Here is a 144,179-nt window from a genome sequence, read left to right on the forward strand (position 1 = left end):
AACAGCACACAGCCAACGCACCGTATATTTCCCGGGAATCGGTATCGCACACACGCGCAGGTCGATATTTTTGCGCACACAGCACTCTCACTCGACCAGCCGCACACAGCTAACAGTTTTTCAGGGAATCGGTATATCCCACTTCTGACACCAGATGTGAAAAAAGGAAAAAAGATTCAAAGTCGCACACACGAATTTAACGGGAGCAACCAACTTTATTTTAAACCTTCTCGTTCCCTCGCTCCTTTGCTAATGATCCCCTTTTATACCCTGTCAGAGTTCTTTCTGTGCTCCTTCGATACAGGGTGATCCTGCCTTCTTCCCCAATTAACATTTTTTCGTTTTTGCATACATTTATAGGCACATTTCAACGCAGAAAAGTTCAAATATAAAATGCATTACATACCCAGGTGGTTATAGAAGTAAAGGTGTAAAAATGTTTGATAGAATGAAAGTATAATTCGAAGTGTGTGTGAGTGTAGTGTGAAACTATTGTACAATTAAATTGAAGTCAAAACATCTTTTAGAACTAAGTGGAAATTTGTTTAAAACTTGAAAATGTACAAAATTCAATCAAAATTGCACTACCTACGCGAGTACGAGGTTATATAAGTAAGGGTGTATTTTTGGCCATTGACACAAAGGCAAACTTACACATATTGATAAATGTTCACCACTTACTATGTACATCTTGGATTAACTCTGCCTCATATCAATGTACCTTGTGTTCTGTATCTTTTGATTTCTTCTTTCGCTCAGCTCCAACGTGGACGGACGTGTTTTGTCTGAGGTCTCTGGCTCAAGTGTTGCACTAAGCTGAAAAGTTGTCGCAATAGACAATTGTACCGCGAGAAAGAATATTATTGGAGAAAGATACAAACCTCCCTAAAGTTTCAAAGTGTGGTGTAATACAAGTGCGGTGCGAACAATTCAAAGTCATCTAGGGTGACTACTTCATTAGCCCAAAAACGGAGGTACAGAGGAAGTGAATCAGATAATCGAAAACCTCAGCCTCAGCCTTGATGTGAGTAAGTTAAACTTTAATCATGTACTTAAAGCGATTGGAGAAGGTTTAACAAAGTATTTAAACAGTTTTTTAACTGCTAAATATTCATATAACTTACGTCATCCGCATCTGGCACACGCTGATAAGCTACATACGTGATACGATGACGTCTGTCGATGATAGCTGTAGTGTGGTGTATGTAAAGTATAGAGTTGAATGTTATTAAAACTCCTTTAATAATTTGGTGCCTTGCTAACATTTAGTGCATTTTGCTGTTTACGTTGATTTACGTTGGTTAGCTTACCCGGCAAACCTAGCTTTACCCTTAAACATGCGTTTTGTAAGTAAAGCAAACATTTTGAATGTTCAATCTTGATTCGTGTGGCATTATTAGAGTGGCGATTAGAGAATATCGTAGATTAATTGAAATTTATTAAATTATTGCCATTCTTAATCCAAATGATATTCGGATTAAGTCCCAGTCAAAGCAATTTTTCTTCTTTTTTTGTGGCTGATCTTCATCTGCTACTTCAGGGGGCATTTCTGACTTTCCTTGACGATTGCGACTTGATTCAGGTACTTACGTGTAAGGCGCGGATTCCACATGCACTACTGAGCCGCAATTCACTAAATAGCATTTTTTAATTATTCACACACTTGCTTTTTACTTATTTATCACTTACTTTACGCTTTAATGAATAAAATTGCACTAACAAACCGTCATGTGTTTAATTGATTTATTCGTTAGAACTTTTTTGTTTCAGTAGTGTTCAACATTACTCGTGTTTCAAAAATGGCTATGCCTACTTGATAACTCCCGTAGGAAAAACAGAAAAGCACTCATAATATTGGCCAGAGGCCACCTAGCGAAACGAAAAATAGCGGTAAACCTATTCTCATACCTAATGAGAAAACCGAACGTTCGGTTCAGCGAAAATTTCATACAAATCGGTGCAGCCGTTTCGGAGGAGTTTGCACACTAACACCGCGACGCGAGAATTTTATATATATAGATGTATGTATGTATAGATATAGATAGATAATGTTGAAAATTTGGATTTGGATTTGGAATTTTGTATTTTTTTTCCGTTCGATTGTTACATGTGTCACCTCGAATGTTGACGTTAAGCTGTTCTTATCGTTATCGCGGATGGTAGAAATGGGAGAGTAGAACGTTTGCGACAAAGTTTGATACAAAATCTTACTGATTTCCGATACGATTGACAAACCCCAACATATCAATAATTCACCGGTCTCTCTCTCTCTCTCTCTCTCTCTGTCTCTCTCGCTCTCTCTCTCTCTCTGTCTGTCTCATTCAAAACTCTCTAAGCTTGTTTTCTTGTTCTTGTTCTCTTTTTTAAGACTGTACGCTTTTTCGACGGTGCAAGGGTAGCTCACTAGTACGCATTCCGCTAAGCCTTGCCTTGCTAAGCCTGCATTGCGTAAGTGACCTTGCTTTGGAGCTTGAATAGACTTGCCAATCAGATAATCTTGGAGCCATCAAATCAGTCTTTTGATACACTAGTGATGTTACGTTTTCTGTCATCACCTGCTCGATCTTTTCGACATTTGCTCTTGTAGTCGTTTTCATTTCTTGTAGTCGTTTCTTGTAGTCATTTCTAGACGATCGCCTACTCCGCCTACAGTTAGATCCGACACTGGTTTAGGGCATGATGAACCCTGCCATGCTGCATGTACTCTTTGCAATTTTGCCTCTTTATCTTGGATGATCTGCGTTCTCAAACATCAAGCCGTTACGAGCCTTTTGAAAGTGTCTCAAGGTCGCCCAACATTCGATATGACATTTCATGTATTCATTGTTTCTTTTTTATAATGTTACCAGCTGAGCCCGAAAACCTAGCTATGCTTTCAATACAAAAGTTTTCTAGCAAACATTTGAAATGTTCAGTCAAGATCCGTGTGGCATTATTAAAATGGCAAATAGAAAAAAAATCGTTGATTAATTGAGAAATTTTAAATTATTACCATTCTCGATCGAACTTATAATTAGAAATAAAGTAATTTTCCTTCTTCTTCTTTTGTGACATTAAAGCTTTAGGAGGATTTCTGGCTTTCCTTGACGATTCGGATTTGATACCAGTTTCTGTACTGTAAGGCCTCGCATGTACGACCGGGACTACACACACATACACATATCTTGCTATCAACTTTTCACTCATTTTACGTATTATCTTTATCTATCGCTTAACGCAGTGTTACTGCAGTGTTGGCATACCTGTTTTCACTAGTCAGTGTTGTAAAACTTTAATTTTCCAATATGAGAGTTCGATCATCGAACCCTGCATGTACACACATAGTTTGCGCATTATTTCATCGGTTGATCATTTGACGATGGGTCTGACCGACAAGCCATGCATACATTCCTTAAGATAAAAATATCGTTTGAATCATTGGGATCACCATGCATATGCTTCAATTCATATGATACAACGTATACACATGATACAAATGTTGGGATAATTCTGCAGTGTGAGCATATGACGAACTAGTACTTTGGAGGTTCTTTATTTCACGGTCGTATAATCAAATCGGATTCCAACGCCCCAAAACGTCTATTAGCTCACAACAAAATCGTGGTAGAAAACAGTAACATAAAGAGGCTTCGATCATGTTTGTTGTTTTATTTTTGTATGATGTCTTGGTGCATTCGCCTCTCTTAATTTGTAATTATATTTTTTTTTTTTTTTTTTTTTTTTGTTCGGTTATAACGGCCTGGCCGTATCAAGACTTATTTTACCACGTAGCAGGATAGTCAGTCCATGGCTACGGGGGGACGGTCCGGATGGGATTTGAACCCGGTCCCTGCCGTGTGGACGTATGTAATGATAATTATGTTAATAATAATTATTAAAAATAGGAAAACAAATGAACAGCGATTCATCAGCGATTCTGTATACGATCGCGCGAACAACTCGGGTAGCTTCGATTTGTTGTTGTAAACCAATGCATTTGTTGTTCTTGTTGGTGTTTGGAGTAGTCTGACAACCGCGCGGATTGTACACTTTTGCATCGACGGTAGAACGAGCGTGAGTACGAGCAAGAGGGCATAACGCAAGAGAAGCGAACGGCATGAGAAAACTCATCAGACACGACCCGAGCTTTCTGACCGTCTTTCGCTCAGTGTAAGTGCGAGCAGGCACGGGATACTGTTTAGAGGGAGACATTCCGGCATTTGCTTTTGACAAGTTGAAACTTTTTGCTTGGGATGGGTACAAATTTAATAATGGCGATCATAAAAATGTGTCATGGTGGCCAAAAATGAAATGTACACGTGAAGCAGACTTATTATGTATATTATTGAATTGGTTTTTTTTTCTCTTCTATCGGCGTTGTCTCATCTTGTTCGTATATCTGTGGACAAATTGGCTGGTTAGTATGAACAAGTGTTGAACTCTTAGGCGCTGCTCTGGGATTTGTCGTATACGACGAACGACAAATACAAACGTATGGAGCTGTATGAAGGTGCTCTATCAAATCCTGTAAAACATGATCACACATCTGTCGTTATACAAATCAATTTGTTTTTTCTATAAACCTCGTAAAACTTGTCGTAGGCACATCTTTCAAAACGTGCATCTTGGTTGTCAAAACAGAACAAATTTTTGCAGCAGAAATTAAATGGACACAAGTTGTCCAATGCGCATCATTTTTAACTGAATTTTAATTAAAGCGGCCATTCTAACAAGTTTAGGCAATGGAACTCAGATTTGAGGACGCTTTATTGTTGGTTTTGTACGTTTGATGATTTGATGTTTTTCTTCTTATTATTACGGTTTGACGTCCCTTCTCTCTTTGACAGTTTGTGTGACGACAAATCCTAGAGCACCCATAAAACTTGTCGTTGTCGTTCGTCGTATACGACAAATCCCAGAGCAGCGCCTTACCGACTATGTATGTGCACTGCAGTACTCCATGCTTGCCATACAGCTATACGGGTGTCGTGCTAGCACATTTGCAGTTGTCCAATAATAATAATGCATTTGTGTCTTTTAGGCAAGAACAAAATGGCATGGAGAACGAAAACAACAACAAAAACAACAACAAACCAGTATCTAGTTCATCGATATGATTTTATTATTATTTGTGATAAACCATCCGTTTCTATCGCCATTTCTTAAAGTGAATCTAGACGTTATAGTTAATATTACCTCTTTTTTCTATTCGTGACCATTGGATAAACATTGTTATCGATATTTATATTTGTTTTTAATTCCCTTAGCTCAAATAACCTACTGATTGCTTGTGATAACGTCCTAACTTAGCCTTTAAAAAATTTCCCTTCAAAGGGAGTTTCCCTTCAAAGGGATAAGGTTGGAAGGGACCTGATTCCATTCATGAATCTTTAGGTACATGATAGTCGATAGAATCACGAATAATTGCCAACAAATCCTTTAGAGCGGTATGTCTTATACGATGCGAAAGGGCCCACATTCGCAGTTTCATTTTAAACGTCTCATTTCGCTGCGCTTCATCATCGTTTGCATAAGTAGGCTGGCATTCTTCGTCTTCGTCGCTCTCTATAAACAACTGTTCCAGTCATTGGCGTCCGCTGCTTAATTTCTTGCCCATCTTACTTTGACTCACGTTTTCCATTTTCTTACTATTGTTTATAAAAAAACAGTATAAAAATACATTTAACTCAAAACTCGGTGATAACCTGATGATTGTTTGATGATGCCGGTTTATTTATGTTTACAATTCCAAATTGTCATCGCATCGTTCTCAGTCTTTCTCTTTCTTTCTACGTTCTATCTCTTTCACTCCTTAACCAAACCGTGCAGTTAAACTCACCACTGCTCTTCTCCTCGTTGTTTCTCTTCCCTTCTCACCCCCTTTGCCTACGAGCTAGGCGTCAATTGTTACTTGTGAACCAGACAAACACGACACTGTTCGAAAGGTGCTCTGCCAATTGTCGTGTAGAACTGTCACTCCATCGACAATTTCAATGCCTAGTACTATTCCTAAGCAATCTTACCTCGTTTAGTTCCAATTTCGGTGAGTTTATGTATGCTAAAAATCTGAAATTCTCTGTTTCACAATAACTGTTAACAAAGCAATCCAGCACACAACCGCTTCTGTGAAATTTGACAACAAGGTATGGAGAGTTTCAAGGTGTGACACAGACATGCAAGACAAAATCAAACTGTTTTGTTTTATGTCGTGTATGTCTGGTTTGTTCTATGCAGGTTGACAGAGCACCTCCATATGATTGCTTGGGTTTGTTCTTGTGGTTTTGTCTGGTTTGTCTTGTTCGAGAAGTGACAGCGCGCTGCCTTAGTCGGCAAGGAGTGAGTAAAAGAGTCATAAAAACTTCTTATGCTGAGTTGAAATCATAAACTCCTTTGCAGGATTAAACTCACACACTCACTCTTACTCAGTGTGCACATCTCTAATACACATACTCAAGCATGGTTTCCTTATGCGTTTTTCGTCTTGCCATTAGCCTTCTGTGAACATCACCTGAGCGTATTATCTTTTCGAATTCTTTAATCAACTTGGATCGTAACGCCGGGTAAGATGATATACCTTTTTCCGTTGCTAGGAACCCTTCGCGATGCCAACCATCTTTCATCGACACATGATGAACATTTGGTCTTCGGACCAGAGTGCCATTTACGCTACTCCCTCAAAGTCCTCAAACCACGCTCGGATATCCTTTGTTAGATCTTTACCATAGGGCTCAATTCCATCCTTCACATCTCGGAATGAGTATGACTGCACTGGTGTGTGGATTATGGCAGGTTTTGGCGCATCTACTACCGATCCGACTTCAGCGTAAAGATAGCCCGTTGCGTTTGCGTCATCTTCGACGGGATTTTGCTCGAGAGCGGCTTCTAACGTTATTCCGGCATCAATGATCCGTTTCGCCAAGTCCTCTTTATTGCCGGACGTAACCAACCCAGCCATTTCACACTTCCTCACCAGGCCAACACGCGTAAATTCTTCCACCAATCGTTCCATTGTTCAATAACACCACGGTACACACGCCCGAATAGACGGACACAGATTACGCACACGCACGCGTCAATCGTTTTTTCCAGCGCACACAGCACTCTCACACGAACAACAGCACACAGCCAACGCACCGTATATTTCCCGGGAATCGGTATCGCACACACGCGCAGGTCGATATTTTTGCGCACACAGCACTCTTACTCGACCAGCCGCACACAGCTAACAGTTTTTCAGGGAATCGGTATATCCCACTTCTGACACCAGATGTGAAAAAAGGAAAAAAGATTCAAAGTCGCACACACGAATTTAACGGGAGCAACCAACTTTATTTTAAACCTTCTCGTTCCCTCGCTCCTTTGCTAATGATCCCCTTTTATACCCTGTCAGAGTTCTTTCTGTGCTCCTTCGATACAGGGTGATCCTGCCTTCTTCCCCAATTAACATTTTTTCGTTTTTGCATACATTTATAGGCACATTTCAACGCAGAAAAGTTCAAATATAAAATGCATTACATACCCAGGTGGTTATAGAAGTAAAGGTGTAAAAATGTTTGATAGAATGAAAGTATAATTCGAAGTGTGTGTGAGTGTAGTGTGAAACTATTGTACAATTAAATTGAAGTCAAAACATCTTTTAGAACTAAGTGGAAATTTGTTTAAAACTTGAAAATGTACAAAATTCAATCAAAATTGCACTACCTACGCGAGTACGAGGTTATATAAGTAAGGGTGTATTTTTGGCCATTGACACAAAGGCAAACTTACACATATTGATAAATGTTCACCACTTACTATGTACATCTTGGATTAACTCTGCCTCATATCAATGTACCTTGTGTTCTGTATCTTTTGATTTCTTCTTTCGCTCAGCTCCAACGTGGACGGACGTGTTTTGTCTGAGGTCTCTGGCTCAAGTGTTGCACTAAGCTGAAAAGTTGTCGCAATAGACAATTGTACCGCGAGAAAGAATATTATTGGAGAAAGATACAAACCTCCCTAAAGTTTCAAAGTGTGGTGTAATACAAGTGCGGTGCGAACAATTCAAAGTCATCTAGGGTGACTACTTCATTAGCCCAAAAACGGAAGTACAGAGGAAGTGAATCAGATAATCGAAAACCTCGGCCTCAGCCTTGATGTGAGTAAGTTAAACTTTAATCATGTACTTAAAGCGATTGGAGAAGGTTTAACAAAGTATTTAAACAGTTTTTTAACTGCTAAATATTCATATAACTTACGTCATCCGCATCTGGCACACGCTGATAAGCTACATACATGATACGATGACGTCTGTCTGGAGTTCGATGATAGCTGTAGTGTGGTGTATGTAAAGTATAGAGTTGAATGTTATTAAAACTCCTTTAATAATTTGGTGCCTTGCTAACATTTAGTGCATTTTGCTGTTTATGTTGATTTACGTTGGTTAGCTTACCCGGCAAACCTAGCTTTACCCTTAAACATGCGTTTTGTAAGTAAAGCAAACATTTTGAATGTTCAATCTTGATTCGTGTGGCATTATTAGAGTGGCGATTAGAGAATATCGTAGATTAATTGAAATTTATTAAATTATTGCCATTCTTAATCCAAATGATATTCGGATTAAGTCCCAGTCAAAGCAATTTTTCTTCTTTTTTTGTGGCTGATCTTCATCTGCTACTTCAGGGGGCATTTCTGGCTTTCCTTGACGATTGCGATTTGATTCAGGTACTTCCGTGTAAGGCGCGGATTCCACATGTACTACTGAGCCGCAATTCACTAAATAGCATTTTTTAATTATTCACACACTTGCTTTTTACTTATTTATCACTCACTTTACGCTTTAATGAATAAAATTGAACTAACAAATCGTCATGTGTTTGATTGATTTTATTGTTAGAACTTTTTTGTTTCAGTAGTGTTCAACATTATTCGTGTTGGAAAAATGGCTATGCCTACTTGATAACTCCCGTAGGAAAAACAGAAAAGCACTCATAATATTGGCCAGAGGCCACCTAGCGAAACGAAAAATAGCGGTAAACCTATTCTCATACCTAACGAACGTTCAGCGAAAATTTCATACAAATCGGTGCAGCCGTTTCGGAGGAGTTTGCACACTAACACCGCGACGCGAGAATTTTATATATATGTATGTATGTATAGATATAGATACATAGATATAGATAGTTAGATATAGATAGATAATGTTGAAAATTTGGATTTGGATTTGGAATTTTGTATTTTTTTTCCGTTCGATTGTTACATGTGTCACCTCGAATGTTGACATTAAGCTGTTCTTATCGTTATCGCGGATGGTAGAAATGGGAGAGTAGAACGTTTGCGACAAAGTTTGATACAAAATCTTACTGATTTCCGATACGATTGACAAACCCCAACATATCAATAATTCACCGGTCTCTCTCTCTCTCTTTCTCTCTCTCTCTCTCTCTCTCTCTCTCTGTCTCTCTCTCTCTCTCTCTCTGTCTGTCTCATTCAAAACTCTCTAAGCTTGTTTTCTTGTTCTTGTTCTCTTTTTTAAGACTGTACGCTTTTTCGACGGTGCAAGGGTAGCTCACTAGTACGCATTCCGCTAAGCCTTGCCTTGCTAAGCCTGCATTGCGTGAGTGACCTTGCTTTGGAGCTTGAATAGACTTGCCATTCAGATAATCTTGAAGCTATCAAACCAGTCTTTTGATACACTAGTGATGTTACGCTTTCTGTCATCACCTGCTCGATCTTTTCGACATTTGCTCTTGTAGTCGTTTTCATATGCTTCGTGCTCCTTTAAATCAGGGTGAAACTAATACGACTGCGAAACCAATGATATCCCCTCGCAGACCCTTGAGCGGTAACCATATAAGGTTGTCGCACAACACATTCGATAACGTTAGGGCCTTGGCGGATAAAGATGAATTTCTTAGCGAGAGATCCCCTTTTCTGTTAATCACCGTATTGACAAGTGTATTCTCGACTATAACCGTTCATGGGCCACCTCTGATCGAAGGGACCCTAGGCGGCCGCCAGCTCCGTCTACTATTAGATCCGACACTGGTTTAGGGCATCCTGAACCCTGTCATGCTGCAGGCACTCTTTGCAATTTTGCCTCTTTGTCTTGGATGACCTGCGTTCTCAACATCAAGCCGTTACGGACCTTTTGGAAGTGTCTCAAGGTCGCCCAACATTCGTTATGACATTTCATGCATTCCTTGTTTCTTTTTTATAATGTTACCAGCTGAGCCCGAAAACCTAGCTTTGCCTTCACAAGAAAAGTTTTCTAGCAAACATTTAAAATGTTCAGTCAAGATCCATGTGGCATTATTAAAATGGCAAATAGAAAAAAATCGTTGATTAATTGAGAAATTTTAAATTATTACCATTCTCGATCGAACTTATAATTAGAAATAAAGTAATTTTCCTTCTTCTTCTTTTGTGACATTAAAGCTTTAGGAGGATTTCTGGCTTTCCTTGAAGATTCGAAGTTGATACCAGTTTCTGTCCTGTAAGGCCTCGCATGTACGACCGGGACTACACACACATACACGTATCTTGCTATCAACTTTTCACTCATTTTACGTATTATCTTTATCTAACGCTTAACGCAGTGTTACTCCAGTGTTGGCATACCTGTTTTCACTAGTCAGTGTTGTAAAACTTGTAAATCTTGAATTTTCCAATATGAGAGTTCGATCATCGAACCCTCCATGTTCACCAAGTTGATGTCGTTTTTGGTTGTTGTACAAATTTAAGCCTACTTTGCGGGCATTGCTGAATGGTAGCGCACCACAATGCCAAGGATCAATGAACATCCTGGTCGAACCCCCGTACGCATGATTACAGTCAATCCTACGGGTAAATAAAATCAAGGAAAGCAAGTAATGGTTGGTCAAGACCTGTTCAAGTCGTATGCCACAACAAAAGGATGGTGCCACAAACAAATCAATACCAAAGGTGATGCCCATCCAGGAGAAAAACAAAAAGTGGTGAAAATGGCGAACTTTTACCAACACCAGGCAAATGGACCACCATTGAGGTCATTTTTGTAAATCATTGAAAACATCCATTAATATACGCCGTTAAATTGATCTCATTCGTTATCGGTGAGGGTTAAGGAATTTTGGAATTTAATTAGACATTTTATTCCACAAGTTACTATTTCTACTGGCTGTAGCAAACGGAATACATGTCATGCGCTCCGAAAATATTTTTTTCCGGCACATAATGGAATCCGGATTGAAGAGACCCGCAGTGCGCCTTGAACGGAATTTTCTAAGGCTTTCATCAAATTTCCATGTTTGAATTTTCCTTATTTTGGCGGTTGTAGTAGAATTATTGTGCACAATTCTGACGTCCGTTGCTCAAAAGAATAGTAAATTGGAAATTTTAGATGGTTGAAAAGAAGCAATTCCAAAACCACGATGGCCGGAGTGACATTGACCATGACCAACTTTGGAATCCTCAAGAAGAACGAATAATTTTCAAATCGGATCACAAGAGTTTAGAATTGAAGAGATGCTTGTAAGACTGGATTGCATCGTATCCAACAACATCGTCAATGTTTTACAATACACCAAGTAATCAAACGGCTTGAGGCTTAATCGCCAACGAAGTGCTGCTTGGAATATTCAAGGTTTTATGGACAGACCTGCCTTTGATGAGCGCATTTGAGATTAGAACCCAGACGAATCCATGCCGATAACAAGTCGCAATGATCACGGGTAGTCGCGATGCAACCGTAAGACCATATTGAATAACATTAGAAAATGTTTCTGTATGATTGAAAAAATATTTTCTAATCCATGTGAACCTCGGTGTTTGAGCATTACGCAGATCTGTTACGTAGCCCTGTAACCGGGTCGATTCACTAGTTGAATAAAATTGCACAAATAAAACGTCTTGTGTGTTTTGATTGATTTATTCGTTACATCTTTTTCGTTTCAGCAGTATTCGGCATTAATCGTGTTACTAACATCGAATTACTACTTGATAGCAGTTAGTAGCAGCTGCCAAAAGACGCAAATAAGAAGCAGAAAAAACGCATAACATTGGCTACAGGTCACCCAGTGAAACGAAAAGAACTTAAAACCTATTTTCATTCTCAAATCGGTTCAGCCGTTTCGGAGGAATTTGCACAAAAACACCACACCGCGGACACGAGAATTTTATATATAAATATAAATAGAAGAAGATATCAAAGGAAGTACGGAAGATAAACCAACCAGACTTTCAGTACACCTTCAAACGGTACACAGAATCGATAAATGCTTTATTTACCTTTTAATAATTCAATGTTTTGTCATTCCAGAATTAAAATGAGCAAAAGACCTAATAGCGACATTATTCGTACACAAGCACCAAAAGCACCGCGAACAAACGATGAACCCATGCCGCATACATCCAACGCAAATCCTGTACCGGACAACGAAAGAATCAAGTTGAAAAGGTATAGATAATATTTTTAAAAAGATTACGCTTTCTCAATGCTTTTTATTTTTATTCTGGCGAAGGTTCGACTTGAACTCAAAGTCCATCAGGGATGTTCTGCTCGATAAACCATGAGGCCCATTTTTATTAAATTGTGTACAGTTCCAGAAGGCTGTATTCACAGTTACTTATGTCATATACGAGTTAAGAAGAGGAGGTGTTCATTCGCGTTGTTTAAAACTTCTTTTTAATCGCGGGTGCATCCGATGCGTCGATCTTACTGATGCTTCGATTTAGATGATGTTGCCGATTCCTCTTCTTGGCGTAACGACCTCTGAGGTCATGCCGGTCATTTCTTGCTTACGAAACTTTTTTCACGTAGCTGGATAGTCAGTCCTTGATACGCGGAACTTTCCGGACGGACGAATGAGAGTGGACTTTATTTGTACTTCTCACACTATAAAATTTTACTAATATCATGAGCCACGGGGGTGGAAATAGTACAAAATCCCATCCAGGCCAAACCCCGTACACAAGACTCATTATCCTGCTACTGACAAATACAGTCAAGGAAAGCTAACAATGTCACGCCAAGACCGCCCTTGAGATTGTAGAGCCTCATAAATAGAAGAAGAATGTATAACTATTTTTTTAATGTGTGTTAACATATTGTAATACAGTTCACCGCCTCTAAATGAGTACCGCTTTTAAAGGCTTTTCGTAACAATCCTCTGCTTTGACGATTGACGATTTGCGTCTGCACTATGTAAGGTTATAGTTTTTGATACTCAATTGATTACTCTGCATGAATTGTTTTTCTTAATACAACAATAAGAGACCGTCAAACTATTTTGCGTAGACCAATTTTCGTCTTGGAGAAGAAATGTCTAAAGGCGTGCATAAAACAATGGAAAATGGTTTATAAATTATTCCATTTCAGACTTTATACGTCTGCTACTTTTTCAATTATTTTCAAAAGCAGATGACCATATTAAAAAAAACAGATGCTATTGAACTAAAAGTGTAAACAAATTGCATGTGTGGCAAAATGCTGCATTCGTGTCGATTTGTATCTGTATTTGTTTTTTTTTTGTCACTCTATTAAAGGAATCATCATTTGCGAACAGTTCATTTACTCGTATCTTTCCGCTTTTCTCTATTCTTCTTTTTGATTCGTTTTTTTTAGAAGCATTACAGCCACGGAACATCATGAACCCATCGACAAGAATAAATCTTTAAAGAAACAACAGCTCATATCGTTGATAGAGGTATCGAAACCGAAATCTACTATACATGGCGAATTGTATAACACATATTTGGCCATTACGATTATTCTTCACCAATTTAAAAAATCAACTAATTATCGACATGAAACCAAAACGATCAAAACGAACAAACAAAAGAACGACTTTATAGTTGCAGTGGAAGTAGGAGAAGCAGACAAATTCGACGACATCCTATTTTATTTCTCATCACCAAAAGGACTTTTCACTTTCTGGATACAGGCGAAGCATAAATTGTATGCTGGGAAAACAACAAGCAGTAAAGTTTTTATTAAAAAAAAAGATCTATGCGCCACCAGTGGTGAATTTTCGATTCCCATGTACTTTTTGTCATATCTTAAGATTAATCAGAAACTAGGTGAATCCAATACCCAAAATGATGAATGTATAACACGGTATGTCATATGTACTAATACTGATCTTCTTAAAGTTGATAATCTTCTTAAAGACGTTACACAATATTTTAAGGAAATCAAACCGAAAGATGATGATAGTTTACAATTTTGTGAAGCTATAGGAGCAACATGTTATAAATTGCACGGTGAAATACCCGGTCTGAACGAACAATTAAAAAAAGAGTATAAAAAGAAATTTGAGACAGATTCGGAATTTGATGAGAAAAAAGACGAATTCTTTAGTAAATTTCTACTTATATGTAACTCCAAAAATCAAGAACAACTACGTCTTCAAGCTACGAACCTGTTGCCAGAATGGTGTGATAAAGCTCAATATGAAATAATAATTAATGATTTGGTGGGTTTACTGCAAAATAGCCTTTATAGCAAACCACGTTATGGCGTAGAACTTGAAAGTTTGCAAAACTGGTTTTTGGAAAATCATCTCAACCAAAACATCAGCGACTTGAAGCGTTTGTCAGAAGACCATCGGAAGGCAGTACTCGAAAAACATCGTAATATTGAAGTTAAGTCGGAAAGTTTGGAAAAATTAAAGTTGTTTCAATTTCTAAAGGATTCGGGTTCAGGAATTTATGAGTTTAACAGCACGCTTGATTTGACAGTTAGCTCTCGCATTTTAATTCAAGCGCTATCGCTATTAACATATGAAACAATATTTATTAATAGTACAAAGTATGCAAAACAGCAAGATATGAATGATATCCTCAAGGCATTGCTGTTGTATCTTAGAGATGTAAATCATCCTACTATCAAAGTAGTAACGATACTAGGGAATCCTGATCGTACATCCATAAATGAGATGAAGGAATCCTTAGGAAAATATCGCCAAAAGATCGTTGTTATCGGAAATATTGCTGGAAGTATACAAGATGAAGATATTCCTGATAGAATTGTTGTGAATGATCTCTCAGATATAGCTTCGAAACATTTTTACACGCAAGCTGAACGACCGATTTTTGGTTCAACAACGGTATTGAGCAGCATTGTGAAAAAAAGCGACGATTTAACCTTTTTATTAAATGTATTGAATCCTTGTGACCACTTGGGGAAGATAATAGACAATAATTTGAATGAGTTGAATTATAAAAATATAAAACACTGGTATGTTCCTCGCCATATAGTTTCTCATGAGCAGCAGGAATTGTGTTCGGAATGGCCTGTTGAATGGGGAGCATTTGAGGAATATAGAAGCGTAAGAGAATACGAGGCATCAATATCGAAGGCAAAGAAAGAATGTATTCCACAAGATTTTCAAGACATTGGCAGAGGCAAGGTGTTTATTTTCCTCAACGATGCAGGATTCGGTAAAAGCACTTACTTTACCTCGTTAGCCTGTAATTTGTCAACTTTCGATCCATCTCTCTACATTATCAAGTTTATCGCGATGGAATTTTCGACCGATTTCAAACGGTTGATAGATAATAACGTAGAAATCCTAGACGATACACAAATTGCCAGGTTATTGTATCGATACATACATTTAGCGCTGTTCGTACCGAGTATCAACAATCGCGACGTTAAAGAGACTGATATTATTAGAAAAGAGGCCGATCGCTGTGCAAATCTGCTGACAGTTTCAAGCGGTAGAATAGTTTTGGATGAATCGAACCTGAAAATGGAAAAACTAATCGAATTGCGCTTGTTCCAGGAAAAGTTTAACCATCAGAAGATTGTGTTAATACTGGACGGATTCGATGAGACCGCGCCATGGTACAAGGATGTGGTCATGAAGTGTTTCGGTCGATTCTCTCATCTTGAAGGAGTCAGATCTTTATTCCTGTCAAGTCGACCTTACGGGTTGAAAGACGATTTGAAGAAAACCTTCGAACAATGTCGAATGTATGGGTTAAAACCATTTTCAGACGAAGAACTTATGAGTTCTATTCACAAATTTCTTAAGAACAAATTAGATGGCTACGAGCACTATGAAGAGAAGCATCAATATGTTAGAGTCGAGAAGCTGTTTCACATATTCAAATATGCTGTGAAAGATATGATAAGAATTCCGTTGTTGTTGTACATGGTCCAGATTATCTTATTACCCGAGATAAAGAAGCGTGTGAATGAATTTACAAACCCAATATCGTATCAAATGTTGGACGAAACAAAATTTGACATACTTTATTTGGTTGAAGAGTTCGTCGGCAGAAAGATGAAAAATTTATTCACAGCTAAAAAAGGTGCGACCGATTCTGCTGTTAACGTGCCTGCAGCCAAGAAATTCGAAGATCCAAACAAACAAGAAATAAAGGAACAGCACATTCTGTTGGCCATGTGCGTTCTTTTCGATAAAAACGATCTAGAACAACTATTGTCCGAGACGGAACGGAAGCGGGCTAACGAGATAATGAAGGAAGTGATCCAAAGCAATGAAAAAACGGGAATCGTCCTTGGGGTACAAAATGGAGTCCCTCAATTCCGGCATCGAACATTTGCAGAGTATTTCACTGCTTGTTGGTTGTTCGAAAACAGAAAACGATTTAAAGATGAGAGCATTTTTCACTCACAAACGATTTGGTCGAATTCTTTAGGGAAAACCCGCGAATTTTTTGACCGACTTATACTTCGAAAAAGCAATGGTTGTGATTTACACTTGGCACTGGTGAACGGATCTCGTACACAGGTTCAAAAAATTCTGCGCAATAATCCTTCTGTCATTACTGTCCCGGACATGGTTGACCGCTTACCATTGCATTTTGCAGAATATTTGAATGATATTCCAAATTCTATAATAGAAAGGATTATTTGTAAAGAATATAATAAAACTGATCAGCTCTGTGGATGGACAGCTTTAGATTATGCATTTGTTCTGCACAATGAAAATCTAATAGATTTGCTGTTTAAAAGTGGTGTAAAACCTAATATGGACATTTTGTTACAACAGGTGTGTTCCAATCCTATCAATGTATTACTTGAGATGGCTTGCAAGTATACGAACACTTTTGTTGAATTATTGAATCGAAAGGATTTAGCAGAAGAACTAAGCGAACGTGTGGCAAAGATTCTAATAGAAGAGAAGAAACTTGATATTTATGCTCCACATGCAAAGATAAATTCTTTTTCGGTGCTGGAAAAAGTTGTATCTGGAGGCAGTGTTTCTATGTTTCGTCAGTTAATTACAAAATCAGATCCACAGAAGCTGGGTTTGAACGATAATGCCGAACGATTGTTACAGACATAATTAGAGAAAGAATGTTATGGAATTACCAATTGTATTGTTAAATATCATCCTCACCTCTCTCGCATAATTATTGAGCAAGGAAAACTAGTACAATGTATTGAAAGTGCAATTTTAAATAATCAACTGGAATTGTTTAAGCAGTTTTTCCATGAGTTCTGTGTGGAAGAGGAAATTAAATGCATTGAGGATGAACATAACTTAATTTAATTTTAATTTTGTTTGCGACGTTTGCAAATGCAATTTTTCGTGTTATCGGAGAAACATTCCAAAATGCATTTTTTATTTAGCGATGCATTGCTGCAACATAAAAAGTGTTAGGTATATACTGCAAAAGACGAATATCGAAGTTATCGTCGAATGTATAAAACATTTTATGAAACAACTACCAATTGACAATAGCAAAATAAATCACGAAAAATGCATACCGGTATTTAAATTTCTATTGAAAAAAGCCCTCGTTGAGCACGATGTTGATTAAGAAAACATGAATTTGTTTTTTATGATCATCAACCGACGGTGCGTGTATATGTTGCACAGCTTATTTGACATTGGGTTTGTTCCAAACAACATCATGAATCATTTGAATGTATTTCAACAACTTTTGCTTAAGTCGGAATAATACATTTCGACCAATATACTTGCATACCTTCAATAACCATCCGATTTAGATTGTTTCGATACCTTTGACAAAAAGGGTAGAAGTATGTTTTATTTCGCAATTCAATAGAAACGCTTTATAGTAGCACAAGCGCTAATTGAAGCCAAATTCGGCAACCTTTCGGAGTCAGAAAAAGAAAATGATTTACTGCACCAACGGATGTTAAAATATGGAGGAGATATAATTTCTTTGTTTTTGTTCTTTGTTTTTGAAAGTTCCCGTCGGGGCTTAATTGCTAATGAAACGTGGCATTCGTTTTTTTCTTATATCTTCAAGAATAATTTATAATTACCAATAGATTATAATACGACAACAGATTATAATTAATAAATTACGACCGATGTATTAATGGTCAAACAAGAATTTATGTATGATAAACGTGCATGGTAGCGTTAAACACATAATATACAACAAGAAGAAAAAGGCACTCAGGATAGTGAGTTGAGAGTGAATTGATTGCAGGAGAAGAAACCATTCAACTGAGAGTCAAAGAATAAGTTTGCACCGTATAACAGTTAAACCTAGAAATGTATGAAGAATTTAAATAAAACATTAAATTATTTAGAAAATATTGTTCTCGAGTAATTAATTTGCGTTTTTATAGTTTTTTTTATTGAATATGGTGCCATATGATGGTTCATACAGATGTTTGAAGTAAGTATTATTTTAGCAAAATATCACACCAATCCGGAATCCAATCTGATAAAAGTTTAAAATATGACCGACGACCTTTTCCCCCCAGCTTTACTATTTTTTAAGGTTGCCAACGAAAAGAAAGATCGAAAAGAGCGATCAAAAATTCGAACAGAAATTCATGCACAACACACAATCGTGATCGGTTATGAAATAAACTCTGTTGAATTGAAACACGAAAGAAATCGAACGACGATTTGCGTTGTAATGGCCATGTAACAAATTGTTTCATATGGAGAAATAGATTTATTATGTAAAATATTCTTTGTGTTAAACATACCCTGGCGTTAGTGTGAAAGAATACAAAAATGGTGATCCAATCATAGTCGCTGTTAGCAAATTCTCATCTATGCCAGTCGTCTAAAATTGAAACTGCATAGTGTTGGGAGTACGCAGTTAAATCAGAATAACTATTTCGGATTGACGATATATGGAAAACAGAAAACACGTGTGCACTCTTGTAGTCCATTGGCGGAATTCGAACATGACATTTTATATACAAGATTGGGTAACCTCCCCAGGTAACATCTGTCAAACTAAGTTGAGGGGTAGGAAATTGCTCCCATCCAACACTCCTCCACAATTACTTGCCCCTACATTTTCCTTTGTTAGTCCCAAACGAGACGCAAACATGCTATGTTTGACTGTTCCGAGCGCCTTTGTCAATATGGCCGCATTCATCCGATCAGTAGGACAATTCATCAAACTGACATCTCCTCGCTGGCATAAATCCCGTACGAAATTATGCTTCGTTTCAATGTGTTTGGAGCGCTTGCTGGTTTTCTCCGATGGAGCAAATGAGAGACATGCCTGATTGTCTTCGTTCACGATCGTAGCTTTATCCTGATTTTCTCCCAGATCACTCAAGAGTCGACGCAACCACAATACCTCCTGACAGGTCTCGGCTAATGCAACGTATTCTGCCTCCATTGTGGATAATGTAACGTTGCTCTGTTTACGACTCACCCAAGATGCTGCTCCTCTCATGAAGTAAACCACATATCCGGTGGTTGATTTCCGCGTCAAACAATCTCCTGCCCAATCCGCATCAGAATAAGCTAGTGAATCACTGCAGTTGATTTCCCCGTGCTCTCCACCTAGCTTTAGCCTCCAATCTTTGGTACCCTTGAGATACCTAACAACTCGCTTGGCTGCCGTCCAGTCTCTATCCGTTGGAGCACTGACCTTTCTTCCCAATACATTTGCTATTGTCATGATGTCGGGCCGCGCACATATACCAATGTAGAGTAATGATCCCACAACGGTATTTGGTGCTATAAACACCATCTTCTTTTCTAATCTTCAATCCAAAAAAAAATTTCACATCGCCAAGATTAATCATTTCGAAATGCTTGCTTAACTGCTCATACATTTTTGCTATAATCTTCTTATTTCTACATCGCACGAGGATACATAACGTCCACATAAACGATGAGGTATACCATCTCATCACTTTTGTTCGCCGTTTACAAGCATGGATCGGCCGAAATCGCTGTAAACTCCAGTTTTCCTAGCACTTTCGAAAGTTTGTCATTTCAACATCTAGCCGACTGTTTCAGCCCACAAATACTTTTCTGTAGTCTACACACAAACTCCTCCTTTCCACGAACCTCGTACCCAGCTGGCTGACGCATGTAGATCTCTTCGTCGATATCGCGGTAGAAATAAGCAGTACGAACGTCTAAATGCTGAAGAAACATATTCTTCTTTCCTGCCAAGGCCAACAATGTAGGATACTTTGTTACTGGAGCATAAACATCATTGTCCATAGCGTTGGTTATAACCCTGGGCTACGGTTCGTGCTTTACATAAATCGAACGATCTCGTTCGACTCATTGTGCTTTTGCTTAAACACCCATTTGCTACCAAATATGAGTTTCCCTTTGGGAAGCTGAACCAAATCCTACGTCTTGTTCTTCACGTGTGACTGGATTTCACAGTCCATCGCTTGCTTCCACAATGCTTGATCTTCGCTCGACAGCGATTCATGCGACTGGATCGTCGTACTGGCACCGTACTATCTTCTTCCAGCTCATCGTAGTCTTCCTCTGACACCCTGTTTCCGCAACATCAATGGTATCGAAGAACATACCGTCTTCGCTTCCGTCGTCTTCATACTCTTGAACTCTCGCTTCTCACTCGTCTTTCTCATCAGCACCATTTCCGGCATTGGATGTCAAGTCAAATTCAATGAATTGATAATCATCACATTGAGGATTTTTTTTACGGTTTTCCTGCTCCCTGTTGATGGTGATTTTGTCCGTTTCAATACCAACGAAACGATATCCTTTGTGTTGGTCGGAATAACCCACAAAAACAGCTTTCTGTCCTTACTATCGACCTTCCGTCTGTTTATCGCTGGGATGTGTACGTACGCTGCACAACCGTATACCTTCAGCTGTCCCAACTCTGGCTTTCGTCCAAACCATATCTCATACGGAGTCGTACCAGCAGGTCGAGATGAAAGTCTATTCTGCAGATATGCAGCAGTAAGAACCGCCTCGTCCAAGTAACGTTTGTCGAGCCCGGCACCCAAAAGCATCGTTGTGGCCATCTCCTCTAGAGATCTATTCTTTCTCTCTGCCATACCGTTTTGTTGAGGAGAGTATGGTGTGGTATACCGAGCCTTAATACCGTCTTCGGAGTAGAAAGAACGCTTCGTAGAAAGATCTGTTCGTTAACATATTCTCTGCCACCATCTGATCGAATAACTTGTGGCTTCTGACCGAAGCGATTCTCCACCAAACGAACATACTCTCTTATTTTCTCCGCAGCGTCGGATTTTCTCTCTAGCAAATAGATAATAGAAAAACGACTAAAACCATCTATCATGCTCAAGAAATACCTTTTTCCTGCTGGAGTTGTGGATCGCATCGGACCACAGAGATCTGTATGAACCAAATCCAGTATCTTGATTGATTTTATTCCTGCGACCTCTGGAAGAGGATGCCGCCCCAATTTTCCTTCAATGCACACCTCACAGTATTGACGAATGCCACAGTCAGTTATTTTTATTCCCAAATAAAGTCAAATTTTCGTTTAATATCTTTGGGATGACACACGAGTCGCGATGATCAAGTCGACATGCTGACAATTCATGTTGTGTCTTGTCTTTTCGGCCATTTTGATTCTTCGGCTTATCTCAACATGTACAAACATCCCGAACGCTCACATATAAGCTTAACCTTAATAGTCCTATCACGGACCTCGCACCCATTAGATTTGAACACAACAGTGTATTCGCTGGCAACCATTTTGTATACTGAAACCAATCCTGTTGTCAACGACGGAACATACAAAATGTCCACCAACGTAATTTGCACCGATACACCGCAACGTTCCGTAATCAATACCACAAGCTTCGGTAATGTTCCCGTGGTCAAAAAACACATACTGTTATTCTCTAGGCGGGAGCCATTTTGTTTTGTTTCCTTGGAACGACAGTTTCTCTTCAAATGACTCGGCTTACCGCATTTATAACAGACTAGTTTGTTGTTCTGTTTCACATAACCTTTCAAAGCCTTTTGTTCACTGTTCTGGTTACCTGATCGATCCTTCCTTCGCTCGCTTTCATCGATCAACTTTAATTTAACTAGTTCCACTGTTAAATCGGAATCCGGGCGACTCTCCAATGCAGTCACCAGCCCGTCATACGAATTCGGCTAGCTCCGATGAATCATTGCAACGCGTAGCGCTTCCTGAAGCTCCAAACCCGCTATTGTAAGTTTGTCGAACAAACTTTCGAGTTCCATCAGATGTTGCTCCATGTCACCGCCCTCGACATGTCACATTACATATCACATATTTTCTTAAGAACCGACACTCGTTACGTAGCCGTCGTCTTCTCGTGAAACGCTTCCAGCTTTTCCCAAAAATTTCTTCGCAGAATTGTCCCTTTTCACTAGATTCACCTGATTATCTTCTATGCACAGGCCCATCATAGCACGCGCTTTTCTATCATGCTTGATCCAATCATCCGATGGTTTCTCTGGTTTGGGATCAGTGATCAAATGCCATATTTCCTAACGAATAAGCAGCATTTCCATTCGAAACTTCCAGGTGGAGTAGTTCGAATTATTTAATTTTGCGAATGAGAGTTTTCCGGATTCTGCCATTTTGCTAAGCGCGTCATAACGTACAAAACACAATAGGCGCGTCTACACGATACGATTCCTGCTCGATTTTTCACATTCTGCGAATCTTTTTTGTATGTATTGGTGCATTCGAGCAGAGTTGGGCAATCTTTTTCGCCTGAAAAGATTAACTAACTTTCGTGGATGCCTCGAATCTTTCGCTTGTAATCTTCGGTAAGAAACGGTTACTTTGATGGAAGAACATATCTTTTCAGACACTTTTAATTTGTGCTGGAAGTACGAAGAGGAAAGCAGGCCTGGTAAAGATTGGTATCGTGAAAACACGAGAACACCTACCAATCTACCCGGCAAAGTCCGACCTCCACCTCCACGTGGTGCCGGGTGGAATGTAGCTCGACCGTCGTATCTAGTTTGCATACCAACGGAGGCGGTATGACCTACGCTTGAAGGACTTGTTTTGGATTTTATATTACTAAACTGTTTTTGGTGCTGGTGGGCGACCCAGCCCAGCCCCTTAGTAAGGTTGGGTGAAACCAACTTGAAACGGCGGTTTGGATTAATGGGAAGTCTGCCTCCGTCCTAGTCAAACCTGGCAAGTCTTCAGTAGCGCTCACTGTCCGTCGTCGGTTTGCAAAAACCGATGGACTGTAGGTGCAGGTGAGCTAGTGCTCTGCTTTACCCCGACCTGGCTCTGAGTGTGTTGCCTCATAAGGGCGCACACCAACCCTCGCGTGGCCTCCCTGCTTGCAAAGATAACCACGGGGTCCTTAAGGGTACTTTGGTCTTCGGGTAGTGAAAGCGGACTGAAGTTTGGACCAAAGAGCAAAGATGAACTCAAATAACACTTTTGCCATGTCGTTGAGGAGCACTGCTAAGGAGCAGTGCATCGTGGAGATATCGGCCTTGGAAAAGGCCAAGATGCTTCGCGAGCAAGAATGTGAAGAACGCGAGGCGCTAAAGGACGCTGCCGATCAGCACCTGCAGTGCTTCCGCGAATACGTCTCCTCGGTGAAAGGGGGCGAGTCAGCCAAGGCCAAGCCGAAGCTGCTCGCAACAATCCTGGAACTGTTGGAGATGTTATTTAAGCAAATCAATTTGAAGCAAAGACCTTAAAGGGGGCCGGGAATGCGGAAAGTACCGTAGCCCGAACAACTGAGGCACCCGAGTTCCTCCAGCAGACGAAGAAGGGCCGTAAGCCAAAGGCCCAGAAGTCGGCAATGGAGACCAAAGCTGTCAAGGAGAAAGGCGATAAGGTCATGCCTGCTAAGCAGGCCAAGAAGGGGAAGACGGTGGAACCGCCTAAGCCAGCTGGTCGCAAGGCCGGACCATTGCGGGCGGCAAAGCCGTCTAAGAAGCAGAAACCAGAAGCGGTTCTGGTCAAAGCTGGGGAGTCCTCCTCCTACGCGGAGATCCTTAAAGGTCTTCGCAATGGAGAGAACCTCAAAGAGGTGGGAGAGCAGGTCTCCAAGGTCCCAAGGGCCCAAATCGGAGTCCTGCTGTTGGAGCTGAAACGAGGTAAGTCGGCACGTGAGATTGTGCCGGCCCTCGAGAAGCACATAGCAGAGAAGGCCACATTCCGGGCACAGTTTTGTTGGAGGTCCCCAGCAGTTTTGTTGGAGGTCCGCGATGTTGATGAAGTGACCACGGTTGAAGACGTGGCCACGGCTATCGAGGGCCAAAGCGGGATTGCCGTGCCGGTTGACGGTATTCGGCTCCGCAAAGGGCGTGTCCCAGGGACACAAGTGGCCAGCCTTAAGGTTGGCCACCAAGAGGCCGAAAAACTCCTCAAGAAGGAGAAATTTAAGGTCGGCTGGTCGGTCTGCCCAATTAAAACAACGCAGCGCTTAACACGCTGTTTCAAGTGCTGGTGCGTTGGGCATCTTAGCAACAGATGTCCCAAAGAGGACAGACGCGACCTTTGTAAGAACTGTGGACAGAAGGGACATGTCCAGAAAGACTGCCGCAACAGGACGGTATGTCTGGATTGCAAGGGGGGCAGGGCGTCGGGGCACTTGACCGGTAGCAGCGGGTGTCCTAGGCGCCTTGTCGCAAGTAAGCGATAATGGTTAAGTTTTTACAACATAACCAGAACCATTGTGCCGCATCATATCATTTGATGTGGCAGGTGGCATTGGAGCAGCAGGCTGATGTGGTTCTCGAGTCTGATCCAGTGTTGGGTAAGACACACAACCGCAACATTGTGTATGCGGAGGATCAGTCAACTGCGATAGTCACTTGTGGCAAATACCCTGTCCAACGCCAAATTCGAACGAGCCAACCTGGGCTGGTAGCGGCAGTGATAGATGGCATCGTCGTCTGTAGCTGCTATGCGTCACCCAGGTGGACAGTGGAAGAGTTTGGTGCGCTGCTCGACCACATTGTGGTTGTAGCGACAGGTGCGGCGAGGCTGGTCATTGGGGGTGACTTCAATGCCTGGTCTGCCGCTTGGGGCAGCCCTAGGGCTAACAGAGGAGAGCCACAGAGGCGGCGTGGGGAGCAGTTGCTCACTGCGTTCGCTTGTCTGGATGTGGTACTCCTAAATGACGGAATAACACCAACATTCTGGACACCTGAACGGTCGTCTTTCATCGACCTCACTTTCGTGTCACCGAGTATGGTCCCTAATTCGGGTTGGCACGTGCTGCAGACTCACATGCAGAGTGACCATCGGGCGATTGTGTTTGATTTGGGTGCAATGTCGAGCACGGCGCCTGACGTTCAGAGTCTTGCCGGTCGGTTCAGAATGAGCAAGTTCAATGGAGAGCTCTTTAGAGAGGCTTTAGCACTGCAGCTAGAGCAAATCGATGTTGTCGACTCAGGGAGCCTGACTATGGTTCTGAATGATGCGTGTGAGGCGGTTATGCCGAGATGAACGGATGGTAGAGGACCTGTGCGGGCCCAAGCCTTCTGGTGGACCGAGGAAATCGGTGAACTGCGGCGTGCATGCCTTAGGGCTGGTCGCAGAGCGCAACGCTCATACAGGACGGAGAACTACTCGTTGCGCCGGGGCGAATATAAGAACGCCCGCGGTCAGCTCAAGAAGGCTATTGCAGCGAGTAGACTCTTTAGAGAGCTGATAGAGCAGGCAGATAACATGCCATTCGGTCCTGCCTATCAGATCCTCATGAAAGTTTTGAAGGGGAATAAAACCCCCAGGGAAAAGGATCCTGCTCGGCTGAGTGCGACCGTGGACCATCTCTTCCCGGAACACCCACCGGTTGAATGGCCACCATATAGTGTGGAAGATGATCAGCCTCCTGCTCCAATCGCTAATGGTGACATCGTCGCCATAGGTAGGGGACTGAAGCCAAAAAAGGCACCGGGAATGGATTCCATTCCCAACCCGGCCTTGGCTCTAGCCATGGTGGAACAGCCTGACATATTCAGGACTGTCTACCAAAAGGCTTTGACTGGTGAACTTGGGTCCTTGAGACCCATATGTCTCATCGACGGCCCCGGGAAGGGGCTAGAGCGTGTAATCTTGGACAGACTCCAAGAACACGTCGAAGCAACGAGGGCCCTATCCTAGAGGCAGTTTGGCTTTAGGAACGGTCGCTCGACCACGGACGCAATTCGGAGTGTCATAGCCATAGCGGCAGAAGCCAGATCGAAATATCGGTATGGTGGCCGCTATTGCGCTATTGTCACTCTCGATGTTGAAAATGCGTTCAACAATGCGTCATGAAGCGTGATTGCCGCTGCTTTGCAGCGTATCAGAGTCCCTGTCTACCTGTACAATCTCATAGGAGATTACTTCAGGGACAGGGAACTGGTATATGAGACGAGTACGGGGCTTGTTTCACGGAGAGTATCAGCGGGAGTACCGCAGGGGTCGGTCCTTGGGCCGACCCTTTGGAACATAATGTACGATGGCGTCCTGTCGCTTCGACTGCCAGAGGGAGCGACACTGACAGGTTTCGCAGACGACATCGTACTAAGCGTGCAGGGAAGCTCCAGTTCTGAGGTGGAAGCGTTAGTGGAAGAGAGTGTGTCCATCATTATTGATTGGATGCACTCGGTGCGTTGAAAACTCGCCCCACTAAAAACCGAGTACATCCTTGTCAGCTCACATAGAGCTGAGCAAAGATCTTCAATTCGGGTGGATGGACATGTGATTCAGTCGTCGAGGTGTTTGAAGTACTTGGGCTTCATCATCGATGATCGACTCGAGTACACTCAACACGTACACTACGTTGTTGAGAAAGCGACGAGGATCACAACCATGCTGACTCAGCTAATGCCTAACAAAGTGGGGCCGCGCAGTAGTCGACGAAAGGTCATAGCATCTACTGCCATCGCCATAGTGCTATATGCGGCACCTGTCTGGCACAAGGTGTTGCGATTTGAGAACCGTCGCCAATGGTTGCGAAGGTTCCATCGAATACTGGCCCATCGTGTGATTAGCGCTTTTCGCACGACTTCTCACGATGGTGCATGTGTGGTGGCTGACATGTTGCCACTGCATATACTAGTTGAGGAGGACGCAAGGGTCTACTTCCGCCGGAGATCGACGGGTGAGACCACCGAAACCTGCAGGAGGGGCGAGCGTATAGTTTCCGTCCGTACATGGCAGCATGAGTGGAGCAGTGCTGTACATGGGACTTGGACTCGCGCCCTCATCCCTGAGGTTGAACCATGGATCGCGAGAAAACATGGGGAGGTAGATTTCTATCTCTCCCAGTTTCTCACCGGACATGGGTTCTTCAATGGGTACCTTCAGCGGTACTTTAGCAGACACTTTAGAGGAGACACCGGAGCATGTACTATTCTGTTGTGAAAGCAACGCCCCGTCTCGTGTCATAATAGAACGTGGAGTTGGAGTTACAGTTACCCCGGGAAACATTGTCGCGGTGATGATCGCCAGCGGCAGTGCATGGGGAACTGTAGCTAGAGAGATTAAGACCATCATGGTGCGGTTGCAACAGCGTGCAATACGCAATGAGCGCCACAACCAATAAGGTCACAAGGAGAGAAGCGAAAGGCAAGGTTCTTCGGGATCTTGTCAAGTAGCATTTTAGTGGCATGGCACTGACTGTCTTAGGACTAGTAAGTGACAAGTCTTGACGGTCTTATCCTCGGCGGTGAGCCTTATGTGCTTGTTGTTGAGATGTAGATACCGTCCATTTTTCGCCTGGTCCTCTAGCCAAGGGCCATAGCGCGGTGCCGTGGGTGATTAGGTTCTTTTAACTCAATCGAATGTACCCTAAGGTCTGCTGTACGAAGTAATACCCTCCTGGGTTATCCGTCAGTGGTTCGCGGTTCGAGAGGAGTTTAGTCCGTAGGTGCTTATGCAAATCGGACAGTCCCCAGAGCGTGGTGCTTCCAGCTTAGCTGGTCTTCCCTTCTGGAAGGTGGGTCCCTATGAAGGTTCTCCTCTCGGTTATAAAAAAAAACACCTACCAATCTTTTTGTTACAGGATTCTATGACTGTATGTGTAAGATTGGCGATCAAAGATTGGCATCGTGTAGACGCGCCTAATACCTATCGTTTCACGTTTCTTTAGCAAAACTAACCCTTCTGCAATATTGAATCGAATTTTTCTTTATGGAACTATCCTCACTGGGCCCATTACCTGTTGAGAGTACGCAGTTAAATCAGAATAACTATTTAGGATTGACGATATATGGAAAACAGATATACAGAAAATACGTGTGCACTCTTGGACGTACAATTGGCGGAATTCGAACATGACATTTTATATACAAGATTGGGTAGCCTCCCTAGGAAACATCTGTCAAACTAAGTTGAGGGGTAGGAAAATGGTCCCATCCAACATATAGAATCAATTCAATACTCTCTTCAGAGTATGACTCTGAAAAATAGACTTTTTCCAATACTGCAGAAACCATCTTAAATCATTACAGGCTCGGGGAACAAAATTATAATAAAAATGGGTTGAAAGACATGTTTTAAACGGATTATTTTCATTCGGTCATTTGTGGATGTTCAAGCTATCAAACTCATTGGCTAAAGGCAAAACATCAAACAATCGAACAAAATTATCTTTTGTTGTAAAAATTAACTTTAAATACACTTTATTATGTTTTACCAATTTCGCAAATATTTTTACAAAACCTAAAATAGAAGGTAAAACCAAGAAATTTTCAACGAGAAACATTTTTGCACCTTCTACTGTAACGTAGCTACTTAGCACAGTTTTTTCAAGATTTTTTTTATTTATTCATTTATAAGTTAAGCTATAAAAAGTCAAATAACTCTTTAAGTCAAGAACTGAATAAAAAGCAGTTGACTAAACTATAACATTTTCATTTTGGACATGTCTATCTTTGTGGTTTGATTTGACTTAGTAAATTGTTCTGTGATTGAAGTATTGTCCAATATAATCTAAAAAACAATGTAATTTAAATTAAAGGGAGACGGTAGTATTAATTCAAAAAAATATATTTATGAGTGGTATGCGCTGCGCTACCTGGCTACGAGCTCATAAAATAGAACACAAAAAGATCAATTATTTATCAAAAATATGTTTTAATAAAGCCTTCTTAAGAACGAGATATATTGTGGTCAAATCACAATATTAAACCATGCCAATACAGATTTCGACCGTTTGTTCGAAACTGCCTGTGCATTGGTGGGGATTAGGCCATCAAAATTTGCATCCTAAAATTTCCGCAACGAATCTAAATCCGTTGAGAAGAGCCAAGACAGGAGGATTAACCGTCCGACTTGGCTGGTGAACAAAACAAACACTGTTCTTTAGTGAGTTCTCGTTTGAAATGTTGCTTTATTCTTAATTTAACATAACTTATATACTAATTTTCTGCTGATCGATCGCGATCAGCAGTTTTACAATTTGTTGCTTTTGCACTTACTTACTAGGCCATGTCGCTTCTTCACCTACTTACTAGGCCATGTTTATTTTACTTATATTTTGGTCAGTTACTGGCCTGATTATACACTGCTGTCGTCAACATCCTGACCCACGTAATTCCTCGTAGAGGGGTTACTACTTGCGGACGGTTTAAACGGCGGAGGGCGTAAAGTGTACATCTCAGCTCGTATTCGTTTGATGATTAATGCTATGATTAATCCTAATATTAAGGTGGCAACGCAGGCTATTGTGCTTGAAGTTATCATGAGGTAAAACTGGCCCGCGTATGTTTCTTTATTTTGCTCTGCGCTTGAATTCAATATTGTGGCCAGCGGTTTGAAGTACATTATCGTTTGTGCTTTATACGTACGTTTTTTTATTTTCATTGAAACTGTTACTTAGACTCTTTATGTCTTCGTGCATATGATCAAATTTCATATATAGCTCGCTTCTAAGCCTGTCACCTCTTTTGATTTTATTTGTCATTTCTTCTGATACATGTTTTAATTTCTGGTCTTCGGAGGCTCTAAAGAGGGCCAACTGTTCGTCAATGTCGTTGTAGAAATTACACCGGTTGTGATTGGAGGAAACTTGTGATATCTGGGTTTTTTGCTTGTATGCAAAGAAGGTGTACGCGGTTTGGCTTACGCTTTTACAATGTATATTCAATCGTCACAAATTCCTAACCAATTACCACAGTTCATGTACAAAATTCCGTTATGTCTATACTATTAGCTTCTAGTGTTGTCAAGTATCGAGGGAGTTCAAATAAGTTCATGCAATTAAATCTGAAGGGTTTTCATGAAACTTCTTAACTAATTGATTCATACTAAATTAAACAGTCGTCCTCTCCAAAAAGAATGCGCTTTAAAAATCCAAATATACCGCTAGATCGTTTGGTTCGTCGTTTTACTGCAGTCTGTGATAGTTGAAGTGCGTGTCTAATATTTTGTTGTAATGTTAATTTCATATTTAGAAGATTAGTGTCCATATCGTTCAGCGCCTTGAAAGCTATGGTCACCTTTTTGTCCATCGTTAGTAAAGTCTCTGTGTCATTGTCGAAGTGTATTTTGGTGTAGAAGGCTGTTTCCCACACACCCCTTTATAGGAGAAGCGTCCCTTCGTGGTCGAAAAATATCCCAGGTTCTTCAACTTGGCGAACCGATAAATTACTTATCGGGTTTATTAACGTGATTAGAATGAACATATAGAGAACCATTGTAAGGTTTTATTAAATGCTTCCTCCTTTTTGCAGGAAGGGTTTTTAGTTGTTCGGCTATTTGTTCAACGTAGGCGATGTTGATCGGCCTTTTTACTCCCCACGAAGGTACGTCTGTAATTTTTTCGTTCCCTTTTACTTTTAGTACTGCCAAATTGATAACAGGGCGTTTGTATTCGCCTTTTTCAACTTTGATCCTTGCGGACCTGACTTGCCCGTCTTTAGCCGGATAGATTTCTACTACCCCTCCCTTTAACCACCTGCCCACGCGTTGGTCGTCAGGAAAGACCACTATGTGATCAAGCTGTATTGGGTCCGAGCGTTCTGTCCACTTTTCCCGTTTTGCTAGTGTTGGGAGGTATTCTTTTAACCAACGTTCCCAATGTTGTCGAGTAATAACTTGTGCCTTCTTCTAGTTATTTCTGCTAGCTTCAGCTGCGGATATCCCCGCTGGTGTGGGTTCGGCCTCTCCGGAACACCCTATCAAGAAGTGAAACGGTGTAAGAGATCCATCGTCTTCAGTTTCGAGAGGGATGTGCGTTAGAGGTCTGTTATTGAGGATAAACTCAATCTCGATGAAGGTCGATCTTAGTACTTCTTCTGGAATACTATCATTGTTTGGCAGCAGGCTCTTGACTTCTCTGACCATTCTCTCCCATACACCTCCAAAGCGAGGTACGGCCGGGGGATTAAAATGCCATTGGATACCGTCGGTTGCACATCTTTCGATCAGTTCCGTTATGTGCCTGTTCGCTCCAACAAAGTTTGTACCATTGTCGCTGTATATGTGACAAACCTTTCCTCGTCTATGCTGCATATTTTTTAGGCACATTATGAACGAATTTGCGCTCAAGTCTTTGGCGATTTCTAAATGTATGGCACGTGTTGTCATACATGTGAATATTGCTACCCATCTTTTTTCTACCCTTCTTCCGATTGTTACTGTCATGGGTCCAAAGTAATCTACACCTGTATGGGTGAAAGGTTTTTTGAGCCATCATTGGGGCAATGGGGCGCGCGCGCTCATTTTTGCAATGTTGGCACTTGCTGATTACCTTTCTTACCGCGGCCCGAAGGTCTATTATCCTGTACTTCTGTCGATTCGCCGTAATAACTGCCTCCGTTTTCTTGTCCTTATAGCGTTCATGATATTGACCTATGATTAATTCTGTCACATGATGCTTCTTGGGCAAAATGATGGGCTGTTTCACTTCGTCGTGAAGGTAGCTAATATTAGCTAATCGTCCATTCGCTCGTATCAGTCCTTCAATTATTTGTGGGTTCAATGTTTTTATAGGACTATTTTTTGATATTTGTCCATTTAACGATAGTTGTAAGAGATCATCTCCGTATACCTCCCACTGAGTCTTTGTAATAAGATCTTCTCTGCTTCGTCAAGATCGGTCTTTTGAATAATAGGTACAAATTTGGTTCTTCGAACCTTGCTTTTTAGCAAGTCAATGAATTTCAGACTGATTGCGAGTGCTCTCCTCAATCTATTCCAATTAGAGCACCATTCGGTTCTTATAAACTCGAATGATTGCCTTTCGATAGTTTTAATGGTGTAGTTAGGACGTATTTCTTCTTGTGTGACAATTACCGTTGGGTCTCGACTCTGAATTTGTTCATGTTTTAAAAACTCTGGGCCATTCAGCCAAATAGATTTCCTCGTTGTAACCTTAGTAGCTTCATCTGCAGGGTTATTACCCGAAGGGACCCATTTCCATTGATGAGCGTTGGTACAATCTAAAATTTCTCCAATGCGTACAGCCACAAATTGTTTATATTTTCGTGGGTCGGCGTTAATCCATCCTAAGACGGTTTTGGAGTCTGTCCAAAAATAATCCTTTTCTGTTTTGATTCTCATCTGTTCTTTAACAGCTTCGGCGAGCCTAGCTCCGAGAATCGCGGCCTGAAGTTCCAATTTTGGAATTGAAAGTGGCTTTATTGGTGTCACTCTTGATTTTACCGCTACTATATTTACGTCTATACCTGTCTTGCTCACGGTTCGTAAATACACCACCGCTGCGAACGCTTTCTGCGAGGCGTCAACGAAAGTGTGCATTTCAGTTTTTTGAACATCGGCAGCTTTCGAATAACACCTTGGAATTTCTATGCGCTCCAGTTCCTTTAATCTTTCCAACCACTGGAGCCATTGTATCATTATGTGTTCTGGTACCGGGCTGTCCCAATCCAGTTCTGTTTTCCAGATTTCTTGAATGATTACCTTAGCCTGCGTAGTAAAATTTGCAGCTAGGCCTAAGGGATCGTATATCCTCATCACAAAGGCTAGCATCTCCCTTTTAGACAGGTGGATGCAAGCGATGTCTTTGATTTTATAACGCAACGAATCGCTCGTTTTATCCCAGTATTGTCCCAGGATTTTCTCGAAATTCATCACTTTAGTTGAGATGTGGAGGAACTCTTGTTGTGAAGACCTGTTTTCCGGAATATTTTGTATTACCTCTTGACAATTGGAAACGAAATTTCTTATAAAGAAATGTGCCTTGTCGTGTATGAGGCATACTTCGTTGATGGTTTTGATTGCATCATTGATAGTCCGAAAACTATCAAGATAATCGTCGACGTAGTGATTTTTGCTATATTGCTATTTTTGAATATTGCTTCCACTGCCTTTGGGTACTCTTCTTTATATTTTAAGGCGTTCATATTTTTAACAAATTGGGCACATCCTGGAGAGCATGTTGCTCCAAAGGACATTACATTCATTGTATAAACTTGAGGTTCATCACTCGGGTTGTCTCTAAACAAGAATCTTTGAGCAACCTGGTCTTCCTCGCGGATCCGTATCTGATGAAACATTTCCTTTATGTCTCCAGAACATGCGATAGGGAATTCACGAAATCGTATTAAAACTCCAAAGATAGATGTAGTGGCATCTGGTCCGGATAGAAGAGTGGAGTTTAATGAAACTCCTTCATTTTTGGCGGCTGCATCAAAAACTAGCCTAGGTTTTGGAATTGGTTTGTTAAGGTTGACTACTACAAAGTGAGGAATGTAATTTATCTTGGAACTTGTTTCCAGGAGTTCAAACGGTGTTAATTTGCGGGCGTAATCCTTCTGAATGTAGTCAGTCATTTGTTTTCTATACCATGCTTTCAATTCATCATTATTTTTCATTTTGCGTTCTTGGCTTTGGAGCCTTCTTAACGCTTGTGCGTAGCTATTTGGGAGAGATACTTCTGGATCTTTCCATAAAAGACCAATTTCATATTGTCCTTTTTTATATTTTAAAGTACTGCTCATTATGGTGAGAGCCTTTTCATCATCCTTTGACTTTGGTAAAAATTTAGTTTTCATAACATCAAATTCCTCCGTTGGGAATAAAACCTTTCATAAGTTCTCTCATCGTTTTCTCATCTTCTTTTTTCTTTTCTTGCACGGTAAACAAGTGATGTCGCCCTGTTGTATCTCCTTGATTGCATTTTCCAAAGATGACCCATCCAATGCGTGTTTTATGCGCCACGGGTTCATCGGGTGTTCCTGCCTTTGACTCAACAGCTTGAGTATAATATGCATGTGGGAGGCCTAACAAGACGGTGGGTTTAGCGTTCTCATATCCAGCTATGTTCAGTGCCTTTAAATGAGAAAATCTTCTCTTAAGGGCGCTAACGTTCATGGTTTGTGTTGGGAGATCAAGTTCCTTCACTGTTCTAATGTTTTTGATGCAGAGCATCCTACCGTTAGGTCCTCTTATTTTTTCTGCTGATCGATCGCGATCAGCAGTTTTACAATTTGTTGCTTCTGACAGGACCATCCTCATTTCGAACTGAAATTGCTTTTTCAATTAAATCTTTTTAATGGCTACATTCACATCAGAAGAAAAAACTGTTCGGTAGGAGCCGTGAAAGTGAAACAAATTTGTCACATTGTTTCATTAATGTACCGCAACCTGAAGGCCTTGTTTCAAAACCCCGGCCATCAATGTACCGAAATGCAACAATGTGCTGCAACGTTACATACACAAACATTTCGCCTTTCGTATGGTGCAAGTGATGGGAAAAACAACGATAAAACAACATTGTAGCTCTTGCTGTTTTATTTTTCTTATAACGTTTTCCTGTACGACGATCGTTTGAAAATGCTTCCGCCATTCCTGCAGGACCACCAGGACCCGAAACTTTTCGCTTGTGAGTAAGAGTAAAGCGGATTAGTAGCAGAAAAAAAAACAATCTTAAAACTAATAACTGTCGCCAATTGTTCATCGAACTTCTCGCTAGTGTTCTCGGTACGTGGGAACTCATACAGCGAAAGTGAAACAATCCGAACAATAACTTTTCGAATGAGGGCAGAAGACTCGGGTGAGATTCAATAGCAATGCCTAAGGAGAGGTTAAGGAAATTCTAATGAAAGTCGAGGCGTTCTCCGTTCATGTTCTGAATTAAATCTGAGTTTATTGACAAATTTCAATAGCTTATATACTAACAATGTCTGAATGTGTTGTGCGTACCATCAACGCAATATTTTGATATTAGTTGGTTCGATCGCGTTGGACTAATCCTCTGTTCTTCTAATTTCGTGTCTAATCCTAAATATATTTTAGTTTCATTGCTTCCAGATTCAATTTAATTGGATGTTTGCATCGAAAAGAAAAACGGTTTTTGTGTGAGGTACGTTGTTCTTCGTTTTGGTTGTTTATTCGCTCGAGAATGGAGAAGAACTGGAAGTGAATAAAGCAAAAATTAAATACACAATGCTACTATAGGCTTTCAACTAATATTTGGTTTGTTGCAATGTCAATCAAAGCTATTCATCGTCTATAAAACCATACAAATCTATGTTAATAAAAGAGTTGAAAAATTCTTAAATTATCACTATACTTTCACTAAACGCAAACAAATCCAATTGATATTATATATACTGATGGTAAAAAAATCGCTGGACCCGGCCTTATCAACAACCGCTCACTAAACACCTTTCCAAGAAGGAATTAATATACCTCATCTTCATCTTCAACTCTTGATACAATCTAATTTAGTAACCAACAATATGGAAACAAGCTAAGGTAATTCCAAATGCCAAACCAAACAAAGACCAACATAACACTTGTAACTACCGATCAATCAGTTTGCTTAGTTGCATGTGTTGCGAACGCGACATTGTATAATAAAACGAGCATGCGAGAACTTTAAACGATCATGAGCAAGATGAACTCGGGAGTAATACGAACCTAAGCATACAGTAATACGTTCCAGCGATCATGTTCAAGCACCGACGAGGTAATCATAACAACCAAAGAGTGGCGTAAAATGCTGAAGATGCATTACGATTGCTATGATCAAGGAAATGTATTTAAACACAACAAGATACTCAATGCTATCGTAAGGAAAATGATTCCATCCCGTTTTAATTCTTTCATCTCGCTTTTACTGTTAAATCACAGAATGCATTGTTAGTATATAAGCAGGAAGAAATTGTTAATAAACTTCACTTGCCTTTCAAACCTAAACTTGGTAGGATGTCAGGTTATTTGGGTTAGCAAGTTGAACGTAGGTTCACATGTAGAACAATAGTTGTTCGGAACAATCAGAAGAAAAGGCTAATTGTACGACCCGAACAAATCCGAGCGACTTCCCAACAAGAGACTAGGAACAAGAGTAACGTCCGATCACGGTAATCTGCTGTTTCTAAGACTGGCAAGAGACAGTATATGACCCACCGTCAGGAACTAATTCTGGTTAATTCACAAAAAAGCCTGACGTCCGGTTTATATTGGCCAAAGGCAAAAGGAATCCAGCGCAAACGTTTCCGGAGATCTTCGCGCGATCAACTGTACGGCGGCGGAACTCTCATTCCGACTTTGTTCCCGCAGCAACAGCCTGAGTAAAGTATTCGAAAAGTTAATAGAAAAACTATTGTCTAATAATCTTTCGAATCACGAGATTATACCTCCATTTCAGTTTGGTTTTCGCCGAGGCATATCAATTACGGTCCAATTCAACAGGTTGTCTAATACCATGAACAACAGCGTCGATAAAAAAATCTACCGGACTAGTTTTGCTTGGCCTGGAGAAAGACTTCGACACCGTTTAGCATCATGGTCTTATTTTCAAATGTATCTGTCCTAACTCCCATCCAAAAGTTATACTTTTAATTCATTCCTTCTCAATAAATCTTAACAAATCTGACTCTTATGTTCCCCCTACTGGCTTAACACAAGGAAGCGTATTGTCTCCAGTTCTATTTAACATCTTCTTATCAGACATTTCTAAATCGAAGTCAACTAAATGTTTTGCGTTTGCCGATGACTTTACGATGAGCTACTCAGCTAAACTTCCTGGTCTTATCATAAGAAACCTTAATCAAGACATTAGAGAATATGTTTCTTGTTGCACAAAGTGGAAGCTGTAAATCAATGATTATAAAACCGAGTCTACGTACTTTATCCGCTGCGTCAGTTCAATGAGAAAGCCAAAACGCAATATAAAAAAACCTTTCGAATATTTCATGGAAACATAAATATACATTTCTAGGAATTTCCTAGGAATTGACACTTAAAGATCATTTAGAAAAACAACTAATCAGTAGTGAAAAAGCTATCAAATCGATTTATTGTTTCATAAATAGAAACACCAAATTGAGTTACAAAAAATCAACTGCTACTGTATAAAACTTTGATAAGACCGATTATATTTAATGTCTGCCCGAACACAAAGCAATTGCTTTAAACGAATTTCAAATCTACCACTATGGCACAATACAAAAGATATCCATAGGAAATCTAACATTCAATACCTACCGTAGTGTATGAAAACTAAGCGACACCTAATAATAATAGATAGATTTTCATTAGAGATAGAGACTTATTTACATATATTCTAGTACACATATAAGTGTTTCTAGGTGGGATTAGGTTAGTTGTATAAGGTCTAAATGTAAGTGAAAAAAAAATCCAATATTTTTGTTTACTTTACTCAACGGCGTAAAAATTCATCATAAATAATTGATCCAAAGAACCTCTCCCAGAATGCGATCGTGCAATCAAGCTTGATTAATATTGTATTATAAATTAAGACTTCATTGGTGCTAATACCAGTACGAAGGTAATAATTAAATGTCACGTCACATGCTAATAAATAATCAATGAAATAACGACTAACTCCTTCTTCTTTCTTCGCCTGCTCATGGTCGAGAACGTCGCGAAGACATGGCTAGGTCGCCAATCCGTTTCCAGGAAACTCGGTCCAGTGCTGCAGTCCTCCATCCACGGCTGCATCCGATCTCCAACAGGTTCGACTCCACCTGATCCAGCCAACGAGCTTGTTTTACTCCTCTGCGTCTTGTGCCGAACGGGTTGGCACTGCACCCTGCACTGCATAGTGGCCTTCAACAGCCGTACCAGCTTCCCTGGGAATCCGTACTGCTGCATGGTGTTCCATAGTTCGGTCCGATCTATGGTGTCGTAGGCCGCTTTGAAGTCAATGAACAGGTGGTGCGTAGGAATCTGGTTCTCTCGGCACTTCTGGAGGCTCTGCCGTAGAGTAAAGATTTGGTCGGTGGTCGATTTGCCTCCAACACATCCAGCTTGATAGCTTCCGACGAAATCAGTGGCAAGGGGCACAAGTCAGCAGAAGAATATTCCGGAAAGGATCTTATAGGCAGCATTCAGTGTGAGTACAGTGTGAAGCAGACGTAAAATTTGTGGCTCCGCGGTTATTTGGCCGTTCAGTGCGAGTGTCGAAAGTGTCGTTTAATCTACACCGTTGGGCGATAAAGCTTAGCCCGGTGCTAGGCTTGGGAAGCGTCAGTACAGCCCATTGCTAAGCAACGTAAACTCGACGCTACCGTTGCCCATGTGTTTGTGAGAACGGCTATCGTTACACACGCAAATTAGTGGCCAGTGCGATCTCCACCAAGCGGAAACGATCTGCTATCGGAAGGAAGCGAAAAAGAAGACAGCGAAGTGTCAGGTAAGCCTCTCACAGCTGCAGTGCGCGACCCGGCATGTGAAACACAGCCGGAAAACCCAGTAAGTGTCTGTGCGCAAGCGAAAAACCCCAAAGCGGATGATCGAAGTCAGCCAATGTGGACAAGGAACATCTTCGGGCAGGAGAGTGGGGCATCTGCTACAAACAGCAAGCTGCAAGAAGCTCTAGAGGCAGCGAGAGAGTTGCACTCCTATACGAAGGATCGCAACAACATACACGTGCCGATCAAGAATATGTCGGTTAAAATTCTGTCCGCCCTTAGCTGCGTACAACAAGAGCTAAAGGCCTGGAAGCTGCGAGCAGAACAGGCTGAGAAGACACTTAGTGAAACGGAAGAAACACGTGGTCCCCCGGCGACACCAGGAATCGCCCCAGCAGGACCATTCAAGCGAGGAAGAAATCAAAGAACGCCCGAGACTGAAGAAGAGGGACAGAAGAAGCAGAGGGGTGACAACTTTCTAAAGTCACGGCTAGTCAATTCCGTAAGTTTAGATGATGTAGCAGCATACACGACCTCAGCGCCCGCCGTAGACGAAGAGTGGACTACAGTGGCCAGGAAACAGCAGCGTTAAAAAAGCATCGTAAATGCCGGAAGTCGTTCCAGTGAACACCAAAAGAGCAACGGCGCGCCCGAGATCAGAAGCCATCATTTTACGGGTGAAGGATGCTGCATCTTATGCAGATATTCTGCGAAAAGTCAAGGCGGATCCGAAGCATAAAACCCTGGGGCAATGCGTGTCCAAAATCCGGCGAACTCAAGACGGAAAAATGCTATTTGAGCCAAAGAGAGCAGACGGTGTAAGCCGGGCCGATTATAAGGACATCTTACAAGAATCCGTAGGAGAATCAGCGCAGGTTAAGGTGCTAGGGAATGACGTTACCGTTGAATGTCGTAACCTAGACGAAGTAACCACGGAGGAAGATTTAGAGTGCGCACTACGGAATCGGTTCGATCTCGGAAACGTCAGCTTAGAGATGAAAATGAAGCCGTCGTTCAATGGAACGCAGACAGCGTACATAAAAATGCCGTTGAAGCAAGCAATTGTTGCAGAAGCCAGAGAGGTAGAGGTTGATTGGTCAATCTGTCGCGTACGCATTTTGCCTCAGACCAGAAGGTGCTATCGTTGTTCGGAGTTCGACCATGTCCTACGTGACTGTAAGGACCCAGACAGAAGAGAGCACTGTCTACGCTGCGGCGAAAAAGGGCATCAAGCACAAACCTGCGTCAAACCAACACTGTGCCTCGTGTGCCCTCCGGGAAGCAATGCACACCAAGTCGGAGGAACCCGTTGCCACGCAGATCAGAAAGCATGGAAGTAATCCAAGTGAACCTGAACCATTGCGAGGCTGCACAGGATCTCCTGTGGCAGGTGATAATGGAGGAAAAAGGCGATGTGGCCATTACATCAGAACCCTACCGTGCACTAGGTAACACCAACAACTGGGTCATGGATAAAACTGAGATGGCTGCAGATGGCTGGGCAGTGGGACCATTCCCCATTCAAACAGTAGTATCCTGCGGCTTCGAGGGGTTCGTCAGCGCCCTGATCAACGGAGTCTATTTCTGCAACTGCTACGCTCCTCCCAGGTGGGAGCTAAACAAATTCAACGACATTTTAGACAGCCTAGTGGAACAGCTCGAGGGGCGAAGCCCAGTAGTTATAGCTGGAGACTTCAATGCTTGGGCGGTTGAATGGGGAAGCAGACGGATGAACACCAGAGGAGACGCAGTGCTAGAAAGCCTTGCTCGACTGGACGTTGTTTTGGGAAACGTAGGCTCTACTCCCACGTTTAGTAGAAACGATAGGACTTCGATTATAGACATCACGTTCTGTAGCCCAATCCTAGCGCGACATTTGAACTGGAGAGTGAGCGAAGCGTACACTCTTCGCGACCATCGAGTTGTCCGATACGCTGCCATCAGAAGAAGCATGCCAACGACAATATTTACTAAGGGCACCCTAGGTTGGAAAACTCAGTTTTTCGACGAGGAGTTGTTCAAGGAGGCGCTAGCCTTTGGTGGCTTCGCAGATGCGCGCAGCGTGCATGAAGTAGTGGCTGGGCTGACCAATGCTTGCGATGCGACCATGCCGAGGAGAAAAGCCTCCAGCTGTAAGCGAAACCTTGCCTATTGGTGGAACGCTTCTATCGCGACACTCCGGGCCAGGTGTATAGCAGTACGCCGGAAAATACAGCGAGAGAGACGTATTGAAAACCAAAACCAACTGCGAGCAGCATACGTCACGGCCAGGTCTGGTCTAAAGAGAGCTATTAAAGAAAGTAATAGGAGATGCTTCCTAGATCTCTGTGCTGAAATTGCCCGGAAGCCGTGGGGTTTTGCCTACAAAACAGTGATGCAGAAGGTGAAAACTCACCAAGAGCCTGTGGAACGATGTCCCATGAGGCTTGAAAGGATCATTGGGAATTTGTTCCCCACTCATGACCCTCCAGAACTGTACACTACCTTCAGAACTTCAAAAAAAGAGCCTGAGCCAGTAACTATAGACGAAATTCTACAGATTGCCGACCGTCTTAAACCTGGGAAAGCACCTGGTCCGGATGGCATTCCAAACGAAGCAGTCAAAGTAGCCATGAAAGCGTTCCCGAAAGTGTTCCAGATTGTATTCCAGGACACACTTAAGTCAGGCCAATTCCCGTCGACGTGGAAGCAGCAGAAGCTGGTGCTAATACCAAAACCAGGTAAGCAGCCGGGCGACCCATCAGCTCTAAGGCCTCTGGGGCTCACTGATTCCCTGGCTAAGGTACAGGAAATTCCAATTCTGGATCGCCGGACAGTGCACACGGAAGGTCCGCTTGGACTTTCTAAGCGGCAGTTTGGCTTTCGGAAGAAGCGCTCAACAGTCGACGCAATGTTGGCAGTGCTGGAGACAGTATATGCTGCGTTTCGGAGAAAAAGGTCCGGTGCACGTTACTGCGCGTTGATTACAATCGATGTAAAAAACGCCTTTAACAGTGCTAGCTGGGAGGCAATTGCTGCTGCGTTGGAGCGCATGGATGTTCCCCCGTACCTGTGCAGGCTCTTGAGTAACTATCTTCAAGGACGGGTGCTAAAATATGACACGGAGGAAGGAGTCCGGACTACCTCGATTACGACAGGCGTCCCACAGGGATCGGTTCTTGGACCCACTCTGTGGAACGTCATGTATAACGGTGTGCTGACTCTCGCACTGCCACCAGGAGCTCAATTGATCGGGTTTGCAGATGACATCGCCCTTACAATAACCGGCGAAACGATCGAGGAGGTCGAGATGCTGGCAACTGACGCAGTCAGCAGGATTGATGGGGGGATGAGAGGTGTAAAGCTGCAAATTGAGCACGCGAAGACGAAGTTTATACTCATCAGCAGCCACAGGGAAGTTCAGAAAGCTACGATATTGGTAGGCTCGCATCACATTGAGTCTACCAGATATCTAAAATATCTTGGAGTCATAATCGACGAATGGCTGAACTTTAAGCAGCACCTCGTAAAAGTGTGTGGGAAGGCTTTGAAGACCGTAAATACGATAACAACATTCATGCCAAATATAGGTGGACCAAGCAGCAGCATTAGGCGCCTTCACGCTAATGTAGCCACGTCCGTAATGAGGTACGGAGCCCCTGCGTGAGCGCACATCATGTCAGCGAAGCAGAACCGGAAAGCTGTGGATAAGGTACACACACGATTGGTCATGCGTGTTACCAGTGCATATCGTGCCATATCTTAAGATGCGGTATGTGTAATTGCGAGAATCATGCCACTCTACATCACCCTTGAAGAAGACGCAAAGAGCTTCCGCAACGCACGCTCGGGGAACCTCTTGCTGATGGAGCAGTTAAATCGGAGTCAAAGAGGAAATGGCAGGTGGCTTGGAGCAACTCGGCGAAAGGGAGATGGACCTATTCTTTGATCCCCGATGTTGAAACGTGGCTGGGAAGAAAACATGGCGAAGTGAACTTCTTCGTCACACAATATCTCTCCGGTCATGGCTGTTTCAGGAACTACCTGCACAGATTCCGACATGCCGTTTCACCACGATGCCCAGCATGCGGGGACGTAGATGAGACAGCTGAACACGTTTTGTTCTACTGTCCCAGATTTGCTGAGGAGCGCCAGCAATTGAGCGACAAGTGCGGAACGGCTGTGAACGCGTCGAACATCCTGCAAGTGATGTTGCAGAGTGCAGATCTGAAGGCAGCTGAAACGACAATGCGATCGATTCTGGTGAAACTGCAGAAACAGTGGCGACAAGACCAACGGTTTGGTCTCGCATAAGTGTGTGTTGTGCTGTGTATGTGACGTACAGTGTGGTGGTGTGAGAAAAATAAATAAATAAAAACAAAAGTGTTGCATGTTGCTACCGCGTATCCTAAGACAGACTGAGTGCCACAGCACTGCCCCTCCCATGAAGTAATACCGCGAGGTGATTCCGTGGGAGGGTGCACAGGGTTCAAGGAGAGTTTTTTACTGGGTAAAAATCCCATGTCCACCATTGTGGGTGTCTTTCGAAGATTTTAAACTCCTTGAAAAAAAAAACAGAAATTAGCGCAGTCCAATCTGTCGCCTTATTTGTAAACTGTATAACTCTAAGTTTCCACTCATCCAAAAGTTCTTCCTGGTTCCAAATTCATCAAATCATAATACCGATGCATAGTGGCGGCTAGCCTCTCAGGCCCCATCAGACCATCGCTACCAGCTGACTTTGATGTATTTCAGCTGTTCGAGGGCACTGATGACTTCGTCCAAGGATGGCGAGGGCACTTCGTCATCATCATGCTGGCTGTAGAAGTACTACTTTCCACTGCTTCCTGCACCCGGTGCGGTCTCTCCTGCATCTGTTCCATTCAGATGTCTGTCGAAGTAGCACTTCCTCCTGTCGATCACCTCTCGCTTGTCCGACAGAATATCTCCCTCTTCGTAGCGGCACATAGCGTTCATGGGAGTAAAACCATTTCGTGTCGCTTTTAGCATCCTGTAGAAGTTACGAGTTTCCCCCACTGGGATAGCTGCTGCATCAGCTGCTCATCCGACTCTTCGAAGCTGCGCTTCTTGTCCTGGAAGAGTCGGATCTGCTGCCATCTCAGTCGTTTGTAGTCTTCCACGTTCTGCCTGGTCTCGTGCTGGAGCATGAGGGTTCGCGCTGCGTTCTTCTCGGATAGTGTTCGCCTGCACTCATCATCAAACCTTCCTTCCTTTGGCTACGTGCTACGCGGCCAATTGTTCGATCGGCCGCGTTGTTCATGGCTTGCTCCATCATACGCCAATGATCATTGAGGGATATCATCGCGAAGGTGATGTCCTCCGGCAACGATTCCCCCAGCGCGGTCGCCAAGTCCCTCGCCACATCAGCTTGCGTCAACCGATCTATGTTGAGCCTTGGGGTGGGCTGATATTGGGCTTCCGCACCAATAGGTTACGCACAGTTTCTGACATAACTTAACCATAACCATAAAATGATCTGACGTGACGTTTGCTCCCCTATAGGTACATACGTCGATAACATTCGAGAAGTGCCTTCCGATCGATGGAGAAGGTGGTCAATCTGGGGATATGTCTGCTGTAGAAATCTTGAGATGTAGCTGAAGCGTGGTGCGTGCTGGAAGAAGGTGCTGCGAATGGTCATGTGCTTCGAGGAGGCGAAGTTTACTAGGCGAAGCCCATTGTCGTTCGTCAGCTGGTGGGCGCTGAAATTACCGATCATGGGTTTGTATGCCTCCTTCCGTCCGACCTGTGAGTTAAAGACTCCGATGACGATCTTGACGTCGTGTTGTGGGCGGCGGTCATACTCCCTCTCGAACTGTGTATAGAATGTCTAATTATCGTCATCGGTGCTTCCAAGGTGCGGACTATGCACGTTAATAATGCTCAGGTTGAAGAACCTTCCACGAACCCTCAACCTGCACATCCGTTCGTTGATCGGCCACCAACCGATTACTCTCTTTCGCATCGCACCTAAGACCAGGAACGCTGTACCGAGTTCATGCTTTTCACCACCGCTCTGGTAGATCATGCAATCACTGCGGTACGGGCACTCCATAAGTCCTTTCCAGCGCACCTTCTGAAGTGCTACTATACCGAAGCCGCGGGCCCTCACCTCGTCCGAAAGAATGCGGGTACTTTCGGGTGCTGTGAGGGATCTGCAGCTCCATGTCCTGAATTTCCAATCGTTGTCCTTATTCAGTAGCTTGGGTCGGTATCCTTTAATTCGATTTGAAATATGTTGGAATCCTTTCAAGGCATTTGTACTGGGGTGGCTTGCAAGATCTCCCCCCGATACCCTGTCTCGTCCAAGCTGTCCAACCGGAGCCAAGAACGACTTCGGACAAGGCAAACATACGAAGACGAGTTTGTTGACACACGTTCACGCGAGATAACGCAAATAGCTAAACACGGAAAAAGGGCAGATCGGTATGACAGCTAGCTTATTCGAACAATGTGGTCCAACCGAAATTCACCTTATAACCGTCTTTTCAATGACCACCTACAAAGGTATCTTATGAACTTGTAAATCTTAATAACATTTAATACAACGAAGCTATTGTCTTGAAACTTTCGGAATGTCTAAAAAATACGTTTTCTATTTTACTAGCTAAAACCAGATTTTTGCAATTTATTTAAATGTACTTTTAATTTTAATTAAATTTGTATTCCATTAATTCTAAAATCACCTACCCACATAGGTATTACATTTTGTACAGAAGTTCTGCTATAATAAAATCAAGGTAAATAATTTAAAGCAACTTCTTTGAAAATTTGACGTCAATACAACGGCTAAAAACGAATACATTTATAGGCACATTTCAACGCAGAAAAGTCCAAATACCAAATATAAAATGCATCACATACACAGGTAGGTGGTAATGGAAGTAAATGTTTAAAAATATTTGATAGAATAAAAGTAAAATTCGAATTAAAAAAACTGTCTAATGTGTAGTGTGAAACTATTGTACAATTAAGGCAGCGCGCTGTCACATCTCGAACAAGACAAACCAGACAAAACCACAAGAGCAAACCCAAGCAATCATATGGAGGTGCTCTGTCAACCTGCATAGAACAAACCAGACAAACACGACATAGAACAAAACAGTTTGATTTTGTCTTGCATGTCTGTGTCACACCTTGAAATTCTCTATACCTTGTCAAATAGCACCGAAGCGGTTTGTGTGCTGGATTGCTTTGTTAATAGTTGTTGTGGAACAGAGAATTTCAGATTTTTAGCATATATAAACTCACCGAAATTGGAATAAAACGAGGTAAGATTGCTTAGCGACAGTACTAGGCATTGAAATTGTCGATGGAGTGACAGTTCTGCGCGACAATTGGCAGAGCACCTTTCGAACAGTGTCGTGTTTGTCTGGTTTGTTTGGCTGTTCACAGCGCGCTGCCTAAATTGAAGTCATAACATCTTTTAGAACTAAGTGGAAATTTATTTAAAACTTGAAATTGTGCAAAATTCAATCAAAATTGCACTAACGACACTGGTACGTGGTTATAGAAGTAAGGGTGTATTTTTGGCCATTGACACAAAGGCAAACTTACACATATTGATAAATGTTCACCACTTACTATGTACATCTTGGATTAACTCTGCCTCATATCAATGTACCTTGTGTTCTGTATCTTTTGATTTCTTCTTTCGCTCAGCTCCAACGTGGACGGACGTGTTTTGTCTGAGGTCTCTGGCTCAAGTGTTGCACTAAGCTGAAAAGTTGTCACAATAGACAATTGTACCGCGAGAAAGAATATTATTGGAGAAAGATACAAACCTCCCTAAAGTTTCAAAGTGTGGTGTAATACAAGTGCGGTGCGAACAATTCAAAGTCATCTAGGGTGACTCTTTCATTAGCCCAAAAACGGAAGTACAGAGGAAGTGAATCAGATAATCGAAAACCTCAGCCTCAGCCTTGATGTGAGTAAGTTAAACTTTAATCATGTACTTAAAGCGATTGGAGAAGGTTTAACAAAGTATTTAAACAGTTTTTTAACTGCTAAATATTCATATAACTTACGTCATCCACATCCGGCACACGCTGATAAGCTACATACGTGATACGATGACGTCTGTCTGGAGTTCGATGATAGCTGAAACTCCTTTAATAATTTTGTGCCTTGCTAACATTTAGTGCATTTTGCTGTTTACGTTGATTTACGTTGGTTAGCTTACCCGCAAACCTAGCTTTACCCTTAAACATGCGTTTTGTAAGTGTTCCGTTCCCTTCCGGAACGGAAGGGTAAAACACAACGCCCATCACTATTGACAGGAGCGGGGAACTGAATGTGAAATGTAACAAATAAATAGAGTCTAGTGTCAACCTCCAAACTGAATAGATTGGTCCTTCGAAGAAGAAAAACCCAGAAGCGTTCGACCCGTAGCCAGGCTCGAACATTTTGGTCCTTCGAACCGGATAACTAGTAAAATCGCGGCCTGAGACCACCGTCCGTGTGTGTTTGTCAGTGTGCCGTATCCGTTCGAGTAATCGCCAGCGTTACTCGAAGACAAAAGAAGTTTCAACAACCACCGCCCGTGTGAGTTGTGTGACCGCCCGCGTCACAAGAAAAAGTAGTTCCGGACAACCATCGCCCGCGTGCGTTGTTCAAAAGTGCGTGTGTGACCGCCCGTGTCACAAGAATAGTGTTTTCCAACAACCGCCATCTACGTGCGTTGTGTGACCGCCCGCGTCATTGGAAAGTGTAGTTTTCGAAAACCATTCAAGCCGAAAACCATTCGAAAACCAAAACCATTCGTGTGTGTGTGGTTTAAGAGTGCGTTGTGTGAGCGCACGCTTAATTTGAGGAACATTTCCCGCGAAATCGTGCAAGCGTCTGTGCGCGTTGTGTCCGCAGTCTTGTATGTGCTCGTGTGTGTCGCTACTGTTACGGCGACGTGTGTGCTGAGACAGCTTTTGTTCTTAGAAATCATACAGAAGAAACTCTTGCAATCTGTTTGCTCATGTGCTGTGATTGTTCCTGGGATAGCCGCATGCTACGTCAGTTTGCATGTGTTGGTGCGCTGTTCGCAGAGGTTACAGGAAAATACAAGTTTGAACAAGTTTGATCCGTGTATTGACCAGCGCTAACCACTTAGAATCGAGGAAACGCTACGAGTTGCTTGTGTTTGTGCGCTTTGCTCAGTTTTGTTCACGGAAATTTGGCGCAAAGGACTCGCTTCGCTAACCGCGTTCGGTGTGCATCATACGTCGCAGGTTTCAACGTGTTGGTGTACTGTGCTGCTTTTACTAATCGCTCGTTTTACCGTGTGTGTGGTTGTGTATGGGACCAGAGACGCGATCGCAAAAACGCGCGGAAGTGGACAAAATGGCGACCAAGCAACAGGAATTGGAAAAGGCGATTCGTTTACGATCACATGTAAAGAGTAAACTTCTGCGCTTGCAAAACACGCTGTTGCAAGCTAAGGATATTACGCATCCACAATTGCAAGTATTTGAGCAAAACGCTACCTCGATCTATGACGATTATTGCAAATTCCATACGAGCATAATCGGTCTGATTACTGACGATGCGATGGAAGAACATGAAAAAGAATATACTGATTTCGAAGAACTGAACAATACTGCCTTGACCAAGATTTGTGAGCTGAAACTGTCGATGGAAACGAAGGAGGAAAAGATAACCTCACCACCCCAGGTGATCTTCCAGCAAAAGCCGCTAAAAATTCCGATTCCAACCTTCGATGGTACTTATACAGCATGGCCTAAGTTCAAAGCCATATTCCAGGACTTGATGGCCAATTCTGGAGACAGCGAGGCCGTAAAGTTGTACCATCTTGATAAAGCGCTCACCGGAGAAGCTGCTGGAATATTAGATGCGAAAGTGATGAATGAAGGCAACTATGAACACGCATGGCAAATACTAACCGAGAGATACGAAAACAAGCGAATCATCATCGACACCCATATTCGCGGTTTATTCTCTCTGAAGAAAATGACATCAGAAACTTATCATGAATTGCGCACCTTGGTTCAGGAAGTTTCACGTCATGTGGAGAGTTTGAAATATCTAGAACAAGAACTGCTAGGAATTTCAGACCTGATGATAGTTCATCTGTTAGTGGCAGCACTTGACAAATCCACCCGGAAGGCATGGGAGGGTACGCAAAACAAAAGAGAACTGCCAAACTATCATCAAACGATTGAGTTTTTGAAATCTCGGTGCCGAATTTTGAAAAATTGTGAAACAGCCTTTCCAGTTACAACCAATAGTAAGCCTAAGCCGTAGCAGACCAGCCAGGTTAAGAATATACCACAGAAAAGCCATGCCGCTTCCACTATTATTCCGCAGTCATGTGAATTTTGTGGTGGCTCTCATCGAAACCACCAGTGCACTGAGTTGAATACCCTTACTTCCACTCAAAAAATGGAACGGATCCGCGCTGCAGGAGTATGCTTCAATTGCCTACAGAAAGGACATCGTGTTCGAGAATGTCCATCTACAATGAATTGCCGTAAGTGTCAACGACGGCACCACACAATAATTCACGAAGAAGGCGCTCTCCAGCGAACTACCAGCTCCAATTTGACTCAACCTGCTGAATCCGCAGACAGGTTGCCATTTGTTCCTGCAACGTCAACCCAGAAGACAAATCGTGTTACCAACCCTGTATCCAGCACCTGCTCATCGAATTTGGTCCAGTCATGTAAGACAGTTCTACTTCAAACAGCCTTGGTACAAGTGTTTGACTACAAGAACCAGCCTCATCTTTGTCGAGTCCTTCTAGACAGTGGCTCACAAGTGAATTTTGTGTCAGAAGAACTCAGCAACCGCCTTAGAGTAACAACTACACCAGCGAATGTACCGATCTCAGGGATCAACGCCTTACGAACCCTTGCTCGCGAGAAGGTACAGTTGAGGATTCAGTCGAGAGTGTCCGTTTTCGAAACCGATTTGGAGTTCCTGATAACCCCGAGAGTCACCGGTATCATTCCGTCATCCACGATCAACGTCAGTCATTGGGAGATTCCACACGGAATCATATTAGCAGATCCCAACTTTAACCAGCCGGATAAAATTGATCTGTTGATCGGTGCGGAATTGTTTTTCGACATTTTCAAGCCAGGCAGGCTTAACGTGATGGACAACATACCACAGCTGCGGGACACTCACTTCGGTTGGATCGTGTCGGGAGTTATCACTGAACAACTGTCCAATCTTTCGTTACAGCAAACCAATCATGCTTCCATCGAAGCCGTGGAAGAAATGATGCAGCAGTTCTGGAAAATTGAGGAGGTTCCCGACGTACCGAAGCTGGCCAAGGAGGAAATGGCTTGTGAAGAGCATTTCTTATCAACCTACAACCATGATGAAACCGGACGTTTCGTGGTCCGATTGCCGTTTAAGGGTACCCTTCAAAAATTGAATTCTTGCCGTGCACTAGCACAAAAGCGATTCCTTATGCTTGAAAGACGTCTTGCCCGTCATCCTGATCTACAGAATCAGTATAAGGAGTTCATCCACGAGTATGAGGAGCTTGGACACTGCCATGAAATCCACGAAGCCCAAGATCCCCCAGAACAACGAGCATATTACCTGCCCCACCACGCAGTATTGAGGCCGTCCAGCTCAAGCACGAAGTGTCAAGTGGTGTTTGATGCTAGCGCCAAAGCGGCGCCTTCTGAATTCTCTCTCAACGACGTGCTGCAAGTGGGTCCCGTAGTACAAAACGATCTACATTTTATTGTGCTGCGGTTCCGTAGAAACAAAATTGCGTTTTCTGGTGATGTTTCCAAGATGTATCGTCAGATCCGTCACGCTGTGGAAGATCAACGATTCCTTCGTATCTTTTGGAGAGATCATCCGTCGCAACCATTGCGAGTTTTGGAACTGAGTACTGTCACCTACGGTACTGCCGCTGCACCGTTTTTAGCTACAAGGTGTCTGGTGCAATTGGTAGCAGAGGATGGTAATGCGTTTCCTGTTGCCTCGAGAATCGTCTTGGAAGAAACATACATGGACGATGTACTGTCGGGTGCGGACTCAGTAGGCGAAGCGATCGAAGCTCAACGTGAACTAAAGCAGCTCCTAGAGCAAGGAGGATTTCCTATCCGTAAATGGTGTTCGAATTTGCAAAGGTTTCTCGAGCAGATACCTGAAGAGGACCGTGAGAAAAAGGTGAAGCTGGAAGAAAAAGGAGTTAACGAAACCATCAAGGTGCTCGGAGTATGTTGGGATCCGAACGCTGACATATTTTTCATATCCTCCCAGCCGGAGCTCTCTTCAACCGAACAGCAACTTACAAAGCGAATAATGTATTCCGAGATAGCTAGATTATTCGATCCACTCGGTCTGGTGTCACCTGTCGTTGTTTTAGCAAAGCTCCTAACACAACGACTTTGGAAGCAGAAGATTGGCTGGGATGATCCAGTCGACGAAGCTACAAGAAAGGAGTGGCAAGATCTGCAGAAATCTTTGTCACAATTGCACCGCATAGCAATTCCAAGATGTGTAACTTTCGATGGAGTAGTTGCATGTGAGATACATGGATTCTCCGATGCCTCATCTTACGCATACGGCGCATGCATCTACCTTAGAAGTCTGTTTCCAGACGGTTCAGCAAACTTACAACTCCTAACTAGTAAATCGAAGCTTGCTCCACTGCATGACCTCTCCATCGCACGAAAGGAGTTATGCGCAGCCCTCTTGCTTACCAGACTGTTGAAAAGAGTACTACCAGCCCTGAATATGAAGCTCCGAGAAATTGTGCTATGGTGTGATAGCACAATTGTTCTGGCCTGGATTGGTAAACCGCTCAATCAATTGCAGCTGTTTGTTCGTAATCGGATCGCTGTGATTCAGGAAGAGACGAGTGGCTGCAAATGGGAATACGTCCGTTCCCAGTTCAATCCAGCCGACGTTATATCCCGAGGACAACTGCCCGAGGCTCTAGAAGTAAACAGTCTTTGGTGGAACGGTCCCGAAATGCTGCAGCGAGTAGACTACGAAACATCCTCGCTACCCCCCCTCCCAGATGATGAATTGCCTGAATTGAAGGATGTAGTTTCGTCTGTGGTTGTAAGTATAGAGCCACTAACTTCAACAAATTCAGTCATTTTAGGAAAATTCAACGGATAATGGGATATGTACTTCGATTCATTTAAAACTGCCGTAAGCCTGCTCCACTACGAGAACTTCGCCGTCATTTAACTGTTAAAGAGTTACGTCTTTCGACCGAAGCAGTCATCAGAGTAATCCAACACGTTCATTTGGCGGACGAGATACGACGAGTAATGGAAAACCAACCCTGTAAGAAGCTAGCAAACCTTCGCCCAATCTATGTCGACGGGTTGCTACGTGTAGGAGGTCGCTTAGATAAATCCTTGCTTCCGTTCGAAAATCGCCATCCAATCATTCTACCCAATAAGGATCCAGTTGTACGTTTGCTGATTCGACAGATGCATGCGGAACATCTGCATATTGGGCAAACGGGTCTATTAAACGTACTGAGACAACGATATTGGCTTATCCACGCCCGTTCTACTATTCGGGCTGTTACGAGAAATTGCGTGAGATGTTTCCGACTGAACCCGACAAACACTAACCAGCTGATGGGAGATTTACCCGCTTCCAGGGTTGTACCTTCACCGCCATTCGCTATCACGGGATTGGACTACGCTGGTCCAATCATGATAAAACAAGGGTCACGCCGTCCAGTGATCACCAAGGCCTATGTGTGCGTATTTGTATGCATGACTACCAAAGCTGTGCATTTAGAAGCAGTATCCGACTTAAGCACCGATGCTTTCCTGGCTTCCCTAAAGCGTTTCATCGGTCGTCGTGGAATGGTTCAGCAGCTTAACTCTGATAATGCAACAAATTTCAGAGGAGCCAACCACGAACTCAAGAGTCTTTTTGAGCAGTTCCACAATCAGCAGTCGGTGGATGCCATTCAGGAGTTTTGTCGGTCCAAGGAAATTGAATGGCATTTCATACCACCAGATGCTCCCGAGTTTGTTGGCCTCTGGGAGGCTGCCGTGAAATCTGCAAAGAACCATCTAAAACGCATCGTCGGCAACGTCAAGTTGAATTTTGAAGAGCTGAGCACGGTCTTGACTGAGATAGAAGCAGTTCTCAACTCTCGTCCATTATTCGCTGTGTCCAACGATCCTGCGGACCCGATGGTAATTACCCCCGCCCACTACTTGATAGGACGACCCTTAACCGCCCTGGCTGAGCCGTCTTTGGAAGATGTACGAGCCCGGTTGTCTCGTTGGCAGCATCTTCAGCTCATGCGCGAGCATTTTTGGCGTGCATGGAGCCGCGAATATCACAACACTCTGCAGCCAAGAAAGAAGAACCTGCGAGCCATGCCTAACATCCGGAAGGGTATGGTTGTTCTTCTTCACGATCGAAATCAGCCACCTCTAAACTGGAAGATGGGTCGAGTTACGTCGGTCTACCCTGGCAAGGATGGTTTGGTCCGCGCTGTTGACGTGTTCACAGGAGGAGCTACTTATCGCCGCGCTGTGAACAAAATCTCGGTACTACCCATCGAAGATAACTGTTCCTGAATTTTTATCTTGAGTAAATTCAACGGGGGGAGTATGTTCCGTTCCCATCCGGAACGGAAGGGTAAAACACAACGCCCATCACTGTTGACAGGAGCGGGGAACTGAATGTGAAATGTAACAAATAAATAGAGTCTAGTGTCAACCTCCAAACTGAATAGATTGGTCCTTCGAAGAAGAAAAACCCAGAAGCGTTCGACCCGTAGCCAGGCTCGAACAGTAAGTAAAGCAAACATTTTGAATGTTCAATCTTGATTCGTGTGGCATTATTAGAGTGGCGATTAGCGAATATCGTTGATTAATTGAAATTTCTTAAATTATGACCATTCTTAATCCAAATGATATGTAACACCGAGCCGCAAATCACGAAATAGCATTTTTTTAAATTATTCACACACTTGCTTTTTACTTATTTATCACTCACTTTACGCTTTAATGAATGCAATTGCACAAATAAATCGTCTTGTGTACCTACTTTGATTGATTTTATTGTTAGAAGCCTTTTGTTTCAGTAGTCTTCAACATTATTCGTGTTGAAAAAATGGCTATGCCTACTTGATAACTCCCGTATGAAAATCAGAAAAGAACTCATAATGTCGGCCACAAACGAAAAATAGCGGTAAACCTATTCTCATACCTAACGAACGTTCAGCGAAAATTTCATACAAATCGGTGCAGCCGTTTCGGAGGAGTTTGCACACTAACACCGCGACGCGAGAATTTTATATATATAGATGTATGTATAGATATAGATACATAGATATAAATAGATAGATATAGATAGATAATGTTGAAAATTTGGATTTGGATTTGGAATTTTGTATTTTTTCCGTTCGATTGATACATGTGTCACCTCGAATGTTGACGTTAAGCTGTTCTTATCGTTATCGCGGATGGTAGAAATGGGAGAGTAGAACGTTTGCGACAAAGTTTGATCTCGTTGATACATTGTCACCTCGAATGTTGACGTTAAGCTGTTCTTATCGTTATCGCGGATGGTAGAAATGGGAGAGTAGAACGTTTGCGACAAAGTTTGATACAAAATCTTACTGATTTCCGATACGATTGACAAACCCCAACATACCAATCATTCACCGGTCTCTCTCTCTCTGTCTCTCTCTCTCTCTCTATCTGTCTCTCTCTCTCTTTCTCTCTCTCTCTGTCTGTCTCATTCAAAACTCTCTAAGCTTGTTTTCTTGTTCTTGTTCTCTTTTTTAAGACTGTACGCTTTTTCGACGGTGCAAGGGTAGCTCACTAGTACGCATTCTGCTAAGCCTTGCCTTGCTAAGCCTGCATTGCGTAAGTGACCTTGCTTTGGAGCTTGAATAGACTTGCCAATCAGATAATCTTGGAGCCATCAAATCAGTCTTTTGATACACTAGTGATGTTACGTTTTCTGTCATCACCTGCTCGATCTTTTCGACATTTGCTCTTGTAGTCGTTTTCATTTCTTGTAGTCGTTTCTTGTAGTCATTTCTAGACGATCGCCTACTCCGCCTACAGTTAGATCCGACACTGGTTTAGGGCATGATGAACCCTGCCATGCTGCACGTACTCTTTGCAATTTTGCCTCTTTATCTTGGATGATCTGCGTTCTCAAACATCAAGCCGTTACGAGCCTTTTGGAAGTGTCTCAAGGTCGCCCAACATTCGTTATGATATTTCATGTATTCATTGTTTCTTTTTTATAATGTTACCAGCTGAGCCCGAAAACCTAGCTATGCTTTCAATACAAAAGTTTTCTAGCAAACATTTGAAATGTTCAGTCAAGATCCGTGTGGCATTATTAAAATGGCAAATAGAAAAAAATCGTTGATTAATTGAGAAATTTTAAATTATTACTGTAGAAAACGCAAAAAAAGACTTGAATTGATTAGGAACGCTATTATAGTGGAGCGAACCAAAAAATTAGTTTTCTTTATTCGTTCACGTTTTCTAGCGGTAATAAAGCGCTCACGCGTTGTTTGGCCCTTTTATCTATCTTTTTCTCGTCCTGGTCCTTCACTCACCGCGGTACTCAGCTCTCCCGATCGCGAAGCTTTCTTTCGAGCTTCGAAGTTCGACATAATGTCCGACAGTGACAGCAGCGGTCGGTGTAAACACCGTTTGTTTACAACATTGCCTCCCGCAGTGAGACAACTAGCTTTGTTCTGAATCTGTCTCAATCTACTTCCTGCTGCTGTCGTTCTCGTTCACTGTCAATTTACCACGCGTAACACTTCGTTTACTACTCCTAGCTCACGCAGGTAAGTTTCCTTGCCGTACATCTAATAACGCAATCTTTGTTGCAGGTCGCTTTTAAATCCCACCAGTTATTTGGACGCTTGCCTGTCTTACTTGATCGTCCTGGGCCCTAACTACATCTGGTTACGCGTCCCTTCGGCCAACTGTTCCGCGGCGAACAATTGTCAACAATGACTACTAAGTCCCCCACCTGAATCGGTCGCACCGACTCAAACCACTTCGATCGACGAGTCAACGTGGGTAGGTATTCCGATACCCATCTCCTCCAGAATACGTCAGCGTTGCGTTGGGCGGCTCTCCACGCTGATTTAACGGCGGTACTACTGTCGTCGAATACGGCGGGCGGCTTGCACCCGTTGGAGCTTTCGAGTAGTAGAAGGTTCGATGTGATCAGTGTATCCATCTCGTTATCCAATGGCACGTAGGTAAGAGGACACGAGTTGATGATGAACTCGGTTTTCGCTAGCGTCGACATCAGCACCTCGTCCGTCGGCTTTCGTGGCAGCTCAAATTGATTCAGCACTTTCTTCACAGATCGGATCAGTCTCTCCCAGCATCCGCCGAAATGTGGTGCTGCTGGCGGATTAAAGCTCCATTTCGTCTCTGGCCCAACGAGTTCGTCCATCATCGCGTCAACGTCTACTACCTGCAAGGCTTCCTCGAGTTCCCGAGCCGACCCGACGAAATTGGTTCCCCTATCGCCGATCGCCTCTAACGATTTTCCGCGCCTAGCGAAGAAGCGCCGAATCGCCATAATGCAGGACGCTGTCGTGAGAGAGTGAGCCATCTCCAAATGGATAGCTCTGGACGTCAGGCAGGTGAATATGATTCCTCAGTTCTTCTCCATCCTGCTCTTCCACGGTTGCATCTGAGAGGGATCCTTTTTCAAAGATCGTATTTCACCCGCATTCACGTCCGCCTGTATTGGAGTGACGACGATCTGCTCGGCCCGAGCCAGCTCTTGTGTCAGCTGTTCACCTAAAATGACATCTTTTGCTAGGCATACAGCCTCTGCCTCCGTTTCCACACTCACGAGCATATTGTCCACGTCTTGGATGCATCTTTCCGCACGCGCGAACTCTTTCTCGAATCGCTCTGCGTTGCGATTCTTCCCGAACTGCGCACTGCTCGGCGAACAAGCAGCGCCGAACGTCATCGCGGTGACCACGTACACGGCTGGATCACCGTGTGGATTGTCCCCATCCCAAAAGATCATCTGGCTTCGTTGGTCGTTGGCAAGCAGATCGGGTCCCGCTAAAAGAAACGGATTGAGACTGACTCCACTCACCTTTGCCGTCGCATCACAAAATAGGTAGAAGCCAGTCGTTTGGTCGTTTGTCCTCCGCCTCACTCGCTGATAAACGTCGAATGTAGTCCCTCTGCTCGTACCGTTTCAAAGCCGCAGCTTTGTCTAACTCCGGATCCGGTGATGGCTTAGTGATGCCCAGTGAATCCAACGAGAAGAACGCCTTGACCTCGCTTGTGGGTGCACCATCGTCGTTACCTTCGCAGCAGCGGATGTGAAAACTTCCGTGTCCTCCGGTTACATTAGCGGTCGCAATAGGACAGGGTCCGTATATCGTCCAGCCCAGCCTAGTGTTCGATGCGATCGGTTCGTTAGCGCGTCCTTCTGTACATTTTAGCGGCTTCCCCAAACGACAATTGTCTACGCCGATTAGAACTCGAGGTACAGCATCGACGTAGGAGGTCAACGGCAAACCCTTAATATGTGGATACGCAGCTTCCAGTTGTTTGCAATCGATCGTCTGCGTGGGCAAAGCTAGATTGCTGACCGTGTGCACCTTCGACAGCTCATGCACCGGAGCCCCTTCGTAGGCACCTGAAATTCGCACCGCCAACTGGACAGAAGCCTTTTCTTCTCTGGTAGTACCTCCGGTCCACTTGAGGCACAATGGCCGTGACGTTCCGATCAACCCTAATTCGTCCATCAAACTATGATCGATGAAGGTGGATGACGAACCTTCGTCGAGAAAGGCGTACGTTCGAACAGTCCTGCCACCCTTCCCATACATCGTTACCGGTACGTAACGGAACAAAGTGCGATCGTTCGTGCCGGAATGCGTGAGACAATGCTTCTCTGTTGTGCTCGTCGTACCCAAAGCACCATGTAGCAACCTGTGGTGCAATGCCTCGCACCCATTTGATCCGCAAACTGTTTTAAGGTGACACCACCCCTTATGGTACTTGAGGCATTTTCGGCACAGCTTCTTATCCCTTATGTGTTCCTTCCTTTCAGCGACGGTCATCGATTGGAATCGTTGGCACGTATCCAGTGCGGCACAATCTCCCTGGCAAGCTGAACATTTGGAAGCACTTGGAACATTTGGATTTGTTGGTGAGTACTTACCGCTCGTGGTGGCGGCGTGCATGTGCAAACGTGCGGTGGTGGGCTGGCGCTGATCTAGTCGTACCGGCTTCGCACTGCTCCGACGATCCAAGTCGCCAGATCCACTGCGGTCGAAACGTTCACTCTTCACCGGTACCACCCTGCTGAGTGCTGCAGCCAACTCGCCGATCCACCTTCCGAAGTCCGACAACGTAACGGAGGGCAGCTGCTGTTGGTGCCTCGCCCATTCGATGCACGTGGCCGACGGCAGCTTTGCGATCAACTCCTTCAGCAGGATAACGTTGCAGGTATATTCCGGTAGCCCAGATGCTTGGATGGTCGCACACAGGTTCCTCACCGCGAATCCAAACTCCACCAGAGTTTCCAGCCGTTCCGCTCGTGGTGCTGGCATACGTCTCACTTTCTCCATCAAATTTTCGACAATCACCTCCGGCCTGCCAAACCGTAGCTTGAGCACTTCTATTGCTTCCTTTAGCCCGGAAGGCAGCAACAACAACGAGCTGACAGCTTCCAGCGCAGCTCCCTTCAACGCCTTCTGTAGCCTCAGCAGGTTCTCGTAGTCAGAGTACCCGCAGATGGCTGTTGAGTGCTCGTAGCTGGAGATGAAGAGCGGCCACTGTTCCGCGGAACCCGAAAACGTCGGCAGCTCGCGTCCACTAGCTTTCCGCGCTGCAATTTGCGATTGACTTAGGAAAGTCGATCCCAAGCTTCCGAATGTTCCCGCATGCCTATCGGCGAAAACATTGTGCGGGTATGTTGGTGGCGCGCTCGTACGCGGTTGAGCAAAGGTGCTGTTCGCCTGACAAAGTCCGCGGGGCGGTATAAACGTGCAATAACCGTGATCGTGTCCGTGTGGCTGGGTGATGTGTCCGTATCGGTTTTCGTGTGGGTATGTTGACGTGCTGCGTCCGAAATCGTGTCCGTGTGCGGGTGCGTAAGTGTCGTGATCGGTTGTGTGCGGATGTGCCGACGTGCTGTGTCCAAAATCGTGTCCGGGTCGGTGCGTTGTTCCATTTGTGCTGCGAGGATCTCGTGACATGAGATCCTCCATCGCGCTTTGCCACTCGCGAAATTCCGCGTCACGTTTCGCGGCGTCGTTCACTGGCCTCGTTGGGATATGCGTAGATGCATATTTGCTGCTGGCCACGGTAGGGTTGTCTTCATATCGGAAGCGTTCCGTGTTGATCCCAACACGCCTGCCAGCAGCATCAAGGGAACCACCATTTTCTCGATGCAGTAGCCAAGCACTCGCCTTTTCCAACTCGCATTGCGATTCGCGCGCAATATCACACTCCTTTTTTGAAAACTCCAACTCGCGTTCGCGGAGTTCAAGCTTTCGTTGTTGCAGCTCGATTCTTAAACGCTCGAGTTCGAGCTGCTCCCTCCGATGTTGTTGGTTAGGGTTCCTGAACCCTTCAGGGGTTGCTGACCGATGCGCGGTCGCCATCGCCGAGTTTGATGCGCCATCGGTGACGCGTCCCAAACCCTCTGGTTGCGTGTGTCCATTTTGTGCGTGCGTGTGTGTGTGATAAGGGAACGGCCGGGCTGCTTCTGGTGTCGCGTCCAGCGCGATGGCATTCCTGTGCCTCACCGGAAAATATCCCCACGGAGTCTGCATCGTCTGCTCGCCCCGGTGGCCCAAAATCCCTTCGCTTTGGGACGATTCTCGTACTGCCACGGGCGATCGAGTCGAACAGGATGGCGTCGCATTCGTCGCGACTACGCTATCGCGTTCAGCCATCGGTTCCTGCGAGGAGAATTCACGATCCTCTCGCTGGCTCGTCTGTTGCCCGTCTTGCACCGTGGAATCGCCGTGTTCCATCTCGCGAATCACTTTTAATACGCGCGCACTGTTACACTACCGTTCGTTTCGCGATCGCGATTATCCTCCGTGGATAATTTACTTTCGACTTTCGAAGTAAACGCGCACTAAAATTAGCTTTGCGAAGCAAATACTCTTGCAAACTATCGCAAACTTGTTGAAATTTTAGAATTTCCAACAGACTAATTTTTTTTTGGAATTTCCAAACTAATTTTTTGGAACTAATTTTTTGGAATGTAGAAAACGCAAAAAAAGACTTGAATTGATTAGGAACGCTATTATAGTGGAGCGAACCAAAAAATTAGTTTTCTTTATTCGTTCACGTTTTCTAGCGGTAATAAAGCGCTCACGCGTTGTTTGGCCCTTTTATCTATCTTTTTCTCGTCCTGGTCCTTCACTCACCGCGGTACTCAGCTCTCCCGATCGCGAAGCTTTCTTTCGAACTTCGAAGTTCGACATAATGTCCGACAGTGACAGCAGCGGTCGGTGTAAACACCGTTTGTTTACAACAATTACCATTCTCGATCGAACTTATAATTAGAAATAAAGTAATTTTCCTTCTTCTTCTTTTGTGACATTAAAGCTTTAGGAGGATTTCTGGCTTTCCTTGAAGATTCGGAGTTGATACCAGTTTCTGTCCTGTAAGGCGCCGCATGTACGACCGGAACTACACACACACACATATCTTGCTATCAACTTTTCACTCATTTTACGTATTATCTTTATCTAACGCTTAACGCAGTGTTACTGCAGTGTTGGCATACCTGTTTTCACTAGTCAGTGTTGTAAAACTTTAATTTTCCAATATGAGAGTTCGATCATCGAACCCTGCATGTTCACACATAGTTTGCGCATTATTTCATCGGTTGATCATTTGACGATGGGTCTGAACGACAAGCCATGCATACATTCCTTAAGATAAAAATATCGTTTGAATCATTGGGATCACCATGCATATGCTTCAATTCATATGATACAACGTATACACATGATACAAATGTTGGGATAATTCTGCAGTGTGAGCATATGACGAACTAGTACTTTGGAGGTTCTTTATTTCACGATCGTATAATCAAATCGGATTCCAACGCCCAAAACGTCTATTAGCTCACAACAAAATCGTGGTAGAAAACAGTAACATAAAGAGGCTTCGATCATGTTTGTTGTTTTATTTTTGTATGATGTCTTGGTGCATTCGCCTCTCTTAATATGTAATGATATTTTTTTTTTTTTTTTTTTTGTTCGGTTATAACGGCCTGGCCGTATCAAGACTTATTTTACCACGTAGCAGGATAGTCAGTCCATGGCTACGGGGGGACGGTCCGGATGGGATTTGAACCCGGTCCCTGCCGTGTGGACGTATGTAATGATAATTATGTTAATAATAATTATTAAAAATAGGAAAACAAATGAACAGCGATTCATCAGCGATTCTGTATACGATCGCGCGAACAACTCGGGTAGCTTCGATTTGTTGTTGTAAACCAATGCATTTGTTGTTCTTGTTGGTGTTTGGAGTAGTCTGACAACCGCGCGGATTGTACACTTTTGCATCGACGGTAGAACGAGCGTGAGTACGAGCCAGAGGGCATAACGCAAGAGAAGCGAACGGCATGAGAAAACTCATCAGACACGACTCGAGCTTTCTGACCGACTCTCGCTCAGTGTAAGTGCGAGCAGGCACGGGATACTGTTTAGAGGGAGACATTCCGGCATTTGCTTTTGACAAGTTGAAACTTTTTGCTTGGGATGGGTACAAATTTAATAATGGCGATCATAAAAATGTGTCATGGCGGCCAAAAATGAAATGTACACGTGAAGCAGACTTATTATGTATATTATTGAACTGGTTTTTTTTCTCTTCTATCGGCGTCGTCTCATCTTTTTCGTATATCTGTGGACAAATTGGCTGGTTAGTATGAATAAGTGTTGAACTCTTACCGATTATGTATGTGCAGTGCAGTACTCCATGCTTGCCACACAGCTATACGGGTGTCGTGCTAGCACATTTGCAGTTGTCCAATAATAATAATGCATTTGTGTCTTTTAGGCAAGAACAAAAAGGCATGGAGAACGAAAACAACAACAAAAACAACAACAAACCAGTATCTAGTTCATCGATATATGTTGTGAATGATTGCAGCCACAGAGAGATCATAAAATGTAGGTCTGTTTTCTAGCTATTTATTGTCGGTGTAGTTAGAAAAGGGAAGATCACAAATTAGTTTCGTTCTCTACTGTCGCGCTTAAAAGAGGCCGAAGGTGCGTCCTTCGGCCCTATTTATCGGGTTTTCCTTCGTCGCCATCCTAACTGCTGCTATAATGCTGGTGGGCACTGTCCCACCATCGCCCCCATCGCGAAACCCTACAACGACATCGCTGTTGTAAGGCCCTGCTGCTATACTACAACGTAAACAAACGAGTTGCGATATACGCTTCGCAACATTCTCCCCACCAGTGTAACGCTCCGGGCGTTACACTCAACTAACGTTTGTTTCTCCTATCGATCTGTCAAAACCCACGCGGTACACTTAACTGCTCCCTACAATATCTAGCACCGCTAATTTCGTTGCCGGTCTTTCTAAAATCCCGCTTGCCGTTCGCACTTTCGCTCGCCTAACCTGGCCGTCCTTCGCACGGGTCACTTCTAGTACACGTCCCATCGGCCAAGTGTTCCGAGGCAGGTTCCCATCCACGACCACCACCACGTCTCCCTCTTTAATCGGTGGCACCGGGTGGAACCATTTCGTCCTGCGGGTGAGCGTTGGTAGGTAGTCTGCAATCCACCGCTTCCAGAATATATCCGCGTTCACTTGCAGGGCACCCCACGACGTCCGTATCGCTGCCGGTGAGTCGTCCAAACAAACGGCTTGTTTGCTCCCGTCAGGGCTTCCTAGTAGCAGGTGGTTCGGCGTTATTGGACAGTCCCATTCCTCGTCGAGCGGCACGTAGGTAAGTGGCCTTGAGTTGATCATCATTTCCACCTCCGTTAACGTTGACATCAATATCTCATCTGTTGGTAGACGCGGTAAATTGAAACTGCACAGTATCTTCTTTACCGATTGCACAAGACGCTCCCAAGTGCCGCCGAAATGAGGTGCTGCCGGCGGGTTGAATCTCCACTTCAGCACTGGCCCGATGAATCTCGTTTTAAGAGCGTCTTCGTCCACATCCTTCAGGGCGATGTTGAGTTCTCTCGCCGCGCCCACGAAATTAGTGCCCCGATCGCTGATTATTTCCCTAGGAGGACCTCTTCTGGCGATAAATCGACGGATCGCTAAAATACATGAAGCAGTCGTTAGTGCGTATGCCAATTCGAGGTGAATGGCTCTTGTCGTGAGGCAAGTGAATAGCGCTCCCCAGCGCTTCTCGGAATGTCGTCCCACGACCACGAGTATTGGTCCGAAATAATCCAGCCCGGTGTATGTGAACGCTCGCTGGTTCACCGCAATTCTCTGCCGGGGAATGTTCCCCATCAGGGGTGGATTAGGTACAGCGTTCCTAATCTTGCAGCTCTGGCAGCCGCGCCTAACCCGATTGAACTCCACCAAAATCTTCGGTATATAGTACCGCGATCGGAGTTGGCTCACCACCGTTCCATGGCTCTGATGACAATATCGCTCATGGAAATCCTTAATAATCAGATCCGTGACCGGGTGTCGTCTAGGTAAGATAACGGGCTTCCCCAGCGAAGCACCTAGCGTTGAACGATTGTCTAATCGTCCCTGCATCCTTAATACACCTTCTCCGTCTATTTCTGGTGATAACTTGAACAGTACGCTGTCTCGTTTTACCACCTTCTTCCAGGGATGCTTCTTCTTCACGTCACTTTTCAGCCGTTTGATATCGCCAGCGAACCCATCCAACTGCACCCAGATGTATAGTGACCGCTCAGCCGCCAGTAGTTCCTCCTGCGTCAGTGGTCCTACAACCTTATCAGCTCGCCTAGCTCGTCGACGAAGGTTGCCAGCGTATCGGTGAATGTAGCCCACCGTCCTCAACAACTTCTTCCATCGTGAAAACCGAGAGAAGTTGACCACCGCATTACGGATTACGGAAAGGTGCAATACGCTCTTGCGTATTTCCTCCGTTGACTCGCCTGGGTTATCTTTGTTTATAGGCCATTTCTCTTCTGCTTCCCACAGGAACTCTGGACCACGGAACCATCTGCTGGATGATGTCAGACCAGGGTCTCCTTGCCACTTCGTTCCGTCGTCCGCTACGTTAACCTTAGTAGAGAGCCATCGCCAATCGTTAACACTGGTTAGTTCCAAAAGTTCGCTCACCCGGAAGGCGACAAAGGGAGTGTAACGCCTGTGGTCCGACCTTATCCAGCTCACGACGTTTCGAGAGTCCGTCCAGAAAACCCTCTTGCTGATCCTCAATCGATGTGTTTTCGCGATGTGGTCCGCAAAACGCGCTCCAATCACGGCTGCTTGAAGCTCCAGACGCGGTATCGACAGAAACTTCAGTGGGGCCACACGTGTTTTTGAACCGATCAGCGCGCACTCCACTGTGTTGTTTTCCTCGAAACGTAGGTAAGCAACTGCGGCCATCCCGTTTTGACTCGCATCGGTAAATACATGCAATTGCACGCATGGAACATCTGATGATGTTATGTTCCGATAGCATCTCCTTATCGCCAGCTTCTCTAGTTCCGGTAGTAACCCAGTCCACCTTAACCATTTCTTTGCAGCTTCGCCTTCAACGGTTTTGTCCCAATGGATTCCGGATCTCCACAGGTCCTGCAAGAGTATCTTAAGGAACATTAAGAAATGGCCAATAAGTCCTAGAGGGTCGTAAATCATCATCAGGATGCTCAACACTTCGCGTCTTGTCGGGAGTCTACCACCCGTTAGCAGCTTCTCATCGATGCGCGGATTTATACGGAAGGTAAACACATCACTCTCGGTATTCCACCACATACCCAGAACCTTCTCGGTACCTTGTCCTGCACTCATGTCCACACACATTTCGTTGTTAGCTCCCCACCGGAGCTTATGCACGACCTCCTTGGCATTAGAGAGCCAGTTCCGGATCTCGAACCCGCCCTGCGAATGGACGTATCGTACGTCTTCCGCCAGGGTAACTGCCTCCTCCACGGTTTCGACGCTGGCCAGCATATCGTCCACATAATGCTCGAATTTGATGCATTCCGCTGCTCGTGGAAAACGGTCAGCGAACCTCTCCGCATTCAGGTTCTTAACGAAGTGTGCCCCAGCAGGCGAGCAAGCTGCACCAAAGGTCATCACAGAAACGGCGTACACTACGGGTTCACCATTCCGCTTGCTGCCATCATCCCAGAACACCAGTTGGCTTCGTTGGTCCGCGGGGTTCATTCTTACCTGGAAGAACATTTCGCGGATGTCTCCCGTTACGGCGATTCGATTCTCCCGGAACTTATGTAACACCTGTACCAGCCCCACTAGTTGGTCCGGACCGGCTAGTAGGAACGTATTCAGGCTCACCCCGTGTACCTGCGCAGCAGCGTCAAACACCATACGCAGCTTTCCGGGCTTATTCGGGTTGTAAACTGGGAAAATTGGTAAATACCAATCCCTTTCCTTTCTTTCTGCGATCTCCTCTTCCGGTACACGTCGAATGTACCCCTTGTCTGCGTACTCACGCATCTTTTCGCTAATTGCCTTAGCTAATCCCGGGTCCTTATCGCATTTCCTTTTCAGGCACATGTGACGTTTGAGTGCCATCTCGCGGTTGCATGGAAGACGCACGTCGTCATACTTCCACAGCAAACAGGTCTCGTAGCGATCTCCCAGTAGGCGCGTTCCGGTTTTCAAAATTGTGTTCGCTCGTTCTTCCTCTTTCGGCATAAGTTTACGCGGAGCGCCGACCCCGATGGACTCCAAAGAGAAGTATTCCGTAAGCGCCATGTTTAGGTTCTGATCATTTTTATCATTACAGACACATAGGTGAAAGTTATGGTATGTCGTGGCGCTCGAGGATGTCGGTATGCGGCATGGACCAAACACTGTCCATCCCAGTCTGGTCTTGGCGGCGATTGGTTCGTTGAAATTACCTTCCACACATCGTAACGGCTTACCCAGGTGAATATTTACGCTTATATATACGCGATATACGCGATATACGCTTCGCAACAATATGATTTTATTATTATTTGTGATAAACCATCCGTTTCTATCGCCATTTCTTAAAGTGAGTCTAGACGTTATAGTTAATATTACCTCTTTTTTCTATTCGTGACCATTGGATAAACATTGTTATCGATATTTATATTTGTTTTTAATTCCCTTAGCTCAATTAACCTACTGATTACTTGTGATAACGTCCTAACTTAGCCTTTAAAAAATTTCCCTTCAAAGGGATAAGGTTGGAAGGGACCTGATTCCATTCATGAATCTTTAGGTACATGATAGTCCATAGAATCACGAATAATTGCCAACAAATCCTTTAGAGCGGTATGTCTTATACGATGCGAAAGGGCCCACATTCGCAGTTTCATTTTAAACGTCTCATTTCGCTGCGCTTCATCATCGTTTGCATAAGTAGGCTGGCATTCTTCGTCTTCGTCGCTCTCTATAAACAACTGTTCCAGTCATTGGCGTCCGCTGCTTAATTTCTTGCCCATCTTACTTTGACTCACGTTTTCCATTTTCTTACTATTGTTTATAAAAAAACAGTATAAAAATACATTTAACTCAAAACTCGGTGATAATCTGATGATTGTTTGATGGTGCCGGTTTATTTATGTTTACAATTCCAAATTGTCATCGCATCGTTCTCAGTCTTTCTCTTTCTTTCTACGTTCTATCTCTTTCACTCCTTAACCAAACCGTGCAGTTAAACTCACCACTGCTCTTCCCGTCGTTGTTTCTCTTCCCTTCTCACCCCCTTTGCCTACGAGCTAGGCGTCAATTGTTACTTGTGAACCAGACAAACACGACACTGTTCGAAAGGCGCTCTGCCAATTGTCGCGCAGAACTGTCACTCCATCCACAATTTCAATGCCTAGTACTGTTGCTAAGCAATGTTACCTCGTTTAGTTCCAATTTCGGTGAGTTTATGTATGCTAAAAATCTGAAATTCTCTGTTCCACAATAACTATTAACAAAGCAATCCAGCACACAAGCCGCTTCGGTTAAATTTGACAAGGTATAGAGAGTTTCAAGGTGTGACACAGACATGCAAGACAAAATCAAACTGTTTTGCTCTATGTCGTGTTTGTCTGGTTTGTTCTATGCAGGTTGACAGAGCACCTCCATATGATTGCTTGGGTTTGTTCTTGTGGTTTTGTCTGGTTTGTCTTGTTCGAGAAGAGACAGCGCGCTGCCAAAATCAAACTGTTTTGTTCTATGTCGTGTTTGTCTGGTTTGTCTTGTTCGAGAAGTGACAGCGCGCTGCCTTAGTCGGCAAGGAGTGAGTAAAAGAGTCATAAAAACTTCTTATGCTGAGTTGAAATCATAAACTCCTTTGCAGGATTAAACTCACACACTCACTCTTACTCAGTGTGCACATCTCTAATACACATACTCAAGCATGGTTTCCTTATGCGTTTTTCGTCTTGCCATTAGCCTTCTGTGAACATCACCTGAGCGTATTATCTTTTCGAATTCTTTAATCAGCTTGGATCGTAACGCCGGGTAAGATGATATACCTTTTTCCGTTGCTAGGAAACTCTTCTCGATGCCAACCATCTTTCATCGACACATGATGAACATTTGGTCTTCGGACCAGAGTGCCATTTACGCTACTCCCTCAAAGTCCTCAAACCACGCTCGGATATCCTTTGTTAGATCTTTACCATAGGGCTCAATTCCATCCTTCACATCTCGGAATGAGTATGACAGTATGACTGGTGTGTGGATTATGGCAGGTTTTGGCGCATCTACTACCGATCCGACTTCAGCGTAAAGATAGCCCGTTGCGTTTGCGTCATCTTCGACGGGATTTTGCTCGAGAGCGGCTTCTAACGTTATTCCGGCATCAATGATCCGTTTCGCCAGGTCCTCTTTATTGCCGGACGTAACCAACCCAGCCATTTCACACTTCCTCACCAGGCCAACACGCGTAAATTCTTCCACCAATCGTTCCATTGTTCAATAACACCACGGTACACACGCCCGAATAGACGGACACAGATTACGCACACGCACGCGTCAATCGTTTTTTCCAGCGCACACAGCACTCTCACACGAACAACAGCACACAGCCAACGCACCGTATATTTCCCGGGAATCGGTATCGCACACACGCGCAGGTCGATATTTTTGCGCACACAGCACTCTTACTCGACCAGCCGCACACAGCTAACAGTTTTTCAGGGAATCGGTATATCCCACTTCTGACACCAGATGTGAAAAAAGGAAAAAAGATTCAAAGTCGCACACACGAATTTAACGGGAGCAACCAACTTTATTTTAAACTTCTCGTTCCCTCGCTCCTTTGCTAATGATCCCCTTTTATACCCTGTCAGAGTTCTTTCTGTGCTCCTTCGATACAGGGTGATCCTGCCTTCTTCCCCAATTAACATTTTTTCGTTTTTGCATACATTTATAGGCACATTTCAACGCAGAAAAGTTCAAATATAAAATGCATTACATACCCAGGTGGTTATAGAAGTAAAGGTGTAAAAATGTTTGATAGAATGAAAGTATAATTCGAAGTGTGTGTGAGTGTAGTGTGAAACTATTGTACAATTAAATTGAAGTCAAAACATCTTTTAGAACTAAGTGGAAATTTGTTTAAAACTTGAAAATGTACAAAATTCAATCAAAATTGCACTACCTACGCGAGTACGAGGTTATATAAGTAAGGGTGTATTTTTGGCCATTGACACAAAGGCAAACTTACACATATTGATAAATGTTCACCACTTACTATGTACATCTTGGATTAACTCTGCCTCATATCAATGTACCTTGTGTTCTGTATCTTTTGATTTCTTCTTTCGCTCAGCTCCAACGTGGACGGACGTGTTTTGTCTGAGGTCTCTGGCTCAAGTGTTGTACTAAGCTGAAAAGTTGTCGCAATAGACAATTGTACCGCGAGAAAGATTATTATTGGAGAAAGATACAAACCTCCCTAAAGTTTCAAAGTGTGGTGTAATACAAGTGCGGTGCGAACAATTCAAAGTCATCTAGGGTGACTACTTCATTAGCCCAAAAACCGAAGTGCAGAGGAAACCGAATCAGATAATCGAAAACCTCAGCCTCAGCCTTGATGTGAGTAAGTTAAACTTTAATCATGTACTTAAAGCGATTGGAGAAGGTTTAACAAAGTATTTAAACAGTTTTTTAACTGCTAAATATTCATATAACTTACGTCATCCGCATCTGGCACACGCTGATAAGCTACATACGTGATACGATGACGTCTGTCTGGAGTTCGATGATAGCTGTAGTGTGGTGTATGTAAAGTATAGAGTTGAATGTTATTAAAACTCCTTTAATAATTTGGTGCCTTGCTAACATTTAGTGCATTTTGCTGTTTACGTTGATTTACGTTGGTTAGCTTACCCGGCAAACCTAGCTTTACCCTTAAACATGCGTTTTGTAAGTAAAGCAAACATTTTGAATGTTCAATCTTGATTCGTGTGGCATTATTAGAGTGGCGATTAGAGAATATCGTAGATTAATTGAAATTTATTAAATTATTGCCATTCTTAATCCAAATGATATTCGGATTAAGTCCCAGTCAAAGCAATTTTTCTTCTTTTTTTGTGGCTGATCTTCATCTGCTACTTCAGGGGGCATTTCTAGCTTTCCTTGACGATTGCGATTTGATTCAGGTACTTCCGTGTAAGGCGCGGATTCCACATGTACTACTGAGCCGCAATTCACTAAATAGCATTTTTTAATTATTCACACACTTGCTTTTTACTTATTTATCACTCACTTTACGCTTTAATGAATAAAATTGCACTAATAAATCGTCATGTGTACCTACTTTGATTGATATATTCGTTAGAACTTTTTTTTCAGTACCTAGTGTTCAACATTATTCGTGTTGGAAAAATGGCTATGCCTACTTGATAACTCCCGTAGGAAAAACAGAAAAGAACTCATAATATTGGCCAGAGGCCACCTAGCGAAACGAAAAATAGCGGTAAACCTATTCTCATACCTAACGAACGTTCAGCGAAAATTTCATACAAATCGGTGCAGCCGTTTCGGAGGAGTTTGCACACTAACACCGCGACGCGAGAATTTTATATATATGTATGTATGTATAGATATAGATACATAGATATAGATAGATAGATATAGATAGATAATGTTGAAAATTTGGATTTGGATTTGGAATTTTGTATTTTTTTTCCGTTCGATTGTTACATGTGTCACCTCGAATGTTGACGTTAAGCTGTTCTTATCGTTATCGCGGATGGTAGAAATGGGAGAGTTGAACGTTTGCGACAAAGTTTGATACAAAATCTTACTGATTTCCGATACGATTGACAAACCCCAACATATCAATAATTCACCGGTCTCTCTCTCACTCTCTCTCTCTCTCTGTCTCTCTCTCTCTCTCTCTCTCTCTCTGTCTGTCTCATTCAAAACTCTCGAAGCTTGTTCTCTAAGTTCTTTTAAGACTGTACGATTTTTCGACGGTGCAAGGGTAGCTCACTAGTACGCATTCTGCTAAGCCTTGCCTTGCTAAGCCTGCATTGCGTAAGTGACCTTGCTTTGGAGCTTGAATAGACTTGCCAATCAGATAATCTTGGAGCCATCAAATCAGTCTTTTGATACACTAGTGATGTTACGTTTTCTGTCATCACCTGCTCGATCTTTTCGACATTTGCTCTTGTAGTCGTTTTCATTTCTTGTAGTCGTTTCTTGTAGTCATTTCTAGACGATCGCCTACTCCGCCTACAGTTAGATCCGACACTGGTTTAGGGCATCATGAACCCTGCCATGCTGCACGTACTCTTTGAAATTTTGCCTCTTTATCTTGGATGATCTGCGTTCTCAACATCAAGCCGTTACGAGCCTTTTGGAAGTGTCTCAAGGTCGCCCAACATTCGATATGACATTTCATGTATTCATTGTTTCTTTTTTATAATGTTACCAGCTGAGCCCGAAAACCTACCTATGCTTTCAATACAAAAGTTTTCTAGCAAACATTTGAAATGTTCAGTCAAGATCCGTGTGGCATTATTAAAATGGCAAATAGAAAAAAATCGTTGATTTATTGAGAAATTTTAAATTATTACCATTCTCGATGGAACTTATAATTAGAAATAAAGTAATTTTCCTTCTTCTTTTGTGACATTAAAGCTTTAGGAGGATTTCTGGCTTTCCTTGAAGATTCGGAGTTGATACCAGATTCTGTCCTATAAGGCGCCGCATGTACTACCGGGCCGACTACACACACATATATCTTGCTATCAACTTTTCACTCATTTTACGTATTATCTTTATCTAACGCTTAACGCAGTGTTACTGCAGTGTTGGCATACCTGTTTTCACTAGTCAGTGTTGTAAAACTTTAATTTTCCAATATGAGAGTTCGATCATCGAACCCTGCATGTACACACATAGTTTGCGCATTATTTCATCGGTTGATCATTTGACGATGGGTCTGACCGACAAGCCATGCATACATTCCTTAAGATAAAAATATCGTTTGAATCATTGGGATCACCATGCATATGCTTCAATTCATATGATACAACGTATACACATGATACAAATGTTGGGATAATTCTGCAGTGTGAGCATATGACGAACTAGTACTTTGGAGGTTCTTTATTTCACGATCGTATAATCAAATCGGATTCCAACGCCCAAAACGTCTATTAGCTCACAACAAAATCGTGGTAGAAAACAGTAACATAAAGAGGCTTCGATCATGTTTGTTGTTTTATTTTTGTATGATGTCTTGGTGCATTCGCCTCTCTTAATATGTAATGATAATTATGTTAATAATAATTATTAAAAATAGGAAAACAAATGTACAGCGATTCATCAGCGATTCTGTATACGATCGCGCGAATAACTCGGGTAGCTTCGATTTGTTGTTGTAAACCAATGCATTTGTTGTTCTTGTTGGTGTTTGGAGTAGTCTGACAACCGCGCGGATTGTACACTTTTGCATCGACGGTAGAACGAGCGTGAGTACGAGCAAGAGGGCATAACGCAAGAGAAGCGAACGGCATGAGAAAACTCATCAGACACGACTCGAGCTTTCTGACCGACTCTCGCTCAGTGTAAGTGCGAGCAGGCACGGGATACTGTTTAGAGGGAGACATTCCGGCATTTGCTTTTGACAAGTTGAAACTTTTTGCTTGGGATGGGTACAAATTTAATAATGGCGATCATAAAAATGTGTCATGGCGGCCAAAAATGAAATGTACACGTGAAGCAGACTTATTATGTATATTATTGAATTGTTTTTTTTTTCTCTTCTATCGGCGTTGTCTCATCTTGTTCGTATATCTGTGGACAAATTGGCTGGTTAGTATGAACAAGTGTTGAACTCTTACCGATTATGTATGTGCACTGCAGTGCTCCATGCTTGCCACACAGCTATACGGATGTCGTGCTAGCACATTTGCAGTTGTCCAATAATAATAATGCCTGTGTCTTTTAGGCAAGAACAAAATGGCATGGAGAACGAAAACAACAACAAAAACAACAACAAACCAGTATCTAGTTCATCGATATGATTTTATTATTATTTGTGATAAACCATCCGTTTCTATCGCCATTTCTTAAAGTGAATCTAGACGTTATACCCACATGACATTTTCCGAAGATTTGATATTGACCTCTCGCTTTTTCATCATTCCATCTCGCTATTTTTGAATGGTTTTTGCGGTTCGTGCCCTGTGGTGAGCGGTTTTGTCAATGTGTTGGTGTTGATCGTGCTGACCGAGCGACCCGAGTGTGATTTTCAAACAGTTTACAAAGAAAAAAGGAAGAAGCAAACGCAGAACACGCACATGCACACAGTCCGCGTTGCCGGACTTCGTGATCCGAGAGAGTGCAATACGGACGCGTTGATTTGAGGAGGTTTAATATAGTGAATTACCAACGAACTGTGTCCTCAAAGGTATGTAAAAGTGTTGAAAAATATACAGCACTTTTATTCGATGCTAATTATGTTCTTGTGTTTCCATTTCAAGTGTTTCAGAAGACCATTCAAGGGTGGAATCAAACAGCATCGACAGCCGCAACATCATGCAACAGTGAACAGTGCAGGAAGGATGTTCATCTACAGAGAAGATTTCATCGTATACGTGTTTTGAAGTTTTTTTGTTCTTTTAAAGTGCTAATGTGATTAATTTACTAACTTATAGTAGTTAAAAATAATATAAAAGGTGAATTAACAACACTTGTTAATATTGTGAAAAAATATTGTGAAATAAAAAAAAATATTTTAAGTGTAAATTTTTGTGTACGTGACTGTCGAAAGAAATGGCGCACGATCGGTTCGCTCAGGATAATCGGCGCACGCGATTGGCTCGCTTTGGATTAATCGGCCCACGATCGGGTTGCTTCGGATTCAACGACGCGCGGTCGGGTCGCTTCGGAAATATCGATCGACTAACTTCGCCTAGTCGTTTAGCTGGTCGTACGATTAGTCGATCATTTTATGAGCTCCGTGAGTGTCTTTCTGCCAGATGGGTAGTTAATATTACCTCTTTTTTCTATTCGTGACCATTGGATAAACATTGTTATCGATATTTATATTTGTTTTTAATTCCCTTAGCTCAATTAACCTACTGATTACTTGTGATAACGTCCTAACTTAGTCTTTAAAAAATTTCCCTTCAAAGGGAGTTTCCCTTCAAAGGGATAAGGTTGGAAGGGACCTGATTCCATTCATGAATCTTTAGGTACATGATAGTCGATAGAATCACGAATAATTGCCAACAAATCCTTTAGAGCGGTATGTCTTATACGATGCGAAAGGGCCCACATTCGCAGTTTCATTTTAAACGTCTCATTTCGCTGCGCTTCATCATCGTTTGCATAAGTAGGTTGGCATTCTTCGTCTTCGTCGCTCTCTATAAACAACTGTTCCAGTCTTTGGCGTCCGCTGCTTAATTTCTTGCCCATCTTACTTTGTCTCACGTTTTCCATTTTCTTACTATTGTTTATAAAAAAACAGTATAAAAATACATTTAACTCAAAACTCGGTGATAACCTGATGATTGTTTGATGATGCCGGTTTATTTATGTTTACAATTCCAAATTGTCATCGCATCGTTCTCAGTCTTTCTCTTTCTTTCTACGTTCTATCTCTTTCACTCCTTAACCAAACCGTGCAGTTAAACTCACCACTGCTCTTCTCCTCGTTGTTTCTCTTCCCTTCTCACCCCCTTTGCCTACGAGCTAGGCGTCAATTGTTACTTGTGAACAAGACAAACACGACACTGTTCGAAAGGTGCCAATTGTCGTGTAGAACTGTCACTCCATCGACAATTTCAATGCCTAGTACTATTCCTAAGCAATCTTACCTCGTTTAGTTCCAATTTCGGTGAGTTTATGTATGCTAAAAATCTGAAATTCTCTGTTTCACAATAACTGTTAATAAAGCAATCCAGCACACAAACCGCTTCGGTGATATTTGACAACAAGGTATAGAGAGTTTCAAGGTGTGACACAGACATGCAAGACAAAATCAAACTGTTTTGTTCTATGTCGTGTTTGTCTGGTTTGTTCTATGCAGGTTGACAGAGCACCTCCATATGATTGCTTGGGTTTGTTCTTGTGGTTTTGTCTGGTTTGTCTTGTTCGAGAAGTGACAGCGCGCTGCCTTAGTCGGCAAGGAGTGAGTAAAAGAGTCATAAAAACTTCTTATGCTGAGTTGAAATCATAAACTCCTTTGCAGGATTAAACTCACACACTCACTCTTACTCAGTGTGCACATCTCTAATACACATACTCAAGCATGGTTTCCTTATGCGTTTTTCGTCTTGCCATTAGCCTTCTGTGAACATCACCTGAGCGTATTATCTTTTCGAATTCTTTAATCAACTTGGATCGTAACGCCGGGTAAGATGATATACCTTTTTCCGTTGCTAGGAACCCTTCGCGATGCCAACCACATGATGAACATTTGGTCTTCGGACCAGAGTGCCATTTACGCTACTCCCTCAAAGTCCTCAAACCACGCTCGGATATCCTTTGTTAGATCTTTACCATAGGGCTCAATTCCATCCTTCACATCTCGGAATGAGTATGACTGCACTGGTGTGTGTGGATTATGGCAGGTTTTGGCGCATCTACTACCGATCCGACTTCAGCGTAAAGATAGCCCGTTGCGTTTGCGTCATCTTCGACGGGATTTTGCTCGAGAGCGGCTTCTAACGTTATTCCGGCATCAATGATCCGTTTCGCCAGGTCCTCTTTATTGCCGGACGTAACCAACCCAGCCATTTCACACTTCCTCACCAGGCCAACACGCGTAAATTCTTCCACCAATCGTTCCATTGTTCAATAACACCACGGTACACACGCCCGAATAGACGGACACAGATTACGCACACGCACGCGTCAATCGTTTTTTCCAGCGCACACAGCACTCTCACACGAACAACAGCACACAGCCAACGCACCGTATATTTCCCGGGAATCGGTATCGCACACACGCGCAGGTCGATATTTTTGCGCACACAGCACTCTTACTCGACCAGCCGCACACAGCTAACAGTTTTTCAGGGAATCGGTATATCCCACTTCTGACACCAGATGTGAAAAAAGGAAAAAAGATTCAAAGTCGCACACACGAATTTAACGGGAGCAACCAACTTTATTTTAAACTTCTCGTTCCCTCGCTCCTTTGCTAATGATCCCCTTTTATACCCTGTCAGAGTCCTTTCTGTGCTCCTTCGATACAGGGTGATCCTGCCTTCTTCCCCAATTAACATTTTTTCGTTTTTACATACATTTATAGGCACATTTCAACGCAGAAGGTTATAGAAGTAAAGGTGTAAAAATGTTTGATAGAATGAAAGTATAATTCGAAGTGTGTGTGAGTGTAGTGTGAAACTATTGTACAATTAAATTGAAGTCAAAACATCTTTTAGAACTAAGTGGAAATTTGTTTAAAACTTGAAAATGTACAAAATTCAATCAAAATTGCACTACCTACGCGAGTACGAGGTTATATAAGTAAGGGTGTATTTTTGGCCATTGACACAAAGGCAAACTTACACATATTGATAAATGTTCACCACTTACTATGTACATCTTGGATTAACTCTGCCTCATATCAATGTACCTTGTGTTCTGTATCTTTTGATTTCTTCTTTCGCTCAGCTCCAACGTGGACGGACGTGTTTTGTCTGAGGTCTCTGGCTCAAGTGTTGCACTAAGCTGAAAAGTTGTCGCAATAGACAATTGTACCGCGAGAAAGAATATTATTGGAGAAAGATACAAACCTCCCTAAAGTTTCAAAGTGTGGTGTAATACAAGTGCGGTGCGAACAATTCAAAGTCATCTAGGGTGACTCTTTCATTAGCCCAAAAACGGAAGTACAGAGGAAGTGAATCAGATAATCGAAAACCTCAGCCTCAGCCTTGATGTGAGTAAGTTAAACTTTAATCATGTACTTAAAGCGATTGGAGAAGGTTTAACAAAGTTGTTGCGTCCAGCAACGAGCCCTTTCTTTCTAACCGTTGCCAAAAGTATCAAGAAACAGTTTTTCTAATAATAGAGTACAATCTTTAATTAAAAAATCACTGTTTGCTTCTGAGGCTGTTTCTATCGAAAAAAAGAGAACTAGCGTCCCTTCTTACGCACTTTTATGCTCTTTTTTTACAACCGATCGCGGTCGTTACTCCTTTCCGAAGTTCATCCGAGCCGCCCGCGATCCTTCGGATCGGATGAATATCCCTAAACTTGTCCGCAACCGTCTCGCTCGGTCGTTTCGCTCCTCATTTCGCTCGCTCATCTTGCGCTGTCAAACGTTGGGCCGTTGTTGTAAACAACAAAAGTATTTAAACAGTTTTTTAACTGCTAAATATTCATATAACTTACGTCATCCGCATCTGGCACACGCTGATAAGCTACATACGTGATACGATGACGTCTGTCTGGAGTTCGATGATAGCTGTAGTGTGGTGTATGTAAAGTATAGAGTTGAATGTTATTAAAACTCCTTTAATAATTTGGTGCCTTGCTAACATTTAGTGCATTTTGCTGTTTACGTTGATTTACGTTGGTTAGCTTACCCGGCAAACCTAGCTTTACCCTTAAACATGCGTTTTGTAAGTAAAGCAAACATTTTGAATGTTCAATCTTGATTCGTGTGGCATTATTAGAGTGGCGATTAGAGAATATCGTAGATTAATTGAAATTTATTAAATTATTGCCATTCTTAATCCAAATGATATTCGGATTAAGTCCCAGTCAAAGCAATTTTTCTTCTTTTTTTGTGGCTGATCTTCATCTGCTACTTCAGGGGGCATTTCTGGCTTTCCTTGACGATTGCGATTTGATTCAGGTACTTCCGTGTAAGGCGCGGATTCCACATGTACTACTGAGCCGCAATCCACTAAATAGCATTTTTTAATTATTCACACACTTGCTTTCTACTTATTTATCACTCACTTTACGCTTTAATGAATAAAATTGCACTAATAAATCGTCATGTGTTTAATTGATTTATTCGTTAGAACTTTTTTGTTTCAGTAGTGTTCAACATTACTCGTGTTTCAAAAATGGCTATGCCTACTTGATAACTCCCGTAGGAAAAACAGAAAAGCACTCATAATATTGGCCAGGGCCACCTAGCGAAACGAAAAATAGCGGTAAACCTATTCTCATACCTAACGAACGTTCAGCGAAAATTTCATACAAATCGGTGCAGCCGTTTTGGAGGAGTTTGCACACTAACACCGCGACGCGAGAATTTTATATATATATGTATGTATGTATAGATATAGATACATAGATATAGATAGATAGATATAGATAGATAATGTTGAAAATTTGGATTTGGATTTGGAATTTTGTATTTTTTCCGTTCGATTGATACATGTGTCACCTCGAATGTTGACGTTAAGCTGTTCTTATCGTTATCGCGGATGGTAGAAATGGGAGAGTAGAACGTTTGCGACAAAGTTTGATAACACAATCTTACTGATTTCCAATACGATTGACAAACCCCAACATACCAATCATTCACCGGTCTCTCTCTCTCTCTCTCTCTCTCTCTCTGTCTCTCTCTCTCTCTCTCTCTCTCTCTCTCTCTGTCTGTCTCATTCAAAACTCTCTAAGCTTGTTCTCTTGTTCTTGTTCTCTTTTTTAAGACTGTACCAAGGTATTTTAATATAGGAGGTAGAGTTATCCAGAGCAAATAGACATTTCTCAACATGACAGAAGTGTTCCCTGGTCATTGAGGGTGGGAGTGAAGAAGATTGATGGAGGTGGAAGTGACGATTTGGCGAAGGCACAGTGTGTTTCATGTCAATTGCAAGTTGTAATCCAATGTTTAAAATCAATGAACGGGTTTTGTTGTAAAATACGCTTAATTTTATATTACAATCGACTAATCAATGCAAGTTTCTTTTATTTCGAAACCGTAAAACTGACTATGTATCCAAAAATTACTTTTTTGCAGTTTTTTTTAAATCAAATAACAATTTTGAATTGACATGGAAAACACTGTATCGTGTTTCCTGCGTGTTTACTTTTAGGCTTCTTGTACATTCGGATTGCTCGGTTGTTTTAAGTTGGCTTTGCATAGATATCATTTGAATGTATGTTTTTTCGGTGGTATATTTTCGATAATGGGTACGAGAAGGTTTTGTGATTGTGAACGCAAGCTGGTTGAACTTTAAGCGTATTGAATTCATTACTTTCATCGCCCGCTTGCGTATATAGGTAGAGGCAACCCATATGGTTTTGTAAACAAAATCTGACAGATGTCCACCACAATGGCGCCCTATCAGCTTGATAAAAATTCACCTCCTAAATTAATACACTTTGGACTGTACGCTTTTTCGACGGTGCAAGGGTAGCTCACTAGTACGCATTCCGCTAAGCCTTGCCTTGCTAAGCCTGCATTGCGTGAGTGACCTTGCTTTGGAGCTTAAATAGACTTGCCAATCAGATAATCTTGGAGCCATCAAATCAGTCTTTTGATACACTAGTGATGTTACGTTTTCTGTCATCACCTGCTCGATCTTTTCGACATTTGCTCTTGTAGTCGTTTTCATATGCTTCGTGCTTCTTTTAATCAGGGTGAAACTAATACGACTGCGAAACCAATGATATCCCCTCGCAGACCCTTGAGTGGTAACCATATAAGGTTGTCGCTCATCACATTCCATAACGTTAAGGCCGTGGCGGATAAAGACGATTTTTTTAAATATAGTTCCCCTTTCCTGTTAATCACCGTATTGACAAGTGTATTCTCTACTATTACCGTTCACGGGCCACCTCTGATCGAAGCGACCCTAGGCGGCCGCCAGCTCCGTCTACTATTAGATCCGACACTGGCGTAAGGCATCCTGAACCCTGTCATGCTGCAGGCACTCTTTGCAATTTTGCCTCTTTGTCTTGGATGATCTGCGTTCTCAACATCAAGCCGTTACGGACCTTTTGGAAGTGTCTCAAGGTCGCCCAACATTCGTTATGATATTTCATGTATTCATTTTTTCCTTTTTTATAATGTTACCAGCCGAGCCCGAAAACCTAGCCTTGCCTTCACAAGAAAAGTTTTCTAGCAAACATTTAAAATGTTCAGTCAAGATCCATGTGGCATTATTAAAATGGCAAATAGAAAAAAATCGTTGATTAATTGAGAAATTTTAAATTATTACCATTCTCGATCGAACTTATAATTAGAAATAAAGTAATTTTCCTTCTTCTTCTTTTGTGACATTAAAGCTTTAGGAGGATTTCTGGCTTTCCTTGAAGATTCGGAGTTGATACCAGTTTCTGTCCTGTAAGGCCTCGCATGTACGACCGGGACTACACACACATACACATATCTTGCTATCAACTTTTCACTCATTTTACGTATTAACTTTATCTATCGCTTAACGCAGTGTTACTGCAGTGTTGGCATACCCGTTTTCACCAGTCAGTGTTGTAAAACTTGAATTTTCCAATATGAGAGTTCGATCATCGAACCCTGCATGTTCACCAGGTTGATGTCGTTTTTGGTTGTTGTACAAATTTAAGCCTACTTTGCGGGAATTGCTGAATATGGTAGCGCACCACAGGACCGAGGATCAATTCACATCCTGGTCGAACCCCCGTACGCAGGATTACAGTCAATCCTACGGGTAAATAAAGTCAAGGAAAGCAAGTAATGGTTGGTCAAGACCTGTTCAAGTCGTATGCCACAACAAAAGGAAGGAAAGGGAAATCAATCACCCCCAGTGCGCCACAAACGGAATTTTCTAAGACTTGTATTATGGAGTTAGGTGTTGCTCGTTCGAGTGCTATTTATCGACTGACTCTTTATTCTTAGTCTAATACATACATACATATACTTACATCTAACGCTTACACTATACGCTTATACGCTAACCTAACGTTCTGACGTTTGTTCGAAACGCAACAGTTGTATTCGCATAACGCTCTGTAGTTTTTCTGTAATTCAAGCAATTTATCACTGTAAACTTCGGTACTGTTATCAGGATTTTATCCATGAACACCATCGCAATATTGTAATATTACCCGGTTACCTTCGCTAAACAAACTTTTCGCGTAAAGCTCGTTTCTTTGATCTTAACGCGCGTCCTATCCGCCATCGCTTCTATCAACTATCAACAATACCGTTACCTCTGCAACGCTACATTATTACCTAAAATGGCACGTATTTGCAACGCTTGCACATTGGAAATTACGGAGGCTTTCACTAGTTGTTGCCTGTGTGATTCCCCATTTCATCATCGCTGCACTTCGATTCCCGCTGATCTACTCCCGCGCATATCAGAGCATAAGCAGCTTCATTGGAGCTGCATTGGTTGTAGTAGTGTGATTATGAACCCACGCACTAAGTATGTAAAGGAAGCAGCCATGCAATCTGGCTTCCAAACGGCAATAACTACGGTCGCTGAGAGCATCAAAACCGTCATCGAGCCATTAACCAAAGAGATTCATACTGGATTTGCACGCATGAGCCAACTTGAATTAAAAACTCCACGAAGCAGTCACCCTCCCACGAAGATTCGTCGCCTAAACCCGTCGAAACGCTTGTTTTCCGATGTCGCTAGTGACAACCGCACATTGTTTACATTTGGCCCAGGAACAATCAACAAAAACAATAATCACACGCACAAGCCCACAAGGCTCGATAAGGATGAGAATCAGCACAAATTATGTCCACCGCCCACAGTCACTGGCACAAAAGAAGATATGACATTCTCATTCAATATCAAAATAGTACCTGCTCAATCCACAGTCCAAAAATGTGTATTGTACATCTCCAGACTCTCACCGGATACTACTAGTGACCAAATTGTACAAATGGTCAAACAAGCGCTCTCCATCGAGGATGTCACCGCTTATAGCCTTGTTCGTCAGGGCACAAACACGGCCACACTTTCATTTATATCCTTCAAGGTGTTAGTGCCTTCTTCTCTTCGGGATAAAGCCCTCTCTGCCGACACTTGGCCACTTGGGCTTTCGGTGCGTGAATTCATCGATCACCGAAATATGCATGCTAGTGCAAATTTTCGTCTACAACTTCCAATGGGTTTACCCACAAACCAATCGACCACATCTGCGGAGCGAACAACTCGATCACCACAATTGTTAAACCAAACCATCCGTTCAACACACACTCCCTGCGCCTCACCAACACTCTAAACCCGTTAATCAGCACTGACAGACACTATATGCACATGTTGACGCACTCCGCTCAAGTTAATTCCTTAACTTTCCTCGACGTCACGCATACACTCATGCATGCAAATCAACGGGACACGGCACATGAATTCAAGGACACTTACGCAGATCGAAATCCAATTCCGATAGACAACGAAATCACTCACTTGACGCTTATTCCTTCAGCAAGAAACGACGATGCTTGTATTCTTACCTGTGATAATGACTATACTGCTGGATACTTTGACAACACCACACGCGATCACCAAAATGATCCTGACATCGAAACAGAACAACACGTGCGTAACTACCGCAATATTGATTCGACACTTACACCAGCGAACAGCTCTAACGTCAATCCAGCAGAACATCACGTGCGTAACTACCGCAATACTGACTCGACACTCATACCAGCGAACGGCTCTAACGGCTCTGCAGGGGTTGCCTTCTCTTACAACACTGACGATTTGTTGTTTTTGTATCAAAATGTTAGAGGATTAAAATCTAAATCCAATACAGTATTTAACTACGTCTCTACAACCCACTACGATGTTATTATCCTCACTGAAACGTGGTTGGACTCAACAGTCGATTCTCCGGAATTATTCCCAGATAATTACACTGTCTACAGAACTGACCGCAGCAGCAGTAATAGTAAAAAAGCAATGGGTGGTGGAGTTCTCATCGCCGTAGCATCTCAACTACACTCACGACTATGCCCAACATCGGATACTGTAGAACAACTCTGGGTAAAAATTTACGGTGACAAGCGAACGTTTGTCACTGGTGCAGTATACATCCCTCCGGATCAGGCAAACAACGCTACCGTTATACGTACCCTTTGCTCATCTATAGATGATGTTGCCTGTGATTCAAATGAAGCTTGCCTCTTATTCGGGGACTTCAACTTCTCATTTTTGTCTTGGATTCTTGATCGCTCTAATGCTCCAGCACTTCAAGTTGATTTCGAGCAATCACGTGTCACGGAAACCTGTCGCCTTTTGCTGGACTGCATCTATAGTAACGGATTGTCTCAGATCAATCACATTCCTAATAACTCGAATAACATCCTAGATCTAATATTCGTGTGTGATGAGATCCTGTGCTCTTGTGCCCCACCGGTGATATCACCCTTTCCCGTTGTTGCCGTTGATGTTCATCACCCACCTTTAGAACTGCATATTTCTGGAGCGGGAATAGGAGAGCGGTCTCGGTATTCTAATACAGCACCTTTTGTCTCCGGCACACTCAATTACAGTCGAACTAACTACGTGCTTCTGACTGACTTGTTGCAATCTACCGACTGGTCATTCCTTGAGGGCAATCCAGATATTGACACGGCACTGCAACTATTCAATAATACACTCCTGGGGCATTTATATACCAGTTGCCCTCTAACTAAACCACGTCGTAGTCCGCCTTGGTCTGATGCTCATTTACACCGCTTAAAACGAAACAAATCGTCATGCTACCGTTTCTATCGCAGACAAGGCACCCAACAATCAAGGCTGAGATTCATCGCTGCGCATAACGTCTACAGACGCTACAACAGGATGCTACATTCTCGTTTCCTTCATCGGGTTCAATCATCGCTCTCCAGAAACCCTAAACGATTCTGGAAATACGTTAAATCTAAACGTGGTAATAACTCACTTCCCGCTGTCCTCACCCACAATAATGTGTCTACAAGTAACAAGGAAGGCATGTGCAATCTATTTGCTGAACGTTTCAAGGATTGTTTTACCGTGGATCCTGGAAGCTTCTCACTAGACGCAGCTTTGAATATCGTACCTCGTGACGTCGTCGATATCCACTCACGGGACATTATTGTCTCTAAAGACACTGTACTACGTGCTCTGCAGCAAGTGAAAATTTCTTACAACCCTGGGCCCGATGGTATCCCTACAGCCATTCTCTACAACTGCCGCGAGCATTTAGCTGAACCCTTGGCGCGCATCTTCCAACTTTCCCTGGCGCAGTGTACTGTTCCTACCGCCTGGAAATCTTCGGTGATGTTTCCTGTGTACAAAAAAGGCGATAAGAGCCGTGCAGCAAACTACCGCGGTATTACTACCTTGCCCCCTGGTGCCAAGGTCTTCGAGATTGTGATACAAAACTCGCTGATACATCACTGCCGTCCTTATATCTCAACGCGCCAACACGGATTCTTCCCTCATCGCAGTGTTACAACTAACCTGGTTGAATTCGTCACTAACTGCCATGCAGCATTCTCTTCTGGAGCTCAGATGGACGCTGTATATACAGACTTAAAGGCTGCTTTTGATCGCGTGAATCACCGCTTGTTGCTTGCTAAGCTTGCCCGACTCGGATTCTCTGCACCTCTGGTAAATTGGTTCAGTTCCTACCTCAAAGGACGTATTTACCACGTGCAGATTGACAACGCGTCTTCATACAAATTCGAGAGCTCTTCCGGTGTTCCCCAGGGCAGCAATCTGGGGCCTTTGCTGTTCTCACTCTACATTAACGACGTCACACTGGCTATCACAGAGGCTGAATGTTTGCTGTACGCTGATGACGTTAGGCTGTTTCGTCCTGTGCGGTGTGTTTACGACTGTCTCTGTCTTCAACGTTCAGTAGCTGTTTTTTCCGACTGGTGCAAATGTAATGGCCTAGAAATATCTGTCGATAAATGTATGTCAACGTCATTCTTTAGAACTGTTAGTCCTATAGTATTTAACTACAAAATCTGTGGAACCCAACTGTCGCGGTACGACACTGTTAGGGATTTAGGAGTCACGCTGGACCGCAAATTAGATTTTCATCAACACTTCTGTGATATTATTGACAAAGCTAACAAAATGCTAGGATTTATTCGTCGTCAGTCTAGAGAGTTTAGTGACCCCCACTGTCTACTAACCTTGTATAAATCCTTTGTTCGTTCAGGGCTCGAGTTCAGTTCGGTGGTCTGGTGTCCTTCGTCTAGTGTTTGGACAAACAGAATTGAATCAGTGCAGAAAAGATTCACTCGTATTGTCCTTCATTTCACTCCGTGGCGTAATGTAACTTCTCGTCCCTCGTACCATACTCGTTGTTTGTTATTTGGACTGGATACACTTGCTAGGAGACGTGATAACGCCCAGTGCACCTTTATGGCCAAACTAATTATCGGTGAGTTAGATGCACCCGATCTATTGTCTAGAGTAAATATAAATGTCCCTCCTAGAATGTTCCGTAACTACAGACCGCTTAGAACTGACCTTAGAAGACGTGCATATAGCGAGAATGACCCTATGACAGCAATGGCCCTTAGTTTTAATTTGCGTTACGCGTTTTTTGACTGGCATCAACCTATTAATTTCAACTAGGCTAATTCGTGTTCGTGGCGTCACTTTTTACATTCGCGTTTCATTTATGTGTAGTAAATAAGGTTTTATTTTTAAGAAAGTGATAAGGCCATGTCTGGCCAATCTCTTATATATCACAATAAACAAATAAACAATAAACCTACACTTACGACACTACATTCTCCCCCTTAAACGAAGTTTACTTTCTATCTAGGATACTTTAATCTTGGTTGTCCTTCCAGTCTTTTCGATCGTCTTAACGGTGGAGGACTTGATTCACTCCTTTTCCTTTTATGTGAAATATTTACATTTGTTGGTACTACAATTACATTCTTACTCATCCTACTATCCTTTTTCCTTATTTGGTTTTTATGCACCATGCGTATTACTCCATTCAGACTTATTAAGTATCTTAGACCACTTATTTTCTTTTTGACTATTGCTGGAATCCATCTCATATGTTCCTTAAAGTGATTTTTGTAATACACTTCTTCCTCTTCTTCATACTGATCATGATTTGTTATCATTGGAACTTGCCTTCTTGATTCTACCTTAGTTAAGATTTGTCTTTCGTGTCCTTTTATAGGATTTACTTTTGTTATTAATGTGTGTGGTACGTAGCAAAATACTCTCTCCGACGGCGTGACTTTAGTTACAGTACATGGACTATTTCTATAACTGATTAGAAAGTGATTCAGCTTCCTTTGTAGACTTAATGGTTTTAATCTTGTATCCAACAAATACTTTTTTAGACTATCTTTTACTGTCCTAACCGCTCTCTCGGCCAACCCGTTTGACTGTGGGTGGTACGGCGGGGACTTACTCACTTTTATACCTTTTGCTCTTAAGAACGACAAAAACTTTTCTGAACTAAATGGAGGACCATTATCTGACACGATTTCCTCTGGTAACCCAAAATATGCAAAAAATATTTCTAGCATCTCTATAACATTTTCTGCCTTAGTACTTTTCATAATTTTTACTTCCATGAACTTGGAAAAACTATCGACTATTATAAATAACGTACTATTTTCAAAAAAGAAAAAATCTATATGCACTCTTTGAAACGGACGCGTACATTGCAACCATTTGGTTGCGACTATTTCTTTTGGTACGATTTGTCTACACTGACAGACTTGACATGCTTTTATATACTGCTCAAAATCTCTATCCATATTTTTCCACCACACGAGTTTCCTAGCTGACATTTTCATTCTTACCAAACCATCATGGTTTTCATGGAATAGACTGACTATTTTATCTTTCAGCTTATCTGGTATTACTACTCGATCGTTAAAAAATAATACTCCATCTTCTATTGCTAAACTGTTACTAACTTTAGCATAATCTTTCAACTCCCATTTCACATTGTTCGACCATCCATACTTAACATTTTTGTAGACTTTTTGCAAAATACTATCTGACTTTTGGAATTGTTTGACCAACTCAATATCGATAATTGAGGAAGACGAAATCGCATTTAATTGTGTGAACTCCTCATCTATCTCTAAAATTTCTGCCAAAGGTAATCTACTTAACCCATCCACGTGACCCATACATTTCCCTGGCCTATGCTCTATCACATATTCATAATTGGCTAATAACAATGCCCATCGGCTCAGCCTAGCTACTGCTATAGACGAAGTTGTTCTTGACGGTTTGAATATTTCTTTGACGCCTGAGTTATCTGTTACCAGTTTGAATTTGATTCCGTAAATGTATTTATGAAACTTTTGGACACCGAAAACAACGGCTAATGCTTCCTTATGAACCTGTGCGTAATTTCTCTGTGCTTGAGAAAGAGTTGTTGAAGCAAAATATATAGGTTTTTCTACCCCTCCAATTTCATGAGACAAAACTGCACCTAAACCGTAAGGACTTGCATCTACTGCTAAAATAACAGGTTTTTTAGGATCAAATGGTACTAAAACGTTGTTATCTACTAACATTGATTTCGCTTTTTCGAATGATTCCTGACATTCCTTTGACCATACATATTTTTTGTCTTTGCGTAGAAGTTCATACATCGGACTCAATATTGTTGCTAGATTTGGCAAAAACCTGCTGTAATAATTTATCATGCCTAGATACGCTTGTAATTGCATCACATCTGATGGTACCGGTGCTTCAATAATCGCTTTTACTTTTGACTCATTTGGTGTTATTCCGTTCTTTGATATTTTGTAGCCTAGGTACTCTATTTCTGTTTTAAAAAATTCCGACTTCTTTTCGTTTATCTTTACTTTATGCAATTCCAGCCTTTTTAAAACTTCGCATACATTCTCCATGCATTGTTTTTCATTTTCTCCGCCAACGAGTATGTCGTCCATATACGCAATGCCTTTAGTCTTTAACAATATTTGATCTACTATTGTTTGAAATATTGCAGGCGCAGACTGTACTCCAAATGGCATTCTAGTGTACTTGTATAGCCCTTTATGCGTATTTATAGTACAAATATTTTGCGAATTTTCTGATAACTTTACTTGCAAGTACGCTCCTGTTAGGTCTATTTTGCAAAAAACTGTCCAATTTGCAATTTTCGCCAAAATATCATCAATCCTCGGTAATGGGTAATGTTCTACCGTAAGATATTTATTTATCGTAGCTTTTCCATCCAAACAGATACGTACTGAGCCATCACTTTTTCCTACAACCACTATAGGGCTCGCCCACGCTGATGTACGTATTGGTACTAGTATACCGTCATTCACTAATTTATCTAGGTTGGCTTCAACTTTTTCTATTAATGCGAACGGCACTGAATACGCTTTATGGAAAATTGGGGTAAAATTAGGTTTTAACACTAAACTGGCTTCAAACCCTTCTATCGTTTCCTTGTTATTTCCGTTTGTTAGATTCGGAAACATTTTTTTCATGTCTCCAAGCCATTTGTCCGCTTCGATTTGATTTAATTTAAAACCTTTTCGCCAATCCGGAAATAATATATCCAACGCATCACGACCTAGTAAAGGATTACCGTTATTTTCTGTTTTAATTACGTTGACTTCTAGACGGACCGTCTTACTTTTTATCGCTACGTTTACGCATATTTTTCCTAACGGTGTCAGACGTTGACCCGATGCCGTAATAAAACGCAAATGTGTTTGTTCTAATTCGACATTAGCAAACTCTTTCCGATACACACTCTCCGGTATTACCGTATTACACGCACCACAGTCTATCTCAAACGCAATGTCTACACCGTTGATATTTAAAACGCACACTTCTGGATTACTGATCGTATTCTCTTCTAATATGCGTGTTAGCGACACATCCTTCGGTTCCGCTCGCAAACTATGCACGTTCGTACTTCGGCAACACGACGACACATGACCATACTTCTTACAGTTGAAACACTGCCACATACGCGCAGGACATGTCTGTGGATTATGCGATCTTCCACATCTGTAACACTGCTGCTGCTGCTGCTGCTGCTGCTGCTGCTGCTGCTGCTGCTGCTTGCTCTCCTGCTTATGCGTGTAGCTCTGTTGATGTAAAGGTGTACTGTTCCCACGGTGGTAGTGCACTTTTGGACCGACGCTTCGTTTTGGCGCACACTTAATCACCGCCATTTCCCTCGGTTTCTCTTTCGATGTAAATGTTTCGTTTTGTTCATCCGCAGCTTCCCATGTTCTGGCGATATTTTCTGCACTCTCGAATGTTAACTCGGACTCTCGAAGAAGACGTTTCCTTAGTCCTTCATCTCGGACACCAACTACTAATTGATCTCGCAAGCTTTCCTTTAGACAGCACGTGAATTTACACGATTGTGCGAGCGATTTCAGTTCCACGATGTACTCCGCAACAGAACTATCTTTTTGTAGACAGTTTCTAAAGTTGAACCGTTCCGCCACTACGTTGACTTTCTGTTCCAATTGCTCTTGCAGCTTAATGCACAGCTTCTCGTAGTTTAGCGTCTTTGGCTGTTCAGGCAACACCATCTTTGATATGAGGCTATACAGCGATGCTCCTCCCAACGTTAACAACATCACTGTTTTCTTTGAATCTTCCACCTCGTTAACTTGGAAAAAAATATCAATACGTTCCAAGTACTCCCTGATGCTTTCGCCCATGACAAATGGTTCAATTTCTCCGATTAACGACATGACTAATATTTGACTTTTCGTTTGCTTTTTCCTCGTCGCCAACTATTATGGAGTTAGGTGTTGCTCGTTCGAGTGCTATTTATCGACTGACTCTTTATTCTTAGTCTAATACATACATACATATACTTACATCTAACGCTTACACTATACGCTTATACGCTAACCTACACTTACGACACTACAACTTGCATCAGAATTTTCCTTGTTTGAATTTTCCCTATTTTGACGAATGTAGTAGAATTCTTGTGCGCAATTCTGACGTCCGTTGCTCAAAAGGATAGTAAATTGGAAATTTTAGATGGTTGAAAATAAGTAACTCCAAACCACGATTGCCAGGTTGACATTGACCTTGACCAACTTTGAAATCCGCAAGAAGAACGAACTATTCTCAATTCAGATTTCAAGTGCTTGCGGTCAATTTTTTTCGTCATAGCAGATGAAATACGCCTGATGTTTGGAGCAAGTTCTCATGTTCTATGATTCATATTTTAATGCATGCGACTTTATGTAGTGTAGCATATCTGCTAAACATTAAAAATCTAACATATGGGAAATCTCAAATAAATTAAAAAATTCAAAGTATAGAATCGGTTAGCAAAATCGCGTTGGTCCTTTCCTATTTTCTCCTATTCTCATTCTGACGCATAACATAAAACACATGGCCAGGGTTTTTACGCCTTTTCTAAACGTATCTGTTTTAACCCTTTCAAGTACCTGAAGGTGACATAATCGAAGATCGCTCATTGCGTTGCATATACAATCCTTTTTCACGCTGTTGGTTGCACTTGAAAAGGTTACTTTAGTTTCCATTCATTAGCCCTCCTGCGTAAGACCCACTCGACGCTTGATTTATGCGCTAATGCGTATCAACCGAAAATTACAGAAATGCATTAATAATCATTACAAGAAAATAGAATCATAGAAATAGAAACATTCGATACATAAGCCCTTATGTTAAAACCATGTACACCTACACAACTCAGAGTATAAAATAAACCAAAACTGTTAGAACGCGGTCAGTCCTCAGTGATCTGATCGTGAGATGACAGTTGTCAATGATCAGATGCACAACTGAGCTTCCAGAGCAATTCTTCGTCTTGTTATTTCAAGAGCATCGAGAGTCCCCCTACCCAAGGTAAGGCCTCGATGACTCCAACGTTAAAGAAAGAAACTTTACGGTGTAAGTAAAGTAAAAGTGAAGTATACATTCGAAGTCCGATAAGTATTAGTAGAAAAACTAAATTTAATATTACAGTAGCCCGTATCGAAGATTTGCCTGTAAGACCGGATTGCACCGTAAGCAACACACGTAGTATCGTCAAACTTTGACACAACACTAATCAAGTATTCAAACTGCTTCGCTTGAGGTTTCATAGATGAATAAGTGCTACTTGGAATATACAAGGCGTAATGGATATTCCTGCCTTTGATGAGCGTATTTGAGGTTAGAACCCAGACGAATCCATACTGATAACAAGTCGCAATGATCACGGGTAGTCGCGATGCAACCGTAAGACCATATTGAATAACATTAGAAAAGGTTTCTGTATGATTGAAAAAATATTTTCTAATCCATGTGAACCTCGGTGTTTGAGCATTACGCAGATCTGTTGCGCAGCACTGTAACCGGGTCGATTCACTAGTTGAATAAAATTGCACAAATAAAACGTCATGTGTGTTTTGATTGATTTGTTCGTTACATCTTTTTCGTTTCAGCAGTGTTCAGCATTAATCGTGTTACCAAAATCGAATAGCACTTGATAGCAGTTAGTAGCAGCTGCCAAAAGACGCAAATAAGAAGCAGAAAAAAACGCATAACATTGGCCACAGGTCACCCAGTGAAACGAAAAGAACTTAAAACCTATTCTCATTCTCAAATCGGTGCAGCCGTTTCGGAAGAATTTGCACAAAAACACCACGACACCAGAATTTTATATGTACATATAGATAGAAGAAGATATCAAAGGAAGTACGGAAGATAAACCAACCAGACTTGCAATACACCTTCAAACGGTACTCATAATCGATAAATGCTTTATTTACCTTTTAATAATTCAATGTTTTGTCATTCCAGAATTAAAATGAGCAAAAGACCCAACAGCGACATTACCCCTTCACAAGCACCAAAAGCACCGCGAACAAACGATCAACCCATGCCGCATACATCCAACGCAAATCCTGTACCGGACAACGAAAGAATCCAGTTGAAAAGGTATAGATAATATTTTTAAAAAGATTACGCTTTCTCAAAGTTTATTATTTTTATTCTGACGAAGGTTCGACTTGAACTCAAATTTCATCAGGGATGTTCAGCTCGACAAACCATGAGGCCCATTTTTATCAAATTGTGTACAGTTCCAGAAGGCTGTATTCACAGTTGCGTGTGTCATATACGAGTTACGAAGAGGAGGTGTTCATTCGCGTTGTTTAAAATTGCTTTTTTATTAAGATAATCGCGGGTGCATCCGATGCGTCGATCTTGCTGATGCGTCGATGATGATGCTTCGATCTTGATGATGTTGCCGAGTCTTCTTCTTGGTGTAACAACCTCTGAGGTCATGCCGGCCATTTCTGGCTTACGAGACTTTTTTTCCACGTAGCTGGATAGTCAGTCCTTGATACGCGGGACGTTCCGGACGGACGAATGAGAGTGGACTTTATTTGTACTTCTCACACTTTAAAATTTTACTAATATCATGAGCCACGGGGGTGGAAATAGTAGCTAATCCCATCCAGGCCAAACACCCGTACACAGGACTGACTATCCTGCTACTGGCAAATATAGTCAAGGAAAGCTAACAATGTTACGCCAAGACCTCCCTTGAGATTGTAGAGCCTCATAAATAGAAGAAGAATGTATAACTATTTTTTTAATGTGTGTTAACATATTGTAATACAGTTAACCGCCTCTAAATGAGTACCGCTTTTAATGGATTTTCGTAAAAATCCTCTGCTTTTACGATTGACGATTTACTTCTGCACTATGTAAGGTTATAGTTTTTGATACTCAATTGGTTACTTTGCATGAATTGTGTTTTCCAATACCGCAATAAGTGATCGTCAAACTATTTTGCGTAGACCTATTTTCGTCTTGAAGAAGAAATGGTTAAAGGCGTGCATAAAACTATGGAAAATGATTTATAAATTATTCCATTTAAGACTTTATTCGACTGCAACTTTTTTCAACTATTTTCAAAAGCAGACGACCATATTAAAAAAGCAGATTTTACGAACTGAAAGTGTGAACAAATTGCATGTGTGGCAAAATGCTGCATTTGGATCGTTCTGTATCCGGATTCGTTTGTTTTTTTCGTCACTCCATCACAGGAAGACCATCTGAGAACAGTACATTTATTCGTATCTTTCCGCTTTTCTCTATTCTTCTTATTATTTCGTTGATTTAGAAGCATTACAGCCACGGAACATCATGAACCCGTCGACAAGAATATATCTTTAAAGAAACAACATCTCTTATCCGTCATAGAGGTATCGAAACCGAAATCTACTATACATGGCGAATTGTATAACACATATTTGGCCATTACGATTATTCTTCACCAATTTAAAAAATCAACTAATTATCGACATGAAACAAAAACGATCAAAACGAACAAACAAAAGAACGACTTTATAGTTGCAGTGGAAGTAGCAGAAGCAGGAAAATTCGACGACATCCTGTTTTATTTCTCATCACCAAAAGGACTTTTCACTTTCTGCATACAAGCGAAGCACAAACTAAATGCTGGAAAAACAACAAGCAGTAACGTTTTTATTAAAAAAAATGATCTATGCGCCACTAGTGGTGAATTTTCGATTCCCATGTACTTTTTGTCATATCTTAAGATTAATCAGAAACTAACAAAAGGTGAATCCAATACCCGAAATGATGAATGTATAACACGGTATGCCATATGTACTAATGCTGATCTTCATAATAACGTCCAATTCTATTTTACGGAAATCGGTCCGGAAGAAGATGATAGTTTACAATTTTGTGAAGCTATAGGAGCAACATGTTATAAATTGCACGGTGAAATACCCGATCTGAACGAACAATTAAAAAAAGTGTATAAACAGGAACTTAACACAGATTCGGAATTTTATGAGAAAAAAGACGAGTTCTTTAGTAAATTTCTGCTTATATGTAACTCCAAAAATCAAGAACAACTACGTCTACAAGCTATGAACCTGTTGCCAGAGTGGTGTGATAAAGATGAAATAATAATTGATAGCTTGGTGGGTTTACTGAATAATAGCATTTACATCAAACCACGTTATGGCGTAGACCTTGAACGTTTGCAAAAATGGTTTTTGGAAAATCATCTCAACCAAAACATCAGCGACTTGAAGCGTTTGTCAGAACAGCATCTGGAGGCAGTACTCGAAAAACATTGTAATATTGAAGTAAAGCCGGAAAGTTTGGAAAAATTAAAGTTGTTTCAATTTTCAAAGGATTCGGGTTCTGGAATTTATGAGTTTAACAGCACGCTTGATTTGACAGTTAGCTCTCGCATTTTACTTCAAGCGCTATCGCTATTAAAATATGAAACAATATTCATTGATAGCACAAAGTATGCAAAACAGCAAGATATGAATGATGTCCTCAAGGTTTTGCTGTTGTATCTTAGAGATGTAAATCATCCTACTATCAAAGTGGTAACGATACTAGGGAAGCATGATGGTATATTCTTTGAAGAGATGAAGGAATTCTTAGGAAAATATCGTCAAAAGATCGTTGTTATAGGAAATATTGCTGGAAGTATACAAAATGAAGATATTCCTGATAGAATTGTTGTGAATGATCTCTCAGATAAAGCTTCGAAACATTTTTACACGCAAGCTGAACGACCGATTTTTGGTTCAACAACGGCATTGAGCAGCATTGTGGAAAAAAGCGACAATTTATCCTTTTTACTAAATGTATTGAATCCTTGTGACCAATTGAGAAAGATAATAGACCATAATTTAAATGAGATGAATTATAAAAGTATTAAACACTGGTACGTTCCTCGCCATATTGTTCCTTATGAGCAGTCGGGGTCGGATTTGACTTCGGAATGGGGGATGAATGAGGTTTCATCAGAGGAGGTAGCGGCAGCTTTAGCCGCGAACGACGAAGAATGTATTCCACCAGATTTTCAAGACACTGACAGAGGCAAGGTGTTTATTTTCCTGAACGATGCAGGATTCGGTAAAAGCACCTACTTTACCTCGTTAGCCTATTGTTTGTCAACTTTCGATCCATCTCTATACATTATCAAGTTTATCGCGATGGAGTTTTCGACTGATTTCAAACGGCTGATAGATAATAACGTAGAAAACCTAGACGATACAGGAATTGTGAGGTTATTGTATCGATACATACATTTAGCGCTGTTCGTACCGAGTATCAACAATCGCGACATTAAAAAGACTGATACTATAAGAGAAGAGGCCGATCATTGTGCAAATCTGCTGACAGTTTCAAGCGGTAAAATAGTATTGGATGAATCGAAGACTAACATGCTCTCCATGGAAAAACTAATCGAATTGCGCTTGTTCCAGGAGAAGTTTAACCTTCAAAAGATTGTTATTATCCTTGATGCGTTCGATGAAACCGCGCCATGGTACAATGGTGTGGTACTAAAGTGTTTCGCTCGATTCTCTCATCTTGAAGGAATCAGATCGTTATTCTTTTCTAGTCGGCCTTACGGCTTCGAGGAGGAATTGAAGACAACCTTCGAACAATGTCGAATGTATGGGTTAAAACCATTTTCAGAGGATGATATAATGATTTCCATTCACAAATTTCTTAAGAACAAATTAGATGGTTACGAGCTTTACGAAAAGGATCATCAAATTGATATAGTCAGGGAGCTAAGTCATATGTTCGACCGTGTTTTGAAAGATATGATAAGAATTCCATTGTTGCTGTACATGGCCAAGTGTATCTTATTGCCCGAAATAAAGAAGCGTGTGTATGAATTTACACACACAATATCGTATGAAATGTTGGACGAAACAAAGTTTGACATACTTTATCTGGTTGAAGAGTTCGTCGGCAGAAAGATGAACAATTTATTCACAGCTAAAAAAGGTGCGACCGATTCTGCTGCTAACGTGCCTGCAGCCAAGAAAATCGTAGATGGAAACAAAAAAGAAATAAAGAAACAGCACATTTTGTTGGCCTTGTACGTTCTTTTCGATAAAAACGATCTAACACAACTATTGTCCGAGAAGGAACGGAAGCGTGCTAACGAGATAATGGAGGAAGTGAACCAAGGCGATGAAAAAACAGGAATCGTCCTTGGGGTACAAAATGGAGTGCCTCAATTCCTGCATCGAACATTTGCAGAGTATTTCACTGCTTGCTGGTTGTTTGAAAACAGAGAACGATTTAAAGATAAGAGCATTTTTCACTCACAAACGATTTGGTCGAATTCTTTAAGGAAAACCCGCGAATTTTTGGACCGACTTATACTTCGAGAAAGCGATGGCTGTGATTTACACTTGGCACTGGTGAACAGATCCGAAGAACAGGTTGAAGACATTCTGGACAATAATCTTTCTGCAGTTACTGTCCCGGACATGGTTGGCCGCTTACCATTGCATTTTGCAGAATATTTGAATTATTTTTTTTCCGATTCTATAATGAAAAGGATTATTTATAAAGAAAATAATAACACTGATCAGCTTTGTGGATGGACAGCTTTAGATTATGCATTTGTTCAGAACAAGAAGAGCGTTATACATGAGCTCTTTAAAAGTGGTGTAAAACCTAATATGGACAATTTGTTAAAACAGGTGTGTTCCAATCCTATAAATGTATTACTTGAGATGGCTTGTAAGTATACGAACACTTTTGTTGTATTGTTGAATCGAATGGATTTAGCAGAAGAACTAAGCGAACGTGTAGCAAAGATTCTAATAGAAGAGAAGAAATTTGATATTTATGCTCCACGGGCAGAGTTAAATTTGTTTTCGGTGTTGGAAAAAGTTGTATCTGGAGGCAGTGTTTCTATGTTTCGTCAGTTAATTACAAAATCAGGTCAACAGAAGCTGGGTTTGGATGATAATGCCAAACGATTGCTAATGACATCATTACAGAAACAATTGTATGGAATTACCAATTGCATTATTGAATATCATCCTCATCTCTTTAGCATAATTATTGACCAAGAAAAACTGTTACAATGTATTCAAAGTGCAATTGCAAATAATCAACTGGAAGTGTTTAAACAGTTTTTCCATGAGTTATGTGTGGAAGAGGGAATCGAATGCATTGAGGATGAAAATATTATCGACGATATTAACGAACCAGGCGGGAATGAAACGCTTGGAATAGAGATTCCATTTAAAGGTGATTGCTGTTTCGAATACAAATTTTTTCAACTAGAAAGCAATGCAGAAAGCATGTTGTACTTAGCAATACATTACGGCCACGTAAAAATGGTTAGTTACATACTGCAAAAGCCGAATATCAAAGTTACCGTCGAATTAATTGGAAATTTTATCGAAAAATCACGAAAAACCAGAGGATTTAATCACGAAAAATGCATACCGGTATTTAAATTTCTCTTGAAAAAAGCCCTCGTTGACAACAATGCAGATCAAGTAGGCATGAATTTGTTTTTTAAGATCATCAACCGACGGTGCGTGTATATGTTGCTTATTTGAGATTGGGTTTGTTCCAAACAACATCATGAATCATTCGAATGTATTTCAACAGCTTTTGCTTGATTCACATTTTCTTAATTCGGCCAATATACTTGTATACCTTCAACAACGATCCGATTTAGATTGTTTCGATACCTTTGACCCAACGGGTAGAAGTATTTTTGATTTCGCAATTAAAAAGAATCGTTTTATAGAAGCACAAGCGCTAATTGAAGCCAAATTCGGCAACCTTTCTAATTCAGAAAAAGAAATTGCTATTTTGGATTTACTGCAGCAACAAATATTAAAATTTGGAGAAGAAGAAATTTCTACGTTTATAAAAAGTCTTCTTTTTGAAAGTTCAGTTAAAGGTGAAATGGCTAATGAGACGTGGCATTCGATCTTTTCCTGCGTTCACCAGAAGATGCAGAATGAATTCGACCTGGTTGAAAATATTATTGAAAAAGAGTTTAAAATTTTAATCACACATAAAAAAGCCAAGAACGTTTGTGCTGGTTCAACGGCTGTAACCAACAAATACGAAGAACGATTTAAAAAAGAAATAAAGGAACAGCACTTTCTGTTGGCCATGTGCGTTCTTTTCGATAAAAACGATCTAGAACAACTATTGTCCGAGAACGAACGGAAGCGTGCTAACGAGATAATGGAAGAAGTGAACCAAGGCGATGAAAAAACGGGAATCGTCCTTGGGGTACAAAATGGAGTGCCTCAATTCCAGCATCGAACATTTGCAGAGTATTTCACTGCTTGTTGGTTGTTCGAAAACATAGAACGATTTAAAGATGAAACAGAACGAGACAGAAAGAACATTTTTCACTCACAAACAATATGGTCGAATTCTTTAAAGAAAACCCGCGAATTTTTTGACCGACTTATACTTCGAGAAAGCGATGGCTGTGATTTACACTTGGCACTGGTGAACAGATCTCGTACACAGGTTAAAGACATTCTGCTCAATAATCCTTCTGCAGTTACTGTCCCGGACATGGTTGGCCGCTTACCATTGCATTTTGTACAATATTTAGATGATTTTCCAAATTCTATAATAAAAAGGATAATTTGTAAAGAAAATAATAAAACTGATCAGCTTTGTGGATGGACAGCTTTAGATTATGCATTTGTTCTGGGAGAGTGGTATGTTATAAAGTTGCTCTTTTACAGTGGTGTAAAACCTAATATGGACATTTTGTTAAAACAGGTGCGTTCCAATTCTATGAATGTATTACTTGAGATGGCTTGTAATTACACAGACACTTTTGTTGAACGTTTGTATCGAATGGATTTAGCAGAAGAACTAAGCGAACGTGTGGCAAAGATTCTAATAGAAGAGAAGAAACTTGATATTTATGCTCCACATGCAGAGTTAAATTCGTTCTCCGTGTTGGAAAAAGTTGTATCTGGACGTAGTGTTTCTATGTTTCGTCAGTTAATTACAAAATCAGGTCCACAGAAGCTGGGTTTGGATGATAATGCCGAACGATTGTTAATGACATCATTACAGCAAAACTCTTATGGAATTACCAATTGTATTGTTAAATATCATCCTCATCTCTCTCGCATAATTATTGACCAAGGAAAACTGTTACAATGTATTCAAAGTGCAATTGAAAATAATCAACTGGAAGTGTTTAAACAATTTTTCCATCAGTTCTGTAAGGAAAAGGGAATTGAATACATTGAGGATGAAAATATTATCGACGATATTAACGAACAAGGCGAGAATGAAACGTTTGGAATAGAGATTCCATTTAAAGATGATTGCTGTGACATAAGCGGTTATTTTCGACTAGAAAGCAATGCAGAAAGCATGTTGTATTTAGCGATACATTACGGCCACATAAAAATGGCAAGTTACATACTGCAAAAGACGAATATCAAAGTTGCCGTCAAATTAATTGGAAATTTTATCGGACAATTAGGTAATTGGAGTAGCCACAATCACGAAAAATGCATAACGGTATTTAAATATCTATTAAAACAAGACCTCGTTGGCAGATGCAACGATGCAGATCAAGTAGGCATGAATTTGTTTTTTAAGATCATCAACCGACGGTGCGTGTATATGTTGCACAGCTTATTTGAGATTGGGTTTGTTCCAAACAACATCATGAATTATTTGGATGTATTTCAACAACTTTTGGAAAAATGCGATGATAAATACTCGGCCAATATACTTGTATACCTTCAACAACGATCCGATTTAGATTGTTTCGATACTTTTGACAAAAAGGGTAAAAATATTTTTGGTTTCGCAATTGAAAAGATACGTTTTATAGTAGCAGAAGCGTTAATTGAAGCCAAATTCGGCAACCTTTCTAATTCAGAAAAAGAAAATGCTATTTTGGATTTACTGCAGCAACAAATATTAAAATTTGGAGGAGAAGCAATTTTTGAGTTTATAAAAAGTATTTTATGTCAAAGTTCCCTTGTAGGTGCAATGGCTAATGAGACGTGGCATTCATTTTATTCCTATCTCTTCAATAAAATACCCATTGTCTGATCTGCTATTTTTATGTGTAACTATTATTTTCCAGTCATATATTGTGAAACTTAAAGTGACCTTTTATTTCACAACTACTTTAAATTACGGTACATTTTGAAATATACTACGGATTTAGCATCAATTATATTCTAAGATCCCACAACAAGTTATAATTAATGAATTACGCCCAATGTATTTATGATCAAACAACAATTTATGTATAATAAACTTGCAAGGTAGCGTTACACAAATAAAATACATACACAACAGGAGGTCAAGGAAACAAAAGGCACACAAGAAAGTGAGTTGAAAGTGAATGGATTGCAGGAGAATAAGTAATTCAATTGAGAATCAAAGAATAAGTTTGTACCGTATAACAGTTAAACTTGGAAATGTATGAAGAATATAAATAAAACTTGAAATAAACAAAATGCGTTTTGTTTATTATAACAATACAAAACAATATTGTTTTTGAGTAATTATTGTGCATTTTCATCGTTTTTTTAATTTTTATTCAATATGGTGCCATATGATGGTTCATACAGATGTTTGAAGTAAGTATTATTCGAAAATATCACGCCAATCCGGAATCTAATCTGATAAAACTTTAAAATATGACCGACGACCTTTACCCCCCAGCTTTACTATTTTTTTAGGTTCCCAACGAAAAGAAAGATCGAAAAGAGCGATCAAAAATTCGAACAGAAATTCATGCACAACACACAATCGTGAACGGTTATGAAATAAACTCTGTTGAATTGAAACACGAAAGAAAGCAAACGACGATTTGCGTTGTAATGGCCATGGCCATTCACATGGAAAAATAGATTTATTATGTAAAATAATCTTTGTGTTTAACATACCCTGGCGTTAGTGTGAAAAAACACAAAAATGGTGATCCCATCATAGTCGGTGTTAGCAAAGTCGCACCTATGCCTGTCGTCTAAAATGGAAACACTATAGAACCAGAACTCACATTTATGGCTCTGAAAAATAGACTTTTTCCAATACTGCAGAAACCCTCATAAATCACTACAGGCTCGGGGAACAAAATCGTAATAAAAATGAGTTGAAAGACATGTTTTAAACACATTATTTTCGTATGGTCAATTGTGGATGTTCAAGCTATCAAACTCATCGGCTAAAGGCAAAGCATCAGATTATCGAACAAAATTATCTTTTCTTGTAAAAATTAACTTTAAATAAACTTTTTCGATTTTTTTTTGCCAATTTCGCCAAAGGAAATCAATCAAAGTGAGGGTAGTTGTGGATTACACGCGGTATTTAAGTTGAATTTCTCTTCTTATCAGTTTGTGCATATTTGTCTCTGTCACTCTATTGCACAGAGGTTGATGAAAACAGAGCAGAATTCAAAATCATATTTTTACAAAACCCAAAATAGCAGATAAAACCAAGAAATTTTCAACGAGAAATATTTTTATACCTTCTACTGTAACTTAGCTACGTAGCACAGTTTGGCAAGATTTTTTTTTTTATTTATTCTTTTATAAGTTGAGCTATCAAACATTATCATTTTGGACATGTCTATCTTTGTGGTTTGATTTGACTTAGTAAATTGTTCTGTGATTGAAGTATTGTCCAACATAATCTTAAATACAAGGTAATTTAAATTAAAGGGAGAGAGTAGTATTAATTCAAAAAAATATATTTATGAGTAGTATGCGTTGCACTACCTGGCTACGAGCTCATAAAATAGAACACAAAAAGATTAATTATTTATCAAAAATATGTTTTAATAGAGCCTTCTTAAGAACGAGATATATTGTTGCCATATCACAATATCATACCATGCCAATACAGATTTCGACCGTTTGTTCCAAACTGCCTGTGCATTGGTGGGGATTAGGCCATCAAAATTTGCATCCAACAGAACCATCCTCGTTTCGAACTGAAATCACTTTTCCATTCGAATCCTTGTAATGGCTGCATTCACATCAGAAGACAAAAAACTGTGCGGTAGGAGCCGTAGAAGTGAAACAAATTTGTCACATTGTATCATTAATGTACCGCAACCTGAAGCCCTTGTTTCAAAACCCCGGCCATCAATGTACCGAATTGCAACAATGTGCTGCAACGTTAGATACACAAACATTCCGCCTTTCGTATGGTGCAAGTGATGGGAAAAACAACGATAAAACAACATTGTAGCTCTTACTGTTTTATTTTTCTTGTATCATTTTCCTGTACGAGGATCGTTTGAAAATGCTTTCGCCATTCCAACAGAACCAGCGCCCGAAACTTCTCGCTTGTAGGTAAACCAACAGCTATGAAACACGCTTGGGTAAGGGAAAATGGCAATAGTGAAGCGAATTTGTAACAAAAAAAAAACAATCTTAAAACTAAGAACTACTTTGTAATTAAAACACTGAACACTTTCTGCCTCGTGCGCCCTCGGATGGAAACTTAGGAAGACTGAAGAGAAGCTTTATTTTCCAGACGATTACGCCAATGTATGTGCACTGGAAGAGCTACAAAGCTTAAGCACCAAAGCATATTTTCACCAAGAGCTTCTTGAAAGTAAATGCAATGGATTCAATTAGATGTTTGCACCGAAAAGAAAAGCGCTTTTTGTTTGAGGTACGTTGTTCTTCGCTTTGGTTGTTTATTCGCTCCAGAATTGAGAAGAACTGGAAGTTTATGAACTTTTAACCAATAGTTGGTTTGTTGCAAGCTACTTTGAAATGGTTTAACATTAAACAAAGTGTAAAGCAAACAGATAAAACTAAATATTGTATTTTGTTATGATTTTTGGTAACAATTGATTATCTGTTATTTCGGAACAATTTTCCTCAATTAGACAAATTAAACTATTGTAATTTGTAGTTGAAGGAATAGGGCAAATTATGCACTCAATTGCAAAATGCAACTTGTCCTGTGTGTTTTTGTAATGTTGCTATTTATTGCTGTTTATCCATAAGTAAAATGTAATTAAAATATTGCACAGCTTTGAATGAGCTGGAGTGAGATATTTTATTTCGTACCTAAACCCATAGAAACACCCATATAGGTATTTGTATTTAGAAGCTGTTAAGGTAAAAAAAAGAGCTCCTCATCACTCGTACGCTGGATTGTTTGTGACTGAAAACAGAACCATTTTGAGCTGCACCATCCCCATTCTACCGAATGTACCTTAACATGACGTTGGCCTTATGGTTCAGTCAAGCGCAAATGCGTTTTTCATTTCAAGGTAGACAAAGAGATTTTATGCTCCAGAACCCAACCATGCCACCATTTCGGGCGTTGAATGTTTCGCTTCCCTTGTACCCGTGCGGCTGCTGTTTACACTCCACCCGCTTCATCCTTCGACTGTGTGACAGTCTGCAAACAGTTGAGTGACCTTCCGCCTTGACGGAAGCCATTGCTTTTTATTTCCTAGACGGTCGGGATCGAACCCCCGATCCGTACCACCGGTTCCGGTGGTCATTGCTTGTTCACTTCACCTTGATCGATCTCGATGGGAACCCGATGAAAATGGTGCCGAAACCCCGAAGGGACACATTCAAATGCGAGTGGTAAGGTTTATGGATGGGAGGCGATGACGCGAGTGCCATTTTCCGTGTACACCCTTTTCTGTCGGTCTCATTCAATTTTCACCTGTCGTCTCGGTTGGAGGCGATGTTGATGCGATGTTAACGCTACCAAGGAAGGAAAACTACTTCAAACAGTCCTGGTGCTGGTGAACGCGACCGTCTTCGGGATATTTATACTCAAACGATTCAGGCGAATCCTTCGTGAGGTCGTTATCTAGTTTCGCTTCCGTCCCGTTCACTGGATGCGAATCGATGCACAAAGGTTGCATGCTGTCAATTATCATTTTAATAGATTTTGTATAGCATTCTGGGAGAATTTTGATCACGGCTTAGGGACATCCGTCGAACCATTCTGGCGAGTTTGAGGTCATATGCGTGTGCCGCATAGGATATGTTTTGTGTTCCCGTGCAGGGGAATCGAGAAAATGTAACGACATCATTTAAATTCAACTTGCGTGAATCGATAAAATTGCTAAACAAAATTGAACCGTTGAATTGTAACATCCGTATCTATTTTGCTGGAATACAACATATGAAAGAATGATTAGAAAGTATGTTCAAGAATGTTGGCAGGATGAACACATTTTATAAACATATTTTTGTTGCTTTTGAAATGTCCCTGATAGTTTAATAAGCAATAAAATTAATAGAAAACAAAACATTTAAACTTTCAAACTAATTTTATAGCCATACTCTGAAACTAATACATTGACATATAGGCTAAAGAAAAATGAAAAATTAGCCGCGTTATGGAATGACACGAGCAAACCGAATATTGATTACATAAAATAAAAAAAATGGACATAAGTGGATACAGTCCATACATTTTCAAAAATTGATGTGCTCCATATCCCAAAATCTCATAATTTGGTCTTCAAAATGACTTTTAATTCTTCCTTTCTAATATTGTACCAGAGAGTTACACAAATTAACAAAAATAACACTTATTACTGGAAGGGAACGGAATTATATCGATCTCCCAATAACATCTGTCACCCATTCCAACTCCGAGCTCTCTTCTCGTCATTATTGTATATACATATTTCTGTAATTATAAGTTAGCTAAGTTGAGCCTAAGTTAGTTTTATTTTAAGTTGCTGTAAATAGCGTTCAATGCTTTTAGTTATAAGACTACATTATGGAAAAGTACTTCAATGTCTACAATTTTATCAAACAAGGCAATCTATTATCAACAGTAACTGAAAAAAACAGCAATACGGCCAGGCCGTTCTTTATGAATAAAAAAAAGTAACTGAAAAAAACGGGAAAAACAATTTTTATAACTAGTGAGCAAATATAAAGCCGTAGCAAACCCACAAAAGGAGTATAATTTTAAAGGTAAATTCAAATTTGTATGATTCTTTGAGAGACAAAATCATAATTGATACAGTAACATTAATCAGAATGATTTTAATTGAGATTTAAATATTTCATTAACTTTTTTATTTGCATTCGATCCTTTTCCAAATATAAATAATGGGAAATCATATTAGTAACTTTACCGCAAAGTAGTTGAAAAATTAATCAATTATTAATCACCACCCTAATCTACCTCTCTGCCCTCTGCACGGCTTTGTAATAACGCCAACAAATGAGAAAGACACTGTTATTGCAGCTCAGTTCACGGTTTTATTATAGCGCTGGAATAACAAGCCCACCTAATCTGCCAAACGCCTGCAAGGTATGCAATCCGCTGTACACATTCACATGGAAAAAAGGAAAATTTAAACCCAACTCTCTTAACCTTTCTCCCATCCTACAATTTGCTTTGCAACAATGGTTTCGCCCCGTTTCGCCGCAGGACTGGCAGGATCTGTTGCCCTGTTCATGATATGAAAAGCTCAATTTGGATAGATAAACATAGCCTAAACCCCCCCCCCCTTTCTCCCCCTCCGGAAGCGTGGTTTATGCGCTTCAACGATGCGTTGTAGCTGCGTGTTTGCGCGCTACATATCCGGTCCGAAATCCTGCGAAACAATGGACTTCATTTACACAGCCGGTATTGATTTTTAATTTGCATTGCTCGCTGGACATCGGCCCCAGCTGCTATCGTTCTCACCGAAGCGGGTGGATGATTGCTGCGACACGGCTGGAAGTCAGACGAGAAAACTGCACAATGCAGTTGGTCGAAGTCGGCAACCATTTGCCGAACCCCTTCGTCTTCATATTTGGTTGAACGATGGCACTCCCAGACGGAAAGATCTGGAAGGAACATTCGGGGTTTTGCGGAGCTGTAGTTGCAAAAAGGGGCCGTGTGATGGCACTTCCGACGCACACATGTGATGGGTTTCGTTGTTTCATTCCCCATAAACCTCCCACCCACCCCCCATTCAGGATTAATGGATCCGGTACGACATCGTGCCTGGATCGGGTGCATGTTTGTAGCTTCAAGGGAGCTTTACTCTATGCTGCCGGATGAAAGGAAGGCCGGCGATTCGGAGACACGCAAGCATTATAAATTCCAGTCCATCCATGTGGATTTTCATGAGCCTATGCTTCTTGCGAGGAGCGTTTTAATGAAAATGTGCATTTTTCTCCTCGCCATTGATCGATGTCACAGTGCGATGGATGAGCAGCAGACGAATGCTGTTAGCATGGTTGGGAGCAGCAAAAACGACAACGTGCATAAACCACACTGACATGTCGATGTAGATAGCAGACCAAGCCCCCTCGTACGGTACGGTGTCTGATGGATGTTTAAAATTCTGAGATGTGAAAGTGAAAGTGTACTAGAAGTAAGGAGTATGTGCCGGAACTGCTTCTGGCTAGGATGTTGTCGTTCGTCGTGAATCGCATCTCTTTATCCTGGTGGAATTGGGGGTTATGTAGCTGTCAAAAAGGTGCACCGCAGTACGTTTCCTAGCACCGTGATGGCGTGCATGGTCATGCAACGGAACTAACATCTTCGTCTGCTGTTCTTGTGCCGTACAAGGGCAGACTGATACATGATTTGCATTTGAGCGAGTTATTAATTATTTTGTCATCCAACGGCACTGTTGCGAAGCAAATAGCTGCACACCGTAGCAGGGAAGCGGTAGCTAGCTGAATAGTATCCAAACAGAAGTTCTTACCATATTGCAGATGGTAGCGAGAAACATTCGAGCATCCGTCGGGTCGAGCATCCTACCCTGTTCCATCGCACCGGGTGGTGGATCTGATCGTTCGCAAATAATCGTCAATTATTTACAAATTAATCACAATGACAACAATTATTCATTCGCGTGGTCACCGGGACGGGACGTGATCGGTCGAAAAGAAACGTCCCCTGACGACTCACCCTAGCAACTCGGGGGAGGCTCGGTGTGTTTCCGTTTCGAAACGGCTTTCAAATTGGTGGACCGTTGTTTAATCATAACTTTCCATCGGCGCAGGCAATTGTGCAACTCTCCCAGTGAGAATAAAGCAACCGACACGCACATGAAAAATTAACGCGATTCGAGAATCGAATTACGGCAAAGGAACGAAACCCCATTTTTCGGCCCCCAAACAAAACGTGCACGACACGCTTGCATGCGGATCGTTGTCGAAAAACTGTCACATTAAGCACGATGACGGGTTACTTTCTGTTTGCGTTTGACGCAACCGATGGGTGCATTCGTGGTGTGGCAATTTTGGGTGAAAATGTGTGTTTTTTTTATTTCTTTCATTTGTTTACATTTTGTCTCGTCCCTTCCGGGCAGTTTGACCCATGCCGTTTTTGGGGCAGCAGGTGTTGAGTGATCGAAGATAAAATTTAAAAGGTCCTCCGGGAACAGGTTGAAAAGATAGCGTACAAATTTGCTACGTGGAAATCATAACAATTTTATTTTGATCTCAATCGACGTTGGAATACCAAGAAAACATACAACAATTCGAACATCGTAAGCTATTGAATCTTAAACCTTTATAAATCATTTAATATTTGTTTAACTGTAACGTTCTGTGGATTAGTGTAGTGTTGGGTAGATCGTATTCAATTCCATGAGTCAGAAAGAACTTTGAACTGAAATACTGCAATTCCTGAATGCTCAATGATTCATGAATCGCCATAGAATCATGAATCCTCAAAGTTTCAAGAATTTCTAAACATCGTTTTTTATGACCTGCCCTTTCTTTCCATCTTTAATAATATCTACCTATAGCTGCATAGTTAGTCCTGTGCAAGGGAGTACGGGGCGGACGGGATTCAGTATCTGTCCAATCATGTAAAGACCTTGGTGCCGTTTCCATCTAAGCACCTGGCCACCCAGTTAGGTTTAGTTGAATTCGTTTCAAATTATAAAAACAATAAATGTGGCAAATCACAATGCTTTAGAGATCATAAAAATGTATGATGACTCTTTAAGGATTATCAATAAAGTTAATTATGACTTTTTTGAGAATCGAATCAGGATTTCAATGACTCTTCGCTGAAGATCCATATAAAAAACACTTTTGCAAAGATTTTTTTAAGCACACCACTAATCTCTATTGCTTTATCAAATGATCTCTAATACTTCTAAACAAATAAATATTGTGTATTGTAACCAGTCATTACCGGATGCCCATTTGGATAGTTTTTAATCACTAAACAACTCACGGGAAAAATTCTGTCCAGAACGACTGCTTGCCCCCTTTTTGTCCCCGTAAACGTTATCTGCTATTCGATTAGATATTTATCACTCCATAAAGTCCATCCACAAATAGCCTTCCGTACACTGGCAGCTAATTTCGCCATCAAAAAACCCATCCATCAGTCATTCCATTTCGATTGGCGATGGGAAAGGTTGAGTGTTTATGTATGATCGAAAGATTCTTTTTTTTTATTTCTCTTTATTCTTCATTCCCTTTCAAGGGCTGGTTCGTGTCCAGGCCGGTAGGATTCTAATCCTTTTATTTAACCCCTTGCTCATTCGCTCGAACATACCACGCCTGTACCCGACATGAATTCCCAGGAGAAATCCAAGTGATTCGCTGGAAATGTTTGCCGTTTGCAGATATGTTTCAATTCCTCTGAGTGATAAATTTACATCAATGATGGATACGATTCGGGCAGGATGTCAGTTTCCCAGCTACCGATTGTTTGGTCACTGTCGCGGACCAAGCAACTAAAGGTGAGTGCTTCAACAACATACAGAATCCGCTCTTGGGTTGGGGTGGGGTTCCGGTCGGTTGGACTAAGGCTTCTGACATTTTGGTCCGATGGTGGTGACATTTATTGGATTGTACCAATCGAAAGTCGAATGATTTTGCAGCCCATGTTTTGAATTGTGGTTCCTGGCTTCTATCTGTCCTCTTTCCCACAATCGTCCCTCTTCGATAGCAGGGCAAAAGGATTGCGAAAAGGAGTACTAGCCGAAACGACGACACAACGACGTGCAGTGAATGTGGAATTGGCGCACTTTTGTCGCGTCAAAGCTAAGCAAAAAGGATCTAGATGGAACGTGCAAGATGACCAACCGGAAAGAACGTTTTGCTTAAAGGGAAAGTGATGCTCGTTCCGTTTCATGCCCGACGAAGAATACGACCCGAGGGTACTGGGTCTGGGAAACTCCCTGTTCATCTTGCTGGCGGTTGATGTGATTTCGGTTTCCTTCGTTTGTTTTTCAATTTTTACTTTTATTTTACTAGCACATTTCACCCGTTCCTACCATTGCATTGCCGGAAAGGTTTGCCGTTCCTACTTCTATCCGCAACGATGCAACACCGGCAGCAAGGTTGATGTGCTGGACCCGGACCCGGTTAATGGCAACGATAAAATCGCATCTTCTCGAGGTAACTCTCCTGGGGAATGAATTCTTTGTTCTAACGCAGTGCGCTTGGTTGTTTGGAAAAGTTTTTTTCCTCCTCAAGACTGCACTTTTACTTCCATTCTTTCTTGGCGCTACTGTTGTGGAATGGTTTTTTTTTTGTTGGAACATAATGGTTTGGAAAAAAATCTAAAGAACGTTCTAAAAAACACATTGCCACCAACTGAAACTCGTTTGGCGAATCGGAAAGAGGAAACAAGGCAACACTGGCGCTATAAGCATCTCGACTTAAGTTTTCCAACCACGAAGTAAAATGTCTTCGCACGGTGCAAAATCTGCAGCCAATAAAACACGTCTGCAAAGCGAAGCCCTGTGGCGAAGTTCCGACGCGACACACAACCACACCTACCGTCAATGTGCTGGTGCTTTATGACACAAGCGGCTTACGAGGAAGTTATGAGCTGTCCGCGAACCAAAACGGAAAAAGAAAGCTCCACACCTGGGCAATATACTTGGCGAGGCCGGTGACCTGATCTTCCGTACCGATCTCCGAAATAGGAGCGCCCAAGAAAGGAAACACGCGAAATTTTTGGGTCCCCAAATTTATGACCAATGTGCGCTGTCTCCTTTACTGAGCACACACAGTGCCTAGGGTATGTGAACCAATTCCTTCGCCACACTCGTACTGTTCGAGAATCCTTCCCGTCGGTGCTAATCCGAGCACACTGAGACTACCGGCGGGAGGTAAAAGGATCAGCGGACCCTGCCCGGCTACGAAAACTCCCATAAAAAGTGACATTCCCGAACGCGACAAAATCGTATTAATAACATTCATAAAACATATTTCAGTAGTGGCCCCTTCGTCGTGAAACCGACGCCGCGTGACGTTGTGAAAGATTTTTGCCAACTTTGCTCAACCCCGAATTCATCCGTTTGCTTTCGTTTCATCTCGCTAATGTGTGATGGAAGACAACTTCACAACTGACCTCGCGACATGCGATGGGTCGGATGGTGGAGTGGCACAACAATTGCACTGCAAGCTGCGCTGTAATGAAAAGCAAAAAAGAAATATTCTTACCTTTAGCTCATCGGGCAAGAAATTCACCGCGCCATCGAAGAAGTGACTCTCAGTGCAGGGACGAAGTCGAAAAGAAAAATCTTCACCCACAGCAACAGAAGTAGCAGTGGCAGCAGTTTATGATAGTCAAACTTCTTGGAGCTTGGGGGCAGAACCACTTCAGCGGTCGTTTATGAAGATGAACTTCTTTTACGATTAAATCGTTATTATTATCATTATTAGACGGCGAAAGTTGATCCTATCGTTTGATGACACTGGGCAAAATGGAAGGGATAGTCACTTTCATACAGGATATCTCTGCTAAACATTTTTGGTCACACAGACGAAGAATGTTTTTCAGAGTTGAATGCTGAATCAAGTTTATGATGCGACAATTGTGACAAAAATAAAATAGTAAAGATTTTAATTTGCAAAGTATGTGTAAAATTAAGCTCTTCTTTATTAATTTTAGTATGACGCATATTCTACAAAGTATCCAGTCTTTGTTCGGGACATTTTCTGCATTGAACTTTCCCTCCTCCATTGATCATTTAGCCAAGGATAAGTTATTACACTATATGGAACGTTTTGCCATTTTTCTCTAAAACTCCATATCAGTTTCTTTAAGAGAGATGTGCAACTTTTGCAAGTGTATGGCTTTGGGATCTAAATTGGATTATTTTGACATTTTCGATCAATATAAATTCATGGTTTAGCTTAAACGCAGAAGCGAATCAAAACTCTATTGAAAATCATACGATAAACTATGAATGATATTACCATGTCATGGCGTAAATAGATTTTCCACACTTTTATGTTAATTTTTGTTTAATATTCTTGTTGTTCGTTCAAATTTATTTCCAATTCACACTTTTTATTATCATCAAACCATAGGCCATGTTTACACAACCTTTAAAATTGCATTACTATTTTTTTAAATTATTAGAGAGTAAAAAGTTATGACTAATACACGGTGGCTAGATTTTGCTGTACGCTACCTTATGCTGTCGTTTAAATCTGCAATGCTAGGGCAGGCATTTGTTCGCGCCTTTCAGTTAGGCAAAACGCAACACATATAGATTATTACAGATGAATTATAAACGCATGAATTATTGAACGATGAATTTTAGGATTAAATCGAGTACACACACACAAAACGCTGCTAGGATAGAAAACATACAGCATTTTTAGAACATTTTTTTTCCTCCACTTTCCATTTCCCAAAATATGCTTACGTCAAACTGTGACAATATGTATCTCTGATAATAAATAATCTGCTTGCCACGGCTCATGAACCGATTTTGCCGGTGCAACAACAAACACATTACCCGCTCCAGTTCCAGTACCTACTGCACTAATATCCCATCCGAAACAAATTTCATGCAGTTGTTGTTTTATTTTATCAAAAACGCGTCCACATGGTGGAATGCATGAAATTTTGCGTATCTCAGGAAGAAGCGACCGTAATTGCATTGTCTGGACCAAACGAACCGTGGCCAAATTAATGAGCAGCGGCGTGTACCACCGCAACAGAAAAACCAGTGCAAGAACACCCGAAGCACCATGCAGAGACAACAGCACAAAAAAAGGTAACTCTATATTAACACTTTTACTACCGTCTGGTGTCCGAAAACTGCAAAATGCCACCAAAATTCGGAAAAGTCATGAGAAAAACAAAATGAGAAAAATGCGTTGTAATAAAGGCGCATGCAGGAAATGGTTGGAAAGTGCATCGGTGTAGAACACTAGCGACGACGGAATGGTTTGTGCATCAGCTTTTTGTTTTCAACTGTGTCATGATTTTTAATGAAATTGCACGAAATTGTGTTGAAATCGGTACATATGGTGAAACGGAACTATTTGCCTCATTTCAACTCAATTTTAAGGGTTTGTATGTTTTTTTTTTTTGGCAAAATTGCTCTATTGAGTCCGTTCAATTTTACGACAAAAATTAAAGTAACTTTTAGGGTAGGTGTTGTGCACACTTTTTTTCCATCTCGCTGTACAGTTCGTTAATGCCTGTCTGCCTGCTTTATTTCTACCTTCCTGCAGCTTTTCCCTTCCAGAGTATTTCATTCAATTTTTATACGATTTTAATCCCCAGCTTCGGACGTTACCGACCGCTGGTAGCAGCGCATCTCCAACCATCATCCACAGTGCGTGGTATTGTTGCACTGGCCATAACTCTTATCTTTATTGCCATTTGCGTAATTAGCAGCACACGCGGCTGCTGGTCCAGTCTGCACTTGAGGGTTCCGAAGTTTGTTTTTTTTCTATTGGATTCCTTTTGCTCTTTTCTTTACATTATCCTGCACGATACTAAATTTTGCCAATAAACCTATCCAAAAAGGATCCGTTAAAAGGCAGAGCAGTTCGGCGAAGGTACAATGACATGGGTGGTGTAGTGGGTGGGAAATATTTTCTATTAATTACCTCCGGATTCAACTGATCCTGGTGAGGGATTAAAGGTAACCGTAACTTCTTGATAAACGAAGGCGACAAAAAATCTAGTATGAAGGGAAGACATTTCTCTTGCTAAAGATTTGTATACTGCCAACTGATAAAGGTAAAGTTATATAGTAATCAAGACATTTTTAAAAACGTAAAACATTTCCATGTTATAAAATTTGCATTTGTTGTTCAAAGTTCCCATCATTAAATATGGTTGAAAATTAATGAAATTTACAAATTCTAAATATGCCAACTGCACCAGATATTGCCAGTTACGTTCTTAAAGCAAAATCTTACACAATTGTGTAATAAATGTACGTCTTTTGTAAGTTAAAATATTAACAAATGATTTATGGTTTTTTCTTTACACATTGCTGAACATACGTGCTAAATATATAAGCAAACATGGTAAATGTTGATGTATAACATTGAACTGTTATTGTGTTTAACTGTTATGTTGTTTTAACTGAATTTGTTGTTTGCTTTGTGGAAGATGTCAAAATCCGCCAGCACAATTGCCGAAACAGCTAATATAAAATTGCATATTTTACTACTATTAATAAAAAAAACTCAGCAGAAGAAAGTTAAGTAAATTGTTTAAAATGTATTATTCTTATCATGTACGTCGTGTGCATCAACCGAAATAACATCACTCTCAAGTGCAAGGATTAGAAATAATAGGTAATCTAACTTTTTTGTGTGTGAATCACACACTGAACCACCGAAAATTGGAACAAATTACATTAAATTATTATGAATATGGAAATGATTTTGCCTATTTTAAAATCACTACAGGAACAGCAATAGCTAGGAGAATATTCAAGAAAAAGAAAAACAAAATTAGAAAGAAGAATAAACAAAATGCCTAGAAAAATATTAAAATTGAAAATGCCTTTGTGTTTTTGCCTGAATTTTTTTTGGTTGACTATCCCAATATACCTTGACACTTGACGTGCGTATTGGTGTATTTTCGTCTTCGATTTTCACTCCCCATTAAATTGATGGTCTTAATTGCCGTTCCAACGTACAGGTTTATTGCTTCCAGTGTCTTGTCGCGAACAATTAAGATGGAAACGCTACAGCATAGGCACGAATTAAAATCAACTAATTAAATGTGCTAACTGCCCGTCCCCGGTACAAAAACCCATCCCGGGTTTTAGCCCTTACCCGGCTTAACCCCACAGGCCAAACGAATGACAGGACGAAATGGGCCCCATTTATGGTGGCTAAGATGATCCATCCGGAATTAGCACCGTAAGCAAATGTAATTATCCTAAATAGCAACGACCACTTCCGCAATGTCTAATTCCGTTTGCGTTGTGTCGCAGCAATCGGAAGAAAACTGTACCTTCGAAATCGCACATCTTCTTTCCCGAACGAATCGATATGACCGAGCGGGAAGGAAAACTGCCACTAGAATTAGCTAACACCTCCATTAGAATGTACAAGTGGTACACATGGAACGGCCTACAATTACACACTTTCCTCCGTGTTCAGTCACTTGAGCTAATTATGATAATTTTCATCCCACCAGTCTCCACTTTATCGGAAGACACTCGCAATCGATGCATCCCCTCATCGGCCAATCATTACCGGTGACAAGTGGGTACTTTCGGGGATCTTGATAACCATTTGCTGACACCTTGTCTAAGTTTCGTTTTACTGAGCTTCGTGCTCAGTCTGTATTGGTTTGGCCATAACGCGTCACGATGAATCGTTTGTGTAATTGCACCAGCGACACGCGCCTCGGTGATACATTTCTAAAGTTTATCAGTGTTGCTAAACGTTTTACGAATCTCCTTGTAGAAGTTCAATCAAAAGGGGTTGTTCCACTATCTACGACTGGAATCAAGACGCATTTCAAGGGGAACACATTTTTCGATTGTCATTGTAAATGCGTCATGTGTTTTGTTCAGTTTTTACTGAAAATGTTTAAGCAACTATTATTTTAATAAAAAAAAAAATATTTATGATACGTTAGCTAATACAATTTTATAAAAAAAATTGAATATTAAGGAAATCTAGAGGAAAAAACTTAAATGAAAAGTTTTCAATAATTACGACAATGCCATCCGTTCCAAACAGGTACTAATGATCAAACTTTTCTTAACGAATGCAAAAACATTATTCATCTCCTTCCTAAGAAACTTCATGTTCAAGATACTTTGTGAAAAAGATACAAAAAAAAGCTGCACCTGAAACATATTTGTGCAATACAAAACTTAAGGAATGTTTGAAGAGCGTCAGAATTTCAAATTGTACATATTTTATCCCAAACAGCACCGTATTTAGATAGGCACCGTGGCAATGGCCACCTACGGTGAAAGCTTCCCTCATCTCGTGAAAGACATCGGAATGCATAACTTTGAATGCTTTCCATCCCAGAAACTTTCCCAACGCATGCCACAAGCCATTTCCTTGATCACTTTTCATTCATTCTTTCACAGGATGGGATCTCGAACCCGATACGTACGATGCACTTTTTAAAGCGCCTTGGAACACTTGTTTGGTTGTCAGTGGAAGTTGGAAAACTTTTTTCTTTTTAAAAAGGATGATAAATTTCCCTTTCCGGTGCAATCTTTACGGTTATGTGCGCTGCTGCGCTACCATTCCCGTCCTGTGCGAATGTGGACGTTTGACAAGAAAAGATGACCTTTCGCGAAGGCAGTGAAAAAGGTGCAAAACGAAAGGATTTAGATACAACTCCACAGCACATCAGCGTTCGTTGCCTTCGACTACATGCTGCAGTGCCGTCAATGTGCCGCTGGTAGCAAACTAAATTAGCTACCATTTTACCGACTCCGGGCTTTGGCAACTAGTGCAAACAAGAATCATGAAGATGTACTGCTGGCAACTGACGTTTTTGGTATGCAATTCCATGCGCTCGTTAGCAGAGCGTTGATTGTTTGCGTTTTTCGCGCTACATGGCAGAGTATGCACGCGACTGTTCAGGCTACTGGCACGTCAGGAACAAGCTGTAGTGTAATAAAAAGATGCTAACGATGCGGGTCAATGCTACACGCTGCATCATGTTCCATTGCTCATCCCTTCTATCACCTTCCATGGACCGGCAGCGTAACGTTTGCATATATTAGCAACGTATATATTTTAAGCTAGTGACGGGTGTAATCGGTTGATTGCAGCACTTATGGAGCTACGCAGCAGGTAATAGGTAATAGTTTAATTTTTCCCCTTTCTGGATCGAAATTGTATGTATCATTAGCACTTAAGGTATGAAGTTATGTTTATACTTCAGCTATAATAAAAGAAACAAAATGTTTTTCGAAGGGACAGCACTAAAGCTCAGCGAAATAGCATTTTATTGTTGGAGTTTCTGTTATCACCACCCACCTCAATCAGTCTACCTAATCAACCAATCTACCAATCTAGGTATTTAAATTGATCAGCTTATAGTGTTAAAAAAACACTAAAGCTTGTGTTAGTATTTGGAAAGAGATATAACAACTAGACATTGGCATAAAGGCATAGATCAGGGCAAGAAAAAAAGAATATTGTTTTTAAAGATCACGAACAGTGGTTGATTCAAATGAGGTTATTAAAGAGGGAAGAGTGCGAAGAGTGTTAGATGCTAGAAACGAAACGTATCTAACATTGTATTGCGGAGGATTTGCGAATCGGAGACCATCATACAAAAGCGATGACACAGGATTTTATGGACATTTAAGTTTAACCGTATTGAATAATGAATTTAAATAAATAAATTTACCTCTTCAAAAGATGTGACACAAATCACATCTTTTGAGTAGTGAGCCCCTTTTTATAACGATCGATTTCAATGTCTACAATAATAACTTCAAATCATCCATTCTCGAAATCTTCATAGCCTCTTTGGTTTTTATGAAGACATTGAGGATGCGGAAATGAGGATGTTAGTTAAGTTCATGAAGGAAGTACAAATTAGTATTGAAATAAATAGAAAAACAATATGACTCACGTAGTCCATATCCTGCAAGGAATCTTTGTGGTTTTGAAGGTGCCTTAGGAGACTGAAGCTTATTAGACATAGGATGTATGTCTAGACTCTTTCGAAAAAAATTGAAGAGGAAGAAATGTCATTAACATCGATAAAGTTATCAACAATGTTTTATACCGAACTTTACTTAGATAACAAACAATGCATCTATAATGGGGATTATATACTTAATTTTATATTTTTTATTTATATTTAATTATTACGCCATATAGCCGTATTGTTATTAAAATTTACGCTATTTATTTACGCCAGCTATTAAATCGTCTCTTGAAACCCAGAAATTGCAGGCCCAGACCTCTCGAGGTAGAACCATAAAAAAGGATTTTATATAAATTATAAAGAAATAATTTCTTGAACCGGCTATCGGAATCGGAATCGTTTCACTTCGGTCCTCTACAACCCGCCAACCTCAATATATGAAGATCCAAAAATCTCTGCGGATTAATGTATCAACTCCTGAATATTGATGTTTATCTAAAGATGGATGAATCACTGGATGAACAAACATTCGTTATTAATGTAATTAATGGAATGTAAACTGGAAAAAACGCTTCAAGGCAGCCACATATGGTCTGTTGAATTCAATGAACAAAAATACAACAAAAACAACAAAAACAATCAAAAACTCTCCGAAAATTCCACAATCTCCAAAGATTCTTGAGTCTCCAAGAACAACAAGCAACACGAATTTTCGACCATATGTGTATAAAATATTATTACAAAAGCTAGAAAATCTTTCATTTCATAAACTCTTAAGTATTTTAACAATCATTACATGAGAAACATGTGAAAGTTTTTTTTTTTCAAAATATGCAATAAGCACAACACTAAAAATATTGCTGGACATGTATTTGCCATATAATAATGCCATATTATTTAAAAAAAACCTAAACTTGAGCAAACAGTCCCAAACCCACCAATTATTTAAGTAAAAACATTCCAATGGATTATGTTTAAGCGTAAAGCAGTATCCACGAACTCCACGGTTTATTCCAAGCTCAACTACACCTGCTACGAAGGACATACCATGCCACATACCGACTATACCCTTGCTACAAAAACCAACCGTGGCAACCGAGTGGCGATCAAAAATCACTGTTACTTAACCGTTACACCACTTCTAAATAACCGTAAAATTTATTAACAACATTTTTAATTAGAATATCTTACCCACAAAACTCCCATCTTTGCCACCTTTCGCTCAATGTTTCAACCGTTTCGGTCTTGGGGGCACTAGTGCTGCTTAGCAAAGTATTGCCAAATACATAAAGCAAACGAAATAGAAAAAAAGGGATAGAAAACGGTGTCCCGACATTCGGGCACGAATCACCGTAGTACTGCTCAGTGCAAACTGGTTGCTAGTTTAGTGCACTTATTTAATTAATCCTTAATTAATTTTATTGCCCTTTCGCCCGGGTTTTCTCCGTAACCGTTACCGCATTCGTTGATTCGTCCATCTTGATTTGAATGGTGTTTCTGTTGTGTTTTTTTTCGGTACATTGGAGCTGTTGCTCTGTTTAACATAATGCTTACGGTTCGTCGTCCTGGCTAGGCAGGAAAAGAAGATAGAACTCTTACTTTATTTTTTTTTAAATAATAAATCACAAAAAAATTATGCCAACGTTACAAGTACGCTACATTCAATAAATGTAAACAAAAACTTAAAAAAATACACACAACGAATCATAAAAAGGATTAATTAGTGCTGTATTTTTAAGTAAAATTTATGTTTAGCTACTACCCCATTAAAAAACTGTCCCGTTTTGTAGGATTGATTCCAAAAAATGTATCATATATTTTAATTATAACATGTTTCCACGAAGGAAAAAATCAAACAAGGTAAAAAAATACATCCAGGTATTTAAAAGGAGAAAATTAGTTAAATTGTTACAATACAGCGTACAAGATGAACAACAAGACTCGCCAAGCCTCGAGCAACGTAACGCCTTTTGCGTAAACTTACTCGAATATTAATAACGTACAATTTATGAATGAAACTTTACGAGCAACCACATCCCTCCCGTCACACCATTTGGGGGGAGGTTTGAAATGAAAAAGTATGGTAAAAACAGCACCAAAACAAAAGCTGAACAGAATGTATGTACACAACAAGAACACAACGGTTAGCAAAAGTTGGTGTAAAGGTGCAAAATTAACTCCGTCATAAGTTTAGATTTCGCGTTCCCGGCCCGTCACGCCATCGCGGTGTCTACTTTCTGCGCAGTTTTTTTTTTGAGAATCTTGTTTTTCTCTCCCCCTTGTGGGTGATTAGTTCGCAAGGTGGTCGCTAACATTCGGTAAGTTCATTTGTTGCTGCCCTTTTTTTCTGTGTCTCTCCACCAAGAAACGCTTGTCGGCATGCCGGAGAAATGAGAAAAGATGATTGTTACGGCAGTTTCTCCGGGGCAATCTTAAAGTTTTAATAAAGTAAGGTAAGCAGCCAAAAAAAAAAAGAATCCCCAGCAGGATGAAGTATTAACCGGGCGCGTTACCGAAGCGCTGCACACAGTGTAAACATGCCAACACGATGGCAAAAGTGTTTAGTGAAACGATCATCAAAATGTTCTGCCGCTTGTTCTGCCCGTTTAGAGCCTGGCGGGCGATAGCTGCAATCTTTCTTCGTATTGGGCAGGAAAACATGCATCAGGTTAGGAGGTTTGGAATGGCGTGGCTAGTGGTTTAATTAAATTATGACCTGGAATGGTTCATAAAGCGAAATAAAATAGTAATATTTGTTCCGAGTGTGAGCATTTTTTTTAGAGCTGAAGATTATTTAGAAGCATTTTCAACATATTTTGATATATAATTGTCTGGAGTATGGAGACATCCTTTTTTTTTAAACTCCTTACATTTTCGTTTTAAGACAGCTGAAAATTAACAACCCAATTTCTGCTTTCCTGAGGCAAACGGGTAAAGTAATAGTTTTTCTCCCGTTTCTTTTGCAGCCACACTTGAGGAACATTTAACTTAACGCTTGGTTTTTAACCTCCGAAACCAAAACGACTCCTGTCAGAACGAACGAAGAAGAAACGAAGCGAATGATGGTGTACAGACTGTTTAAATTGCGCCCGGAAGGTAGACACATGATTTACCACCGCTACAAGCCATTACGCTTCGCTGTACCAACTCATCCTCCACAATCAAACGTGGTAGCGTCCCGAGCACGGGACGAGAGAACGTGATCTAATCTAGCAAATTGCATACTCGTGCAATGCACCATTCCTGGTGAACTAAAGCCCCCTCCCGAGAGGGACCTCCTGTCTAGCCGGAGCAGCGAAAAACAATCGCGCATCAATTGTCACCCGAATGGCTTCAGGGATTTCACTCTCTCTCTCTCTGTCTCTCTCTCTCTCCATCATCCGAACTTTCCCTGGTTCGGGAGGTCAGATAGTGTTATGCAAAATCGTTCGCCATTTGCTCCGCATGATAGCCTCGTTGTTTCCTTCAATTTCCTACACGAAACACCAAAATGGAGACGATGGAGAAAAAAAACACACAGATGCAAAAGGTCCTTTCACTGTGTTTTTCAGCATGAAATCGTCGCTGCAATAATTTTTCGATAGGATTGACCATTTAGACTGGAGCTGTTTCGCTCTCGAGAGGCAAGTAGATAAGGCAGGGGACCCTGTGTACTCAGTTTGCACAACGTTTCCATGACTAACGATTATTGCACCTCGGTGGTGTCCATTGGAAGTAGAAAAATCTGGGAGAAAAAAAGCATATGAACACTTCTCCAAGGACCCAGCTGAATGTGCCGTGTTCGAAGGGACACATATGGTTGGGCACATGAAATCGGACCGATAACGTCCACCGACAAAATGGGCTAACAAGTTGGGACCAGAAGACGGGTGCAGATTTTAGTTTGCACTTGTTTATTTATTGCGAATCACTCTCCAGTGGGGTAAATTTAGGTGTACATGCCGGGTGTCCTCGGGGAGTTACCAGCACAGTGAAGTTGTGGAAGGGGGGAAAAGGTCTTCGTGGTCACACCTAAAGCTGCCGTATGTAGTGAGATTTTTGGATTATAGCTTGACAAAATAAAGATTGCTTCCCATCTAGACTATGGGGTGTTACTTTTTACGGTGTGCCTTATCACAAATAATAGTTGGAAAATCTTTAAAAAAAACCGATTATAGTTTTTGGTAGACGGCACATACGGCATATAACATTGTGCGTTATATTTATGAATTTTAATACATTTATTATTGTATTAAAAATTACTTCTCTTCTGCACGATATCCAAAACGATGTCGTTATTAAAAAACGGAGTAAAAAAGATGAGAAAGAAAAATTTATGTTCTTTTAATCATAAGCAGCTCAATCCCCACAAACAAACAAATGAATTAAATAAATCTGAATTTTTTTAAGTATATAAACTAGAAAACTGAGTAAAACGCTTTTCATCTTGGTAGCTTCTATTTATCAATTTGGTGTAGGATCAAACTCTCAAACGTCACACCATTAACTTCCCTTCAACAACTGATCCAACACGAGAACCGATGAGCCTTATCAGTGATTTACTGTGTGCCGTACATCCGGCGTCATATGCACTTCCGCAAGTTGCACTGGTAAGTCACTGGCCGTCCAGGCGATGGTGTACGATCCGTCGCATAATCTTCCAATGTTTACGGTAATCAATTTCCCAAATGCTCCACTAATCGACCACAACTTGGGCAACTTTTGGACCAAACACCGTACCTTTACGCAGGAAACCAACCGATCGATCTTGAGAGCAGGTCTCGTCTAGGAGCTAGGATTACGACGATAAACTACCGACCCGTACGGTACATGGTACATCATTGCCAAAACATTATTACTAGCCTCACACGGCATAACATATGGTTTTCGATGCGCCCCATCAATATGGTTCGTCCCTATTTGGTGATACAAACCAATGCCACCTTGCGACAACGGTTGAACGGCAGAAGCTTCCTTGCGGAAGATTTTCTTCCCTCGACCTACGAGGGACACTTTCATCCGGTCCAGTACCGTAATTACCATAATTATAATTTAATATTTTCACATTATTTATCGTTATGGTTATTGTGATCATTAGAACTTTCTGCATCTGGGGTTGGTTTGGCGGGTGGTGACTTCTTGGGATGCAACTACCGGACACGGACACCCAAGACGCTCGGCTGGATTGTAAGGGATTGTTCAAGATATTCATGTTAGATTTATTCTAACACTTTACTTCACTGGCTACTTCACCAGAAACACCAACTGATGCGCGAGCGACAGGGAAAGAAGACGGTAGTGAAGTTTAGAGGAAAAATCCTACTCTCTTTTGTGGACAAAAAGTTGGGGAACTTTCCCAAAAGTACTGCATTGGTTCGTTATGCCTTTACCTTTAAAGTGGTATCATTGACACGGACGGAGAAACGACTACATTTGCAGTAAATATTAATGGCTGGAAAAAGGGACCACTTTGGACCCTAATTAAATTGCGCCAATGCTCAACCGATATATTCACGGCCGATTCTGGACGAAACGCTGGACGATTACGATGGAATCTGGCGCGTGTAGTCACATCTGGTCTCACACATCCGTGTGTATGTGGGATAAAAGAAACCAAAATTTCCCCTTTTCTCTCTCACGCACACACACAGAAGCGCCACACATTCGGGAAAAGGGAATGGGCCTGTTTTCTAGCACATTTTGTTACGCTAGTTGAACCAATTTGCCATGCCATTGACACTCGCGCGCGCCTTTGTAACCGGAGCACAGAAGTGGCACACGTGTCGGGCTTTTACCGTGAGCGGTCACACGTATGCAAATTGTCACCTTGCACAATACACAACCGAACCCGGCTCGATGTTTTTTCTACGGAGGCGACCCGTAGCATCATCGCCTAAATGCTAAATCCGGGCCATCGCTAATGCGACGCATCAAGAGCCATGCAAAATGGGAATTGGCGGATGATTGTGGATGCCAGTAAATCATAAATAAATTATTAGCTTCCGTCTGCTATGTTGCTTTTTTACAGGGGTGGTCCATTTGGTTGCACCGAACGGCAAATGTTCACACCGGTGAGGTTTTGTGAGCTATGAGAAGGGAAGTTTTTTTTTTTTGTGTTTGCGATCCTGAGGATCATCCAGATGAAGAACACATCCTGTACCTTATTTATTAACGTTCAACTTTTGAAGCGGATTTATTTGCAAGATATACAAGACAACAAAAATGTCTAATAACATTTTGCGACTTTCATTTTAATTATCAAACTTTAATAACAAAACTAAGCTCAACCAATTTTCCTGATGACGCTACGGTATGACCGAGATAATTATTATAAGAAATAAATAAACAATAATTTCCCAGTTAAATCTTTTTATTTAGCTCGAACATTCACAAAACTATGGTATGGAATATGGCTTTTTACTAATTTTGCTAATCATCGCTTCTTCATACGTGTGACGGTTATAGGTATTTCTCATAAGCAATATAATCCATTTAACAATTTACATAACTTGCATTATACTTTACAAACATTTTATTATTTACAATAGTACTAATACCTTGTAAAATCTTAAGTAAAAAAATCTGCTTCTTCTTCCTCTTCCTTTTGGCCTGCTCAGGATCGAGCACGGCGCGAATACATGGTCGGGACCCCAATTATTTTCGAGGAAACTCAGTCTAGGGCTGCAGTCCTCCATCCGCGGTAGATTTCCTACAGGTTTGACTCCACTCGATCCAACCAACGGCAATCGTCAGGATATCTGCACTGCCAAACAGCTCAGCTCGTGGTTTCAATCTCCTTCTTCAGACGCCCTGCTCGCACACACCGCCAAAGATAGACCTTAGCAGCCGCCGTTCTCAAATGGCGAGTGCATTGGCATCCTCCATTAGCATAGTCCAGGACTCCTACCCGTAGAGTTCTACCGAACGTATCAAAATAATATATTAGAACGAAATTTTCAAGGATAATTTAGTCGAGCCTAGGATTCGACAAAATAAACAATTATTCATATTGCCATCAATTTCATGTATTCTTTCTTCAGAACAATCTGCATTATTTAAAATACCTGATAAATCCATTTCATAATCAAAGAATCCTTTCTTATCATAAAATAGTTGTCCTCTGCACCCGTGCAAATGTCAAATCTCTGTTTTTGTAGGAAAATTTTTAATAAAAACTGCATCTTTTGAACGAAGAATGGAAATTAGCGGTAGCTACATAAATAGTCGTACGTATAGTGGAACGGTCGTGCTGGGATTTGGTGGTGATCTTGTCTTGTTGGAAACCGACGCCGATGCCACTGTCCAACATAACTACCTAAAACTTTTAGGTCCTAATCAAAATTCTAAACTATATTTACTAATTCTTGAATATATTTACATGATTTCTCTGTAAGATTCCGATTAGAAATTACTCATTTGTTCACCAAGCGAAATTTAAAAACAGTATAAATCATCTTAAAATAAAAAAATATAAATTAGATGTATTGGAATCATTGGTTGTAATACTATATTAGTTTCATTTGTTAGATATTCAAAACTGTTTACCCATCGAATGTTTTCCCCTCTATCAGATAAACATTTTAACCCAAAATCAAAAGAAAAAAATCTCTAATCCCACGGTAGTTGCTTTTTTTTCGATTTCTCGATTTGCGGATAAAACCGCCTGTTTCCCGTTGATTGGGTGACATGCAAATTTTTGCCACAAAAACCACCGAAAATCAACCCAAACCGGGCACAGCACACACGACCGTACCTAATTTGGGTAGTCCCATTTCTATCCTACTTATCGTGCACACAAACACACACACACACATACGCTTCTAAGGGCTGTATCGTCCTTTCCCTACCTTTGAATAGACCGGTAAAAAGGCATTTCCGTCGTACGCCGCCTTTCTTCTCAAGGGGTGCACACAGGTCGCTGGATTCACATATGCCAAGCGGTTGCTTTTCCGGTTCACTCACGCGCAACATGCGTTGATTTTGACATATTAACTACCAGGCAGCCGCAAGGCCGCAACAAGCAACGCGTCCGTGTGCTGGGGGAATGCAAAAAAAAAACCCGCCGAAAATAACCTTCAAAGCAGTGGTCGTATCCCTTCCGCTTTCACAGTCCGGGTAAGAAGCTTGCTATCAACGCACGAAAGGACGCTATAATTCAATTGCAGCTCACGCATTAAATTGAAGAACCACCGCCGAATGTCCGGAGATTTTTCGTGCATATGTGCGCTACACACTGGTGCCATTATTTTGCATGCGACGTGGAACAAATTCGCGAAAAACTAGCGTGTCCGTTGTGTTTATCCTTTTGCCACATCGATCACGGTGGCCATGGGTGAGCTGTGCGGCAATCAAAAAGGATGCTCGCACCAGTTACGTCCATATTGGTACTGGCGGCGTAAAGCGTATTCTTTGTGATTAGTATGTGCATTCCCCAATACAGGATACATGATGTAAGGGTGGTTTTTAAATTTGTTTTTTTTACGCTAAAAAAAACCACCCTTACAAAAAGAAGAGCGCAACAAAGCATACCAAAAAAGAAGGATTTACCAGGCGATGGGTCGGTTGTACGATGCTTTATATCTTTCACCATCCGAAACAGGTTGCTTTGGGCAAAAGGGGAAAGCGTACAGAACCGGAACCGGATGATAAGCATCGTACGCTAAACGCATCTAGAGAACGCCATCGCTCACTTGTCGTCCATTCCTGGCATGCCTCGGGACATGTTTGGCGAAGGGGTTTTGCAGCGTCATCATCAAAGCAAACAATAATTAGGTTTATTTTAAAGCTCCATGTGCTCCGTGTGGCCAATCCGCGCGTTCGATTAGGCAGCGGGGATGGAAACAAAAACGGGATGGAGAAAGAAAAACTAAGGCCCACTGAAAATGCACTCCCTTTTTTTTCCCCGACGCTGTTTGTGTGCACACACGTGTATCGAGCTGAGTGCGGGCGAGTAATTTGATTATGAGCCGGCTTCGTTCAGGTTACATATGGCACAATGGACAGCAGCCAGCCGAAAAACGGGCTGGCCATTGAAGTGAAGTTTTGATAGGACAAAAAAAACTTGGACTGAGCCTGAAGTTCACTTTTTATAAATACTTTTTTTCCGGCATTGTTTAACTGTCTCGCTGATAAGCGTCCGGAATGTTTTTTTTTTGCTCTGTTTTGACCCTCGAGCGGACGTATCTTATTCATTCCATTCATCCATCTACTCATTGCAAACGGGGAAAAATACTTCCACGCGTACCAATCTGTATCCCTAGCACCCAAGACCAAGTTTGGCGTGGTAAATTTTAGAACGATTTTGTTTCATTCGTTTGTTCCTTATTCGTTCGGAGTCCTAAAAATAATATTGTGAAGAAAAAAAAACACTCCACCACGCTATGTCACGGATGCTTCATCATTGATTCATGGAGCGAAAGAATCCTACTTCATGGTGGAAAAACTTCCTCAAACCACACCTCCACTCACGTCCGCTTACGGACACGCCGTGAAAGCGAGAGTCGTGTCAGAGTTGTTTAAAAACGGCGGACCCCATCGCAACGTGCCGGAATGGAACTAAACACAAACTCCGACCAGTAATCAAACGCAACGAGTGAATGTTGAGGTCCCGCAGTGGTAACATCGGCCACCGTACCTGGGAAGTGTTGAACTTTTCGATAGCGCACAGCAGAAGGTTGAAACCGCCCGAAAATCGAAATGCAAGTGGAAAAGCAAACACATCCACACCGAATCACGGTCGGTATGGTAGGGTATGATAAAATCACACAAAGAAATAACACCACACGTCTAGGGTTTGGGATGCGTTTTTTTTTCTTTTTTCAAAACAACCCCTTCGAAACAAAAAGCCCGTCCGACCGCCTCCCCCTTTCCTGCAGGATGCGTTCCGATCGGGTTGATGGTTTATTCATGCACTGCTCTATGGAGGCTGGAGATGAATTTAGCATTCCTGACGTTGCCCGAACAGTCGCGCGCTACGTTCGAAAGGATGCCAAAAATTGATACGCTGTGTGTGTGTTTTTCTACTTTTACTCCATCAGCAAACATACGGCTGCACCCGGTACGAAATGAAGATTGAATCCGTACACACTGGACGCCGGCACTACTCTGTCACGTAAATATTAGTGAATGGGTAAGCCGGCCAACATGGGCCGGACGGACGGTTTCAGCACGTTTGTGCGCCATTGTGTAGAGAGTTTTAGCGTCGTTTCAATCTCTTTTTGACTCTTGTGCAACCAACTGTAGGATTTTTAAATTTTTGAGTGGGTTGGGGTTTTTTTTAATGGTATTCAGTTTTATTTTGTTGAGTTTATGAGGATCTGCGGTTTCATTTGATGCCTACGGTGAAACAAACTTATTGAAACGAACGTAAACATACATGCGATACAACATTGTGTCTTTAATTTTTATATTCCACAAAGGGAACCCCATTTTTGCAACTTAGGAACATTTGAAAAGAAGCAATTCTTCAAAAATAAAGTTATTTTCTATCAAAACTATTTAAGAAAAATAAACTCTTTTCTAATTCCTTTTTCTAGTTTTCTTTTTTCCTTTATTGTTATAGTTTATTCTGAATTCTTATTTCAGTAACATTAATGTTTTTAAAATGATATCGAAAACAATTTTATTTTGCATTTTTTTATTTCTTGTTATTATTGTATGTTGATGTGTTTCGATTATTGATTCTGTTAATAGTTTTGAATCAAGTTTTATATGTTTTTGATTATGATATATGTTTAACAACTAATGATGCTATTGAAAAGATATTATCAGAATCTAGAAGAAGTCTCTAGAGTCAATTTCTTTTCATCTGAAAGGCAGCCACTTACTATTTTGCATAAATTTAAATAGGTACATAAACTTTTTTTACTTCTTCACTATTATTTCATTTTTCATAATATTTGAATTTCTTTTTCCAATTTATAAAAAAACACTTAAGAAATGTTGAATGTTTTTGTTTAACCAGTTCATTAAATATACAGTTGTTAACATACTAACATAAGGAAAAATTAATTTTCACATTTCCTTTACGGATTTTTTTAAAAATTGTTTTCCATTAAAGTTTTCCTTAAAAAAATCAAGTTTTCTTCATACAATTTATTTATCTTTCATGGATTACATGGATTATTTGTTTTCCATCCTTTGTTTTTATATTAGTATAAATATGAATAGAAACTATTAACCAGCATTAAAAAAAAGTGGTTGAAAAAGATTTTTTTTTGTAGGACATTAAGAATTTGTTTTATCTTTTTTACTAAACGATACAGAAAATATTATTAGCTATGTAAAAAGTTATACTTACAAAAAAGGAAAATGCACCTAAAAACCAGACCATTGCAAATGGGAAACATTTATCATTCATCGATACGTATCATCAATAGTGAACGCATCATTTGTCACCGTAGCAAACAACAAAAAAAACTCAAAAAAAGGAACCCTCACCCCTTATCTCCTGACCACGAAAGTTGTCAAAACATTTGCGAAATAAAATCGATTGTACCGTACAAAATTATGACATCGTTGTCGTCTATAACAAAACAATAAAATTGGTGCTCTAAAAAAAGGCATACAAAAAGGCAAATAAAACCGAAATAAGAACAGAAGCTGGCGTCCGGCAGTTGTGTGTAATAAAAGTAACAACCATTCGAACGACATTGCAACGACCAAGAGAATAGTTGGGACGGGGTAGGAAATGGAACGATCCCTTCGAACCAGCGGGTGATGATGAAATATTCACCATAAACAATCAAGACAAATGAACGAGATCATCTTGCCCGGATGGACGCACTGACGGAAACTATTGCACATTTTCAATCACACTCCAAAGCAACTGACCCACGGCGGTGGCCATTGGTCAAAGGATATGCCATCGGATCAAGCGAGTGAAATGGCTCATTTCCTCGGTTGAAAATCCGACAAAGGTTGATATCCGTAGAAGAAGGTGCTCCGCGGGCGCCTTGATGATGACCGCCCGTTAGATGGACGGTGACCAAATCAGTGTCATCAATCAAATCAACCGAAAGGACATTCTGCGAAAGGTCTTTCGACGTTTTGCGAGGTGGCTGAGCTTTGGTATGAATTATTTATGACACTGGCTTACGACTGTGTAGCTGCTTCGGTCACAGACGAACGTCCATCAGGGTGATGTTCTTGCAATGTTGCAGCGTTTGCACTCAAGTGTTGCAAGTGTCAAATTGTACACGCTGGAAAGATTCCAATTTCATGGAGATTTCAACAAAGTAAATCTTCATCGAAATAATAATACTTAATACGTTAATAATAATATACAAACTCATATTCCAAGGTATATCATTTTAAGAGGAAAAATGTCACAATCAGTCTCTAAATTACCGTTTAGTGTTAGAAAATCAATTAATTTATGACAAGGAGTTTTCATCGAATTTGACATTTATATAGGTATTTTCTCCACAAATAAGCTTCTATTAGTTGCCGCGACTTAACCCATATGTGATGTCTCGATGAACGTGGTTGCCATAAATTAGCCTTAATCACCAGCCTTGTGTCCTAAGCAAATATGCCAACTCTGGACGCCGGAACACCATAAATAGTAGGATCACGTCAATGAAACCTGTACAAACTTCTCAACAAAAAAAAACAATCCTGGGTTCCGTCCATTTAAACAGCCACTGTTCGCGACTTAAGAGTGATCTCACAAATCCTCACGGAAAATCGATACAATAGCATAATTTGCCATTTGTGCCGTGTTCGATACAGTTGTGCTCAAGAAAACAAGGACAGGCAACTGCTTCCGGTAGAGCCAATGTACAGGCATTTCATAACCGTTTGTCCAACGCAATTTTCCAAACCGACCCACTCACCCTAAGGCGTAAAGTTTGCATCACCGGGGGCAACATTTATGTTCGCCTGGGGTGTGACAATCGAGAAAAAAAAGACATCAGGATCTAATCGTTTATGCACGTTCCACAGCCCACCGTTGTTGAAAGTGTTTCCATTTTTAACGATTTATGTCCTTTTTTTGCGTGTTTGCCGGGCCGCTAAAGAGCAAACATTGCACACCGCTGTCAACGGTTTTATGACGAAACATTCGCCAGGAATATCCTCTGGGGAGGGTCCAGCTTGCAGTAAGAAATCTCTTATGTTACGAACTGGAATAAACCGGGCATCCAAGACGACGACATGTTTTTTACATAAAATCGAAATAAATTGACGTTAATCGAATGCACCACGTCTATATTTTACAAGCTGCAGAAACATGATGGCCAAATGTGTTTTTTTTATGTCCGATGCTTAGATTGTACCGAGTTTCTGTTTCTTGACAGCAGCCGCACATTTATTTGTGGTTACAATTTAAATTTTGGGTCCGTTTCACCTACGCATAACGTAAGAAGGGGTGATTTTTTTCTTTTTGGCAAAGGATAACTAAATAAAACAAGTTGCCATGTGGGTGAAATTGTAAACAAAATAATCCCATTGTTGGATAACTTAGCATAAAACAGAATTATGGAAGCAGCAGGTTAGTGAAAAGCAAACAATGATGTTAACAAACTAGAACTTAAAAGAAACCGAGCTAACTGTTAAAAATATAAATTTTGAAAATTTCAACATTTAAGTAGATTTTTTTAAAGCAAAGTTTATGTTTCAATCGAGCAAAAGTCGAAATTTAAATATTATATATTGAAGCATAGATTGAAAGACGATACACAAATTTACCATCTAGATACAAATCCAGAACTTTTCAAATCTGATGAAATTTTCAAGTCAATCGATTCACCGGTCTTCAAGAAATTCTCAGATGAAATTTTCATCTGATCTTCTTCAAACATTATTAACATTATCAAAATTTAAAACGATAACAATCATTTTTCTCGCAATTTTTTCAATGCAACTATCCACACGTTGCAATGCCGAAAATAACCCAATCGGACATCGATCTGCTAATTATCCCGTTAGAGCTGTTTTCTTTGCAAGGCTTTGTCATTAGTCCTGAGTTTTAAAAATAGTGTGGTGACGTCCGAAAAGACTTTGATAAAAGTAGTGTTTTTATGGTGTATATACCTTGAAAATGACTTCGAGACGTTTTTAAATATTCAATTTTTTCCTGTGAAATAGTTTCCTTAAAATCTACCATTCAATTTGTATGTAAATTAAAATGTAAATTATGGTAAAACTTGCGTACAATGAATCATGTATGTTAATACAATACACGTCAAACTCGTTAAATGGGTAAAACATCGATTGTTAATGAACATTAAACATTAACGGTGGATTAAAGGTACATTAAAGGAAATTTAAGGATTCATTTTCCCAGATTTGTGTCACAGGCAGTGGTGGATCGAGCCCCTTGAAGGCAATAGGCGGAAAAGCTATTGGGTGGCCAGGCTATCAATACAAAACTGCTGCTCGGTAAGGGTAATTCACTTGAGCTATGAACCAAACTTTATGTTTTAGCCATTCCCGAAATACACAATATTTATTTTGCATGTTTTAAACTCACGACTGCCAGAAATTGTCCTATCAATTGATTATAGTAAAAAAAATAATTCTGTTATTTGTGATGAAATGTGATTCACTTACCTGTGGATATACTATAGTTTGTGCGCAGGAGACTTTACTTTCATCAACCACAGGAAATCATTCACTCAGCAAGACAATACTGCTTCTTCACGGCCACTTTGCTTTTACACATTGGCATTTTCTTTTTTTTCTTTGACATACACACGAATTAAAATACACAAATTTACGTAATAAGCAATGAGCTCATTCAGAAAAAGACATAATTTTCTTTCACCAAAAAACAGCTAACACTTGCTTTTCTTGTGCACAAAGGCACATCCACACTTCGACACGCATTAGGCACATTTAAAACACCACACTTGCCTACCATGGCTACATTTTTCAATACACACATTCACGCACAAATAACACGAAACTCGTTTGCAAAATGCACTGCACAACACAAACGTCACTAATTTGAGAGCTTAGTGCACGCACTGAGTTTAAATTTCCTTCCACTCACACACGTAGCCTCCCAGCGTTAGCGTACAACAAACTGCGCTGACCACAATGGTGGCTTTAACTTTGGTGTAAGAACTCAAGAATGTATATTGCCTGCGCAGGTGCGCGAGATGGAATAATCTTGTTCGCGCTTAATTTATCAACTTAACTTATGGCTTACTAAATGTTCGAAAGAGTTCATAAGCAGGCAAACACACTACCTCCTTCTTCATTTAGCATCCTTCACTTTGCTCAAGGTTTTCGTACCTTTTCCTTACAAAAAAAAATAATCAAATTGATTTAAATTACAAACAGCGATGAAAATTTTGCGTTTGCTTCGAAAGACAAAATACTATTTGTGATTTTTGTCCTCCATTACGGTTGCACAGTGGTAATCGTCTTTCACTTACACTTACTAACAAATATCACGAGAACATACGTTGACACAAGCCACCCAGAAGCTGGCAACAATTTGTACACATTCTAAAAATAAAATTTTCACTGTTTGTACATCACATCAACACACGAATTGACCAATCTTTGTACGGAATAAAATCCTTAAGGTAGGGACATAACTTATTGGCACCAAAAAACTAGCTATTGCAACATTTTCTATGCGTAAAGAACGCACGCCGCTATCCACATATTACCGAAAGCTTTTTTTCCTAACTGATACGTACCGCTGTCCGATCGCTACTGATCACACTTTCTCCTTATCTCATGATCATCGTATCGCTTTTGCTTCGTTATCACGACACACCTGCACAACTATAATCGACGACGCTCTCAGCTTCTCACACATACTACGCTCCACCTTGAAAGACGAATGAAAAAAACCTCGTAAAAAACAATTTAACTCTTCGCTCCTCTCCGTCAAATCCGTTCTTACATTTATGACACACATTTGCGTTCTTCATTGCTCTCCTGTCCGGTGGGGCCCTTGGTGACCACCTACTCCGTCTACCGTTAGATCCGCTACTGCTCACAGGTATTTGCGTATTTGGAAGTTCCAAGCTTTTACAAAACAAAATAAATTTATAACCGCAAATTCAATTGTTTTCTTGCTTGCTAAAGTTTTATACAGATTTTTCAACTAATTTAACAGTCGTAAAAATATTTTATTTCGGTAGCGGTTTATTTCAACAACCAAGGATTTGAATTGTCATTCAATTGTTAAAATAATCCTTTATCGGAATGAACATTCTATTTCGATTAAAAATATGCTGAAAAAACCCATCAGCTGGTAAATTTCAAATTGCGTATTTGCACGAATCCCCATATATCAGATACTACGCATCTCGAAGATCTCCTGCATTGATGAACTTATTCCCAAATTAACTGAAAGCAGGTTTCTAACGTTTGCACGATATTTATCCTGCGCATTTGTCCACCATTTTATACAGTACGATAAACATTGTGCAAATTATACTTCGATTAAACAAGATCTGCTGGAAAACGCCAGATTTCGCTCGATGAAAATCTTGCCAAAGTCATTCATTTTGTTTCCACCTGTACACATTCGTTCTACCGATGTACACACGTGCAGTTCGTGCCCGTTTCATCAGGCAATCGCAAAACGTTCCACAGCAAATGCTTCACCACCGTACGACAGCATTAATTTCTGTCCAAGCCTTATCCATAACCGGGATCGGCAGCAGGAAAATGATTGCAATTTATCCTTCCACCACCCGGCCGAAATGGTTTCCATCGCCATTTGCGCTTATGGCGCACAAAGCCAGGTAGCGTGGAAACACATATTGCCACCGTGAGGGACAGTTTTAATAAACATAATCGAAAGTGAAACCCGTACAACAGTTCCACTTACCGCCACGGAATGGTCACGGAACCGAACGAACCGTTACTCTGACCACAACAAATGGCTGTACCATGTTCGTCCGTTCGGTCGGCTACCATCGTACGGTATTGTGCGGAATTTGGCCAGCCTGCAAATTGGCGCGTGTTTTGCCCTGGGAAATCCGGGAAAGTATGGCATGAAGCGGAACACAAATGAACGCAATTTTCCCCTTCCCATGGTTCACCGCTCATAGTGCAGGTAACATAGGGTAGGGAATGGTAGAAAAACGGTCTGTCCACAAGGAAATTGAGAATATTTATCTGACTGGCTTCTGTCGAAAGCCTCATCACGTTTTTCCACCCCGGACACTACACCAGAATGTGCCGGAAACTGAATTTTCCTCGAACCTATCAGAATATGAGATACTTCATACATTCCGAAACTAGGTACGAACTATCCGGACAATGCTCTTTCTCTCTCTTTCTCTTTCTCCAATCGGAGCCTTCTTTTACCAAAGTGATGGTAAAACAACCTATCCAGCCGGTGTGTCTTTTGGCGCGAGTGTAGATTAATAAAATCTCATGAAATAATAATAATTACAATTTTCTCCTTCCTCTATCCCTTCGGTTTCACAGCATAGCCAAAGGAAAAGTACCACCATTACCTAGAACCTCACTCAACTCATTAATGGCGTTACCCGTTTAGCGAAAAGCGACCTTCTTGGGTTTGGCTCGGAAAGTATTTTCCGGTGCACCTTTCACCGTCGGTTACCTAGCGCCACAAGGAGGGCAACGTTCATGTAGGGCTTTATTTATGCACATTTTACCCACACGTACATATACCTCCAACCTCTTCCCCCCTCCTCTCTCTCTCTCTCCTCCTCCTCCTCCTCTCTCTATCACAATCACCTCTAACACACAATTAAAAGAAAGGATTTCCCTTACGGAGCGCCGAACGTTTAGAGGAATGGCCGAAGTGGCAAAATTGGAACCAACCAAAAAAGCAATTAAAATTATGCTAAATGAACACACCCACACCCAAAACTATGTGCAGCACCACCTCACCACGTATGCGGCAGGTGAATTATGAGACACTCCACGCCACCGGCATCTTAATTATCATAAAAGCACACTTAAAAGGGATAAATTCCTTTGATATATCGTCGGATCGGAGTTTCATCGTCGGAACTCCTTGCGGTGACGTGTGTACCGTGGCGCAGTTTGTACGCTTTTGGGTGGCTACATACACCCACCCACCAACCGTGGGCACGTACTGGCTGGTGCCATTGTCATTATCTGCATCATCGTGTTCCGATCGCTTCCATCGATAGTTTCTTTTTGCATATCGACGAACCAACGCGCCCCTGACCCAAGTTCACTAGTGAGCTTTGTTGTCGGTGTAAAGAAGAGTTGCAGGAAGAGATCGTCTAATGTTGGACGATGATGATGATAATGTACCTTGTCTAGCAGAGACATTTATTTTCCTAAACGGTCGCTCTATCAGGTGGAAAGTTTTTGTATGACATCGAAGGTAATGTTTTAATGCATGCTTTACTTTACTTCACGAAAACACTCTAATCGATGCAGGTGCAGGTGCAGGTGGATGCAGGTAATTAGTAGATGCATTAGAATGGATTCTTTACAGTTTAATCAAACTTTTTTTGCAAATTTTAAGAAGAAATGCAAGAAAGAAAACATGCCGGAAGAACAGTTATAATATTTGGAGATAATAATTGTATTGTAATTTATGTTATATAGTTACAACGTTTGAGCAAAACAATTGAGAATAGTTTTAACAAAAAAAACACCAATAAATAACAATATTATAGACTCAAGAATTAACGCTAGTAAAAATGTAAAAAAGTAAATGTTTAGTTTCCAAAATTGGTGTTTCTCTAAACAATAGTTTGCCGTAGAATTATCAAAAATTTGTGAGACTGTTAATTTGACATTTTTGTCAGATGTTCTTTACGTTTTATTTTTATATTGTATTAAGAAAAGTTAATACTTTTTCTACATTTATTTTATGTGCAAGACGAAATACTGACTTATTTCCAGTTAACACTCGCTTTTTAGTTGCAAACTTGCGCAATTATTGACATAAAGTGAAATTTATAAAATTCATCGTTTCGTCGTCGTTTTTAATAAACAAATTGAGAATTTTTCGGATCATCTGGTTGTTTCTATGGGGTTTCATCCTGTTATGGCCATTGAACTCTTCTTTCGCCTGTCCATACTCCGAAGCTTACCGCACTTCATGCTTGTCTTTCGACTTCTAAGAGTCATATTAGCGAAATTGTTTTGTGGCTTACATAGCCCTTAATTAGGTTAATATATTTTAAAATTCTAACTTATGCTTTCATACAACATTCATAATTTGTTTGATCACTGTTCCATCTTCACCTTTCCAATGATTTGTTTTAGTTCGTTCAAGGATAGCTTTAGAGGCGGATTAATGCTTTTTGCATTCGAATAACAGCATGGCCGACGGTTTCTGACACTTTTGAAAAATGCAGTTTGCATTCCTATTATAAGTTTTTGGAAAGTTCATGTCCTACTAAAACGCGATTCTTTCTTCTTATCTTTGTAGCAGTGAAGTCCACATCGTGGTGTCAGGATACTTTATAAATTCGATTTTGAACATTTTACTGACTGACTTTCACAAAATTATTAAAAACAATAAAAAATAAAAAGTAAAACAGAATAGAAAAAATCACCTAAACAGATATAATCAAAAAAAATGAGGAACACGTTCAGATTTTTTTTTCACATAATGACATTTTAATTACATTTTGAACTTAGATTTAAATGTTGGTAGTTTTCTTCTGGGGAAAAATTCCTTTTTAAAACGTAACGTAATGTTAATGAAAACTAGAAGCTGATAAAAAAATTTAATTAAAATCTTTTTTTTGTAATACAGCATCAACATTTGACATGGACATGGACATGGACAAAAGTAGCATGGACTGACTATCCTGCTACGTGGTAAAATAAGTCTTGATACGGCCAGGCCGTTCTAACCGAGCAACAAAAAAATACATCAAAATTAGACTGTATTTGCGATGAAGAATTTGAAAACATTTTATTTATTAATCGGAATTCATCGGCTTTATTTCATGATCGAAAAACGAGTAAATAATAACAATAAAAGTTAAGTGCAAAATTAAGCGGTCAAGTGAAAGAAACTCGGTTAAAATAAAAAAATTTCGTCTTTAGCATCGGTTGTTAGATCCAAAATTTTGCTCAGAGTTAAAAGAAATTGATTGTTTTACAAACAACTTTTTTCTAAACAAGAGCAGCAGTTGTATCCGGTCAAGTGTAAATTGGATTTTTAACCGTGCCGTTGAAAATAGTTTACTGCTCCATCGCATACGGGTTAGTGTAGATTAACAGGCACTACACTCAAAGTTTGTCTGCCGAACGGACAGCAGTAAGTTGGAAGAGATTAAAAATCCTTTCAAGCAAATACCACTTGACAGGCTGGACTAACGAGAATGTTTGGCATTTCACGCATCTCACCCAACAAACCAACACCCTCTGGACCACGGCAAACCAAGTGTGACTCGTGTTTGCAGACCCAACATTCGGCCATAATTACGCCAATACCATACCATGTGTCCGTGTTTCATACGTGGATGAATCGGTCATCTCGAATGACGCCGCTGCTTCATCTTCGCAGCATGAATTCTTCAACGGGGATTTTATCACACCCCGTATAGGCAATGGGACGAACCCACGGAAAAAGAATGCAACCTTGCGTTAATAATTCACTTAAAGCGAGTAAAGCGAACTTATCCCATTCTGGCGTGTATTCATGAAAGGGGAACACACACACTCACGGTAGGGAGTAAATGTGATAATGCACGAAGTTTTGCTTTGAAGTTGAAGGCTAGTGTCCTGTTTGACTGGCGGATTATATGTAACGTACATAAGAGCTAGAGAAACAGGTTCCGGTTCCGATTCTAATTGTTCGTTATAAATTTTTGATTGACCTGCTGTTGCTCACTGCCCAGCGGACGGGCGTTAGTACGGGTGTGTTTGAAGTGGTCAAGCAATCAACTCGATTAGCCGGAGGGGATTGTAAAATTTCCCTCTTCATCAAAACTCCCCCTCGTCGTCGCTGATCCTTATGATGTAAAGAGTACGAGGTAACTTTAGCTGGATGATTATTATGATGTATAGATTAGGTGGATTATCATAAGAAAGCGTTCACGGTCGGCAGAATAACTGAGAAGAGCAATGAGAATGATTGTTTATTGGACTTTCTGAGATTCTGACAGCATTTTGTGAAACAACAATGAGCAAATTAAAGATTAATCGCACAGCAATAAAACATTTTTTTTCAATGGTTATCCAATGTATTTAAGATTCTGATGGGATATTTTGATGTATCCATTTTTGATTGTATAAATCTCAAACCGAAACAAAACCGTTTCACAAATAAACCAACATCCTGCTGCCTGCAGTTGCGAATGGTTTTTATATTTTGGGAAATAAATTCAATTATAAATGACATTTTGTGTTGAATTTTCGATTCTTTCACCAATCTACAAACATCCCAAAAAAAGATTTTACGCTACAATCTGTAGCGAAGACATCAAACAAAGCCAAAACGGTTGACCGGAGATTAAGGACACCAAGCAGAGGACACTGTTTACGGTAAACAACACCCAGTCGCTTCACCCGAAGCGTATTGACCGGAAATGAAGCCACATGTGCACGTACACACTGTAAAGCGGACGCTGCCACATAAGAGGAAAATTGGAAAACTCCCAACAAAGAGATGCGTGGTAGTAGGGTGAGAACAAATAACGGAGCTGCACAACAAAAACCCATTGCTTTGTCACCTTCGCATTGCACACCCTCATTCACATCGAGGTTTTAAAGGCGTTGAAGCACACTGAAGCCCCGGCACGGTCAACTTTGCTCACTCACACCGTCCGCAAAATTTTCGACGCACAAACTCGATCGAGCAAAGATCAAAGGAACTGAGAACGTGTTGGATTTTGAAAATATTTTCCAAACAACACCCAATTTGTACGCTGACCGCTACTTTCCGGGTGGGCAGCTGGTGGAAATGGTCGTTGCCATCTAAACGCTCGGTTTATTGCCCATGTAAGGTTTGCCAAGGCAACACAAGTTACGATTTGACCTAATGAGCTGTATATACGTCTTGTACGACCGACCATTTGGAAGAATTTCACAACTGGGACTTTCATCATCCTAATGTTACCTTTTTTTTGTCCTGCTTGTTAATGATTCTTTTTGGGTTTTCAAATTTTCACCAAAAAAAACCTCCCATTTGTGCCATTAATATATTAGTTTTTCTATACAAGAGATTTGTTTATTTTTTGCACGGTTACAAATTAAATAGTAATTAATACTTTAAAGAAATTTTCTTCATTTTATTATTATTTTAATCATAGTTGAAAAACAAAATTATTATATTTCTTTTACTTACGATATTATACAGTTCCTAACACAATAATATGCTAATTTGCGTGTTTCTTGGAATGAATGTAAATTTTGAGAAAATATTTAAAAATAATGTTTTACGAAGTTATATACTAGCTAGTGCGTGAATAGCAAAGTGGAAGCACACGAAACATATAAGAAATATTTATTATATTTATAATATTTTTGTAGTTGCATGAGAGATCACCACACGTTATAATAAAATAAAAAAAGAGATTCAAGCATGCCTGTTTAGCAGTATAGCCATATTGTTCATCTTGAAGTACAAGATTACTTTTACTTACTTGCTTTTTTGAACTACGATAAACTATCAAATCCAAACAAACATAATTTTTCCTAATTTTCTAGTTGAAGTGTAAGGGGTTTTCATTCATCCATAACAAATTATAGAATGAAAAGCATAACATATTTCAAAATCATTATTAAAAAAAATACCATTTTTTACATTTTGTATTTGTTTCTAGAACAGTTTCATCAATTCAATTTGTTTTCTTGTTATCAAAAAACAAGTTGCCTTATGTTAAGGACTGTAAAAAAATTTATAAATCTTGGACTAGGTTGCGCCACTATTTCCTAGCTTTTGAATTCTTTCGAACAGTTTACACATAAAAATTGTATCACTTCAATTATTTTATCAATTTACTTTAAATAAGCAACAAAATATACAGTATGTATCAAATTATTCAGTACATTTACATTAGCTTTAATATAGCGATATATGTTTCATATTATCGATCTGTTTGCTTGATAAAACCAAAATTATTAGTATTAAATAAAAAGAATACAAATGGCTCGATAAAATCGATCAAAGTCTCATGCATTATCTTAAATGGGTTAACAGAAACAAAGGAACGTTTAATTTATTCATCGTTGCCACTAATAAAGGCACAAAGGAGAAATAATATAAAATCTACATGAAAATCTTTACTCGTCATGAGATGAATAAAAATGATATCATTACATGGATACATACCACAACAATGGTAGTGTAGTTTTTCAATTAAACACCCAACAAAAGGACATTAACACTAACTCGATATGTACTGTGTAGCGACAGTATGCGACAATTTTTGTGATGAACCGTGCACAGTCGTTCACATTTGATTAAAGCAAAAAAAAGGTAACTCCTTAAGAAAGACAACACACAGAGGGCAGAAACCAACGAACACCGCAACAGTACCGTGTGTGTGTGGTTTGCGAAAACATAAAACGGGCCGTTACCCGAAACATTTGTTACAAAGCCACCCAAACCCAGACACCGGGGGTCGGGCCTGGAATCATGTTGACCGGACCCGGTTGTTTCTCATGGCGACCGAACCGAAACCACACACTGCAATTGTGAAAGATACGGCATTCTTCGACAGGATCACACCGTGAAAAGACGTCCATGGAAACGTTTTTGGGGCGAAGGAGCGTTTTTTTTTTCGTTGGCTTCCTTCAGTTTTGTCATCCGTCAGTAGCAATAATCCACCCGTTCGGGATTTGCTGGTAACAAGCGGACAGGCCGCCACCACCTGCCCAAGAAAAGAGAATCCAGAGCACTGGGGGTTTTTGTGATTATTTATTTATGCAGTCATTCCACTCGCTAAATACTGGCCAGCCATTAAGTGGACGAACACGGTGAACAATAAAGGACAGAACTGCTCGGGGCTTCACTTTTGTGGAAGCTGTGGAAATTTTATTTACGACTTGTCACGCTCGCCTGCCTCCATTTCCAAACCGGGCAGTAGGAGAACCATCTCCATCCACTGTCCAGGGAACCCCATCTGGAAAGGTTTCCTTTGAAACTAATAAGTTAATTGTGTGCTCACCATACACAGTCACACATATTAGTCTCGTTGTGCTTCTCGGCAACGTACCGAATCCTTCCACCATCATTAATTTGTCTCGTGTGTACGAGAAGCGTTCATGCCACGAGTACACACTACTTGCATGTCCCGGAGTCGGATCATTGCAAACAAAGAGAGACCACGTGTGCAATTATTGCAACAACTAACCCGCAACGAATGATTATTAAAAGATTCTTCCCGCTTCTTCTGCACTATCGTCAGGTTTGGTTGACCAACGAGACGACATCAAATGCCTGACGGCAGGGTAAATCAAAGAACATTTGGAACGTTTTGCGCTACAGCTTCCTCGCATCGACCAGGGCAAATAGGTTTGTGTGGAAGCGGAATGAGAAACAACTACTGCCAGAGGTTAGCTGTTAATTGTAACCCTGCGGGTGTTTATCACGATATGAGGACGTGAGGCAATGCCAAGACGGTTGCGAAGAACGTGAACATAATTGTATTTGACCGGACAGCTATTTATCCTTTCGGAATGAAAATCGCCCGAAGAAATTATTTGATTTGCTTCCAAACTTTCGTTCGGTGAAAACTAGTACGAGTGAAACAGTCAGTAAATCAAGTGTTTGCCCGTTTTTAAGTAAATTAAACAAAATAACAAATGTACTAATTACTAAAATTAAATTTATTCGATCTCATAACAAAAAAAAAGTAACAAATGATTAAATATTAACCCCATTACTGTGACCAACGGTGCATGTCTGATGAAGTATATCCTTTTTGTTTCTTTCTTTGAATTCCTCTTCGGTAGAGAACAAAATCTTCAAAAACTTGCTCATTTCACTGTTTCTGGTAGCAGAGGAACATTCACCGAAGAGCTAACACTAATCCTCATTCGTTGCCCAGTAGACTAGTATTTTATAGTGTTAGCTATAATCGATGAGTAATACACCCGCTGTCATAAACGTATCTGGACCCTTTTTGTGACAGCGGAACCATAAAGCACATGCACATTAATAAATTCTATATATCAACGTTTGGGGCGGTCCGGTGGTGCATGTGATAAACGGCGCCAGTCCACACGGCCGGACCGGGTTCAAATCCCATCCGGACCGTTCCCCCGTAGCATGGACTGACTATCCGGCTACGTGGTAAAATAAGTCTAGTAAGCCAGAAATGGCCGGCGTGACCTGTAAGGTCGTTAAGCCAAGAAGAAGATATCAACGTTAAAAGCATCCACTAATAGCTACAAAACATTATACCATGTGCTCGAAAACTTTAGTCTTTCATATTTGTTGGTGCGGTGGTAGGGACGCTAGTCATTCATACGACATGTCTTTAATACGTATCTGCACCAAATCTCATCCAAAGCTAGCCAAACCAGAAATAACCCATTTGATATTGTAGTGCACTAAAGAAATTACTCACCTTTCAAGTTCTACACGTTCACTGGTTTCTTTCAAAACATCACCGGCTACTCCCTTGCGTTAAATAATGTGTCACAGTTTTAAATTATTTTTCAATGTTTTATTCATATAATCATCCTGCAAACCGAGAACTTGACATCGATAGGTAGCACACTGAGTGGTGCTTTTTGTTAAGTCTAACATTTGTTTATACTTCTTATTAATGTAGTTTTTTTTTCTTTTTGCTTTTATTTCAAGCCATGTGCTCCATTCCCATGTACCAGGTTCGCAATGGTATGTGTCTCTTGCTGTCATGATTTTGCGTTTCTTCCATGTTCGATAGGATATTTGAGGTCCGTTCGTTGGGTTTTCGGACTCAGAGAGGCATTTATCGCCTTTGGTTGAGTGTTAAGCTTCTTTTACAGTGTTGTGTTGTTGCAGCTTCAGCTTGCACGAGAGCGCTTGTTTGAAGTTCATATGCTGTGATTTCGTTTTCTATTTCCCGATCATGTTTGTTTTCGGCGATTTTGCTTGGCTTCAATAGTTGTATAATGTTAATAGATAGAATGGAATCTTATTGCATGCCACGTATTTAATATTCCTTCAGTAAATTCAGTTCGTAAACTGACGAGACATCTTTGTGTCCGTTTATACTTGATGATGTTATTTATGAATTTTACTTTCGACGACGTGTCCTGTCCCACCCACAAAACCTGTTTTCGCCTTCGGCCATTGGAACGACGATTGGGAAAGTGTACGGTTTGCATTAGAAGATTTTTTTTTGCACAACAGCTGCTTAGTTGTTTAGTTTTTTATGTTTAATTTTAGCATTAATAAGGTTTGTGTTGTCGTATATATCGTATATATTTTGTAGAATTAACATTCATTTTCCACGTACATCTTTTCTGTGCTTCCCATCCTTTTTATTCGCTGACGCATCAGCCATACGGCGCTTTACTTTCCATTTTGTAATCTTCCTTCTTACAGTCAATATAAAAAGCCTTTTTTTGTTTTGAAAGTTTAAACGACAAATAACATCGTACTTGATTTTTTTCCCATTTGTTTGTAGTCATTCTCTTGCTCCTTGTGTTTCGTGTTCTTCTTTCTTGGCTTTCAGTCAGTTTACACTTTTTGTATGGATATTTTTTTTTAAATAAGAAAGTCTTTGATAGGTATGTTATTGGTATATTATTCATTCATTGTTTTCTCCAACACATGTTACCCCGCCAAGCTTTCGCTTCAATGGCATTTATTTCAATGTTGTATTTGTATTTGTTTGTTTTTGTATTACTGTTCAAGTAATTATTTTTCGTCTTCTCTAACGCATCATTATTCAAAAACAAAACAAAAAACATTTTTGCTATGTTGTACACTTGTTGGTTTTTTTGTTTGTTTTTAAACTTGTTTCTTTTGTGTTTTTGTTTAGTTTTTTGTAAATTTTTCAGTGACTTCCATTGTATCTGTTTTGTATAGCATGTGCATTACTATGATTTTTTTTTGGTAATATTGTTCAAGCTACTGTTGACTTCACTATGCATGAAACGAACCTTGGGTTAAAAAATTATCAAATTTTCACTCACACTGGTACTTTTAGCTAGTAAGAAATGCAAAAACTAAAGATGCAAAAACAAACATGGCTGTTGTCTATTCTATTTGCTATTGCTAACTATTACTCACTTGCTTTCTGCTACGAGATCTCGATAATCTCTCGGCACGCATGCCTACAACATTTAATGCACATAGAGAAGTAAAGAAAAATATGAAAGAGCTGACAATTAAATGAAAGGATGAAAAAAGTGGTACGAAATGTCACATGACAAGTCGCTAATCAGTGATGGTGATGATGAGTGTTTGATGGACAGTGTAGTTGGCCAATCGTTTGTCCAGTTTCTGTTGTCGAAAGTGCGATCGATCCGGTGCTTGTGTTAAAGCAAAACAACCAAATTAACAAAAGTGCAATAGAAACGACGATCCTACTCTGCTGCCCTGCATAATATGTTCCCGCATTTGTTCACAGATTTGTCAACAGTGAATAAACTTTGTCCCTTTCCTTTCACACATACACACACACATATTCCCTGCCGTCTCCATTTTACACAACACTCCGCCGCTTATCTTCTCTCATCCTCCGCTAGTTGTACCGTTTGTTTGTATTTCTACTTTCGTTTTGGCCTGACCACCTGACACACGCACCACTCACACACTACCATTGTTTCACAATAAAAAATCCACTTTCACAACAAATTACCGGTATTCTAACAGCATTACCATACCTTTGTTTTTTTTTTTCATATAAACTGTTTAAACACAGTGACAAAAATGCTGCTGTTTGTTTTGCTTTTGTAAGTGCGACATAAATTCTATGCGTCAAGATATTTTCCTGCATTGGTTCGTGGTTGTTTCTCTCTCTATATCTCTCATTTTTTGTTGCTTTTATATCATATAATATATTTGTTCCATTAAGATATTGTGTAGAGGAAGGAAACAAAAAAAAAACTAATGAAGCTCTCTATAGCAAGCGAAACAGAACAGGAAAAAACATCGATAAATCTACGTAAATTCTTTCCATTCCATGGTCAATTATATGTATTTTTGTTTGTATTACGTGTTGCGTTTTGTTTGTATATTTGTTTCATTTTGCTTAAATTATTCGGAACTGTACCAACATGTTTTCACTCGTCCTATACTCGTATATCTTCGCACAAACACATCGCCTTGCCTCACTGTTGCTTTAGTAGCAGCAGTAGTAGTAGCAGTAGTTGTAGTATTAGTAGTAGTAGTAGTGGTAGTAGTAATAATAGTAGTGGTTTTTGGGTTTAAAAACTCGATCTGCATCTCTGCTTCCCTCAACATTTCTATTCGTTTAGCAAAAAGGTACAAAGTATTCTCTTTTACAGTTTCTTCCTCAAATTGCTGATCATATTGATTAGTAAACAAGAAGAGAAGCAAGAGAAAAACAAAAAAAAACACACACGCAAGATAGAAACACTGCCCCATATTAAATTCCTTTGGTTGTGCCAAAAAATATATTTAGTGAAAGCAAACAAATAC

The 144,179-nt window shown here is 41.0% G+C and overlaps 3 protein-coding genes across 3 annotated transcripts; 1 reads left to right on the forward strand and 2 right to left on the reverse strand.

Moving 5' to 3' along the window:
* The first annotated feature begins 210 nt into the window (after window positions 1-210).
* Window positions 211-96,433, forward strand: LOC125766046 (uncharacterized). The gene is made up of 6 exons (XM_049431626.1): window positions 211-1,024; window positions 11,896-12,006; window positions 90,667-90,849; window positions 90,911-91,048; window positions 92,241-95,619; window positions 96,425-96,433. Exons 4-6 carry the CDS (start codon window positions 90,918-90,920, stop codon window positions 96,431-96,433), a joined length of 3,519 nt encoding a protein of 1,172 aa, XP_049287583.1. The 5' UTR covers window positions 211-1,024; window positions 11,896-12,006; window positions 90,667-90,849; window positions 90,911-90,917.
* LOC125766036 (uncharacterized) lies at window positions 62,184-65,543 on the reverse strand. The gene has a single exon (XM_049431615.1). The coding sequence runs from the start codon at window positions 65,541-65,543 to the stop codon at window positions 62,184-62,186; it is 3,360 nt and encodes a 1,119-aa protein (XP_049287572.1).
* LOC125760456 (uncharacterized protein K02A2.6-like) lies at window positions 80,025-89,028 on the reverse strand. The gene is made up of 2 exons (XM_049420599.1): window positions 84,888-89,028; window positions 80,025-80,121 (listed from the first exon to the last, which is right to left on the reverse strand). The coding sequence occupies exon 1, from the start codon at window positions 88,834-88,836 to the stop codon at window positions 84,934-84,936; it is 3,903 nt and encodes a 1,300-aa protein (XP_049276556.1). The 5' UTR covers window positions 88,837-89,028; the 3' UTR covers window positions 80,025-80,121; window positions 84,888-84,933.
* Window positions 96,434-144,179: the final 47,746 nt, after the last annotated feature.

Source organism: Anopheles funestus, chromosome 2RL (genome assembly GCF_943734845.2).
Source record: "Anopheles funestus chromosome 2RL, idAnoFuneDA-416_04, whole genome shotgun sequence".
Lineage (NCBI taxonomy): Eukaryota > Metazoa > Arthropoda > Insecta > Diptera > Culicidae > Anopheles > Anopheles funestus.

Bases quoted from the DNA above. Each gene is read 5' to 3' on its own strand.
- LOC125766036 (XM_049431615.1), bottom strand. From the start codon at position 65,543: ATGGCGCTTACGGAATACTTCTCTTTGGAGTCCATCGGGGTCGGCGCT.
- LOC125766046 (XM_049431626.1), top strand. From the start codon at position 90,918: ATGAGCAAAAGACCCAACAGCGACATTACCCCTTCACAAGCACCAAAA. The intron at 91,049-92,240 runs GTATAGATAATA...TCGTTGATTTAG, and splicing joins GAAAGAATCCAGTTGAAAAG to AAGCATTACAGCCACGGAAC.
- LOC125760456 (XM_049420599.1), bottom strand. From the start codon at position 88,836: ATGTCGTTAATCGGAGAAATTGAACCATTTGTCATGGGCGAAAGCATC.